Below are 119,988 nucleotides of genomic sequence, written 5' to 3' on the forward strand. Positions count from 1 at the left end.
TTCTCGGGCTAAGTGCAGTAAAATTCAAAAATTCGAAGATACCGGTGTTGAGCCACTTAAATAATTTAGAAAATGTTTAATCTTTTTAATTTAAAAAAAAAAGAAAATCAATATTTAAATAATATATAGCCTATGTTTACAACCTGATTATAAATTAATAGCTGGATTATAGCTGTACAATAAACCAATTACATGAAATCTATAACCTGTCAGATTAACTGGAGCATAGGAACGAATAGACATTTATTTTATTGAAGAAAATTCAAGTGTGTTATTTGGCTATTTAATGTTTTGGAGCAGTTGCTATTTCATGAACAACCACGCGATGGTAGCAAAGGTGAAGACGTCATGACGCACGCAACGTGTTCTTCTTTTCGCTACAACGTACGGCGAGAGTGTGTGCCCTGAATGATGAGATAAGTGTTCTTAATTGAAGTTAGCTGACGATGAAAGCTAAACCAATGTATGTTAATGTGTCAGTGAATACTTCAGGTAACAGAAAATAAGTCTTTATGGATAAAAAATTTTTTTTAACATACTCTGCTTTTACGGTTTTTTTTTTTGGGTTTTTTTTTACGTGGTCTCTCAAAAGTATCGAGGGGGGGAAGTAACCGTTTAAACTAGCCCCTTCAAGTGACATCAGTTCATTCACGTTAGGCTGAGTGGGAGGGTCTGTCGGCATGCGAACACCACTTCAGGCTCCGGAGTTGTAACAGTGAGGAGGTAATTATCACAAGTGCGGATTGCTGGTTGCGCTCAGGTGACTGGACCGATGAGATGATACTAAAACACAACAGCAGTCCTCTTCTGCTTACCGTCACCTGCATGTGCTTCTCAGGAGGTCTGCTGTGGTCCTACCAAGAAGAGGATGCCACTGACGGGTAAAACGTGCACCACAGATGCCGAGTCAAACGAGGACATAACACCAAAGAAAGAAAAAAAACAACAAAAAAAAACTTATATTTGTTGTTCAAAATGTTTCATTTCACAGTGGAGAGTGCTCGGAAAACAACGTTTCCACGACAAAGTACCCTTGCGTGAAGTCGACTGGAGAAGTTACAACGTGTTACAGGTACAGTGGAGAGATTGATGTGGATGGATGCTGTTTAAGTTGTGTTGTTGTGCCGGTGTGTTAGTGTTCATAAAGGTGTCTGCATAGTGTAGCTCTGTGTGATGTGAAATTGGAGTTGTCATTCATTATTCAGGTCAGTAATCTTGTATAAATTCAGATTCAAATGTTGGTTGAACTGAGCGTTATTTGATGACACTGACCTAATTTCTTTGTAATGAATGAGCAAAGGTGGATAAATACACATTGGTAGTGCCTGAGGCGGCTAACAGCTTTAGAACAAGAATCAACAAGCAGTCGACATCCTCAAATGTTGCTTTTCACTACTTATTCTGTTTATCTTTTTTCATTCAAAGAATCTTGTTTTTGTCCGATCTGAAGGAGTCTTCGAACATTTTTCCTGACACCTTTCAAGTTGTTCTGGAAAGTTTTTTTTTTTATAAAGAAGGGACAACTGGACAAAGCTGTGATGGATTGTCCTCTTAATCATCCTTTGCAAACTTCAGGGATCGTGACAATATAAACAAGCCTTGATATTGGCCTGTGACACTGGCTCTTATTATGACACTTCACAGACTCAGTGAACACAACGCTGACTTGAAGCAAAACTCATGTCAGAGGCTATCAATTAAGTTGTAAGAATAGCTGTCTTAATTGTGTAATTCAGCTATCCTCCCCCCCAACACACATACTGTCACACGCCAAGGAGAATTCGTCAGTACACAACTTTATTTATAGTTCATAATCAGTTCAGTCCATCTTTAATGATGAGCAAACTTCACAAATACACGATTCTGAAACCTGTTGCTTTAGTTTTCCCTCTACTCCGACTGACTCTTGACACCACAACACAGGAAAAACCATCAAAACCAATATTTACTAATCACTACATAAACAAATACTTACCAATCCAGCTGCAATAAAGATAAACTTTTCACCCCAACTTTATTCAACTTTCCTCGCACCAGCATCTCCTAAGTTCATAAAACTATCAGAATGTACAGTTTTCACACCCACATTACATAGCAGCCCACAGTACAATATTTACTTCCTATCTCTTCATTCAGCCTCAGTTTGGCGTGTAAACTTGCCTCATGACGCCCAGCAGCGAGCGTCCACTACACTATGATTTCCGCAGTGCGCTTGACACTTCCATGACGGCGCCAGCAGTGCGCCCAGGCACAATATTATCTGTGCCCACCCACCTGGTAGGGCGGTTCTGCAGCTGCTATGCCTTACTCATGCTATGCTCAGAGGCCACCTCTGCAGTATAATGAAAATCGTGTAGCTGATGACTTTAAAGAGTTAACTCTGTTCAGAAATTCACTTTGCTATTCCTTTGATTCAAATTGCAAAGTACAAACAGGTACTATTTCACAACAACAAAGTTTGTAAAAGGGCAAAAAAAAAAAGCTTAGAGCTTGACAAATGTTACCTAAGATGCACCTTTTAGGTATATTTATCATATTATCCACAACTGATACTCAATTTACGTTTTTTGGTGATTGCTTGATTGATTGATTGATTGATTGATTGATAGGACTTTATTGTCAGACAAAGTCTTACAGTTGCCTTGCGTCACAGCAGCTCCACTTACAACGTCATAATTACTAACAAAATACAAAGAAACAAACATTTGAAACAACATGCAAACACCAAACTAATATTCAGAGGCCTTCAACGCCCTTCAGAAAGGAGCAGGATACACTTCTTTAAGGCTCAGTATGATAAAGGCTGGTGACATTGGTGTACTGCTGTTTTAGTAATAGAATAATTCAACTTTACAGAGGAACATGTTTCCAACATTTTTTCAATTATCTTGATTCACCGCAAGTCTATTTCGGTGTTTTCCTTTGTGGGAAAGCGTAATGAGAACTAAAGAAATGCCAGATTGTTAAACATATCCTCTGAGAAGTCTCCCAAATGCAGACTTCTTACGGTTTCTTCTCTTCATCACTTGACAAACTGCTGGCCGTAGTTCAAGCACACAGTGACATCCTGTTTCATCTTCAAATCTCAAACACATTCTTAACATAATAATGTTGGTTTATGGTTATTGGCTGTGGCCACAGTTGTTTCCCACAATGTTTATTTAAAGAAGAAAAACGGTTTCAGCCAAGAGCCAAGATAATGTTTCCTGGGTGCATTTCAGTTCACCTGCATGGTGTGAGCTGACGACTGCCCATCGTCCCTGTAATACTTAGCAGAGAAGTTTTATGTTGTGCCAAAAATTCAGATTAATGATATGAATATGATAAGGTGACTATGAATTCCACAGAAAATTTCAAAATGCAGTCATACCAGTGAAATTGGACCTGGCATGGCTGAGATGCTGTTGAAAGGGAAGCAAGCAGGACTCGAGTTGGCAGAATTTGGTTTACAGAGGACAATCTAGGCTTATGGCATTCATTAGGGGTTCACTAGAGCAGAGTATATCAAACATTTTTAAACATTCATAAGAACTCTTTCTGTGTATGCTTTACACTCAAGTATGCTTTCTCAGTTTGAAACTGTAACATATATTTATTTTTGATTGATTATATAAATCAGTTTTATGTTGGGACAACAATTTGTTGAAAATGAGATGTCAGATGAGCTTTAGTTTTATTACATTTTGCCACTAATGATCACTGGTTTAAATTTGTTATCAAAGTGCTTCATATTATCACTGAACATTTGGATTTCTTATCAACATCCATATGTTTTTGAGAAGTTACCCATATCAGGTACTTTAATAAGTTTGACTATACCTTTTCCCAGCTAGCAATAGAAAATAAATACTGTAGATCAAAAACATATTAGAAACAAATACAGATACAAACATGAAGACATGACACTTACTCACTTTTTGCCTTTCACCTGAAGACTTTGGCATTTTGGGAAATATGTTTATTTGTTTTTTCATTTTTTCTTCACTTTGTTTCATAATGCCAGTTGACTTCCATCGATCCATTCGTCTAACTCTTTGCAAGGGAGCTTATTTCCCAAAAAATGTTTTTTTTTAAGGATTTAAAATTCCAGTGTCCTATAGGCAAAGTGGGAGAGGCAAGGACTTGTGAAACAGGCTCTCTTGGGTTGAGGCTTTCCATTGAGTGCACAGTTTAACACTCATCACGTTTGTCATATCGTGAAGAAGCACCAGGCAAGCCACCAGAGACCTTGAGAGCATACCTCAAAGTACAGAAGTATTACCAGAGCTTCAGTTGACTCTGAACATGCCTGTCTGCCTGCCACATGTTTCTCTCACTATCTCTCCGGGGTATATTTGTCTCTATTTTCGTTGTTTTTATATACTGGTTTTCGTATTTGGGTTATATGTTTTTGTCTTCAAGGTGTAGTGTGTCAGGAGTCAGGGCTTGATAATATTTGTATATTCACAGGCTGCAGAGTTAATAAGCCATGGCTCATAACAACATATTATTGTTCCAGGAGTTGAACTTAGATAATGAATGCCTCTGATTTCTGCATAAATGCTTTAATTAAAACAAAAGGGGTGGAGAGGAATTATACTGATAAGGAGTGAATTGTTATTCCAGTCTGGCAACATCTTCAGTGCAAAGCAGGGGTCACTGCTGCTGTGTTGTTGCAGAATGCATCCCATAGATCAGTATGTTATCAGTACTGCCTGAAGTAAGGCTTATCTCTGTTCAGTTTTCTGCTTTTTTTTTTTTCGGTTTCTGGCTCTTGTCCCTTCTTGGTTTGGCTATTGTGGATGTTACTGGTACCGTTTACATCCTCGTTATCGTCATAGCGTAAATTCTTCCAAACCACAGTTAAAAGTCATCCCTTTTTGTTTCCAGAGACATTTCTTTTCATGGCCGGTGTCACTAAGCAGGAACTGTCCGGACAAATGCACCGACTTTAACCCCGAGGAGAGTTTCATTTCAGTCCGTGTTGCAGGTTTGACAGGCGTCCCAGTTTTAATCAGCAGTTATCCAGCAAACGTCATGATCTGCTTTGTAAGACAGACCCTGTGGGGAAAATACAGGAAACAACAGACGTTGGCATACAGCATATCTTTGGGCTTTCATGAACTGCTTTAGGCTGAACCATTGTGGGTTGGCAGTCGAGACTTACAGAGCAGATTGATTAATTATGTACTTAGGATTCATTATTTAAGTGTTTATATGTCGTTAACTCAAACACATTACATTTAGGTTAGATGTTTTTTCACCTGCTGCTGGGATTAGGTTTTTTTTTTTACATCTGAGCCAGGTCCAATATGTTAACAATCATAGGATGTAGACACATTAATAATCTTTGTTTATAACTTTTCTTCAGTGACATGAGGGTATACGAAACAGTGATTACATAGGCTTGATGTATTGTATATATACGATGTTGGCTTTACCTTCTCTGTAGAGGAAATGCTTCTGTGGAAAAGAAGCAGAACACAGGCAGAGTGAGTCTTTCCACTCTGCAGCTGCAACAGTCACACATAATTGATGTGTGGCATGTGTAATTGTTGCTTTGTTATTTTTCCAAATAATTCTGGTGGTACAGAGTGTTTTTTTTTGCATTCTACCTCCCCTCCCCTCCTCTCCTCTCTTCAGTTCTTTCTTTCTCCTCTGAGCTGGAATTCAGAAGAAAAAAATGCTTTATGCTGTGAGGAAACTAGGGGAAGCATTTCTTTACCCCCCCGTGAGACACGATAGTCATGATTCTTCTCATGCACTTTGCGGATCCGAGCAGCATTGTGTATGTCATGTTGATGTTCTCATCAGTTAATTCCCACTGATATGTATTGATTTTTTTCTTATTCCTCACGCTTTCTTACTGCTTTTTAGCGGTTTTCTGGTGAGTCACAGGGAATTCAATGTATTTTCCACTGACTGCAGACTTAGTAATTGATTTGTATTGTGATTCCTTGTTTCAAACACAGTGGGGTATGCTCTCATCCGGGGAAATGATCCCGTCAGTCTGGGTTTTTTCAGCTTGGCTACAAGACCTTCAAGTCTCTCCTGTTTCCTTCGTCTTCAAATCTGTTTTTCACATCAAATATAACTGAATTCAGCTCTTTGGAATAATCCTCTCAGCTGGACTTCTGTTCACTCTCCCAATTCAAATATCTTTCAACAGGAGATTTACACTCAGGGGTTCTTTGTTGCCATATTGTCATCCCTCCAGTCACCGTAGCTCTATATGAAGGATATGCTGTGGCACAGTTTAAGGAGTTCAGCAGGCGCCGGTTAGTTGTGTTTTGCCCTATTGGGTTACTTCATTTCGTAACTGTAAATGTTCAGCACCGAGAAGCTGAATGAGCCTAAATTTATGGACAACACATGAGTAGCATCTTCCAGGAGGATTTCTCAGTGGAAAAACATGTGACTCAGGAAAGCCCCATGTTATAATGTTACTACATAAATGTCAACACACAGACACTGGAGCACATCCACTATTGTAAAAGACTGTTGTCCTTTAAATAGAATAAATCTTTCCCCTATAACTTTTACCAAAGTTATAGGGCGAAATACACACACAAACTGAACGAGTATAGTAGGTCATTAGGTGCAGAACTTTTTGCGGATTGAAAGAATAAAAACCTTTCTCTGGAAAACAGATGACTGTGTATGAAGGAAATCAATGACTACAAACATGACTCTTACCTTCAGATGTGTTTTTTTATAACTTAAAACCGAATTGTCCTTGGTTTTCTCTGGATATGCGTCACAGAACAAGTAACTAGACTTCCTATTTCAAGTCAAGGCTTGTCTACCTTTTTGTACATAAAAACACAGCAGGGAAGGAAAGGTCATGTGAAAAGATTCTTGGAAGATCACGCTAGAGCTAGATAGCAAACCAGTGATATACTTGCTGTAACTGCTGTCCTGTTTAAACGATCTTCTGGTGGTTTCTAAAAACAGACTTGAAGTTTCAACGCAGGAATACTTTATTGTGTATTTAAAGCAAATTTGTTGAAACCACAAATTATTAGAGGGAATGACAGCAATATAATCTGTAAGAGTTTGGCAATTGAAAAGACAAAATCCATCATGATAAAGTGAATAAGTTGTCTGGAAGGAGAATGGAATAAGTCCAAGGAGTTTCTCAACAGGCCTTTGAGTGAAACAGAGTTTACTGGAATTAACCTCAGTAGATGCAGAGTCAGATAACAGCTAGAAATCATGCCAATCAAAGAGGCCTGAAATACCTGGCACTGTTTCCAAACATCTTGAATCTGTAAACTGAGTAAAAAAGAAGAAAAGTAAGAGTGAAAGTTGTTTGTACATGTTCAGGATTACATTACACAAGCCTCTTCGTTATGTAAAGGCATTCAACTGTACATGCTGGTGAATATAAATAATAAAGTACATAACCACAAGATTGAGGTCTGATATATCCCATTTTTCATCAGTAACCAAGTCTCTTAAATTATACATAATGTCCTGTCAAAAATAAAGGCCAGCCCAGAGCTCCACAAATTGAGCATCACTTACACTCTCTGCTTCGTCTCAAGGCTTTACTCACAAAGCAAATAGTGCCGATGATAATCACGGGCAAACACGCTAATAAAGTTGTCCTGCTCCAAATTTGGTCTTGTTATGTGTCTGAATGTTGAGAGAAGCTATCTGCACCTTTAATCTGCACGGAGATGCTCTCTCACACAATTCTGTTTGCATAAAGAGGATAAGCTAAGAGGCGAGATAAAACATTTTCAAGGTCATTTTGAGACCACCCTAAAAAATAAATAATGAGATTCATCCTTTCAAACAAAGCCTTCTCCTTGAATGAGGCAAGCGAGGACAAATAAAAGAAAGGAATCAACACTCACCTTCCTCATGAGTAACGGCTGCAGACCGTCTCCACATTTGGATGAAGTGTGACATCACCTGGTCTCAACAGTAGATCATTTTTTTTTAAATACTAACTGCGCATGGTGTCGTTTTTGACTCATTCGCACAGGTTGAGCGGATGCAAAATCCACAAAACCCTTTTGTAAATCAGGCACCGAGTTTAAGAAGTTAAACAGAGCACACGGTTCACTGTTAAAAGGATGTTACTGCAATGAGAATGAGAAGTTATGATCCCAGTCTGTGTGAACAAAACTTACCGTAACAGAAAAACTCATAAACATGTTCACAATTTTACCCATAGTGCTGATAAGGTACAAAGTCTGCTAGTGATTGACTCAATTAAATGGATCAACTGGTTGAATCATGATCAGAAAACAGCTTAAAGTCAGCAACCATATGAAATGAATTAGATGTGTTTGTACCAGTTCTCTAGAACAATTCACAAATTTATAATAAGTATTGGCCAATAATGTCTCTAGCAAGTTTCAAGTATCACTTCATGTCAGCATCTTGATTTAATGATGATGATTTAATCTCCCATCCATCCTTTAAATTATCGAACAGAGCACAATGCCTTCTCTTCTTTTTCACCTACAAGTTCAATATGAAAATAAGATTAGGTTTTTTTAATGTGTTCATAGTCGTTTATAAGTTGTTCTACCACCATCAGTAAGTCATTCAAATGCTTTTCTCTCAGGGTGTTTGGGTTCAGTTTGCCTTCATATTAATCATCCCAGAGTGAGTTTAATGTGCTCATAAAACATTTCAATAAAACCCGCAGTCACGATTTCAATGACACGGACTGCTTTACAAAGGAAATAACTTGTGTCTACAGGTGACAAAGTAACAGTCAGGGTTTGTGTTGAGTGTTGGTTCATTCACACCTTTGATTGATTATCTGCCTGTGAGCTCATGTGCATGTCCCACCTTAGTGAATGTACCCTGCGCAAGGTGGGATTAGTTGCACCTGTTTTGCAGTTCCGGCTCTGTACACCTCATTGAAATGCATCATTACTTTGAAAAGACCTTGTTCATTCATTTTCCCTTATTAAGTGAGATAACAAGACAGGCCTCTATGTTTGTGTGAGCTGTACCAGGTTATCGTTCAGAAACTATTAAGTTGTGTTTTCTGTCAAAAGGTCCAGTTGTAAAACAGGTTGTAAAGCCTTTACAAAGAACTTTGTGTTTCCCTGTTAAAATGGACCAAGAAAACTCTAGAGTTACTCATCAGAAAAGAAGAGAGAAGGTATTGATTGTTTTTTACAGGAACTTGAATAGTCAATTTGTGCTTCTTGAAGGCCTGTGCTAAAAAAAAAAAAAAAGAATCATAGTTAACTCCAGCTTTTCTTTTTCCAGAAACATGTTTTCTTATGTCATAATTGAAAGCACAAACTTATTGGAGCCAACAATTCTTGTGTTTCTCTTTCATAATGTGGCACTTTAAACCACATTTTCATTAATATTGTTGTAGAAGTCGAGCCAATTGTCTTTGTGTAATATCTGGAGGTCCTGTTATTAATTCACTGTGTTGTCATAGTTTCCGGGAACTGTGTTGGGAGTGGGAGGTGAAGGCAGTTTTTTTTTCAAGTTTGAAAGTTTGATTAATATTCTCCGTTCCTCTCTGCTCCCATGGGGGGTGACGTTTTACTAAACAGTTAATGGCATATCTTTATTTTTTATTAAAGATGAGATGTAAAAGAGCTGTCTTGTCAACAACTCAGCTGAAGTGGTGATAAAATGCACTTTAAGGTTAAGGATGAATCTCCTTCCTGTTTCTTGAAGCACTGAGGAAGATACAGAGGAGTGTAAGTTATCATAGTGAGTGCACGGGAGGACATGTTAGTGTTAAGGAGCATTCCTCACTCAGTGATGGATGTAGGTCAAAAGCAGCACCACACATCCTCTCTCTCTTCTTATTCCTTTGCACCTCATGAGTTAAAGTGATTGATGAGAAATAGACATGAAGGTTATGATTCTTTTTAACCCCCCCACGCCAATAAATGGCAACAAATATTTCCTTGATTGCTCTATTACAAATAAGAACTTAACGCCTTTCCTTTTCTTTTCTATTTTTTGAGATCCTAAGTCCAAACCATTCACCATTTAAACTTTTTCAGCATTACTGGACAGAGAGTTATTTGCCATCTGTTTTCTGTTGAAAAAAAGGCTGAAATATAAAGCATGCCTTTACCAGAAGGACCATGACTTTCTTGTTTTGTTGTTGCTTCATAATGTTTCCTATAAAGCCTGGCGTTGCTCTTTCTTTCCTCCTTATCATGACAAGAGTGTGGGGGTTGATGTAAATTACAAGCTGAACATCTATTGAAAATGGAAATGAAGACTTCATGTGAAAAGCAAGTCTCTTAAATCACAGTTTGATGGACTAAGAACATTGGTGTTAATTGAATATAAGAAATTGGCATCTATGTTTATTGATGAATGTGTACCGGTGTCATCAAGCTTCTGACTTTTAATGTAATTTTTAGGCAGAAGCTCCTTAATGACATAATTATTTGACTTAATCAGTGGTGATCTTAGAGACCTCACGAAGGCTGCTTCACACCCTTCTTGACATTTTCAGATCACTTGCGTTTTTCCTTTGCTAATACATGTATCTTTTGAGGTATTTTGGTTTGTTAAGATCCCACATGTTTCTCTTGGCTTATTCACCCATTTATCCCCTTCCTATGCGAACTGTAGTGTGGTCACGCTTTGGTCATGCGGTGTGTGTTTTTTTTTGTTGCAATGGTTAGGAGATGTGGTGATATGTAAGCAACAGGCTGTGGTTTTTCTGCCTCCCTGCAGCCAAGATCGTGCTTTAGTTGTTATACCAAGAAAAAGTGATAACATAGCAGCACTCTATAAAAAGCAGTATTTCTACATACTCGGCTATCAAACAGAAAGTTAATCAGGTATTCAAAAGAGATTGGAGACATGTTTAAACTCTTGTTTAAGATTTTTTTTTCATTCATCCCCTGGCCACTTGAAACTTTAATTTATTCTCCGTTCTGCCAAAGAATAGGCTGCTAATTTATCAGTCCTGAAGGACAGCAGCTAGCCAAAGGAAATGTTTACCTGCACATGTGAATAAGATCGGCATACACCAGTTAACGTTTAATTGTAAACAGCTGCAGCGTCAATGTGAGTAACACGTTTTGGGGAAATGTGCTCGATGTTCGGCGGTTTTAAAGTTGAACAGATGCTGCCCCCTTGCACGGAGTAACTGGTGCTGAATTTTAATATTTGTGAGCTTTTTGTAATTCAGAGTGGTGATATTTATCACTTCCACCTCACTCAGAGTGTCTGTCCTCACTCAGAGATTTACCCTATTCTCCCCTCCCCAAGAAGGCCCGATATGTTTTATTTATATGAAAACCCACTGTACTGTAAGTGGTTGTTAGCCATTGCTACCTTTTTTATGTGCAGTCCCAGGACACAATATTACATTTCACCACATGCAAGTATTAAAATAACATAAAAACCACAAAGCCCCAGAGAGGCTAACATATGTCACATACCAGAGATCCAGTTACCTTACACACTGTATGTCATGAGAGCATATGAAACCAATACAAGGAGAAATATAATACCTTAACAACCTCACATTTTGATATAATAGTCTCCAGCCATGACTGAGCTACAGGACGAAGCTACTTCTGGGTTTAAAGCATATTTGGTCAGCTATATTACTAATCAGAGCAACTTTTAAGACTGGATCATCTAAGAAAAGACTTATGAAATAGCTTAAAACGCAAACCTAAACAGAAGTGGACAACGGCCATTTTTTTTAATGCTGGCAACACCCATCTTTAATGCAGAGCCAATGCAGCTCACCCTCGATGTTGCTGCGGTAAATAGTCTCTCAGTTGAAAACAATTCAACTTTTGGAACGTCAGTCTCACTTCTCCCTCGCCACCAATCAAAACCGAGAAGGGGCAGGACTTCTGATATCAGCTTTGTCAACAACAATGGCAACTGCGTGCATCCATGAAAAGCATATGGAGTACCCTTGGAACTCTCCACTTACCAGGCATCCTTTGCATTCCATCTTTGCCCCAAATGGGCAGAATAAAGGTGTGGTTTCTCAGATATACTCACTCTTCCGGACAACTTCCTATAAAGAGTTGCCTATTGCACGGGTATGGGCTGGCGACTTAAAAACAATATGCTGGAGAGATGAAGCCTGACTGGAAGAGGATATGGTCCTCGATTGTTATTGCCTCGAGGAACCCTGCTCACCAACTGACTCATTTCAATTACACTCATAGGACGTATCTAACTCCAAGAAAGGCTTTTCTCATGAAACGACTGTCATCCCCAAACTGCACATTGTGCACAGAAGGACTCACAGGTTCCTACATGCACATGTATTGGGAATGCAGGGATGTTACAACATTTTGGGGTGAGGTTTGTGATATTCCATCTGATGTACTGGGTGTACCTGTGCCATGCTCTCCCGCTCTGCTGCTCCTGAATGATACAACCTCATTAAAATGAACATGTATAAATACACGTATTCTTTTAACAGGCATCACTGCAGCCAAAAAGATGTTGGCTGTACGCTGGAAACCCCCACACGCAGTCACAAAAAAACCAGTGGATTAACACATATATTGATATCATTGGTGTGGAGCTGTCAGTGGCAAGAGTGCATGGTGCTGCAGCTGTCACCATCTCAGCATGGGAATCGATGCTAGAAAGAATTAACAAACTGCTGTAAGCGCTATATTATTATTTTATTTTTTCTGGAATCTGTTTTACCTGCACACAGTATTTATTTATAATAGAGACCTATGGGGTGGGGAGGGAGGGAACGCCACAGGGTTTATGTTTCACTTTTTTGTCTTCTTACTTTTTGTCTGTATTTTTGTCTGTATTTTTATGATTGTTGTAAGTCTGTCTGTTATAAAAGGAAATGAAAAAGTTGATCACAAAAAAACAATGTCAGAGGAGACTATTCTAAATAGAAAAAAACCTTCGCACGTCCATTTCATAAGACAGGTGCGTAAGAGAGCAATGTGTCCATCAAAAACCTAAAGGTGAACTCCTGCACAATATCTAACACGCAAACAAACATTTATTGGCAACGTTTTGGTACTAGACCTTCACCAGGCAGACAGACAACTGTTTGTCCTGTGAAGGATGTTCATTTCTGCAGAAAATGTCGTTGAAGTTTTGAGGTATCAGTTGCGTCAAGTAGCTTTGTTACACTTCATCTAATGCTCCCAAGTGGGTTTGTGGACAAACCTTCTCTGGTCCCTCAGCAAATTAACTACATTGATTTCTCTATCACATATCCGCCTCAAGCCCCATTGTCATGAGGGCTTGAATGGATTGTAGACTGACTGATTGATTGAGAGCTCTTTGTTCAATTTAACTTGTTGTTGCTGTAGTTCTTAAAGCATCAGGAGAAAGATAGAGACATGGTAGACTAAGATTTACCACTGAAAGGTCTTTTCTGGGGGAAAAAATGTCATCTGCTTTCTACATCTAAATTTCTATGAACATTATTGGAGTCTGCCTTGTATTTCTATTTTGGGATGAAAGATCTTTCTTTTTAAAGGCAAATTATCTGTAACAAACTACCGTTGATTTTTTTTTTTTTGCATCTTTGCATAGAGTGGCTATTTTTCCACCCTGGAAAATGTAATGAGCTGTTAAATCTGTGAATAATAACAAAGGAATTATATTACTTATAATCCCTTCAACATTTCACTGAGGTTAAGGTTGCATGCTTTCACGGTAACCCCAGTGTTTGAAGGGGATTGGTGATATCTGGCATGTGTGCATTTGAATGGTTTGAGTTAAAAACACGTGGACGGGCTGATGCAGTTTACTGAAACGGGTCACAGACAGCCCTGCTTTCTATCATTTCCTGAAGTGTCAGTATATGAGACATCACAAACCTCTGCACTACTTGGTAAAAGTTAATATAAATGAAAATATGAGTATCTCAACTTAAGAGTGACATGAAAGCTGATAGATTTCATTATCTATTACTTACCACTGTATATCAAACAGTAGGGGGCAAATCCGACACCAAAGACACACAGAGGCTAAGGCTGCTACTGTAATGGCAGACTGGAAGTAGTTTGGCTCCAGCTGCCTGCCAAAGCTGAGCGCAGCTGAAATGCCTCCTGCAGTAAGTTTCATTGACAAACGGATGGTTTTATTGAATTATGCTGCAGATTCCAATTCAGCAGAACTGCTGCACATGCCAAATGCAGCAACTTACAGAGTCAGACGGTAGATTCTAGAGGTTAGGGGAGAAGGTTTGCTATTTTATGAGTCCCTTTTCAGCTCACTGGAAAAAAAAGCTAATCATTGGAGCCAAACAAGTCGTTTCTCCCTGTTTCCAGTTGTTCCACTTAGTTCTGCTAAGCTGAGGTATATATTGGTCGTTTAGTGCGAATAATGTTAATTATTTATTGTATTGGACTACTTCATTAATAACCACAATCACTGAACTTCATACAAGTAGAAGCAGGAATTCCCTGTATTACATTGTGTTGCTACATTCTCTGGCAGCATATTTTCCTACAACTTTTTTAAATTCATCAATTCCCTGGTAACCATTGTGTCACAAGAGAGAAAATGAAAACAAAAAAGGCCAGAATTGAAAGCAGAGTTTTGAATTAGTGTTATTAAGTTGAGCAATGCATTTGCACACAGACCTTTTTTTTTTAATGGCCTTATAAAAGGGTATGTGACCGCCACGGGCGCTGAGCACTGAGTTTTAACACTCATTAACCAATAGCTTATGTTAATGGACCATGTCAAATGGGGCACCATTTTTTCTCTGGGCAGATAAATCTATGCACTTAACCTGGATACAGATAGAAACTGCATTCAAGAAAGCAACTATTTAATATTAATGAGTGGGGATTTATTTTTTCATGAAAAAGTTAAAAAAAATTATGTTTTTACCTTACAGAAAAGTACTGTGTCTATATCTGGCCTTCTTTTTATTTTATTCCACTTTTAGATGCATTCCAATTGTTTGGTTTTTGCTTCCTCCCTACTTTTCCTTTCATACACTGGCACATACGTGTTTATAAGGATTTGTTTTACTTTGCTATCATATCAATAAGAAACTTTGTTCCTGTCTAGAATCTGCAGGTTGCACAAGTCAAAAATGGAGAGGTCAAAAAGCTCCAGCAACACTTGTAGTACAGTATGACACGTTTCGGCTTGTGGTCATCATCAGGGTCATGACAATGAAGCTGAAAACGCTTATTTGTCCATAAAGTTGATCTTCATCCTGCAAGTGTTGCTGAAGCTTTTTGACCTCTTCAAGCCTTTCCCTCGTCATGCACCTAGGTAGTTAGCGAAGTTGTGCCAGAAAATCCCACTCTGCTTCCACAAGCCAAAAAGGGGAAAGACACTATTAGTAGGTTTAGTGTATGATTAGCCAGTGCTACTTATTTGAATGTCACACAATTACACTACACTACCTCTACTACACACATACACACTCCCCCACTCATTACTCTCTCTCGACTTGCTACTTGATGTCTTGATTTGGTCTGTCAGCTTGATTGATTAGCGAGCTGCGATTTCATATCATGTTGTAAATATTGAGAAACCTGTTAAACAAATTGATATGGAAAAAAAGACACACATCAACAAAGAACATAAACAAAGTTATTTTAGGGGTAAAGGAAAACACTGGGGAATTGAACTGCTCCTGTAAGTTTGTAGGGAGCTACATGTAATGACCAGCGGGTTTTTTGATGAATAATTCACAGAGAAATGCGAATTTAATAACACTCACAGTTTTTTACTGTGTAGATTCCAATGGATTGTGTTCTTGCTGGATGTGAAAATAGGATATTGTTTTCTAACATGCTAGCCACAACATTTTTCTAATGCAATGTCAGGGTTCTGTGTTTGCAGCTTGTGTTGGAGTCCTTCAGTCCCTTAATGACCAGAGATGTGTATTTAAGAAAGGTTAAATACCTGAATGTTTTTCAAGTGAATCTTCAAATATGGACCGTGGGAAACCTCTTACAGTAGGTGATTGTATGTAAGGTATGAGGGTTAGATGGTGGCATACACATTGTAATAATTGTTTTTTTGTAAACACTTAAGTACTGATTCCAACATTTTATAAATAATAAGCTTCTTTCCAGAAAAAGATAAATATTTAACACATAATAAATGTGTTGTAGAAGTATCGTGCCAGTAACAACTAGCCCATTCTTTTGTTCTCTTGTAAATTTCTTAAACAGCTGAGCTTTTGTTGGACCCCTTGATATATGAAATGTCCCTTTAGCCTCCACGCTGTGTTATTCTGCTAAGTGCTTTGGGGTTTTAATGCTACAACTTTTGTCTGTTATGGCCTCCCTCCAGCAGGAAGATAGCAACTAGTGGAAAACACATTTTTAAGACATTGCTTACTTTATATGGGATCGCCAAACAATCGTCTAATTGCATTACAATTCCTCTCAGTAATGGAACCTAATATAGCGTTTCTGAATTAACAGCAACACATTTGAAAGAGGAATGTAAGTGCATTAGGAAAGATGACTCAAAGCTTGCCAATATAAGGAGAATTATGTCTGCAACAATCCCTGATGTCTGATTCCTTCCTTTTGCAGTGTAGTATTTTTAGCTGAATAAATGACCTTTCTGAGAATGTTATTTTAGTCTGGAGGTTTGGAAAACACAAAGGTATCCAGGCACAGAGGATGTACTCTCTGTACTTTGTTTTTATGTGTTCCTATAAACAAGCTCTCCTTGGGGGTTGTTTTTCAGAATACGACACTGATGGAAGACAATAATTTACTGTAGTTTTGTCTATTCTGGAACAGATAGTAATGACGCATAACTCTATCCGTTTTACTTTACAACTTTGGCCATGACGTCTGCTGTGTGCTTACAGAAATAAGACACATTTTGACATGCTGCAGGTTTATTTCAAATTGGCATAATGTGACTCGGCAGACTGAATTTCCAAACCAGGAGGTCTCACAATCTGAAGACCTTTATTCATTTGTTTTTATTATTACATTGACACTAAATCTCGAGAGACGTAGTGAGATTTCAGTGTGTGCGTGTGTGTGTGTGTGTGTGTGTGTGTGTGTGTGTGTGTGTGTGTGTGTTATTTAGTATAACCCTGACGTTTTATCCACAGATTACAGCATTAAAACTTTCTAAAATATACAGTTATCAACAAACATCCACATGTATATTCTGATGCAGATGGATTTAGAGTCATAGTTGCTCCGTATCTTGAGGATTTACAACAGCATCAACCGCTGCTTCTCTGTAACTCTGCCATTTAAATAGTGTTAAGTGTGAAGGTCAAAAAGTAAAGCACATCTGTTCACTGGTCTCCAGCTGAAGAAAATAATAAGTATTTGGCATAGGTTTCCCCAAATCCATGTCACTTTTCTTAAAAAAAACAAATGTTTTTCTTTTGGTTATTCAACAAACAGTTATTACCTTTAACCGTACTGAATATCTAAATATCTTCATTTACAAAAACGCAACGTCACCCTGGACAACAGCCAAACAGCAAAGCACATAACTGTGTCTTTCTTGATGACCATTTATTAAAAAAAACAAAAAAACATGATTATCCTTTCAGTCATTGTCCCTTGTGTGTTTTCCTGACCGCTAACTGACCAGAATTTATGACATGGCGGGCAGTTATTTCCTCAGCTCTGGTTTACTTCAAGATAAGTAAGAACATCAATTTAATATATCTGTGACACACTGAACTTACCCTGGATTGTTTAACCCTCATCACAACACTGAAAAACACCTTCTAAGCATCAGAACTATTTGAGTCAGAATGTAGTATTTTTTAATAGCAGTTTATTTTACTGTTCTGTGCTAGGATACAACTATAAATGTTGGACTTTGGGTCTACAACAAGAGCGAGTGGAGTGTTAACCCTGCTGGTTCAGAGTACAAAGTCTGCAGTACATCTGCAGAAAACATGACAGATCAACAGTTGTGTTGTTTTGAAGTTTTGAACAGCAGTGCCTGATTTTCGGGTTGAAATTAGCAAAGTAGAAAAGGACAATTCAATGAGGAGAAGACATCTGGATGTTGACATTTAATGCAACTAGGAGGCTGGAGGGAACTACAGGGCAGACAAGATACTGTGAAGATTAAAAAGAAGTTGGTCACGGTCAGTGTTGATGAGGAAATGTCTGATGAGCAGATGTTTTTTGTGCAAACATGCTGCATGTTTTTTGCCTTTGTTGTAGGAATCCAAAAAATAAATTGACCCAGAAAGTGTTTGGCAGTGTAAGTGGGAGCCACTCTGGTCTTTTCAGTGTGGTTCTTCAGGAAAGATGAGGCTGGCAGATATTAAAGACAATGATGCAAGGCAAGAGAGGAAGATAACTTACTTTCTTCTCCGTCTTTGTTCCTTTTATGCCAGTCGATTCAGCAAACAGAATTAGCAGGCTACTCAGCGTGATGTTGTGTCCTCTCCACTTTTACAAACATCCTCTCTTGAGTGGAATGCAGGCATGTTATTGTAAATCACTGGCAGCAATGCTACACAAATAATCCAATAACAAGCCGCCTGCATGTGTTGTCTCACAGCTCTGCGCGTTTGTGCATGGCATCTTTTAATATTCTTAATTATTACTATTCTTTAGAGGGATAAGCATGCTGGGATGTGATAAAGTGGCTCTCTTATGTGAGGATGCGTGTACCTGTTCATCCACGTGAACTTCTTGATGTAGTCACTTCCACTTTAACGCGTACATCGGTGTGAATTAGTATGTTTCATAACAAGACAAAGCCCGATCCAGGCTGGTCCACTATGTTAGTTCAAGTGAGGTCCGGTGTTTATAAGGTAATTAGAGTGCCCACGGTTCACCCCTGGTAACTGAGGTCAGACTAATCTATGTCTAGATTTCATGGGGGCCCTGTAAAATGATATGGATCACAGGCAAAATGAAATAACCTCTAGGTGAAAAGGCACAGGTGGCAAAACAATCAGGTTGTCTGCGATGTCCTGCTCACTCTGAACAAGTGCAGGACTTGCAGTGTAATGAGCCAGTATTGTCCGTGTACATGGGGGGTCATGTGTATATTCTTGTAGACAAGTGTCATCAAAGCATTTGGGATAACTTCTTCCCCTGTTCTCTCGCTCATGAATATGAATGAAACTGAAATGTGTGTTTAATCTGTTTTCTATTTTGCATGAAGAACACAACTAACAAGCTCACTCAGTATTGTATTCTCAGCTTTTGTAATGAAATGCGGCAAAGGCCATGTTTTTCATTAACCAGCACGCTCTTGTTTTGTGCACTGATTGGAAACTATAAAGAGCTTCATCTTTAATTACCCAAGATTAATCTTTCAAAGATTGAATTTACTTTGACTGTCCCCCAGTGCATCAGTATTTTAGAGAGGGGTTTTGTTCTGGGCTGTTTCTGCTGTTCAAACAGGAAGAAGTGCTGAGGTGGCCTGTTAAAAAGCTTTTTGAGAATGCGTGCCAGATATCGACTCAGACAGTTGTCTGCAAAGAATTGATTTTGATCAAACAAAGGCATGAGTTTTCACACACTTATCTACAAACTATGTTTATAAAAAGAGCTGTTCTGAAAGAATGTACTTGGCCTTCAGCATTGGAAAACATCACTTCTTTACCCAAAGCAACTTAAACACATGTTGCAAACTGCGTTCCAACTGAAAGCCATTCTTGCAGCTTTAATCGTTGCCATGACACTTAACAGGACAAAATCCTCGTGTGATAATAGTATGACATCAGTGCATTGGTTTGAATTCCCTTCAAACTGGAAATTTACATTTAAACAAAGTGCTATATCAGTGATATTTTTTCATCATTTTGTCTGCAAGCATCTTACCAGAGTTCATGGCTATGTATGTGGAATGTGATGAGAATATGTTTTTCATGTAACAACAGTTTACCTCTCGAGACCCTCCATATCAAAAGACCTGACAGATCTTCACCCCCCTGCTATAAATCACGAAGCTGTTCTGAGGTTATTTTACTGCTTTAGTCACTGACCTTCAGCTTAGTATCCATCACCCAGAGTCATTACTGGGCATGTTATTTTAACTTGTAGACGGGTCATATCATCACCATCTCAGTTGTGGGTGTCTGCTTCTCTGGACCTGCCTGTTTTCATGTCCTCATGTCAAAATATGAAAGGTCATCAGTGGGACAACATAAGAAGTCAACAATTGAAAATTAAATTAATCTGTTTGAGTCGAATAATTCCCGATAATACTCCTATTGTGATCTAAAAGTGATTCAATCTGCAAAGTAACCAAATACCAATAAAATTTTATATTTGTTTATTTTATGATATAATATGAATAAGAAAGTACAATGAGGTAGAATATTATAGGACTAATAAGAATGTCCCTGAATGATAATTTGATAAAGATAGTTTAGTAAACGAACATCAACACATACTCGGATCTAGTTTCCGTGGGATGTTGTCGCCTCTTTCATGGTCTTCTGGAAAACGGACATCGACGTTTGTTTTCTCGGGATTGTTCAACTAACTCTGGTTATTTTGCTTCGCCGGTTATTCGCTGTAAGTGCCTTCTGTCCTCACGGGGATGTTATTGTGACATGAAATATTGTTTCACACAGGAAACCATCCTCAGATCAACTCTCTCAGGGCGTCCAAGTTTGTGCTTCTCCCATCCACACATAACACAAGTTATGCTTATTATAATTAACAAAACAAATTCCTTAACAGACTGTCAAACAACTTTGCTGAGATTGACATGCATTGGTACATTTTGAAGTAGATTATCTTTTGCCTAAAATAAGAATTTGTGGCCTGCTCGCACCTTATAGAGGGACTCCTGAGTGGTCCTTGCTCCTCCTCTACACTCCTGCAGCATTCAACGTCAGTGTGAGCAATAGCTTATCATTAGATTGTTGCAGGTTAATACTCTTCAGTGGGAGCCTCAAGAGCAGTGAGGAAGTTTCTTACGGCCCCTCTTTAGGTTGTAAATATTCAGTTGTATGAGTGAAGAGGTTCTTGGCTGCTATGCATATCCAGTACTCATGAAAATGACTGTAAAGGCGGTCAACTGTGTACAGTACACTCAATGGGTTGCAGTGGTGCAGAGTCAGTGATTTACTTTCATATCATATTTCCATGATGATGTTATTGCAAAATGCGTGACATAGTAACAGATGGGTCAATACATGCAATATTAAATGGGAAGAAGGACTAGAAACACTTGCTGTAATAAGTGAAGAAACTAACATTGACATGAATACATGTGCTGTACAGTCACGGAAATCTTTTTGGGCTGTTTTAAAGATAAATCTTGTAAGTCATTCTGAAATCACACATTTATGTTCCTCTCAGGATGAATCAGTACCTTAAGTACTTCTATGACTAAGCACCGTCATCAGGTCCGAACTGTAATTTATTCAACAGTTGTATAATTCCAAAACTTTAGAATATGATCAAATATGTAAAAACACGTGATAATCAAATGTCATGATGGGCTGTGTATCTTTTGGGACATTTTACTGATGAAGAAAAAATGTATCCCTTTGTAAACATGAAAATTTAGACTCAGTGTTTAAAGGAGCAACATGTAACTGACAGGTAGCGTTTAAAATAGGTACTGCAGTCCAAATTCAAAACATTGGAGAGAGCTGTTCCTACATTTCTGGTAGTGGAGCTTATTAGAATAATGCAGAGGCTTTTTAGGAAGGGTAGAATCAGTTATATCTGAACCTGTTTGCACGCCTGCTTCCACCGCTGCAACACCTGTTGGTCTGCTGCTTGCCTTGCAAACCGAGGGGCACGCAAAACTAAATACTACAGACCATTTCGGACTGGAGTCAGGACATACTGGCTGCTGTGTGTCGTCAGAGAAGCCAGCCTAAGTAAATATTGACATACTTGAGACCAGTGTGATGTCGGTCCTAACTTAGAGCCAGCACAAAGCGTCTTTGCACGTAGCGCAAGTGTCATTATTATTTTCCACCCAACTCAGTTTTAAGAGGCAGAGGGCTGGGCTTTTAATAAAAACATGTCCAGTCTCCATTTCACATGCAGTAGAGAATTAACCCTGGATTCAAGCAGCAGAAAAACATAAATACATGTGTAGCCTACATTGCTTTGATGTTAAGCGCACACAGGACATTATTTTATAAGATCTTATCTGATACAGCCTGGAGATTTCCCTAATTAATGAAGTTACACTTTCGCGCCTCATGCATGAACGTGTACAGCTTCACTCTTTATTTGGCAAGGCGCCAACGGTTCTGATGTTGCGGGACTGCTAGAGGGGATATAACTTTAATCTGAAGTCAACATATTTCATGCAGTGTTGCACAGTGGAAGGAGAGAAGTAACATGAACCAGCCACAGCCTGGTCCGTCTTGGAGAAAGATTGAAATCCACTGTGGGTATGGTAATGCGCACACTCTAAGGTGTAACTGGTTCTTAAAGGAATGAGTCCTGACACTCTGGTTTGACTCATGTTAGGCTCAAAACACACCTTACCTTACAAAATGTAGTAGGGTGCCCTAAGACCATGCGCTTTAGATCATTTAAATATGACCCATACGATTTTGTGATAACTTATCAATTCTCATACTCTTTTCTTTTTTTTTTAATTCAGGGACTTGCATAATAACATACCCAGCAATGGTTCAATTTGTGTTGTGTTTTGAACCCCTGCAGCTAGTTAGTTGTAATCCCTCTTCAGCTATTTGACCCTTACAATCCAAAGTAACAACTCAGACAGGCAGAAGTGAGCACACATTACTAGTGTGAACATAAGAACGCAGGCCTTTGAAGCAAGCAGAGTCATATAAAGGAAAATGTATCGCCTTCCTACAAAATGTAAACAATATGCTGTAACGCTGGCATTATCTGGACGTTAGCACTCAGGCTCACAAAGCCAAATACAAAGTTGCAGACTCAAGTCTTGTTCTTTTATAGTTAACCTGGCTGACTATGGAAATAAATAGTAAATAAATAAATAGATAACATCAATTGTGTTTGAGTGCTCAGTGTATGAAATCACTGGACCAGCCCATAAAATGTCCCTATCATCATGACTGCTCCCTAATAAAAGCTGTTAAGCATTACAGGGTAGTCTTTTTCAGTGTACTATCAAAGTGAGTTTTACCACATTGTATTGCCATGACTTCACGGCATAATTACATTTTTATATCACCTCCTGTTTGAAAATAACACCTGGTAGCACTTTCCTTTTAGAGTGAGAGCAAGGGATGTGTATTACCTCATAGTTATGATGTGAGTTGTTCTGATAAACTATTTCAACAATATGTTATTATGAAGATGGTCTTAGTAAAACTTAACACAGATGTCAAAGTCAAAGCCGTTACTTTATCTTATTTCATCAAGTTGTGTTATGTCCTACAAACACGCACTTCTACTTTTTGGATGAAGAATGAGTGTATTAATCATAGCCTGTCTATTATAACATCAGATATGAGACAGATGTGTGGATTAGAAGGGGACTGATAGAAACTCAGAATGCACATAATAGTGAAGTATTTGGGCAATAGTTAGGCCAGAGACTTTTTAAGAGAAATGAGAAATGCAACATAGCAAGCTTGCCAGGAGATTTAACCATAAATGTATGTTTTACCAGATTTGAAGAACTACACAACAGCAGGCAAGGCAAAGAGATGAGACCTGCAGATAGCACTAAGTGTGTGTGTATGTGTGTGTAAGTGTGTGTAGTCTGGACACATAAATCTTCATGAAGATGTTTCCAACATTAACAAACACAATCGTTTAAACAGACAGAATCACTGGATCACACACAATTCTGCAGATCCTAAATGTACCATGCCCAACATTATGCAAAATGATATAAAATGTTGGGACCAATTATATAATTGTTATGAAATAATGTTGTATTTGTCTTCTTATATGCATGCACATTTCTTTTTTTTTTCTCTTTTTTTACAGAAAGAAATGTTGCAAGGGCTTCAAGTTTGTGTTGGGCCAGTGCATCCCTGAAGGTAGGAAAACGTTTTGGACTGCTGTGTTGTGTTGAGTGTGTGAGTGTTTTTTGGAACTCTCCTGTGTCATGTCCCATAAGGTCTTCATTGCACTCCACTGAACCTTCTCTTGTTTCAACCGCAATGATTTAAAAAGAAAAAAACACTGCAGGCATGTTGCCTAAAGTCTTGAGTTGAACAAAAGAACAAGCTAAAAATATAAAAATTCAGTAGACGGATGTGAAATCGCTCGTGCTTGTGATCATACTTTTGAACTGCATCATTCACTTCTGCAGACTATGATGTGTGTGCTGGCGCTCCCTGTGAGCAACAGTGTACTGACCACTTTGGGCGAGTTGTATGCACCTGTTACCCCGGCTACCGCTACGACCGTGAACGCCACAGAAGCCGAGAGAAGCCCTACTGTTTGGGTGAGACTTTGTACAACCGCACATCATGATAGACACTCTCATGACAAACTCAAAATCATCAGTTGGCCTTTCCTGTCAACAAGAAGAAACCTGCTCTATCGCTCTTTTAAATATTTTTTGAAAACCTTTTTGCAAAAACAGTCTCTTACAGCCTTTCCTGTTCTGCATGTCAGGAAGGCAAACTTTGCACGATTTCTAACAGGGCTTAGTCTGGGTAAAGCCTTTACCATTTTTGCTCCTCTCAGATGGGGTAACTGAAGCAGAATGAAAAATTGAAACTAGGGCCTGACTGATCTGGGATTTTTGGGGAGAAAACAAATCAGATACCAATATATCGGCCGAAATCTTTCTTAGATCTATGTTTGATCCGTAGAGATAGATGTAGATATAAACATTTATTGTGCTGATCCCTCAAATGCAGTTGTTAAACACAATAGGTACACAGTATAACGTAGACAAGACGGTCACTCAACTGGAAAGTAGCTGAGCACGGAAGTGCGTGACCACTTGACACCCTGGAGGGTGATAATGCTTGTTGTAATCCATATAGCACACTCTGCAGGTGACAGCCAGAAAGATATTTGTTAGTGTAATTAAACAATACTCAAATGAAATGCTATTTGACTGGTGAATAAATCTAGTTATATCGGCTCATATCTGCGATAAAATGAGCTGATACCGATAGTCACTGGATGTGCTAATATCAGCAGATATTATCTATTTTTTTTACACCATGTTCCTTTTAACTGCGGTCTTTTATTTAAATTGAATCACACAAACATAACATTACATTAAATGAATTAAATATGTATTATACATGGGTATGTAAATTTCATTGTCTTTTGCTGTCAGTTTTATGGACTATTCATTTCATCTCTTTGCCAAATGCTGTTTTTGATTAGTTTGTGCAGGTAAATTGTAAGTAGTTATCTTACTGCAACTGGCATTGTCTGTCTTTAATTTTCCTGTTCTTTGTCCCTGCCTGTCACTGCAACACACAGACATCGACGAATGTGCCGACACAAACACGACTGCATGCTCTCAGATCTGCTTGAATTCTGTGGGGAGCTACAGGTGTGAGTGTGAGAGAGGTTATTTCCTGGAAGAAGATGGTAAAACATGCACCAAGGGGGAGAGAGGTGAGAGGAGTTTTTTTTACTCAGACATTTTCTTTTTATTCAAGGGCACAGCTGACTGTGATGTGGGGCTGACTACACATACGTGTGTGTGTGTGTGTGTGTGTGTGTGTGTGTGTGTGTGTGTGTGTGTGTGTGTGTGTGTGTGTGTGTGTGTGTGTGTGTGTGTGTGTGTGTGTGTGTGTGTGTGTGTGTGTGTGTGTGTGTGTGTCTGGGTGTCTGGGTGTCTGGGTGTGCGCGTGTGTGTGTGTTTTAGAATGAAAAAAAGATGGTGGTGCTGCTAACATGGACACCTGGTAGTCATTACACATATAGCTCTTGTGCATGTCAGAACAGTTGAGTCTCCCAAACATACAGCTGCCCCCGTGACTCATGGTCTTGTCTCATTTAAGGAAAACGTCACAAAAGGTTTGGCGATAATAAGGTCTTTTTTGTGCCCCAGATTCAGTTGCCAATGAAGCGGACAGGGGCAGCAGATTTGCTACTTCCTGAGTCCTCCCATGAGTTTATCTTCCATTACCTGCTATAATATTTCAAGAGAACCTGGAGAGTGAGAAACTATGGTGCATGCAGTCATGCTCCTGCTTTACGTCCTGCTGCTTTGTAACATAGAGGGGAAAATAGTGTCCAGACACGTTCACTCATCCATATAATTTATGCATTCATAGAGTAGAGTTCTACAGCAGCCCAGAAACATAACCAAGTGATAAACTGTTCTTCTCATGTTGTTTTTTACAGGATTGTGCAACAAATACGTATTCCTAAACTTCTAATGTGCAATAATTAGAGTGGGTTATCATAGGAAAAAAGCTCCTCACTATCACATTTTGTCGTCAAAATGTAAAATATGGTTTTTGCAAAGCCACTAATTTGAACAATAGTCATTTACATTTCTTCCCTGAGACTCTGACACTTTTACAAGACGACCTTTCTGTCTGAGTGAAGGTGAAGATTTTATGTGGTGCTCAAATGTCATAAAATACAATTTTACAGCTATTCTGCATAATAAGCTGTTCATCCTAAAAACACAAAAGGTCAGCTCTCATAGTTTGTAACAACCAATTGAAAAGTCAACAGGCTAGAAGTGTGTGCACCTGGAACAAAGACCCTGGCTGTTTAGCATTTTTTGTTCCTGAAAATGAGCCTTGTTTTTAACAAGTACTGATCACAATTTTGTACATTTAATTGGAATAAAAAATAAACTTTTTCAGTAAACATTATAAAGACACACATCATTCTTAACCTGTATACTTGCTCAGTAAAAAGGTCATATCAGAGGGTCATTTCCCTGATTCTTTTTTTTTTTACTTGTAACCTCTGTAACTTTCTTTTTCTTCATTCCTAGCAGTGCATCTCTTTGAGAAGTCAGACAACGTGATGAATGCTGGGACCTGCTCAGCCACGTGTGATGATTTCCTTCAGATCAAAATGTCTGTACTACAGCTGAAGCAGAAGGTAAAATAAGAAAATATAACTCAAAACTACATTTTATTATCTCACGCATTCATATAATGTACCTGTAACACTACTCGATTTTATCCTAAAGCATAGTCTTCCATCCTGTTGCTTTTTCAAGTATATTATGCTTGACTGCAGAAAGGCCCCAGTCAGCATTAAACTCACCTCCATGATTCAGCTGAAAATAAATGTATCCAGAGCCGCTCTTTTCCTTTATCACCACCAAAAGATCTAACTTTATCTCTAAGGGTTTCATACCTGACTTGATTTCATATATAATATATAAATATAACAGGCAGATTTTTACAACTCTCTCAAGAATTATTTTAGCCCTTTATATCCTATAAAAAAGTATCTAAAAAAAACTTCCTCGCCTGTAGCTGATAGATTCTTTTTCATAAGGGGGAATTCTTGGGCAATTTGTGTGAAACTCAACAGAGAGCTTACGCTTCCCTCTGTGTAATCACGGGCGTCTGAACCCATCTGAGCACGAGTCTGTCAACAGTGGCACTCAACACCTTTGACTGGAACACATAATTTATTGCTTCCAGCTGTGTGGTCCAAATGCTTTTCTTACATGTTCATATATTTAGAAAAAAAATGAAAATAATAAAAGCTTGCTGTGCTTTATTACAGTAAATTAGACAGTATATTCTCATATTGCAGGGGGTTAGAGTTTGAGTTTAAGATCTTACTGTGGGCCAAACACCTGTGCACAGTCTACAGTCTTGCATAATACTCACTGATCAGCAGGTGAACCATGACCCCTACCAGTGTGTGGCTGTGTGTGTGTGAGAGAGGTGTATGCAGTGTGTATGTGTGTGTGTTAAGTGTGGACATATGCTTCTACCTCTGTGAGCATGAATTCTGATTAGCAGCTCCCCACAGCATAGCGAGGTCCTTCATGTGTTTCCCTCTGGGATTGCCAGATCCACATGATGTTACACAGAGATCAAAGTTAACTTTTTCCCAAGGATGCCACTCAGCATACAGAACAGGGACTCTCCTGGTCTCCCTGAATAATGCAGAGGGGTTGCCTTGCCCTCCATCTGTCTGGGTTACAGCTTGTGGCATTGTGCAGATGGAAGATCAGCTTTCATCTCTGGCAGGGAATATAATTTTAACATAATCTCACTTGAAGCTGGCCCTTCGGTGGGTAATTTTCCTGTCCTGTTTGACAGTGCAGGCCTTTATGAATCATTGTATGCAGAGGCATTTGAGGTATGACAACCAAATTGTGCAGTTACTGTTTGCATTTTAATGTTTGACATCACATTTTAAAACAAAGGGGAAAAAAGTACAACTTTGATGCCACGAGAGAATGTGGATTTTGGTTGGCAATTATCTTTATTTGTTATATAAGTCATTCACTTAAATGTAGTCGCCTCCTCATTGACCTGCACAATCTACTCATTATTTTCTGCATCACTTTTTAAGATGGCCATGCTGTCAAACAGTGCTGATGTCCCCGAGCAGATGACCAACGAGAAAATCCTGACGTCGCCCATATTTTTACCAGGGCCTCCGGGTCTCCCAGGACCTCCAGGTACAACACATGAAACTCAAAATAATAAAACAGTGTCAGACTCTGCGAGAAGGAACTGGCCTGCATCCAGTAAAGATGGTACGCAGCATTAAACATTAATACAGCCAAGGCTAATGGGAATGTCATTAGCTTTGCAGGTTTTTGGTCTTAACCAAAGTTTGACCTGATGATGGTGCTCAAGGGTGACATAAAAATGTAAATCAGAATTTATAGTAATGAATTCATTTGTTAGCAAGGATATTACTCAAACCCACAACTTTCAACCCCCTTGTGGAATAAGAGGAAGAGACAGAGGTCACAAAAACATTGGGATTGATATTTTGGGAACCTTTTAATGTCTACATCAAGTTTTGTGCCACTTTAGAGAAAACTACAATCTGCTGGGGGTACTCAAGGGACATGGATCAGAGCATTATGACTCTAAAAAGACCCTGGCTATCATAGTTTAGAAAAGAGTTTAGTCCCTGTGTGCACTGGATTAACAGAAGAGAAACGGAGAGTGGAAACGCAACGAACACCAACACAAGTCGTTGAACTTCCATAACTGCGAGTGTCCGCTTCAAACAGACAAAAGAATCTGTTCTGTGTGGACTTTACCGACCTGAGGGATCTTTGCCATTTTATCAGCAAGTTAAATATGTGTTTTTGTTGTTGGAAGCAGGAAGTCAATACCAGCCAGTTTTCTGCGTAGACTCTTGGTTCCAAATGGGCAATATGTCAGTGTCCGTCACGGGGTAATTTGGCTTCATCTTTGTACAATAGGCAAAGTTTGAGGCATTTTGTCCATATTTATATAATGGCTGTGTGCGTGTGAGAGACACTCTGGGAGCCTGGTTTACTTAAATCAGAATATTAATCAATATTAGTGCAAATCATTTTGAGATCTGTGTCTGCCCTTTTCTGTGATCACTTGTCTTTTAGTTCAACATTACTCGTCTGGATTGTTTTAGGAGATCCAGGACCAGAGGGGCCCCCAGGGCTTATAGGACTGTTGGGCGCCCCTGGGCATCCTGGTCCCAGAGGCTTGATGGGACCTATCGGGCCCACACCAGACCTGTCCCACATCAAACGGGGCCCTCGAGGGGCAGTGGTCAGTTTCCATACTATTTTAAGTCATCAGAAATCTGTAATTCATTTTAAGTGTTAACTGAAGCCGCTTTGTGGCAGTAAATATGTGAATTCTAGACAGAAATGAAAAAGATATAAATTGCATATAATTAATTTGGGCCATTGCTCACATTTTATAGCATAGTTCTCTGAATCAGACAGTATGAATGTGTTATTTTTCTTGACCTCCACTGCTCTAAATTCTGCCTCTCTTGCGTTCATTGTTTCCTTTATGATCTACATGTTTACTTCCACACATCTGCTTTGTGTCACACAGCATAATAACTAAATAACCTAATTAAATGTTTTACTTAACAGGTCATTGTGATAGTTAAGCTTGAGGAGAGTTCTGATTAACTGATCTTCATGAAGGGAGAATCAGTAGTGAGTGAGCAAGTATCTTTTGTGAAAAAACTGAAACATCACTGTCACAAAGACGTTTCCAGCTTGCTCTCTCTTAGGGAAGTTTTTTGTAAAGAAAGCAGTTTTGCAAGGTGAAAATAGATGACACATGTTAACAGCAATAACAACACAGAGAGAGGCTGAGTCCGTTTAGAGCTTAAGATGTTTTCTTTGGCTCACTGGGTTTAATGCAGTGCTCGCTCTTGCGGACAAGTGTGAACCCTCAGAGTTAGAGTTTGGGACCTGAATCAAGAATGTGCAGGATGTGGCCATACAGATATATTTTTAGTTTTTAAAGCTTCAGTATTTATGCAATTTTTGTGACTAATAAATCAGAACATCAGCACCTTCAATCAGTCAAATCCCAAACCTCTTAATGCCAAAACGCGAAGAAAGAAAACTGTTTTTATTGTAGAAATAAAGTAATTCCTTGTGTGTTACTGTGTGTGTGACACTGCGATTTCTTTTGACTCTCAGCTCTTTACATTTGTGAGCTGTTAATACATTTGATCAGTGCACATGTTGGTGAGATCAGACTTAAAGGGAGTTTTCTCTCCACACAAAACGATCTGATCAGATTCTGAACACATTCATGAGGTTTGGCTGTGAGGTCACATGTGTTGGACCACATGTCAGGCTTTCAGAGATGATGAATATGTTACAGTGTTGTGTGACTCTCTTGGCTTGGCGTCGATCTGAATATTGGCTTTCCTCCCTACACATTGTCTTCACACTTCTCTAATGATGATTATTCTAGGAAAGAGATCAAAGGACCCTATACCACAGAGCTGAAGTCATTCTGAAAACGCCTGCAGGCAGGCACAAAGTTAATCTCAGATAATCGCTGCTGGTGGAACATCATGAACATGTCAGTTTAGATTGAAAAAGATTAAGAATCAATGAGTTTTCTGTAAAAATTGTGAATTCAACATTAACATATTTCTGTTTGGATGGATGGCAACCAAACACATTCAGATAGGCTAGTGGTTTTGGACTTTATCGATAATGTATCCCCCATTCTTCATCCAAATGCACCCTGACCAGCGCAGCTAGTGCCTTCTCTAACAAACTAAAAGAGCGTCTAATTTAACAATCAACAACCTTGTGACTGAAAACGTTTGTGTGGAGAGGCTTCCAAATGAGGATTGAAAAACTTGAGATTTTTATGTTTTGTTTAGATTTATTTTGGGGCTTTTTATGCCTTTATTTTAGAGACAGGACAAAGGATAGATTCAGAAATAGGGAAGAGAGAGAGAGAGAGTGGGGAATGACATGAGGGAGAGGAGCCACAGGTTGGATCCAAACCCAGGATGCCTGCCTGAGGGACTATGCCTCTGCACATGGGGCGCAGGCACTAAACACTAGGCTACCGGCGCCCCCCGTAAAACAAATAATTAATTTATAAGAAATAATTTGATTAATCAAAAGTCACTTCTATGTTCACTTCATCCAAACAATCTGACTTGTTTGTCTTTTGAGAGTTTAAGAAAACCACATGAATTATTTTTATCATTTAACAGGGGTCTCCAGGAGCACCAGGAAAAGATGGTCTAAAGGTAAGTTCAGATGAAATTCCCCCCCTTATCTTGTCCTACTGTATAGACAGTATGTTCTTATTCTTAAAAAAGGGCGACTTTTTCCACGCGGGTCTCTTTGGTCTCTCTGACAGTAAAATTGTAATACGGTAGACCAGCTCGTGGCCCCCGAAAGCAAATGAGTCTTCTTTTTGGCAGCAGAATCTGACTCTTGGCTTACTGAGCAGGACCTCTCTCAAAAGAAGTGAAAAGATTTCAAATTAAAAACGCAGCACCGTCAGCTCATCTATCAACATGATGTCTGTTGAAATATGCACAGGGTGCCAGGATTCCCTTAGAATCCTCAGCTGGAGTTAGCCCTGCCAGGTGATCACAGCAAGCTGCTACAAGTTGAAAGAGTATAAACTGGTGTGCGAAACAGCATATTGCACAGTTTTAAATCTTTGGTTGTGAATAATCAGAGAGATAAAAGGGTATGCATATGTAGAATATCTTCTTGATATGAGCAGAAACAGATCGTTGTTATTTGGTGTCTGAGTGGCCAACTGTATGTTCAAATATTTTTAACTACAAGAAGAGCATCTTTGGTTAAACGTGGACTTTTTTGCTATTGTTAATTTGACTAAAGATGATACATTCTGACAAAAAGTCTCTGTATTTCTAGAGTTAAATTCTGTAATAAACCACACTTGTCTAACCTAAACACGTTTTGACTGCAACCTGAGTCAGCATTGACCTAATTCACAAGAAGAGGCCAACATCGAGTCTGTTCAAGTAACATACCAGTCATTTCTTTATTAGCATCAGTATAAGGACTCTAGATAACATGAGCCGTTTGTGGTTTTCTCATATAGAATTTTGTGAACTGCTTCTCAAAAGGCCTAAGGCTAAGTTTCAAAGAGGCACTGATTAAGGAGGCACGAGGCAGATTTCACCGCGGTCATGGTGATCACATTGGAGAAGATTTTCATCTCCATCAACCGAGAATCTGGTTTTGAGGGTTTTGAAATCATAAAAATATCCTTCTTCCGGGATGAGATTTGCAACTTGTTAACAGTGATGTTTAACTTATTACAGATTTTTTTTTTGGGGGGGGGGGGGGATTTCAGAAGCTCTGTTGTGATTTCAGTAGTGACTCAAGAGTGAGCAGTCAGATGTGTAAGGTATAACAGCTGAAGAGTTTCTGGTCTCGTATTGGCTTTTCATCTTGTTCTACCCGTATCAGTATTTGCTTAGCTTTGTGATCACGTATGGGACAACTTAGGTGCATCTACTTTATTGACATAGCACGTCGGTATTCTCTCAGTACAGCTCCATGTTTGTGTGGATAGACAGGAGGGTGATGGTAATCTGTCTCTCTCAGTAACAAATCCAAACCATCTGCCAAAACACTCACAGCCCCACTGTGACCCTGAGCCTGGCTGACAACCGCAGCAGTTAGGTCAACCTGTGTGTGTGCTACCGTAGGTAAGCACGCTGCTGTGATACCTCTCAGTCAGGCTACATGTACGGAACATTAATAATGATGTTATCAACGTTTACTTTATATCAGCCACACACAAAGGAAACAGTCTAAGGAAAAGTTATTACCTCTGCAAAAGACATGTATTTACTTTCTTTCTCAAATGTAGGTTTGAAGATCTTCTCATATCTCTGGATGAAGCCAATGCTCTACTTAGCTTAGCTTAGCATAAAACAAGGAATCAAGGAGAAACAGCTTGGCTTTGTGCACTTTTTGATTTCAATAATCAACAAATATAAATAGTTACAATGCTTCCTTTAGTTGTTACATCTCTGCTTAGTCCAAATACTGTAAAGGGAGTTTCAACTTTCTCATCTGAGAGAATTACTGCTGACCATTAGGTTTCTTCTTCAACTTTGAAAAATGTATCTATATAATTATATAGTTATTATCTGCTTCCAGTCTTTATGCTAAGCTAAATGCAGTTCCATACGCGTAGCCATTAAATCCTGAAATGTTTTACCAGTGCTTTAATCGCTTTGGGCCACAACACAAAATCTGATCTGATAATAAAAATAATAATAATCCACAATTCACATGTCGTATGCATGCCGTAAGCACTGGAACAAGTGAACAGTGCTGGGCATGGTGTATATGCAAGTGTTCTCTGTAACTCAGTTAAAAAAAAAGTTGACTTGACTAATATGAATTCTTCTCATGCTTTTTCCCCTCACTGTAATTCATCTAAGCTAAATATTTGTTTTGTTCCCCCAGGGGGAGAGAGGAGCTCCTGGGCCTGTCGGACCACCAGTAAGTTCCTATATTGATGCTTCACTATTGTTACTTGTTACCATTATCCAGAACAATACAGTTAAACATAAGGGTGAGTGGGAAACAGACCACTGTGGACATTGGACATTTAAGGACACAGTTAGGAAAACTGTCAAACACAGAGTAAATGATATGAAGCACAAAGTAAGCATTATCCCCGAAGATAAACACTGATGATGTTAGCATTAACAAAACCTAAAAGAAGCTCCATAAAGTGAACAGTGCTGGACAGTCTATTGATCAGTTACAGATCTTTTGGATATAGTTTCCTCTCTGGCTTCTGAATAAATAAAAGACTAAGAAGAAAATGTAATGACTATTTTCTATTTCAATGAAATCTGGAATATAAGTCACACCGTTATATAAGACTCATCGGGGGGCTGCCCTACTGCGTGACTATTTCCACTGTGTTCTGAAAAGTCCACAATGTGCAGTTTCAGTGCTGCTGCGTAGCTCTTCCTAGTACAGCCTGTTTGCTACGCAGAGTTTTCACTCCAGCTAGCTGGCTGATTGGTAGATGAGCTCTCAGCTTACGCTAAAGTTAATAGTCGTGAAGAACGGACCCACAGCACGTTTCAATCACACCAGCACTCCACTAGCTTTATGTACTTTACAGTATACCACTGTTTTCTTGAAATGCATGATAACCTAATGACCGGGCTGGTCTGTGTTGCTATGTATCCTAGCATGCTTTGCACTGCCAGGCGGTCGCTTGCAATACACAACGAATGAGGGCAAGTTTTTAATGGAATCAGGTCACGTGCAGTGGGTGATGGTGGGGCTGCACTTGTGGTCTTGAAGGCCCATGTCTCAGAATGTTATTCTCTTATATTTGTTGCATTTTACGGTAAATGCAGTGTTTATATAAAAAGGAAAACCTTTCAAAGGAAAACATTTAAACACAATAAAATGTGTATTTTTTAAATAATCGCTTTTTGTTATTCACCACCCCCAGGGTCCTCCAGGCTCCTTCGATTTTCTGCTCCTGCTCATGGCAGACATTCGCAACGACATTGCTGACTTGCAGAGTAAGGTGTACGGGCGACCGATGCACTCACCAGGGGAGGACTTTCCCTCCGTCCCTGACAGCTGGAGGGACAACCAGGACAGTCTGGACACAGGCTCAGGTGAGGACTACAGGGAACCTCCATCTCGAACAGGCGGGGGGTCTAAGAGGAACAGAAAGAGGAAACCAGCACATGAGAACACAGACTTTGACTGGAATATTTAAAGAGAGTGAGTTTTAAAAACAACATACCATCAGGTGTAAATACTGAGGAGTTTTGCTATTATATTTAACTGTTTTCAAACAGAATGGACTGTAAACCTTTTGATCACAGATGTATATTTTTGTATGAAATATAGATTGTGTGTGTATATTTTTTAACAAAATGAGACTGTGCAGATGCATGATTTTATTTAAAATGTTCAGAAACACATGGTTCCTTCACAGCACATTAAACAAGTCTCTCATTAAAGTAGTTTCTCCCTCATTACTCTGAGAAAGTATTTCACTCTGTTTCAAACAAAGTGAAGAAGAAATTGACCCACCCAACACCTCAGGGCTGAATCAATTAAAGAAGCATTCATAATGCATGAATGATGGATGAGGTGTTAAGAGTTTGTTATTCTGCAATTCTACAATTCACTTAGCAGACGCTTTCATCCAAAGCGACATACATCAGAGAGTAAGTACAACACAAGCAAGGATCTAGAAAAAAGGGAACAATGTCAGTAAGAGCAAACGATCAGCTTTGAGTCCGATTGGACACACAGGTGCTGACAGGAAGTGACCAGAGGCAAAGCACAACATTGAGGGCAGTTCTTGAGAGCTCTAATCAGTATAGAAACCATCTTATAAGTCATCGTTATCAAACAAAAACAACCATCATCATTATCAATAATATGGAGACCATCATCATTAAGTTAGTAGGTATTCATGAAAGAGCTGGGTCTTTAGCTTTTTCTTAAAGGTGCAGAGGGACTCTGCAGATCGAATGGAGTTTGGCAGTTCATTCCACCACCGGGGGGCGACAGAGGAGAAGAGTCTAGTCAGAGACTTAGGACCCTGTTGTGAAGGTTGGATCAGACGCCTTTCATTGGCAGAGCGTAGTGGGCGGGAGGGAGTGTAGACCTGGATGAGAGAGTTAAAGTAAGGAGGAGCCGTTTTAGTCGCTGTTTTGTAAGCGAGCAGCAGAGTTTTAAATTTGATGCGAGCAGTAACTGGGAGCCAGTGTAAGGAGATGAACAGCGGAGTGACATGTGCTCTTTTAGGAAGGTTGAAGACCAGTCGTGCTGCTGCATTTTGTATCATCTGCAGAGGTTTGATAGTGCATGTAGGAAGACCTGCCAGTAGAGAGTTGCAATAGTCAATGCGTGATATCACAAGAGCCTGTACCAGGAGCTGTGTAGCATGTTCTGACAGGTAAGGTCTGATCTTCCTGATGTTGTACAGGGCAAATCAACATGACCGGGCAATCGAGGCTACTTGAACCTTAAAAGTTAGCTGGTCATCAATCATGACACCCAGGTTCCGGGCAGACTTTGTGGGCATGAGTTTGGTTGTTCCAAGCTGGATATTGATCTGTGGTTGCATAGAGGGACTGGCTGGGATGAATAGGAGCACAAAGATTGAGTTGAAGTTATGTGACATTACTGCTGTTAGTTCTCATCTGGAAACCTCACCAGCAGGGTTACATGGCGCTAGATATTCAAATTTCTGATCGAATCAGACAGACTGTTTGGACTTTTAAAATGCATGTAAACATCTTAGTGCGACCTACATCGGACCATAACGGACATCTCATAACCAGAGAAGAACACCTAGATAAGTCGTTCATAGTCGGCAAAATAACGGCATGTATACCCAGCCGAACGTTCTGCGAATGCTCGAGAATTTCCGCCGGGGCTTTCACCCGGAAGTGGAAGGAGACGACACAATAAATAGTAGTGTTGTTGCCACAAAGGCAAAACGACACCATGGCTTCAATTATTTCTTAAGGGACAAGTGCCCAGCAGGCCGGTCGGAGGCGGCAGCGGCATACAGGAGATGTCGATGTAATGGGCCAACACATGGCTGAAATGAAGGAGTTCTGGAGAGAGCAGCTGAAGGAAAGTGATGTTGCTGACCACCATTATGGACAGCAATAGAACTATGGTTGCAGCGCTTTTGGAGGGAATCAGGAGCTTGAGGCCACCGGCACCCCCATACCCCTATTTCCCACAAACCGCATCCCACAGCTCACAAACTCCACCCCAAAACCACATGCGTACTCGGTGCATCATGCCTACCCAGGACCATCAAGCCGTGTTGTTTTCAGTTTCCATGGCAGCAGAGTTATAACAATTAGAAAAAGATAACAAGACAGAAACATATATTTGAAATGCTGCCTGTGATTTCATACAAGTAGAGATGTTGTCACTCACATCTGATAAGCGTAATGATGTCCAGAGCTGCTTAATATGCTTTGATTTACTTCATTTGCTGTTAGGATTCATGAAAAAAGTGGAAAAAGGCTCAACTTTGTAGAGCCTAAGCCTGTCGTTCTCAACCTTTCTTGGCTCATGACCGAACTTTGACTTCACTAACCTCTGGCGACCCCAGACATCCAAAACAGAAGAAGAGAAGTTGCCATTTGAGAAACTGGATCTTGAGAGTTTTTTTCAATTAATTTAGATTATACATTAGCTGAAACAATGGCTCATTTAAGCAAACAGTGCAGGTTAATATCTCTCTTTCCAGTTCCAATACTTGACTGATCATGTCAGTTCATCTGAAGGTCAGGGTTTCACGCTAACTGCATGCATTCAGCTGTAGGATGGCTGTGTGCAATCGATCCACTAGAGGGAGACATTCTCAAGTCAATTTACAGCACACTGGCTCACTTTACATTATTGACTTCTTCTACAAATTAGTACATACTGATGCAAAATAAATGATTGAATTATAAATCCTTTCTGTGGTCATTTGTCTGACAGAACTTTAGCTGAGAATTTTATTTAAAGGGACAGGAAACATTTTCAATCACATCCACACTCTGTGTTTAACCTGACAACACCAACAGATAACAAGGTTGCTCTGCTCTTTATCTAAAATCCTGAAGGTGGTCAAGTCATAAGAAATCATAGCTGGAAGAGTCATGAAGTATGAATACTTCCTTCACAGTCTCCTATGCCGTGATACTCATTCTATGTCCACTAGGTGGCAGTAATTAGCTGGTAATAAACAGTGTGTACTGTGATCCAGGCCCTGTGAATGATGCAATGCACACAGTGTTCAGTGAACTCATTAAACTTCGCAGTTTGATTATGAAGACAATCAAAACACAATTATGAATAAAGCTCTGTGAAAATGCTCACTCGGCATGCTTAATGTTGTTTTCTTGTTTATTTTCGGACCCGCTGACCGAAATTAGACGCCTTTATGCAACAATATTTGCTCTGCGAAAAAAAATCTTTCCTCTCTAAGATGTTTGAAAACAAGACACCAGTGATGATGTCAGCGTAAAGAAAGCAGCAGAAGGGCTTCCATGTATTTCTGTCAGAATAAATCATCCTTTTTTATTTTGGTTCTGAAAGCAAATCAATCGTCATTTTCAACTTCTTACACATTTTCAAAATATCACAATCAAATCATATCCTCTCATAAACAACCACGTCATTGTTATTATCCATTCTATCATCAAAAACAAACAGACCGTGTTTTATGTCTTTTAGCTCATGTCAAGTGTTTCTACAAAAAACAGTCAGATGCCACCTCCATCAAACCCTTCATCGTTGTTTACATGTTGTGTGTTTGTTTCATAACGAGCCCGCTTTTCAGAGAACAGTACATGTCATCATTTGCATTTGATTAAAGAGGGGCCGAAATTAAAGTCCTGTGCACATCCTTTTAACAAGCTGGGGGTCATCTCGCCCCAGGAGAAAACAGAAAAACTTGGCAATTTATTTCTCTCAAATCCCTTCTGGAAGTAATTAATCACTGTCATATGAGGGCAAGCCTTAAAAGATTGCAAATATTTGCTGAAGTGCCCCCTTGTCCCTAATTATATCTCCCTGCTTGTCCCCCTCATTATTTAGAACCACCCACAAAAAGATGCAACTCTGAATGGGAACAATCACACACCCAACCTCCTTTCAATGAAAATGTTTAATACTAAATGAATGAGAGAGTTACTGTGCTGCCATTAAGGCCTTAATGAGGTAATTTTATTAGACCAGTTGGAAACCCACGGAGGAAAGAGACAGAGAAAGGCAGCATAGAGAAAATTAGTGTTACCCAATTCATTAATTAATGTGTTAGTGTGGGCAGCAAATTAACTGCCCCAAAAACCCTCCATTCAGGGGAGATTATGATGAAAAAAATACATTGTTGCCCTCCAACGTAATTGCAAGACAGTGCAAATTCAATTCTAATGAGGCGAAAGGCACCCCCTTAACATACATCCCCTGTCTCCCCCCCACCCCCCACCCCCACCCCTCTTAAAGGGCCTTGCTCTTGTTGGAAGTTTAAGGAAGCATTGAGAGTGAAGGAGACAATAATGAGTGATCGGCATGTTCCTAAGTGCTTTACATGCTGCTAACAGGTAGAGAGGATTGAATGGCTCTCTTTCTGGGACTCCTGGGGGGCCGGTCTTCCCAGCACAACAACACTTGTCCCCTGAGAAAAGGGCCCGCTGAGGAGCCTGCACAGTGAATGGACCTGAAGCTGCAGTGGGTCAAGCTGAATGGCCACAAGTTCTTCAATTATTACAACTATGTTGTGCCGGCCGAGGCTTTTTACACACACACACACACACACACACATGTACACAAACACAAGCACACAAAACACACACGTACAGCCCTCACCCTTCCACCTTTCCCTCTCATCGAGTTATCTTTACTCAGGCTTTGTCTCCTCTAATTGGAGCTGATGAGGGACTAATTGGTAGCTTTTTTACAACACCCAGTACTTAAGCGATGGCAAGCAGAGGGAGGCAGCATGAGCGGAGTTAATGAGAGGCTTTGCACAAATAAAAGCTTTAAAATGGGAATGTTTCGCCGAATGGAGAGAAAAGGAAAGTTGAGAATATCTTTTGTGTCCCCCACATCTTTCACTTGTGTGCAGGTATCTGAAAGGAAGAGGGAGTTGCTTAAACGTTGAGCACTTGTGCGCATAAAGGGATCCGTTCTGTATTGTTTGGGGCCCATCGTTTAGTGTGTCTGTTGATAATGAGAAAGGGTCGCTCTTCAAATGAATGTGGCAAAGTCCTCAGTGGACAATAAGTGCCCTCTCTCGGCTGGACCACACTGGACCGTGTTGAAGCAATCTCAAATAAAGGTTCAGTCCTTTTGCATTGTTGGCCGTGAGTATGTGCGCAGAATTGAGCCAACAAATAATACAGGAGCAAAGGCAGCTCTGATGTGGAGTAGTCATGACATTTTTTGCAGATAATTGTTTGAAATTAAAATCTACGTTTAACTCTGTTAGAGGGGCCCTGTGAGTCTCCATTGTGGTTTTCATACATTCACAAAACTCCTGAAAATTTCCCAACAATGTTCAAAAAAGTGAGCTGCATGTGTGAAAGCAAACATTGAACTTTTTCACCTTGATTTAATTGGACTTTTTCCTGCCAGTCCCCTTGTATTATTTCCACCTGAAGTCGCTGTGAGCAGATGTATGAATGCAACAGAAATTATTCACTGCCAGTGAGCAGGCGGAGTTTCTGTGACCAGACTTATCTTTGTGGACTTATACTCTCTTCTTTGGCAAATATGTTGTATTACTTTTCTTTTTTTTCTTCCTCTTTTGGCTTTTAATGTCTTTATTGGAGAGACATGACAGTGGATAGAGACAGAAATCAGGAAGAGAGAGCGGGGTGTGATATCAGCCAAAGAGCCACTGTTCGGTTTTGGACCCGGGCTGCCCGCTTTAAAGACTGTAGCCTCCGTACATGAGGCACATGAACGTACCACTAGGACACCGACCCCACAAAAAATTGCCCTTTTCAATAATTTTCATACTGTTAATACGTCTTATCACATGTAGCCATTGATATAAAGGAGAAAAATTGTAATTTCAATATCCGACTCTATTTCAGGGACAGGCTGTCCAAACATTTTCTAAATGATCAGGAGTGTGTACATCTTTGTTCTGTCCACTTCATTTATGTGTGTAATCCCTGAAATATTAAAGAAAAAATCGAGCTCTTTAGATGTATAAATAACCACACTTATATTTAAACTCAATGTTTTGTGGAGACACTATGTTAGTTTATGTGACATCATTGGGTTTTATTTTAGACAGAGTTTGTGTTTCGAACAGCAGCTAACAGGCATTTTAGTGAATCCATTATTTTGACAATAAAAAACATACTTTTCTTTACTGTGGTTGTGGTTTTTTTTCAGCTCTCACATCAGTTTTGGGATTTGAGTTATATCTTTAAACCATTTGTTGAAATGTCAGACCAGCTGTCAGTGGGATATGCTCGTACAACATTTAAAAAAAAATCCTCCTATTTTGTCTTTGTTTTCTGAAGAGCACAGCAGGTTTAATGCAGGACATTTCCTTAGCATGCTGTCTTCTCAGCAGACTTTTTCTTCATGTGATAATGTCTGCCTTTGTGCTTTTTTTAGGTATGAATAAACACCATGAAGCAACAGGCTTCATTTAACTAAGCCATGGTGTCACAGCAGGAGGTAACAAGCCACTCTCCCTTTCTCCCTAATGTCACATCGGTAATGGCTAATACAAACGTCCTTAGATGCCCACGAACAAATAACCCCATACACCTCACAGCTGTTGATCTTCCACCTGATATAAAAGGTTTAAAGTCTTTAAGTTTGGATTGTTTGTAAGTTTGGATTTCCATTCAGTGACCTTAGATGCACTGAGGGGGAGAGTATGTAAGGTAAACAATCACATCGAGACTCTTCAAATAAACACTAATTATATCCAATCAATATTTCAAATCCATTGTTATCTTAACACAAGATAAACTGTCGTTCTCAGTATATGTCTACCACACCGTTGCATAATTCCCTGGCCAAATATTTGTGCTGACTCATGTGATAGTCTATTCACAGTCACAGTGACCCATTAACATCCTACAAGTTCCCATTGTGATCCACTAAATGGATCCATTAGCATTGCTATTATTATTTAAATCCTACGTTTCCTCACAAAGAGTGTGGTTTAACTCTCTAATGAGGACTTCCTCACACAAAGGACAGAGGCCTCTATTTTCTCTGCCCTCTTAAATACACTGTAAACCTGTTTAATGTCACAAGTTTTACATGTATATATTAAAAAAAAAAAAAAAAGCATCCAAACAATGATTTATAAGCCATACTAAGAAATGTGTGTGTGTGTGCTTTTTGATGGTTTGTTGCACTCTTTTTACCTACACATGTGTCTCTCTTAATTCAATTTATTTTGCATCCCCATTTTCCCACACAGACCACTAGGAGTATGTTTTCAAATATACATCTTTCCATAGCTGCATGCATGTGTCTAACTATTCAAATGTAAACTTTATATGGAAGTTTGAACCATTTCAGTTACAAAATGCAATTTCCAATATATGAACCTCTTCAACATCTGATACCGGTTCATGTTTGTTTTGTGACTGTAATGTAAGTCTTTCCCTAAAACCTTATAACTTGTTACTTGTGTAGATCGGTTCAACTCCCCGAATTAGTTTTTTTTTTTTTTTTTTACCACATTAGCTTGCTTTGTTCTTGTGATTGTTTCTGAACCCGTAATCACAGGCCCTCACAGAAAGTGATGCTGCACCACCTCAAGCAGGAGGAAGAAGTGGCTGATAATTCCACATATCCCACTGAGGCTTTCAGACTGCAGAGAAAAGCTCCTGCAGCCAGCCATGGCTGTCACCTATAACCTGTCACTGACCCCATGCAGGCTCACGAGCCAGTCCAGAACAACACAGGTACAAACACAGCAGCTACACAGATATGGTGGAGTTTGATGCTTGTTACATTATTGTTCATGTTAATTCAGCTTTTTGTAGGTCATATGACATATTTTAGACAATGTTTCTCATAAACAGTCTTACTTTGCACTGGGCAGGATGTATTACACACAGATACATTTAACTCTGGTGATCTGTGCTCTCTGTGTTCAAAAGTGCAACATTAAATATCAACAATAAACACAAAATAAGCAAAGACTAATATGTACAAGACTAAATAAGATAATAGTGCAGTGGTGAGTAGTGCAAATCACATCACACACATTGACATTCTTCACAAAACACTTTCACTTAAGTGCTGTGCCACTGGACTGCACACCTCACTCAAGTTGAAGTTGACATTTTGACCTGTCGTGGTGGGAAAACCACAGATGGCTATATGTTCAAGTGGGCAAGTAAGGATGACCGTGTGACAATAGATCAACATGCACAATACCAGCAGCTACAAACTTAAAGACGTTAAGAGAATTAACCATCACCGGTTTAGTTCTGTGTTTTTACTGACATGCCAAAATGTCTTCTGCTAATAAGGACCAAAAATTAAGTCTAATGAGGAAATATTTTAATGATCTGTGAGTGTTTAAAAGTCATTTATAAAAGGAAAAAGTTGAATGCCAAAAAAAATGTGCTTGATCCAACTTGTCTTTTGTGGGCATTTGCCGTATATGATAATAGATTTAAGTGTTGTTCCGATAAACAAGACCTTATTTGACATTATTTTGGGCTTAAAGCTCTTGTGAAAGAGTCTGTGGTCATTTTAATAACTCGTATGGACAAAGTGTTTACTTTCATCTCTTTGCTGATTTTGTCCTGTGCATTTTCAAGGAGTGTCTTTTATGAAAAAAATCTCATCATGTTTAATTTTAACAGTCATATTGTTTCACTCATTTAGAATATATGATGTGGAAATGTTAACAGAAAATGTAATTAAACATTTTGTCTTATACCTAACCTGCAGAGGAAGTTTCAGGCTTTAAAAATAAATAATAAAGAAATAGTCTGACTGTATGCTCGTGGTCTTTTTTGATTTTGTAGGTCATAAAGTATTTTTTTTATTTTTTTATAATATTATTATTAGATTGTATTATTAGAGGCAACTATTTATTGCTTATTAATTTCTTAAAATCCTCACAGGACCTTAAATCAAAATTTGTTGGGCCTTTAAAATAAAGTTAATTAAATTGTGGGCCAAAAATATTCAAATTGGACTTGTTCGAACAAAGCGTGAAAAATAATCTCAGTTGATGATGATTTTCTAATATATAAAATATATTTTACTTTTTTTTTTTTTGTATTGACATCGTCATTTCTGTACTACCGGCCCCTCAGTCTGTTTACAGCTGTAATCGTTGTAATAGGCGAGAGAAAAAAAAGGACCTCAAAAACCGTCCAATGAGAAAACGCCCTGTTGGCCCTTCAGGCATCCCGTCATGCTCGTGGTCTCAGCGCTACGTCAGCAGTGATACAGAAACATGGCGGTGTCCATAGCACAGCGCCGGGCTGCGAGCACTCCTGTGTTTATATTAACTTTTCTCACAGCGTTAATATTTCACCACAGTGTCGCCGACACCGCTACCGGATCCCAGACTCCAGAGGAACCTCCTCACCGGCGGTTTGAGTACAAATACAGCTTTAAAGGACCGCACCTGTCTCAAAACGACGGCAGTATCCCTTTCTGGATCCACTCTGGAAGTAAGTTTTCCGTCCAGCTGTCAACATCACAGAGCCGCTGCTCGACTGCTGTGTGAACTGGAAACACTCATGTCGAAATAACAACGAGGACAGTTGAGCTACTTCATGTTTTTATAACTGATTTGTTTCCTCTAAACATGCACAGAAGTAAAAAAAAAAAATGCTCCGTGCATTCAAAACTTGAATTAAAGCTGCGTTGTTTTTGCGTTGGAGTTTGTATTAAAAACTTGATTGGAAACATCGCGTTAAATGCTCCGACTACAAGCGGGTGTGTGCCGAAACAGGCAGCTGCACCGTTGAACTTTCAACATGCAAATATGAGCCTTTGGGTTCTTGCAACACACACATACACAGAGTTGTCCACCAGTTGCTGACATGAGCATTCAATAAGCAGCAGCGTGAGAGAACACTGAATTCTCTCTAAATCAGTATTTGATCTGTCAATAAAGATCAAACTGTCAAAACAGTGGATTAGCAGAAACACTGCAACTGCACAAAGTCAATTTTGACAAATTGAAGTCTCTTGTTGTTTTAAATACTGTAATTAGATGACAGTAAATAAGGGAAGACTGTCGGTCGACATTCTGTTTATCAGCATTATGGACGCTGTATTTAGACTGATAGTCAAATTGTTTACAACCACTTCAAGGATGAACAAGTAGTTGTAAGGGAACATTTCTGATCTTGTCTTAAATGATCTACTGTCAGATCATCTGAAAAACAGAGAACGAGCGCATCAAAAGTCTCCAGAGCTCCAGGTGATGCTTTCAGGTTGCATGTTTTGTTTTTTAAAGCTAAAGTGATAACAGCAGACAGCAGTGAGTACCTTTGTTAGTTTTCCTCCCTGTGTCATCACAACATCAAGCACTGAGTAAACACAGATTACGTAAACAAAGTCTAAGGAAATCCATTTCTGGACTCAAACCCTGAGGCACTGAAAGGTTAAAGCAGCCACACCCTTATAAAACCGCCTTATTATAACAGAACTGCATGTTCTCACAGAACATCTATTACTCTAGACTAACTTTTTTTGTGTCTTTATCTTTTAAAATAAATGTTTACTAAATAAGTTATTTTTGATAGACTACATTAACACAGTGTGCTGATATAATCCTGCCCTCCATCTCTCCTCTCCCCTTCACACCAGATGCTATTCCCAGCGCAGACCAAGTGCGGATCACGCCCTCCCTCAGGAGTCAGAGGGGTACCGTGTGGACGAAAAACAAAGTCAGCTTTGAAAACTGGGAGGCCGAGGTGACCTTCAGAGTATCAGGAAGAGGCAGAATGGGTGCAGATGGTTTGGTAAGGAGGCTTTAAACTTCTCGATTAAACTAAAATTAATAACAACTGACAACAGAAGTCGGATTCGAACCCAGGGTGCCCGCTTGAGGACTATATAGTCTCTGTACATGGTGTGTGTGTGTGTGTGAACTAACCACTAGGCCACCGGTGTCCCAGCTTCAGATTCTATTCTACTCGTCTGTCAGTCTCTGCTTGACCATTATAAACAAATATAAACATTATATATTATATATACCATAGCGTCTTCTTCTTCTTCCTCCCCTTCCTCTTCTGTAAATCATATTTACTCCACATTGTTTGTGTGTTACAGGCTGTGTGGTTCACTACTGAACAAGGTCTCGATGGTCCCGTGTACGGTGCAGCCGACCAGTGGAATGGAGTCGGAATCTTCTTTGACTCTTTTGACAACGATGGAAAGGTTGGTGTCAACTTCACCCTAAATATTATAACTGTATAGTTTGAGGATCGAGGATGTCCGGCCCTGCGCTCACCCGGGGTGCAGCTAGAGCGGGAACAACCGGCTTTCAAGATCACAGCAATCCAGCGCACACCTGGCTTGTTCAGATTGACTTTAAACTTTAATGCATATAAAACATTGGAGCGAATAACCCGTTTCGCATTATTGCTTCCTTATGTTTGCTCTCAGGTCACTCCAGGTCATGTGACATCTAAAGTCATCTCGATACACCAAATATCAACTTTCATATCATTTACAATATCAAATGAAACAAACAATTACAGATCATGTGACTACTGAGGTTACATACATCAAATATCTACATTCACATTATTTACAATATTGTAAATGCAGAATAAACACTAAAGCCACGAGGCCAAACGCGTTATTCGCTGCAAAGTTTTAAATGCATTCAACTTTAAAGTCAATCCGAACAATCCTGGTGTCGATTTGTAACTCTGATATGATAACTGTATGTTTACAAGAGTGTTGCTGAAAGTGTTTAAAGGAAGAATGTGCAACATTTTACACATAAATACAGCAGAAATCAAGTTTATCCTCTGTAAATTATGTCTCTCTGAGTTATTGATGTCTACGATGAGTGAGTCCTGCCAGCTGTATTTATGTGCAATATGAAGTAATATGAGTAAACCAAAGCGTGCTAACATTAGCCTGCTAACACCTCAATGCAGGCAACAGACAATGCATCTCGAGCAAAGGACAGTTTTGTCGGCAGCTTACACTTAATGATGCTTATTAATGGAGCGTTCTAGGTCATAACTCCTTCGTGTGAACGCGAGTGGAGAGGGGTTGGAGGTGTGTCGCTGGAGGAGAGCGGAGGCTTCAGATTAGCCGAGGTGTCACCAAACAGCAGTTTGTTTTGGTTTCATGCTGGTCGACATCGACTGGATCAAAAAGTCACACATTCTTCCTTTAATTTGATTGTGAGTCTTTGCTAAACTAAACGAGTCACTGCTGAAGCAGTTTTGACTTTTTGTTTCTTGTTGTGAGACCTCGACCTCCTGCTGCAGAGATAGCTCACATCAACACAAATACAGTCGATCTGTTTGGTTTTATGTAAATATATATATATATATATGTATATAACCAAACATGTAACAGCGCAGTCATTTAGGACGAGTGTTGTCAAATATGTGTAGCTGTGAGTGTAATCCACTTGTACAGTTTGGCCTCTTGAATATTAGTTTTGTATCATTTTGTGGTGATGAATATTTAAAAATATAAGTCTGTTTTTGTGTCAAACTATTTATAAACACAAACATCTATTGGTGTTTTCCAAAAACAACCTTTTTTGAAAGGTTTGTTTCGCCGCCATTTGAATAATATTTACATGTGCTCAGGTATGGGATTGATATTTTCAATAAGATTACCTTCAAGCAAAGCCACCTCTGGTCTGCAGATGAAAAAAAAAAAAAAAGAGATTAATGCACTTCCTTGTTTTCTCATTGTCATCGCAGAAAAATAACCCGGCTATCATGGTTGTGGGAAACAACGGGAACCTTGTTTTTGACCACCAGAAGTAAGTAAACATTTCTTGAGCTTGACTCTGATGTCGTCACCATCTGAACCTTTTTTTTAACAACTTAAAGCAGATTAGGAAATATGATTATATTTGCTTGGAAAGTAAATAATCCTCTATCTTTCATAATCTCCCCCAGGCCAGTGAAAGCTTTGAATCATATTTTCAATGCCAGTCCAGTTTGTCTTGGCATTCAGTGTTTACATCCCCGATAAGCAAGTGTTTACAAAAACATAAGCATGAGCATCCATGTCGTTCACTTATTTAATCAACTTTAATCAGACTGGATTATTTCTCTCTGATCTTCAGCGTCCACGTGGAGCACAGTACGGTTTCTACATGTACGTCTTCTATATATTCTGTCTGAAAATGTTTGTTTTTGATCCAGTGACGGTACCACGCAAGCCCTCGGGACGTGTTTACGAGACTTCCGTAACAAACCCTACCCTGTGCGAGCCAAAATCACCTACTACAAAAAGACCATGACGGTAAGAAACTGTAAACCCCCTCACATGTAAAGCTTAAAATACAAGAGTCCTTACCTTTCTACTAACCTGTAAACATGCATGTCAGCGCTCTTCAGCCTGATATTTAAAATATAACGTCTCTCTCCTCAGGTGATGATCAACAGCGGCTTCACTCCGGATAAAGAGGACTACGAGTTCTGCACAAAAATAGACAACATGAACATTCCCAGCGAGGGCTTCTTTGGCATTTCAGCCGCCACCGGGGGTCTAGCAGGTAACTAACCATTTCCCCACATTAAAAGCAATCTTTCACAACTTGGAAGAGTTTTAGTTTTAAACACCTCTCCACTCGCGTTTTCACGAAGGAGTCATGAATTAGAACGCATCATAATTAAGCACCATTAAGTGCAAGCGGCGGACAATATTGTCCTTTGCTCGAGATGCTATTTCCTGTGGTCTGCATTGTTGTGTTAGCAGGCTAATGTTAGCACATTTTGGTTAGCTCGTAGCTTCATAAATTGACACAGAGTGACCGTGATCTAAAGACACTGACGTGACATCCAAATAAGCAGTGAGTATGTTATTCTTCTTTTCTCTTGTCCTTGACTTAAACAGCTTTATAAACAGGGCCTTCTCGTCCATGTAAACACAGCTCCGACAACAATACAGCTGGCAGGACTCCCGCTTCTCACTCATTGTAGACAGACATAACTCAGAGATTTCTGCTGTATTTATGTGTAAAATGTTGCACATTCTTCCTTTAAAAAAGCCACGTGTCTGTCTGTTTTAATATGAAATAATTTAGCTGAAATGTTCCATCATAAGATAAGATAAAGATAAGATATACTTTATTCATCCCAGCAGGGAAATTTAGGTGTTCCAGCAGCCAGCATACATACAAACACGCAACACAACACATATATACATACATATCCCACCCATACAAAAAAAAACATGAGCCCACAATACAGTTTGATATATGATATATGCAACTCAGTTAAGTAAAAGTTTAAATGTCTTCTTGTCCTTACTTCTGTCATAGAAGGAGAAAAGGTTTATTTGCAAACATTCTCCTGATAACCTGCCATGAAGGACTGTGTTGTTTAGCAGAAGAATGGGTGCTTCAGTGACATTGAGGATACTATTTTACTGCACCGGGGTCAGTCAGGGGACATTGGGTGAATGTTTTGTATCCCAAAAATCCAAAGGAATAATTGTCGTAAAGAAGAAAATAAATCAAACCTGCACTTCTGTTTTGTCCTGCTCATTACTTGAGATGATTTGTAGAGATTTCTTGAGAGTTATCTCCTCCACTAAATCATTTAACCCATCAATACTCTCCATTTTACAGAGTTGAATTAAATCCTATTGTTACTTTCCCCGTGTAGGACCAGGGGATGTAGAGAACAAGAATGAAAGAAAACCAGGGAAGAGAAAGAGGGAGATGAGGGATGAACAAAGAGTTGAACTATTTCTGAACAAGTGAAGATAAATGCAAGTCAAATCTGAAAATGAGTGTCTTTCAAAAAAACAAAAAACAAAATTTGAACACTGATAAACAAAATAACAATAAATGCACTATGAAACACGATGGTGGCACGTCTAAAAGCTCTGAGCACAGACTGACCGGCTCGGCTCTCTCCTCTCTGCTGCTCTTCAAGTAGCGGGCCTTGATTAGCAAACTAAATGTGAAAACCTGCTGTGACCTTGATTTCCACTGAGACTTCTCCTAATTACAAGATACATTTATTTCTAGAATTACTAATCTGCAATGTTAGATCTTCTTACTTCCAGGTTATTAAAAGTAAAAGTTAAAGTAAAATGGGATCACCCTATATTTCCTGTTCTCATTATATCACCTCGTTATAACCTTACTATTTATTTTTATAACTGTTTCCATTTTCTAATCCAAAGTTTCTCTCCTCCATCAGATGACCATGACGTTTTGTCCTTCCTGTTATTCAGACTGTCAGAACCAGGACAGCAACCGGTAACTACCTTTTACTAATACATGCCCATTCATGTGTGTGTGCTGTTCACTCCTCTGTGGCTGTGTGTGTGTGTGTGTGTGAGACTCCGTGTGTCAGTGCATGCATGTGCACGGCCTAGCCAAAGCACTGCTTCTATTGAGCTCCGAGAGGGTTTTCTTTTTTTTCCCCTTTCCCATTGAAGCCCCCACCTGAATCTGAGATTCCTAAAGAAGAGAAGGACAAGTACCAGGAGGAATTTCAGAACTTCCAGCAAGAGCTCGACAAAAAGAAAGAGGAGTTTCAGAAGGAGCACCCAGACGTCCAAGGAGAGCCAAGTTAGTTTTCTGAAACCAGAGGCCTCAGTTGATTATAAAAAAAAGTATTTATAGGAACAAAATAATCATTGACTGTAAAGAGGCTTTATCTGTAAGAAAATATAGACCAATTAATCTCCCAGAGATATGAGCCTGCATCAAATGTATATCAAATATATAGTTTATTTAGTTTTCTTCTTTATTCATGTTTGTATTTCCGATTCTTCCAGTGGAAGACTTGTATGAGACCGTGAACGACCGGGAGATCCGTCAGGTGTTTGAAGGCCAGAACCGAATCCACCTGGAGATCAAACAGCTGCACCGGCAGCTCGCCATGATCCTGGACGAGCAGAGACGGTACGTCTCCGTCATCACCGATGAAGTCTCCAAGAAAGGGACGAATGCTGAGTCAGGACAGGTGAGTATCACTATTACTGAATCTGAACTATGCTCAAAATTTACTCAGCAGCTTTGTTCCTCTGACATCACGCTGTGAATTTGAAGCTCAAACGATGTAAAATCGTCACTCTGCAGTTTTTAAGGATTGCATTTCATTTAGACAAACTGTTGCCATTTACTGATTCTCAATTCATTAGCAACCAACCTGTTCATTTGTAAGATTTCCAACATAGAAAAAAAAATGGGGACGTTATTCTTTTGATAAGATCACTTGAGTGTCCCAGCCCTCAGTGTGATGTCAGTGAATACGCTAAGCTAAGCTACGCTACACTGTATTGTCCCCTTGGGGAAATTTGTCTTGGACTCAAAGTGCTGCCAAACGTTCAGCTGCTTCCTCTTAAGTCAATCAATAAAAAAAAAACAATAGAAAATCACAACCACGTGTAAACAGAAAGGCACATACCAATGCGAAACAACACAACATATAATTACCCGTATTGCACAACGCTATGGTTGATAGGATGGTTTCTACCACTCCAAAGATTTGATTAATTTTAAGAGCATTTATTCAGTCGATTATCAGATTATCACAGAACACAGAAAAAAACCCTTCACTTTTACTTTAGTTTCCTGTGTACACCTGCTAAAGTTGCCTGTTTTTATAGCAGGTTATGAAAACTAATAAAGCTTTTTTTATGACTGTTTTATCAAACACTGCAGTGTGTAACCTTCAGACCATGTGCCGTATTCTTCTTTCAGCTCGACTCTGCCAGTCAACAACAGCTCGGCTCAGTCGTGGCCTCCCAGCAGGAGATTCTGAAAAACCTGAACGATTTGAGGTAAGTAAAAACAGTGTCATTGTTGTTGTCTGTCTTAAGAACTAGCTGTTTTTTTGAAGCAAACATGAAGAGAAAGACCCTGATACTCCAGAAAAACAAGGGAAATCCTGAAGCTTAAATCCCTCAAATCATATTTAATCTCAGGATGCAGCAGCCTCAACGTCACAGGTGTCTGCTGGCCTGATAATCCAACCTTCACTGTCACGTGCACGTGCACACACAAACACACTCTGAGAGCCACAGCAGCGAAGGAGATAATCATCACAATGGCTTTTAATTTAGCTCTAAATAAGTTTACTCATCTGCTGTGGTCATTTAAAGAGATTAATTAAGACTCCATGCGTTCAGCAGGTGCATAATTCAGAGCTCTTGTCTTGGTCTCCTCTGTCGGTAGATAAAAACATTATAAGCAAACAACAATCCACTCGATAATAGAGAAGCACAAACCAATGTCAAACACAGATAACAAATATCGCAGGTACCCATAATGCATCAGATCCACAAACAAAAGACAGCCTTAATAAGAGAATGAAATATCTTTGTGACAGGAGGTCTGCAGACAGAAAAAGTGTTCTGAAGATGTTTTACTGAAGTAGCTGTGAGGAAGCTTCTTAAGAAACATGTAACTGTCTGATGTCAAAACTCACAATAGTGATTGTTTTCATTGATTTTGAGATCACGATTATTAAACATGATTACTCATTGATTTTACAACTTTTGCATGACATGTATTTATCAAACTTTCACACTCTTAACACTAAAACGTCCTGAACACTTTCAAAATCACGCAATAATAATTTATATTAAATAAATAAATCAAATTAAATAATGTTTGTGAGATAGTGGAGGTATACTACTGTGAATGAGGCACAGTAATCATTTAAACATGATTTTCTTTTCATGATCGTGGAAAGATAACATTGTCATTGAAATCGAAACTGAATTTATTGCCCAGCTAATGTGATGGTTGTAAAGCTCACCTGCCAAAAGAGGCGGTTACAAAAAGCAGGTAATTTGATGAAAACAAATGTTTTTTATAAACAAAACAGTGAAAACAATAAAATGGAGAAATAATGTAAAAGAAGGAGGATGAGATTGTTAGTGGTTGTAGGCGACGTTGAAGAGGGGGGTATAGGGGTGGGAGTGTGCCGGTGGAGGAGCTCAGACAGGTAGGGGGGAGCCAGGTTGTGAAGGGCTTTGTAGGTGATGATGAGGAGTTTGAAGTGGATGAATGGGGGATGGGGAGCCAGTGTGAGGTTATAAAGGACGGGGGTGATGTGGTCACGGGTGTGGGGGTGTGTGAGAAGACGAGCAGCGGAGTTCTGGATTTATTGTAGTTTCTTGAGTGTTTTGGACGATGAACCGTAGATGAGACTGTTGCAGTAGTCTACTCTGGAAGTTTTTACATGGCCTTAAAAAAGGTTTTTGTGGTTTTTGAAATGAGGCAACTTATCCAAGGCCGCAAGAGTCATGAGTCAATCAGATCGAACGACATAACCACTAGGCTGCCGGCGCCCCTGAAAGTTATATGTTTGAAAATTCCAATCAACATTTGACAACTTCAGCCTATTGAAGGAGCCTGGGGATTTTATTCTGGAAAACCCTGCAGTCAATTGGTATACAGTGTCTATCTATTGTATAACTATATGGGGCCAGATGTAATGCTGTTTGTAGAGTTTTAAAATTATTTTAGCACAACATGCTAACTTGATATTGTAGCTGTGAGCTCTTTGTTCGAGTGTGTTCTGTATCTGCTGCTGTCTTTCTGCACGGCTGGACCTGAAAAGCTGCTGAGTGTCCATCATGTGTGCAAAAACATGAGCGAAGAACCTCAACATTACCTACATGGGGAAATAAAACATAATGCATTACGTATCAAGACATGATAGGTATAGTAATATCCAGCTGTAATCTTCGTCTTCCTCTCAGATGACGGCCTGCATCAGTCGTATGCTAAGATAATACAGCTTAAGAGATTTTGTGATGCGCTGCCGTCTTTGGCAAAGACTCAGATGACTCTTTGATTTTTTTTTTTGTTCGTACAGTAAGTAAGCCTGATTAGGTGAATGGAATGTAATTCTTCATGTTTACAGCTTGTCAATAACATATTTGTGCTTTTGTATTACTCGCCTAAGGTGCTTTTGGGCTTAGTCACAGAGAGCACGCAAGCGATTTAAATAAAAAGTCCTTTTCAGAACCTGACCTTCTGTTCGATGTGTGAGGGGATTTAATCGATATTTTCTTAAAATATTTAACAAAAACTGAGACATGAATGATCCGAAGAGTCTGCTTATTTTCAGCTTGTGTGTTGAAGTGTTAAATGATCGGACAGTTGATGAATTTAAATACATTATTCATCATTTATATATAAATATCTTTTACATGATTAATCAACTTATGTATATTTCTCTACTAATGATGTATTCCCTCTGCCTCTACAGTCTGATTGTGTGTCTTAATTCAGAAGGCATTAAGAATTAATCAGAATCACAAGATATTAAATCTTTTATTTTATGTAACATTAATCTCTCAGTCTTAATAGTGTATCATAAAGAACCAAGCTGTTTTAATGCCCCAAATCCAACCGGACATTCATCCTCAAATGACTTTGACATACATGATTTCTTTATTATATTGTTGACCCAGAACATCCCTCTCAGGTCTTATGTAAAGATGGCAGAAAAAGACAGTCAACTCATCTTAAGAAAGCAGATTTTTAAAAGTGAAAACGTGACGGGAAGGTGGTGCACAGGAGTCTTCTGATTGGCAGTGAATAAATTCAGACCCCATCAATAGGCTGCAGCTGCTCCCTCTAATGTGCTAATGTGAGCGACTGATCTGTATTAGTGTGTAGATTAAGCTCTCAGTTCATCCTGACCCGTCTTTTGAAACACACAGTTTATGATAGGACCTCGTCTCAGACTAAATATCCAAGGAGGGCTTTCTGCTCAGAAATGGGTCACTTGTAGCAGATGAAGATTAGACGTTAGGCTTTAATAAATGCTCACTTACTTTCTCAAGGGAGATTTTTTTTTCCCCCTCTGTGAACAAATTAGATTTTGTTTATATGTCATCCCTGTCAGTCTTTTCCGTCCGCAGCCATGTGGCCGAGCAAGAAAAGGCCACATCTTAGCACCGTTTTGTCCTTATCAGATTAGGAGTCTTTAAATACATCTGTCACACACAAGCAAAACATGCTTTTTCCTCCCAATTGATTTCTTGTCACAATCCCCCCTCGGGGCCTTCCTACTTACACGACCGGAGTTCCTTTTCATTTGTTCACTCACTTTTTTCTTTATAATCGTCTTAGACGTGTTTAAGATGATAAGGGAAACTTATTGCTTTCTCCATGTAAGTAATCAACTTTGAGAAATTTCATTTTGTCGAGAAATTTGATCCCTGCTTAGACGTCTTCATTCTCTTCTTTAGTCTGTCGGTTTTATTTTTTTTACTTCATTTACTGATAAAAATGAAAAGGAAGACCCAGCTTTACAGATTTAATGTTTATCACTGAGGACACATGATGGAAATGATGTTGGATTTCATATTTTCATGTTTTTTTGGAAATTTGACGCTGGGTGAACCGGCGTTTAAGGTCAGTCTGAATGGACCGGCACATTTGATCTGCAACAGTGACTGTTTGACAGGGTTTCTAATAACAAATAGAAACATGACAGTATTGGGATACAGTATTGGCATTACTTATTGCTGCTTGCCTAGTGACCTTAGACAGACACAAGACTCAAGAAAGTCACAGCACCTAGTCAAGATTAGAGCAGACGACCCCCCCGAATAGCTTTTTGCACAGATCCCACACAAACAATGCCTTTATTTGATTGGACTATGGATAGAATAGGAAATCGGGAGAGAGAGAGAGACTGGGGTTTGACATGCGGACAAGGAGCTGCAGGTCAGACTTGAACCCGCTTGAAGGTCCTCCATGTAGCTATGCCCCTCCATGCTGCTGGGCCTGCAGCTAGGCCCGTCCATGCAGCTAAGCCCCAGAAAGATTTCCCTCCTTTTTCCTCCCTCATGGGCATCCTTTCTGACTATCACTGTTTTTATTAGTCTGTAGCTTTATGACCAGACTGTTGCTCCCATAATTCCAGATAGTGTTCCTCTGTGGTCTGTTTCTGAACCTCTTGTTCTTGTAATCTGTTGTAAGAACATGTTTTTATAAGGGATTAATTTAGCAATCATGACCTCTTTTATCAGATGGTAATTTTCTGTTTTTCTAACTTTGAGAATATGTAGCCTCAGGCGAATAGGGATTAAGAGATTAATTTTGGACAATTTGAATTACTGTTAATAAAAGATACCAAAGAGCATATTTACTGGACATCATGTTTCCAAATATGACTTCACTGAAAACACGTTCCACATTGAGAGTGGTAAACATTTTCTCTATATCGTTTAGAGAATGATTTAGTATTACAAGGCTGTTTCACTAAACACAAGTCCTCTGGGGAATCAGTCACAGTATTGATGTGTTTTTGCACCACTGGTCAGTCTTTCACAGTACCACGTCCTCTCTTTGTCTCCGCAGAAACTCCTTTTATGAATCACTGAAACAGATCGGCTCAGCCCAGCCTCAGCAGGGGAATGCAGTCGGTTTGGGATCATATGAGACCATCCAGCACTTCAACGACATCAAGGAACACCTGCACATGGTGAAAAGGGACGTGGAGCACATGGTCCAGCGTAATGCTCAGGTAGGTACTGATCACAGTCTGGAGCAGTTTCTATAAACTGATCAGAATTAAAATGACTAAACTCTGAGCTCTGTTTGTTTCACCCACAGAATCCTGCTGAGAAGGCTATGAAGTGTCCTGAAGTTCCTCCGATGCCCGCCTGTTTGTCCACTGTTCACTTTGCAGTCTTCATTGTCGTCCAATCAGTCCTCTTCTTCTGCTACATCATGTACAAGTAAGACATCAAGCATTTGATTTGTCTATAATTATGCTTTTGATTTAAGCACCTTTTCTATTTGCATGATTTAAACTGTTCTTTTCTCCTGCAGGAGTCAACAGGAGGCAGCAGCAAAGAAGTTCTTTTGATGAGATGAATTTCTGATTTGATATGTGTAAATGAGGGAATGTTCATTTTGATAATTATTTTTTTGATTGATCCTTTCAGATTGTAAGTTATTGTTCTTTGGAAAAAAAATGGCTTTTCTTGAAGAAATTTGTTTTAATTACGTGCAGAGTTTTAATTTGATCCGAAAACGGTTGTGCGTGAATGCTGGTGTGAGTCTTTTTTGCTCTGGATTTTCATCATGATGTAAAATGTTCCTTGCAGTATTTTTTTGGTCGGGTCAGATCTTTGGATTTTGTTGTCAGAAGATGAAATCTGCCACTATCTCATTTCATGAAATCAAACTGACAACAAAAGGAAACCTGTGTTTTGAAAATGTGCAATTTTGTATTAAATAATGCTGAACTATTGACGAACAGTCGGAGCAGACGACTGCTTCAGTTAGTCTGTTTTGATGGAGTCAAACATGTCAGAATCTGACATATCCACAACCTGAACAATTTACATAAAGTGAGAAAACAAGTCACTCCTGTGGTGTCCGCCTATTCTGTCACATACACTGCACACACTTATATTCAATAATATGTCTTATCATTATCACTTTATTTAAATAAGCAGCTGCAGACCATCATTTTGTTGATATGATTAAAAAATCTCTCAAATAGTCGACTACTATCTTCCCTTCTTCAGCGATGCAATGTTAAAACAATTCGTCTTTTACTAGTAAAAAAACAAAAAGGTAAGTTGATGTTGAAATACAAAATTCATTTTCGAGTTAAGTGAAAAGAAAACCATCAGCAGCTGCAGATTTGGAGAGGCCTCAATGATCCCCTAGCAATATACAAACAGCCATTATATAGTCTTTACATTTTATAGCTTCACATTGAGCAAATGTGTACAATTTTGATTTGACTAATTAGACAAATATCAAATTAATTCTGAGTAATGAGTAATTTATCTCAGCTCTTTTAACAGTTACAAAGTATAATCACATCTGTGCTGCCACTCGAGCTGTTAAACCGTTTTTCGCTGTTTTTATAACAATACCAAAAAATATTTTTTCTATATTCTGATGGAAGCTCGACTCACAAAGATCCATTTCTTAGTCTTATAAAGCAAACAAAAATCCTTACATCAGATAAGATAAAATGCAATATATCAATATATGTTAAAAGCACATTTTAAGATAGGCCTACAGTTATTTCCTGAGAAAACTTGAACTGGCTGCACACCCTCATCTATGGGGACTTATGAAAAACAGTGTTAAGACCAAAGACCCAAAAGCTTTGTTTGTGGTTCTCTGAAGATGCACTTCAGAACAGAAGTAAATGCTAACCTGCTAACGCATTTGCTCGCTAACATTTCCTTATCAGGCTGCTACTAATAATAAACTATAGGGTGGGAAGCTATAATGCTTTTATAAAGTAGGCTACTGCTATGTTCCAGGTTACAATTTGAATATAGGCTACAAAGGAAACCATACAAATGTTTTTTAAGTCAGACCAAGACATTTGAATGTGAACATTTGGATCAACACAGACTCTTTTTTTCAATAGCTAGCTGTTAGCTGTTGATTACAGTTCAACAGTGCTACACGTAAAGTCAGGATGGCTGACAATTCCTGGCAAATGTTGATGTAAGCTCGCTAACAGTAACTGTAAGGAAAGCTTGCTATCAGTGACTGTAAGGAAAGCTTGCTAACAGTGACTGTAAGGAAAGCTCGCTAACAGTAACTGTAATGAAAGCTCGCTAACAGTAACTAATGAAAGCTCGCTAACAGTAACTGTAACGAAAGCTCGCTAACAGTAACTGTAAGGAAAGCTCGCTAACAGTAACTGTAATGAAAGCTCGCTAAAAGTAACTGTAACGAAAGCTCGCTAACAGTAACTAATGAAAGCTCGCTAACAGTAACTGTAACGAAAGCTCGCTAACAGTGACTGTAACGAAAGCTCGCTAACAGTAACTGTAATGAAAGCTCGCTAACAGTAACTGTAATGAAAGCTCGCTAACACCCCAATGTCCCTCTAGATTTTCACTATCCATTGACATTACAGTTGCTGATAAATTGAGAAGCCAGTCATCTATCAGATTCCCCCAAATCTAATGTTTATAATTTCACTGAAATCTTTGAAGTTCAAACTTTTTGGTTTCACTGATCAGGAAGTCATTGGCAAAGTCATTACGAATCATCATTTGGGGAGTGTGAAAGTTTGTACAAAATTTGATGACAGTCCATCCAAACGTTGTGGAAGTATGGATCAAACTGGATCAACGTAATGACCAATTGACGTTAAGCTACTGTTCTACGTTCAGAAACATTGAGTCACACTGGTTCAGTGGCGACATCAGTTACATTGTGATTCATTCTGAAGGAGGAAACACTCAATTAAGTTAATCATCTAAAATGTATTTAGAGATTATTTAGGCTCTGAAGTAATCCTTCTTTACATATATATATGTATATATATATATATATATATATATATATGATGGACATAACTGTTATAGTTATATTAGATATAAGATTACTTTATTGTCATTCAGACTATAGCCTACAGTATCTAATAGCCTCCCGTGGACAGGTGTTGCAAATTAGCATTTTGCTAAAAACACTAAGAGCAGTGCATCTGGGACCTGTGCATGGTTAAATGTTACAGCACTAATGTTACTGCATAGCCGTTTTCACATATGCACTCCGGATAATATCTAGATAATTGCAGGAGGACCGCTCAGGAGATGAATAGTATGTGGTTGGTGTGGATGGCGTAATAAATGTAATAAATAAGTATGTACTATAGATATTACATTCTAACATTTTACATGATTTTTTAGAAGTTCAAAGAAGAAGAACAGATGTAGAGAGGAGTCATGCAGCCTGAGGTAGGGGTTTATTTATATCATACATATCACTGTGATGAGGCTGACTTTAGGCATTGATGAGATTACACCCTTGGGTTTTATTGACTGATGCACAACACACACCTTGACATCCAAGTTCAGGAAGCTATGCTGCAGGACCTGCCTCTTGCACAGTCCTCCCATTTTCCATTACAGTCTGCTTGACCCTATAAGTTAAAGAAGGCAAGGCTAATAATGTATGCCCCTGGTTTTGTATGTATTTTATTAATCTACATACACTAAAGATGCATTGGCGTGGATCATAACTTGAGGACATAATTGGTTGCAGATGAGGATTCTGAAATGTCTGAGTGCTCATGAATACAAGAGCTATCTTACAAGTCCTTCAGCAGTCTTACAGATAGCGACAGAGTAAAAAGGTGAAGTGACATGAGAGCTGTCTCCTCCCCATCTCTCATCCTCCTGTCAATCATCCTCCTTCTGAACAATAGCACGGCATGAGCGGTGGCTCCATAGGGGGATAAACAAGACTCTAATCCCGCTCCTCCCTCTCTCTCTCCCTCTGCTCTGTTGGTCTCATCGGTGTAAACTGCACACGGGCCGGCCCGTTCTTTACTAATATGATTAAACCCAAGTGGGCGGAAGCAGCATATGTGGTCCCAAACTGTGGACACCCATCTCCAAAAGCAGTTTTTGGTGATTTCTGCACTTTGCTCTTCATAAAAATGCACAAGTGTCAATAATATTCAGAAAATACATCTACAAAGGTCTGAATGATTTAAAAATAGATAGAAAACAGGCCATCTGCCTCTTAGCATAGTAGAGCAGGGAGGATTAAATCCAGATTATGGCCGAGGCAAAATGTTGTGTGTGTGTGTGTGTGTGTGTGTGTGTGTGTGTAAGCGTGTGTGTATGTCTGTTGCTTGTCGTCAGTGTGTCCTTGGCTCCATAGTGAAGCAGCAGGTTAGCCATAGAGCTACCACTGGATTTGACAGCTTTAGAAAAGCGAAACGGAGGGCATCATAAAGGGAGCAACAACTGGTTTTTTTTTTAACTACAAAAATATTCTCTGTCTCGTAAACTTGCCTGTAAACTCAAGATGGCTTTCTTGATCAAGAGCATGATTGGGAACCCCCTGTCAGGAATTGGTCTTGGTGGTGGAGGTGACAAAGAAGAGGAGGCCACCCCCTCAGATCCAGCCAAAGCAGCAGGGATGACACGCGAGGAGTATGAAGAGTACCAAAAACAGTTGGTGGAGGAGAAGTAAGTAGCAACACCGACTGTACTCCACTTTGAATTCTTGCCATTGGCCCGTCCAAAAGAGTATGGCTGCTGAGTGTTCAATCTGACCTTGACGATCTGTTTTCTACCACGTTACAACCCTTCCATGTTCAATGTTTACTTCCCCCCTGATTTTTACAACACTTAACTTTTTAAACCCTAAAACTACTTACATTTTAAATAATGTCTTTATTATTTTTCATGCACTGACAACAAGAAAACTGCTTTTAAATGATGCATCAGTTGCTGAAGGTCACTGAAGAGACGCTCCATATCGTTTGTCATGGGTCCTGTCTCCCATAATCTGATTTTTTTCTGTTTCTACATAAAGAGCAGCTAGGGGTTAAATTATGAGGGAGCTTCTTTTTTTTATAACAACTGAATGAGGACCTTAAAAATGGCGACTTTATACAGGAATTTAGGGCAAGAAATGTTTAATATTTAGCATAAAAGTCATTTGGAAAAGGAGGATCTGAGGCTGCAAAGTGGATGAATGATTGAGGTAGTATTTGTAAGAGATTTATGTTGGCACACTTAAAGACTGGACATAAAACGAGAAGCAGGTAGATCAGTTTTGTCCACCTCTACAATACGATGTTGTTGACCAGTGCAATAGTCATTTTTTGTTTGTGTATTAAAGTCCATTTCCTTCCATTAAAACAAACGTTTTATCATGCAATCAAACTCCATCGTAAAGTAATAGAAAATGTACATAACAGAAATGTCTCAAATTGATTGAAATCTGGAATTTGGGCTTTTTTGTGATGCAGCGTAGATTTTTTGCAGCATCAAGCAGATCTGGTTAGTCTGTATTACATAACAGCATTAATCCAGCCCCTACACTCTCTCGTGTTTTGGAAATGACTTGGAAAAAAAAAGACAAATTCCTCCATCATTGCTGATTTCTAGAAATGTTTTCAAATCCACATCAACAAATCCTGATCCACAGAAACGTTTGATTGAAGCTGAAGGGACAGAACATGAAGGACTACACGTGCTTGTTCAAAATTTGACAAGTAAAATCAAATCTATCGGCTGGATGGAGTACTGAGTCAAAGGTTCAGTATCTTGATGATCTTCTACCCAGACTTTTGTTGTTTCACTACGGTTCAAGTTGCGGTGTCTTGGCTTGATTGCAAATCTGCTTGACTCAGTCTGGCCTAATAATCCCATCTTTAATTGGCTGAGGGAAAGTACGCGAGTCTCACCCTGGACGTGCAGCAGTATGCAGGGTGCATTAAAGTGCAGGCTACAGAAACTGATTCATATCATACAGAATGAAATTAATGAGCTTTGAAAAACTTGACTCCACTTAAAGTCAAGTCAAGACTTTTTCCTTACTGTGTTGTAGTAATGTCACAAATACAGTTTCTTTTGCAGGCTAGACGATAGACATAAAATAGACGACATACTCTCCACAGCTAGTGTATTTTCTGTTCTATGACACATCAGAAAGTTAACTCCACCATAATCACTGACAGTAAAGTTACTGTATTTCAAAGAAAAGTAAATTAAGTAAGCTACAGATTCCTGCTAAAGCCATGAAAGTCAAGTGAGAATAAAATAAAGCATTAAAAAGCAGAATTAAAAGCATGTAAAGGAAAAACAAGTTTGACATGTTAACTCTTTCTAATTTTTCCCATTTTTTCATCTGAACCAAATGTGGGGGGAGGGGGAAGTTGAAGCCATTAAAAGAAAGTTTGCGAGGACATTTCCAATTTCGATCTTTTTATCCATTTATGACAATAAAGGAAGAAAAAGTTTGCAGAAAAAAAGGACTGCATTTTTTTAACCTGTTTGGTTAATGGGGATGAAGTTCTGCTATCTGTGACAGAAGAAAACTTTTATGATAAATTTATTTTTTGCCGTTTCAAAAATATAAAAAAGAAAGAATGTATGCTACTATATATTCAAAATTATTCTGTCTTTAAAATGTTTTTGACATCTCTCCTAAAGTCATAAACACAGGAGAAAAACAAACGTCTAAAAAAAAAGAGTCAAACACTGTAAAGCAGATACACATAATGTGTCTACATGTTATTTACATATTTCCTGACTAGAACAGATTTTTAAAATAAATGTAATCTTTCATCCCACATTAAAGGTTACATTGAATCATTTTCAGATGTGATTTCCTGCATTTATGATATTCAGGTGGACTGAACTATGTTTTCATTCATAGTATTAGACTGATGTGTAGATCCATGTTGGATTAAGATACACAGATTAAACCAGTGGATCAATAACAACAACATTTGATGACAAACGAGACACAAGGTCATTCAGCTCAACCTTGCTGGTATTGTCTTCCAGCCTTTGAGCGACCATGGATGTTTGAAGACGAACAATAACGTTTGCCATTCTAACAATATTCTGTTTGGATTTCAGGATGGAGAGAGATGCAGATTTCTTACACAAGAAGGCAGAGAGGGCGACACTCAGGGTGTGCCTCAGAGATAAATACAGGCTGCCGAAGGTAAAACCCTACAACTGCATTTAAATCATGTACTTAAACATCATTTATTGCTATAGATGAAGACATAATTTGAAGTATTCATCATTTTCAAGATGACACCTTTCTGTAACTCCATTAAGCCTTTATAAGCACTATAAACATATTTTATATTTATGTATGCATGTATTGTGTTTATGTATGAATGCTTTAACTGTCCTCTATTGTAACTTTTATGTTGTATCATTATAACATCAATATATCATCTGTTCATGCACCAGCTTCAACTAATGAATCCTAAAGGAGTTATGATTAATCACATTTCAAAATGTAAAGCTGCTTAAAAACTACATAATGAGACGTTATTTACCATTTAAGGCTAAGTAAATAGCCCACTCATAATCATACAACGGGGGGTTAAGTGTAATTATTTGCATCAATCAGACACCAATGATTATGCATTTCTAATAGTCTCCCTTTCTAAACAATTTAATTAGGACAGGTAAACATATCCACCAGCCCTCATTAAATGGCTTTAAAGTGACCGGCCTGTGCAAGTCGAGCAACAAATAGCAGCTTCAAGGCTGAGGTCATCTTTATCTAACAGCAGCACTTGGCAGAGCTGCAGGTGGTCAACAGGAGGTGGAAGCTCTGCCAGTAGATTAGCCAGAAAGACGTTCAACCGGCGTTCCTGGAGACGTTCTTGTCCCACATTGCACTTTGAGTCTCACAAAGCCAAAGCTGAGCAGGTGTCCCCAGGCTCATTAGAGAGCAGCGCCACCGAGCAGTGTGGACTGGCTTTAAGAAAGAGCACCGTCTGCTTTAGTGGATGTAAACGCAGTGATTTTTTAAAAGGAGTCTTGAAGATCATTTGGCAGGAATGGAAGGAGCGAATAAGGTAGGCTGCGTTTGGAATTAACATGAGGCGTTAAAGGTCAACACCAGCAGAGCGTGTTTTAAAGCGTCCATTTATCTACAGAACTTTCCTCTAATAAACTTTGTGGTTTTCTTGGCGTAAGAAACAAACGGGCTCACAATCTGTTTTCTAACAGTGTGATTTTGATTCGTCTGAATGCAGTGATGACCTTGGCTGCTTGAGGCGTCTCTAATACTCTCACCCCACAGACGCTCTTTTGTTCCGTTTGCTTGTTCAAACAATGGCTGCATGTCTTTTCACTGTTTTTCTTTTAAATTGAAACCATACATTTCTGATTAGAACAATGGCAGGATGCTACACATATAAATCTAATTAGTTTTCTTAAATGATGTTTTCATTGCATGCCAGCAAGAAGAAGAACTAATGACAAAGGCCATTATATACATTTTAAATTGATTTCCAGCAACAATTAGAAACCTAAAGGCTTTATTCTTCTTCTCTTTAAATAGGTGAGAGGTTGAGGTTGTATATTCATGCAACAGAAAGTGAATTAGAAAACAGTAGTTGTATATCTTTTTATGGATCCAAGCGTGAATTTCAAGTCTAGGCCGGAAGTTGGTGTTGGTAGTCTAATGGAATTAGAGTCTCGTGCAACACTATGGAAGATATCTTTAGACTATGGTTGGGATTGACGGAGGAAAGGCTAAAGCAGGTCTGAGATAATCCCACAGATTGACGCTTAAAGTAGTCACAGTAGTACCTACTGCACGACTCTTCCAGATAAAAAGTGATTAGATTTAAATTGAGCATTTCCATGATGCACGTGAGAAGTCCAAACAGTCTGCCAAAATGATCAAATAAATAAATAAAATAAAATAAAATAAAATAAAAACAGGAGGATATCCTCCAGTGCAGTACATGGATGTGGATTAAGACAGATTCTGGAGCTCATTTTACTCGTCTCCTAGCTTGCCTGATTGCTCGCTTATAATACGAAATGAAACCCAGAAAACATGATGTCACATGTTTAAATAGAAATAAGAAAGACATTACAAAGAGGACAAAGAATTGTGACCTACTTCATGTTTTTTAGGTCTATGCTCAGATTTGTGCTACACATTAAATAAATCATATTGGATATAATGCATTGTTTGTCATATCTGAGTGCAGTGGTTGGTGAGTTTTTTGCATGTTGTGGAAATCAGGCGGGCAGTCAGCATGTTAATCCTGTAAAAAGCCTTTAAGTCAGTCTTTAGGTTGTTTACCTCTGAAGAATATTTCAATAATAGAAATATACGCCGATTGTTATGATCAGGGAAAACAAATAATGCCCTCCCTCATACTGAGGAAATTCAAATGTAATAACAGTAAGGAATATATTATAGACTAATTTATCTTAGTCCAAGAGAAGAGAGATTGGAGAAAAACAAAACAAGTAATGTGACCTGTTTGTTTTTTACAGATTTCTAGACAAAAAAATAAGGACCGTTGTGTTCATGTGTTTGTGTTCGTGTGTGTTTGTTTTTTGATGTAACAGAGACTATTTTGTCCTCAACATCTATAATTCAGATGTCAAATCATCTACAGTGATGTAGCCTGTGAATCTGACCATGTTTTCTTCCTGGTGTTGTCATCCCTCAGAGCGAGCAGGACGAGAACATGATCGAGATGGCCGGGGACGACGTGGACGTGCCCGAGGAGCTGCTCAAGATGGTGGACGAGGACGCCACGGAGGAGGAGGGCAAGGACTCCATCATGGGCCAGTTTCAGAACTTGCAGAACATGGACATGGACCAGCTGAAGGAGAAGGCCTCGGCCACTGTCACCGAGCTGAAGAGCAAAGCAGAGGAGAAGTGCTCCGTCATGTGAGGGGCCAGACGGATGAGTCTGTGATTGAATACAAAAAAAAAAGGAAAAGAAGGGAGAAGACAGGAACAAAAAGAAAATGAATTTCAACACTTTCTGGGAATCTGCAGACGTGGTGATGAGTCGCTTATTATAAGCAGAAATACCCAAATCATCTTTGTGAAATAAAAAGTAAGTTGCAAATTGTGATGCCCCACCTCTCCCTGCACGACGGTTTTCTTTGGATCAATTATGTAGAAGTTACTTTTGCAGAAAAGTTTTGCTTTTCACCTCAATTTCATGGTCATAAGCTCCACTACATACAAAAAAAAAGTTTATTATTTGTGATGAAATGTTGACTTTTGTTGGAAACTGAGACAGTCACGTCTCAAAAAGTGTGATTTAAATATTGTTATACCAAGACTTGCTTATGAAAACCTTGTTCAAGTAATACACCAATCCTGTGTGAGTGTTTCAACTTTCCTTTTGGTTTGCTGAATAGTTTGTTTTGTATGTGGTGTTTGAACTAAGTATGATATTTAGATTTTTTTTTTCTGTCAGTGTTATTTCAAATCAAATTACATCAGAACATCTTTGTAAGTCTTGACATGTTCATTTATGCTTATGTCTCCACATTCATATTGTAATCGTTAAAAAAGTGTTGCAGAGACATTTTTGCAGTTTTGCACAAATCACAGCACTGAGTGATTTATTCCGTAAGAATGACAACATTGTACATAAACACTGATAAAAAAACTATATGGAGGTACTTCAAACTGAGAAAGCAGATGTATTGTTCAAATAAAGATGAATATTGAATATGTGACATGTGTCTGTGTTTAGTTGTGAAGCTGGAAAATGTTCAAGATTTGGTGGTTTTTTTGGTCACTTCCTGTCCACAGTTTGTCTTTGCAAAGCAAATCAAGTAAAATACTAACGATCTTCACTTAGGAAAAGAAAATCTTGTTATGCTTACAGACTAAAATGTTGCTTTTTTTTTTTTTTAAATGTATTTATTTTTTTAATTTAAAGGACCAACAAATTAACACAATACACAACAAACCACAACAGCAACATACAGTCACATTAGAACAAAACAAAAAAACGAACAAAGATTAACAACAGCAGTTTTCACAATCAGTATAGAGCTAAATAAAATCATTCATATTCTATTCAATTGTATTTGATGCTCCTATACACATCACACTGAACCATTCCTCTTTTAGAAATATTTCCAATGGGGATCATTCCCTTACAAAAACCTCAAGAGTACCTCTGAGTACATGAGATAATCTCTCCAAAGGCAAGATGGACATCAGTTTTTCATACCACATTGAGATATCAGGAGGATCTTCATCTAACCATGTCTGTAACACTGTGAGGCGTACGGCATGCAAAGTAACTCTAAGAATGTACTGGTGCCTACGGTCACAGAAATCCAGTCCAAGAACAAAATGATGAGGATTTAAAGGAATATAGCGCCCAAATATTTTCTTTATCTCATTTTGGACCGAGAGCCAGAATTCTGTGATTTTAGGACATGACCACATAAGATGACCATAAGTGCCACGACTACTTTTGCATTTCCGACATAATGATGAGCACGTAGGGTCATATTTACATCTGATCTTATATTGAGTCTCATAGGATTTGTTCGAACATTTAATAAAATCTCTCTCCACATCTCATCATCGAGATGGTACCCAAAATCTTCAACCCAGGAAGCTCTGCTACTGATAGTAGGGATGTTGATAAACATTTGATCATGTAAAAAATTTAGAGTTTTTTTGTTTAAAGATGACGCTTTTAATAATATATTTTCCAGCTGAGTCATATACAATACAGTATTATATGCTGGAATGGATTTGATATAACTCCTAAATTGTGTTTGAGAAAGATCAAATTCATTCATGAGTTGGGAAAAAGATTTTAGAGTCCCATCTAAAAAGAGATCTCGTATTTGTGAAATACCAGCACTCTTCCATGTTTTAAAACCCCCATCTGAGCAAGACTGTACAAAATCAGGATTACATGAAATAGGAGCCAAAATAGAGTATTGAGTCACAATCCCAAAGTGACAACGCACACGATTCCACGTTTTCAAGGTGTTTCTGACAATAAAATTATCTTTCATTCCTTGTAGACTTATTGCATTGTTTATGAATGGCATATCGCAAAGGGGCGGCTTCACATCCAGTATTTTCTAAATCCAGAAATGTAGAATTGGCATCATTTTTTATCCATTCAGTAATGTATGTCATTTGTGAAGCCCAGTGGTAGTACATCACATTTGACAGAGCTAACCCCCCCTTTGTCCACTGGTAACTGAAGTTTCTCCAATTTAAGTCTTGGACGTTTATCTTTCCACACAAATTTTGTTATCATACTATGTAATGATTTAAAAATTTTAACTGGAATATAGTTGGGTAACATCTGCATTAGATATAACAGCCTTGGGAGGACATTCATCTTTACAATAGAAACACGGCCAAGTAATGATATGGACAAAGGGCTCCATCTTTGAAGATCTTTTCTAATTTCACTTACCACTGGGTCTAATTCATTTTTAACAAATTATCAAAATTACATGACACTTGAATCCCTAAATATCTAAACCCATTAGAGGACACCTGAAAAGGTATGTACTCTGCTAAATCAGAACATATTAAGTTTCCTAACAGAAAGGCTAGCGATTTTCCATAATTGACTTTATATCCAGAGAACACCCAGAACTCATTTATTATCTGTATATGTACTTGTTTTTGGACATTTTGGTTTCTAATTGAAATCCTCAGCAGCATTTGAAATTTCCAGCCACACAGTAATTCTGTTGTATCGCCATTAAACATGGGAAATTAAGCCCATTACCCAAAGCAGGACTAATGCAGTAAATAAAGCAAAAAGGTCTTAATTTAATTGGGCATTATCCAAACACTTGTTAGGGATGATTAGGCAGAACTGGGGGGGGGGGGAATCCTCAACATTCAGAGTTTCACATGGACCCAAGTTTGAACGGCTGTGGATTTATGAAGTCTGGAGATTACCATCTAATAGGATCAGCAGAGAGCCAAGGTTGTCAGCTCGTGCCCCCGCTCTCTCTGTCTTTATCTCTCTCCCACACTCTGAATAGGAATACCAATACACACACTTTAGTCTTGTAACAACTAAAATATATATTTTTTTTATTAAAAAAAGAAGATTAACTAACAGCTAGGCAAGCAATTTTGGCTTGTCAAATTCTTCTTCTGATGATTAAAATAGCACTTATCCAATTAATGATGCTTACTAATCTATTTGATTTTTATGTATCCTGCAAAAATATGAATCTACAAGTAAGAATGTATTTGTTTTTTTTCTTGCTGAGAGTAAATAAGCTCATAGTAGGCTATAGCCAACAGGAAATACTACTGTAGACTCTAAGTTTAGCACCATGGGGAAAGACTTAGCATGGTTCTATCTAAAGGTAACCAAATGTATTTAACTTATTAAGCTAATTTATTAAATGCAGCCTATTAGCTAACTGAGTCACTGCTCTAATACAGTAAATGTAACGTAGGCCTAACAGCAAGGAGACTGTAAGCTAAGCAAAGCAACACGACAGGAAACATCAGGAAAGAGCTAGCCTAGCTCTGTCTGAAGATAACAAAGTAATAAACCAGCAACTGTTAACTGTTGAAAGTGTTTTAGCTAGCTGAGTCATTGCATCCAGTAAACTGCAAATATGAAGCTACAGCAAGGAGACTCTTAACTTAGCTTAGCAAAAAGACAGGAAAGAGTAACCTGGCTCTTTCTATAAGAAAATGTAGATTCCAGTACCTGTTCAGCTAACTTAAACCCTTTTCACACGTACGGAAATCTCCTGAAAAACTCCGGAGATTTGGCTACCCGGAGGTTCTTTATGCTTTATGTGTGAACGCAAACAGCCGCATTTTTCGGGCAGACTTTTCCCGGAGTTTCTCCGGCCAGACCCCTAGTATTTTATCCGCAGAATATCCGAGTGAGCTGATGTCTGAACGCGGCCGCATATACTCCGCAGATTTTCAATTTGAGCCAATAGGAAGAGAATGACGTTTATATAGTGACCGGCTAAAGTGTCTGCACGCGACCACTACGATCTCCGTGCACGTAATTAAACGGCTGCATTATGTTTTCTGTTCGTCAGTATGTTGTTCTCCTCTCTTTTGTGGATGTTGTCATTCCATTGGATTACACATAGCATTGATATAAAGGCAAATATTCTCATTATAGCGTTGTGTAGCGGACTCTGTTGCTTCGGCCGCTACTTCTGCGTTGTTTATTTACGTCACGTCTTACGTCTGGCTCTATGTAAAGGTAACAAGGTGTACCTACAAGCACCTATGAAGCTATTAATTCCATTTTTTTTTAGCTAACCGAGTCTCTTATTTAAATTTAAAACAAATATAAAGTGACAGCAAGGAGACTGTTAGCTTAGTTTAGCTCAATGACTATGGGGTAAGAGTTAGCTCTGACTGAAGGTAAAAAAAACTGTAGCCTATCTACCAGCACCTTTAGGGTGTTATTTAACCTGTTGCATTTTATGACATTCAATGTGTTGGGAAATAGTTTGGTCATAGTTCTTTGTCATCATGAACGGATAACCTCCTTTGTTGAAATATTACACAAATGAATGTCGTGAAAAGTTCAAATTTGGTCTAGTAAAGGAAAAGCTCATGTTCTGGGTCAAAGTATAGTGTATTAATTTCAAGTTATTTTACAATAAATTCACTTTTAAACTTGACTTAAGTACAACACTTTTAGATGTTGTAAATCTTGTGAGTCTGACTTCCGTATCACATGGGGTTCTTGCGTTTTTTGTCCTATATATTGTGCTGATTCAAAACATTTTCTCTTGATATTTATTCCTTGTTCATAAGTCACATGCTGTCTCTGCACATTAATTCAGTTGAGACTAGAAGTAAGGAAGCAAAAGATGTAAAATTGCCTTTAAAAATTGTGTGTTTTCCAGACCCTAGATGATATCAGGCAGCGTTTATTTTTGTCATCTTTGTACAAACACTTGCTACTTGCTTCACTCAGGTTCCAGTCTTTGTGCTAAGCTAAGCTAAGCTAACCATCTGCTGGCTTCAAAGTGGTGACCTCAAAAAGAGTTGAAAAAATCAAGCCAAAAACCTGCAGTTCCTTGAACTACCACTTGAGCCGAGGAGTCCTTAAACTTATTAAAAGTTAGGTTCAGATAGTGTTTCTAATATGGCGACCACCATCATTGGGCTTCAAAACACCTCTTGGAAAAAAAAAAGGGTGACATCATTGAGACTATGTCCATGTTTCATACTGTCTATGGCTTCAGCTTTATGAACCATACAGATTGGATGAGATTATTCAGTACCTCATTTAACTCTAGGCAAACTAATGATAAGTGGGTTTTTCTCTCTCTCACTCTTTTTGAATGACAGTTATGTCAGATTAGTCAGAGTAATTATCTAAATCAGACTTGAAAAGTTGCAGGAACATTTTTTCATTAGTATTAAATGTGACACCGTTTTACTTCTCACGTCTTAATTGTGGTATTTTGAACACTGGAGGGTATTAAACTGACACAGGCGCTTAAGTTCAGTTATTCTCACAGATAATCACGCCCTGTTTGTTGCAGAAAACACAAGTGAGTCAACAGAGCGTCTTCGACAAGTTTTGCTGTTTAAATAAAGTTTGACGCGTGGTTTTGGAGCTAATTTAAGGAGTGCTCAGTTAACATCTCTCTCCCTGTGCCCCCCTCTTCTGTTAGCCAAACAAAGGATAAGGTCACCTTCTGTAATTAGGAAAAGCTAAATAGTTTTAGGGGTTTTAACTCTTTTGAGTAAAATCATGTAATCCCCTTAAGAAGGATTACCACACTGCTGTCAATCTTTGTTTGCAGTTAAGTGGTTATAGCCAACATTTGTTATTCTTTGGGCTTTTTTTTTTTTACTATGTTTGACCTGACATGTAAAAGAAACTGGTAAAAGAAACTCTTAATGATTTCAACTGTTTTGTGATTCATTAAGACATTATTTGATCGACTTTTGAGCCCTTTCAAGTTTCTTTACTCGATAGGAGTCAGGGGCGGCGTGATTTTTTTTTTTTGCTGTAGGTCAATAAAACAAAAAAAAAAAATCCCTCTAAAAGAAATGTCTTTTTGGTTTGGCAACAATATCTTGACACTTTGATTAAATATTAAGCTGTCATCTTGCAATCCATGTCCTGACCAGAAATCTTGTAATTATGATTTTGTTGTACCTTAATCTGTTTGCCTAATCTTCCTCTTTTTTTCGCAGACTGACATGAACATGACATCTGGAGGAGTGGAAAGATGGTTTTAAGATTTATATAAGTAGGTTTAGAGCCCAGCACTGACTGACTGATGTACTTGAGATGGGGAGGAGTTACAGGAAGGGAGGAGGCTGTGCGCTGCTGGTGCCTGCATGTGCGCACAGTTACCCCTAAATCCAGGACCAAAATCCATCAGGACGTCCCCTCTGTGACGTGCTGCGGGGGTGCCGCATGGGCAGGGGGTCTTACAGGAGGCAATACTTTAAAAGCCCCTCTGAGGATGCTCCCTATTCACTCGCGTGTGCGTCTTTTGCTCAAGTTTTTCCAACAAGCTCGGCTCTGGTTTAAAACTTTACCGAACACCGGAGCAGCGAGGAAATCTGAAAGAAGTTTCATTTGAGTAATTTTGACCGTCTTTTTTTGGACTTTTATCGACAAATGTGGCTTCTTGGATCAGCTTCCCAAGTGATGATGATGATGGATGAGCGCCTGTCTCCCTCCGCACGCGCCGTCCAGAGCCCGGGGGACAACCAGTCCACCATCCACAGCATAGAGGCCATACTGGGATTTAGAGAGGACACACTTTTCCACAAATCAGCCTCCTACAACATGACGGAAAAAGTCCTGGTCAGAGAATCGGAGCGCAACGGGAATGTTATTGTGACCCCGATGAAAAAAAGTCACTCCTCAGAAAGTTTTGACAGTAAGTCGGTTTGGTTTCCTCCAAATTATGATTAAGATGAAATTATAAAACCGGGCACTTTTGTTTCAAACATATAATAAGAAGATGAAATGTGGGTTTTCTAGGGTGAAGTCTTTAAGTTTCTTTTTTGTTAAACAATTATAGTCTTTATGTCAGGTGTCATTTTGCGCCTTAGCCTATATTTTATCTGACTCAGTGACAAAAGATTTTAAAATATATATATATTAACAGTCTACATTTAAAAGTAAATGTGAAACATTTTTAAACTTGATTTTTTTTTTCTCTCCACTCAGGTGTTTGTTGCGCCAGCAGCGCCGCTGAAGTCTCGGTGTGTCCGGACTCACCGGACAGAGACGGAAAACTGTCCGACGACGAGAACCCGAAGAAGAAACACCGTCGGAACCGGACGACGTTCACCACTTTTCAGCTGCACGAACTGGAGAGAGCGTTTGAAAAGTCCCATTACCCGGACGTGTACAGCAGGGAGGAGCTGGCGCTGAAGGTCAACCTGCCGGAGGTCCGAGTGCAGGTAGGTCCCAAATACAGACTTTTTCTTTCTTCTTCACTTTCACGCTGCAGGCAGTAATGAGGGCTGATAGCCTAAAGTCACTACAGTTCTTTGGCTTAAAGTGTATCAAAACACAAGCCTTTGAGAACATGTTATGTCTTTTCAGATATTACAATAAACTTTCCACAATTACAAAATGAATAGCCTAGATCTTTAAATGAAAGGTTATTTTGGCATCATTACATTTGAATCAATTAATAAATGTTTGGAAACAGTTTAAACATATTCCCCAACATTAATACTTTTATTTTTATGAATATAGAAATCCAAAAATATTATTTAAATTGTAGACTATTGTTCCCACAAACTAATTTATTAACAGTTCCTCTAGCTGTTTAGAAACGCAAAGAAAGTGCAAGTTTTTTGTTTCATGGTATAGTTCAACTGTAGAAAAAAAACATGTGGTCAGTTTTACTTAAAAAACTTTATAAATACAATAGGATTGACTTTGTTGTAACTTTTTTTCAGCAACATTTCAACATTGAAAGAAACTGAAGCATCTAAATTTGTTTTTCCATGAAATTATGATCACGACTCATTTATTCGTCTTTAGAATAGTGATTGAATTCAAAATGCTGAAATGTACACCGATATATACCCTTCCATCATCCGTATTTATAAATATAAATGTACACACAAAAATTACATTTTTCATACTGTTAATGCAATAAATAAAAATGGCTGTTTTTAGACTAACGCTCGTCGTTTGTTTCAGAATTTTAAAGTGTTTTTCTACCTCCACTCTCCTTTTTGTTGACTGTTTGGTGACCTGGAGGGAGAGCTTTCTGTGCAGTGTGTCCTTGAAAATTTATTTAAAAAAAATATATAGTTTAATTAATAAAAACTTGCGTTCCTTTCCAGGTGTGGTTCCAAAACCGGCGTGCAAAGTGGCGTCGTCAGGAGAAGCTGGAGGTGAGCTCCATCAAGCTCCAGGACACCTCCACCTCCTCCCTGCTCTCCTTCAGCCGCTCCCCCAGCAGTGCGCTGGGCTCCGGTCTGCAGCTGGACCCCTGGCTCTCTGCCCCCATCACCTCCTCTACCTCCCTGCAGTCCCTCCCCGGCTTCATCACCGGCTCACAGGGCCTGCCGGGCACGTACACCCCTTCTCCTCCTGCTTCCATGCCCTCCTCCCTGTCGGCCTCCTTCCTCAGCTCCCCGGCTCTGGGACACAGTCCTCACCTGCCCCACATGGGCTCAATGTGCCCCCCGCCCCCTGCCTACCCCTGCTCAGCTGACCCCAGGAACTCCAGTATCGCCTCTTTGAGGATGAAGGCCAAGGAACATATTCACTCTATCGGGAAAACGTGGTGATGCTGAGTGGAGGAATTTACTTTTATACCCAGAATGCATCCGACTGCAGCTTCTGAAAAACGGACTTCATCCTCATGCCGATGGGATTTTATATTGGATGTTTAAAAGAGTGAAATCTAAGGTTGACATTCAGGACTAGATTCATCCTTTCCACTTACGAGGACAGCACTGTGCTTCAAGTTTCCCTGTTTAGCAGTTACAAGCACTCTGCATTTAATGAATGGGCTTTAAAACACTTAAAGAGAGAAGACATTTAAAAATATTAAAAAACAAACAGTGATATAAATGATGTCTCCATATAGAGGCCACACTAGTTGATATGTTCTATACATTTACAGACACTTTACACAACCTTCTTAAAAATACATTCTCATGTATTGAACCCATTCATTAAATGTTTATTAACTGCCTATAGATGCTAAATACAGGTGAATTCAAGTCTTGAATTCCAGGAAATTTAAAACTGCTAAATGATGTCGACGGTATTTTTTTCTTCTCCTTCGTCTGATGTGTTCACTGTACATTTTGACATTCATTCAGCTCACTCTTATTTATGTCCATCTTATGTTATGTTGCCAGTAAAAAAAAGCCCTTCAGTGTCGATCACTTTTTCATTTTACTTCAGTAAATGGAGTCCTCGTCCTTCTTCATCGTCCCTGCTGTTATTCTGTTGTTTTTTTTTATTTGAAATCTTAACAGATGTGTATATTTTCTTGATACAATAAACTTTATATGTAAAAATTTAACAAACTAGTGGTTGATTACGCTTTCACAAACATCTCTTGAGAATCTTTCTAAGAAAATAGAAAATGAGTTTGCATATACGTACCTTCAATGTAAAGGTAAATATTTTGCAAAATAGCATTAATGTAAATTAGTAGACGTATGTTAAGTATTAAAGTGTCTTATTACCCTCAGAATGAAGGTTCATGACAGCTCAGCCCAAAACTATAGCCCCCCCTAGTGGTGGGTTCTTTAAACCTGTCTGTCAGTTTGAGGGAGGGTTGTTTTTTTTCTCTCTTTATTTTTTAATTTAAACATGAATAAAAACAAGCATTAAAAAGAAAAGGCAAACGTTGAGGTGGATTTAAGAGCAGAATTCCCCTTTTGTAAACTTAAATTCATTTGTAACTGCTAAAAAAAAAAAAAAATGTATGGGTTCAAATAGTGCCACACATACTGTAAAGGGAACCTGTGCATTAAGTTTCACAGTATTTTAACATTTACTACTTTTTAATTTATAGAGCATGTGATTAAAGAGTCAGCTTAAACTCCCAGACTTCCTCCCTCTGAGTCACAGAATGAGTTTGTCAGCCCACTTATTTCCTCCTCATTAGCTCCTGTAAACTTTATCCCATTGGATGCTGGGATTAGACTCATTATGACGGGGTGAAAGTGGCTTGTACCTCCATTGTTCGCCAATCATCCGTGACAAATGAGGACAGAGGACAGCAGAGAAAACTTTCCTTTTGGCTTTAAGAGAAGGGATGTGTGTAACCAAATTGTTTCAATTAGCATTTCCTATTGTGCGCAGACCCTGAGGGCTAATAATCACCACCATCACTGTCCATCCTACTGTCCTAAATAGACCCCTCTGTGTGTGTGTGTGTGTGTGTGTGTGTGTGTCGTAATGAGAAGCTTATAGGCATCAAAACTCACTGAATTTAACTGCTTGTGATTTGTCGTCTTCATAACTGATCATTTGAACTCTTCATTCTTTACCTTACTGGTGATTTAATCATGAAAAAAAAAAACAAAGAACCTAATGATGTGGATAATGTGCGTCACCTGGTGGTACAAACTGGTACTGCAGGCGGATCGTGCAAAACGTATTTCCAAACTAAAAAATCTATGATCAGATATATACAAAAAAAAAGAGGCTGCAATGCAGTTTTCTCAATGTAACATTTTATTCAGCTTTTTCACTTGTTATGTTGATCAGAAAAACAAAAAATATATATTTATTGGGTTAACAGTGTATTATTATTACAGCAGAATAAAATAAAGTGTGGATATGTGATAACGGAGAACATTTTTTTAGGTTCGTTCATCAGGTGGACTTGTTGTCCTGAGGTTTCAAAGCCAGTAGAAGCAGGTGAGACATCTACAGTGGAGAGTTGAAAAGGAGATAAATGTGTCAACTTAACATCGTAATTTCAAGAAGGTGAAGTTAGACAGGAGTAAATGAATCAAAGGAATCTCCAAACTGACCTCTCTGAGATATTTGTCTCTGTCCTCTTCTCTCCAGCCGCTGCGCAGTCGAAGCAGCCTGTCTACTATCATCGGCTTTTGGTTCTTTTGTGGCTTCAGAGCTTCCAGCAGATTCTGGCGGTCTCGCTCCATCACTGTGACCCCGGCTGCTTCTGAGAGTGTGAGGTAGTCACCGTTTGTCTCCTGCAGTTCAGGCAGGCTGTCAGTGCTTTTCTTTCCCATCAAATGACCTGGAAGATAAACACAACAGGATGCATAAACCGCTCTAAGAGAGATCTGTTGTGGTCTGTGGATCCAGCTCAGGCAATAAAGGCTGTAACCTTTAAAAAAATATAAACAGAACCAAAGAATTTCACTTTTTCCAAAACCCTGATGGTAACAGCTATTTCCCCCCTGAAAAGAGATGCATCTTTTTATTTACAGAAGTTAAGTTTGAAATGTTTCTAAATAACCTAAATAAAAAACATAATAAAAAGAAGCTCCAGATTTGTCTTCTATAAAAAAAAAAAATATTAAGATAAAAAATTAATTACATTATCCATCATGCAAGATTTGAAGGTTTTTGAGATGCATACACTATCGTCTAACCCTGGGAGATCAAATATGTTCTTTTTAAAATATTATATGAACAAATAAATCAAGCAAATTTCAAACAGAATATCAAAACCTTTTTTTTTTTTTTTTTTAAATCACGTTTTTCCTTATATGATCTTGAAAATGAGAAGTTCTTCTTCTTACCTACAGCCCAGTGGTTGCCTCGTGGAAACATGTTCCCATCATCTGCAGCAGGTTGGCTCTCTGAGCAGTACGACATGCAGGGGATTGTGGCCAGAATCATCAACACTGGCCACACTGGTCTGCAGGTCCATGAAATGCACATGAACTCTCCGCCCATGGTAACACCAGAGGAAAATGTCAGATATAAACCGCGGCAGGCAGGCAGGCAGGTGGTTATATCTATCCTTAATTGAAGTTAATCGGCTTTATTTAACTTTTAAAACATGCCCTCCCTCGTCGATATTTAGCCTATGAGCGGATACCGTAGAAGAGAAAGTCTTCTGCTGCCGACTTGTTGAACTTCCTCTCTCGGAGCCTTTAGAAGAAGTGACTGATGTGAAAGTTAAGAGCCCCCTCCTGATACAGATGTGCGTCAGCGGCTCTTTTTTAAAACATGCACGCTGCCAGCCGCAGGAGGAGACCGTGATGACAAATTCTCATTTCTAGCCTGCAATTATTAGCACGGCTCCTCACTGTTTGTGGAGAGATTGCAGGAGGCGTCAACGTCATTTCACGTTGATGGACGAGACTTCAGAGTCATGACTTCCGTCTAAACATGAGGTGGCCAATAAAACCCCACGATGAAACGAACCTATTCAGATCATTAGAAAAAAGAACCCATTATGAAAAGTGGCATATTTCATTAGTAGCCTACTTCTGTCGGTCAGCTGAAACAGGCCTATAATTATTGTAACTTAAACATGTTAGGGTTAAGATCGAGATAACTGTTTGTTTGTTTGTTTGACTATTGGACAAGTTAGCCCATACCAATAATTGTATATTACAGAGTCATCATGTCATAATATTTATTTTCACACGTTTTGTATGTTTCAATGTTGAATCCCTGTTTCTAAAGGCGCCAGAGATACAGTCGAGATTGCATTCTGATAGTTCATTGAAGCACTTTAACATTGTAGGAGTTGCACATTCTCACAGAGAAAATCTATTTATTAGAGTGGCTATAGGCGCAAAGCCAACAGACAACCTTACTCGTCCTCTTCTTCCATGTCAAATTTTGTCATTGCTCAAACACAGCTAAAAAAAAAAAAATAGTTAAAAGTTAAAAAGATAAACTTTTAAACTCTTCACAAATTCTAAACTTTCTTTCATCATTTGAGGCGTCACAAGCAAAATGGTCCATTCATTTATCAAAACGAGTCAGACACATACATATTATAACATGGGATGTTTGTGGTGTCTGCTAAACTGGCCAATGAGCTTCCAGCTGAAATAAATTAACTAGGAAACGCATGTGAGATGACTTTTTACATCAAAGACCAAAGGTACATTTTCTATATCCAGTACATGTAACACATTGTTACACATACAGTTTGGATCTTTCCCACTAAACTTTGACCTAATGTATGAAATCTGAATTTAAAAAGATCAGTATGATACAGAATAAAGAAGCATTCAGTGAGTTGAAAAATAATTGTATAGAACAGTAAGAAGTCAGTGTCAACAAACATGTTGAAAAAATGGAGATGTGTATATAAGAAACTTTTCCAGGTTTGTCTGACATGCTGACAAAAACATGAAAAAAGGCAGAAACATTTTGACCAGTACGACTCGCACAATGACAAAACAACTTTTCATTTTGATGGCAGTGACCATTTATGTTTGGGTGACTTACTACCTTTTAGAAACATGCAATAGAGTTTTGATGGACCATGAAACTGTTGGGAAGATTGCACTTAATAGTTTATAGAAACATTAAGACGAAATTTTCGAAAAATGAGCCAAAACCATTCAGAGAAACTGTAATAGAAAAAGTGCAAACGTGAAAAAAATGAAAGTTAAAAAGATATGAAACCTCATTGGAAAAATCAATAAAATAAGAGCTTAAAGTCTCTCATCTTTGGGGCTTTTCAGGTGCATCATACTTTATCTTGAATGGATCATTTAGAGTTCTCACATGGCACACGACTTCAGTGGTCCAAGAGGAATGTTCATGGCTTTTATGGTTTCAAAAAAAGAAATCGCACTTTGCATTGTGTCTATATATATCAGTCAGTTTTAGATTTTACAATGAGTGTGTCATATGCAACATGTTCACGGTGGGTGATGTCATCGCTAAAGTGCATATATAATTTTTAAAACACTTCGATCAGCAGCCGCCCCTTTTCACTCAACACTCATGCCTTCACACTTAAATGTAGGAAGACGTATTTTGTAGCCGTCGTTTCGGTTTCAGGCGAAATTGAGTGACAGCTTTGACACAGAGTGTTTCCCAGCAAGAGGAGCGCAGATAAAGTTAAAGCAACTATTAAACACAACCACAGTCAACAGTCTCTGAAATGCATGAAGCTGGATCAGTTAATCACATAGTACAATACATGAACCGCACTGTACTGACCTCTGACTTAAACGTTACTTTTGAACTGACTGTTTCGACTTCACTTATAAATGTTGTTCTTAGATGATGAGGGAAAACCTGCAGATAAAACCTTTTGAGGATGATCATTGAGAGTCAAGCCAAAGACACCTCCTTCATTTTCATATTATGATTATTATCTGCTGCATTTCTATGAACACGATGCACTCCACCGCTTGCACCCGTGTAGTTTTCTGAAAATCACCTTGTTTTCAGAGCAAAGGAAATGAGGCCAAATTAAAAGCGCTCACACTGGTCAAACAAGAATGACTGTAATGAATATTTTTTTACTGCAAACACCTGCCTTTAAGGATCCAACAATGCTGCATATGTTTCATTTATCTATACAATATTACGGTGAATTAAACCCCCCCCCCCCCCCTCCCCCCCAGGAAAGGTCAATAAAAAAAACATGAACATGGTGTGAAGTTCTCATTCCTGACTGATCGTTGCAGGAGGAGAATCCATGAGGACAGATAGGAAGTCCACGCAGGTAAGTAACATTTTGCGTTGAAAAGGTTGAGGGTTTCCTCTGGGTAATCTTCAGGTCTCAACCCCCTACACACACACACACACACACACACACACACACACACACACACACACAATTACATCCCAGACGGATATAAGAGGATAGCTCTGGCTCGTATCGTTTCCCCCGTATAAGATGACCTTAACAAAACGAGATGAGTCACCAGTGGTCAAAGAGCAGGATCAGGTAGGACACACAGGACAGTGCCATCTGAAATATTTGTTAAGTGGACTTTTAATGCGAGACAACAAGATCCTGCGTGGGATTCTATGTGTTTTGAGAAATCACTAAAAACCAGAGATAATAAATGTACAACTAAAAACAAGTAGGGAAGTAAATAAGAATAAGTGATACATTTATTAGTGCAGATATATTGTGTTTCATTTTAAGTTTAAAACGTGTCGCACCGACGTTTCTTGAAGTCAATATGAAAAAATAAACAAGGCTTAAAAGTTGAAACAGTCAAATATTGTGCAGAAAAGGTAAAAGCTTCTCACATGCAGAGCAACAAGGAGCTGTTAATCACTCATCGGTTCAACATTAATAACAGCCACTTATGTCTAAAGGCCAGACCACGACCACCCTGCACACCACAGGAATCATTGCACTCAATCAAACCAAACCACAACCTGCAGGCTGCTAATTACAGGTGTGACTTCAATAAGCTCAGAAGGTTATAAAACATAAATGTGTGCTACCTGCTTTGTGATAGATCCCACAGTAAGCATAAAGTATATATAGTATAATAACTCTGAATGTAAAATTCAGATTCACCCTGACACGCATTTGTTTGGAGTGCAAACAGCAGATGGCGCTGTGGGGTGAATTTAGAGGGAGCTGAGTTCTTGAGTCGTGTGTTGTGATGAAATCAACAACATTAAAGTTGTATTTTATCATATTGACACATTTATTTACACCTTAACACGTAATAAAATAAATGCAACAGTGACTACTGGTTGTCATGAGTCTGCCAATATTATTACCTTTAATAAGTATATTTACATTCTATTTCTGCTTTAATTGAATTTTTAAACAGAAATATTAAAAAAAGGTATAACTATTATTACGCTAAATGTCTCTGCCAGCTCATTTGATTTAATTTACAATTAAGGGAACAAGAAGTGATCTCACCCACCATTTCTATTGATAGTTTCCATTCTTCTCAAATGTCCTATGATGCATTAAATGTCCTGATGGTGGTGTCATGGCTGTAATGGTATTGGATCTATGAAAAGAAAAAGCCCTTTAAAGGGAGGCCTGTCAGCTGCAAAGTGTCAATTAGACAGGACAGTTTTTCATTGTGAGGCCTCTGCTGTCGGTCACACTTGGGACTAAATCACCGAGCAGCTGTCTTCAGATGCTAACATCTACTTTTATACTGCTTCACCAGTGACAGATAATGAGAAAAAAAATTACGATTACTTTAATTTGCAAATGGGTTGGTTTGATGTACAGTACAACTATTCAAGAGACAAATGTTTCTCTGTTTCCATTCAATCTGAAGTCAGTCGAAATGTCCCTGATTGCAGCTATAACCCTCTAAAATCATGTTTTCCTCCTTGTGTGATGTGTTTTTAGAATCTCTTATTTCTATTTTATTTCAAGCACTTCATGAAGGTTCCTTTGCACTGACCAAATTTAATTCTACATGTACAATGACAAATAAAGATTATTCTTGTTCTTTAAGATATACAAAAAATGATTCCAGTTTTATGGTAAAACATATGTGTGATGTAAAATAGTGTTTAATACTCTGCACATATATGGCAGAACTTGATCAAAGATCTATTAGTGAAATATTAAAACCAACACTTCTTATGTATGACAATATTCTCGGTGCCTTTTGCATAAGTTTGATACATTTTCCTAAAACCATAAAAATAAAGACCTGACATTTGGATATTTGGAAAAAATATTGAAGTTGAAGGTACCTGACTCTTAAAATTTTAAATAAAATGTCAGTTTGAACAATGCAACAGCATTGGTACCGACTGATCCGTTGGTGAGCCAGCATTTTAAAAGCTTTAAATTGATTAAAGTGATTTTCAACCTTAAGGGTTAATTTAAATCTCTATGGTGACAATATGCTTAAAGGGATACAAAAATTACAGTTATTATAGTTTTTGGTTTTTGTAGTTTTCTTGTAAAATATTGGGTACATTTATATCTCAAAATCCTAAAAGAAACAGTCAGTGAAGGTAACGTCTTTCTCTGGTTAAACATTGTTTCCACATTATGGACATAGTATAATAATAATGGTTGCATTTTCATTCCAAGGTGAAAAAGCAAAAAGGTGCATGAAGCAATAAGGAACAATGGCCTCATCTTTGAAGAATCCTTCTGTTGTCTCAAATTCCTGCTTTTATAAAGCTCTTTTATAGGGACTGATTATACAACAGTTTTGATATTCCACAATCATAGAAAATACATTTCTTGGATAAATGTTGGACAAAGCTGAACTGCTTGAATGATCTCATGCAGCATATTAAGACAGGTTGAGATGGTAAGCCTGCTGCAGCAGTAGCTCCTCTTTCCTGCTTGTGGCCGCCATGAATGAAGCTTACCGTGATGTCATGTGACTGTGTTTCTGTTTGGGGAGGGGAGCAGCGTCAGCCTTCTCTGCTGCACTCCGTCTGTCTCACTGTGGAGGAAGGAGGCGCTATGAGGGGCCTAGTATGATGTACACACTAGGCTGTAGGATGTCGATCCAGCTGTCACAGTGTGCAAAATGTGTTTATGGTAATCAAAAAACCTGGCATGGTCCATCTTAGAGGAGGCTGATTTAAAGCTGCAGCTTGATAGGTCTGCCAGATCTAACAAGGACTGGTAGCAGGCCAGAGAGAGGCATCCTTAGCTGAAAGCCTCACTGCAGTCTCCAAGGTAGGTTATGAAATACTTCACTTTTTTTCACATATTTATTCATTTATTTTTGATGTTTAACTCATGTATGTACATCCCTCTGCAGGCAACATGTATGTACATCCCTCTGCAGGCAACATGTATGTACATCCCTCTGCAGGCAACATGAATAATCAAATCAGGATAATCATGTTTGTATTTGTGAATAAACAAATTCAAGTTCAAATTCTAGCCATGCCATCATTACATTTTTTTTTTTACGGCATAGATTTCTTTGTGCTGCATATGTGTGCATGGAGGCATTTGTCCTGTGCACATTACAAAGGAAACAGCTGGATTGCATTACATTTTTCTGGCATCTCAAGCAACAAGCAAAAGCAGGGACAAAGCGTGTTGACCTTGGCATTGGCAGAATGCTGAAGGGCAGGTTAGCCTAAGCTTAGGCCTTCAGTATTTGTATAATATGCTACTGATCTATTATGTTTCTGATCACTGATGAACCACTCAGGAAGGAGACTTATATTAACACAATCTCAAACCAACGTTGTCCAGTCGATATTATAGCTATATCCGATGATACAGGCCTAAAATATGAACGTTGTGATCTTATCCTGCTCATTTCCTTTTCTTTCTCTCCATCTCCCCCACCTCCCTCTGTCTCCGTCTCCCTCTCTCTCCTCTCTTTCTCTGCACCAGCTGCTGCTGCTGCTCCAGAGCCAGAGTGAAGAGTCCCCTCACCCCCCTGCACACACACACAGAGACAAAAGGCCTGCTTCGCCTGCTGAACACTGCCCCCTTTCTCCAGCCGTCCCTTCATGCATGGCTGTAGTGGTGGCTTCAGGAGGGAACGAGGCCCGGACTGGGACTAAACCTGACCCAGTGAAGGAGAGGGGGAAGAGGGAGGGGAGGGAGGGAAGGAGGAGGATGAGGAGGAGGATGAGGGCTGGAAGGGTTGAAGCTGAGTGAAGGCAGGTGCTGAGGCCTCTACAGGAAGACTGTCTTTTCCCTGAGTATCTGTCATCAAATCTGACAAAGGGTATGCCACATTTACCTCTATATACGTGCATGAACCTGCATGTTTGTACGAATGTGTTTCTATGTGTCGACTTCTGTGGGTAGGGGGTGGCATATGTTTGATGGAAATCTGTGAAAGGGGGTGAAATGAACGGCCTGTGTTTGCCCAGGTCACACTGCTGTGTTCTTCTTACATACCTTGTTTTTTCACAGTGCTAGGTGTAATGCTGCTGGCTGCTGGCATGTCTTAGGGTACAGGCACAGGGGGATCTAGTTAAGAGAAAGGCCGAGGTATTGGATTAAACTGCTAATGCCTAAATGCTTCACTTGCATTTTTTCCCAAAATTTTAAATATATTTCATGATTTCTTTAACGATATTCCGTTTCTTTATTTGCTAAAGTAACTGTGCTTATCCCATCACCTTTTCTTTTTTTTTCGCAGTGTTGTGGCTTTATTTGAATTTAGTGCCTCTCCTGAAACTCTAAGTATCCAAACCACTGTGTACTTTCCCCCCCTACAAACACATAAAAAATATGGATTTTTGGTCAAACGTGTCGCAGTGCTTCCTGGGATGTGGGCACACTGCTCCTGCCTGTGTGTGTGCCTGAGGCCATATTGCAGCAGAGGGCTTTATGCTGGGTGACCGGAACCAGCTGAAACTGGTTTGAGGCAGACGGAGGGCTGACAAGAACAATGCTGTCTCTGTGCTCCACTGAGGGATAGGGATAGACCAGGCTCCTCCATGGCAGCCATTGATGGGCTCTGTCACTGGCTTCCTAGCACAGGCACAAGACCCTGCTGCTGCTGCCGCTGCTTGCTACTGGCTACATGTCGGTGTGCTTCTCAGCTCGGATCATAGCGAGGGGGGCAGGGAGATTTAGGAAGAGATGAGGACAGGGGGACGTGGCTGGCTGGGAGTGTGTGAATCTGCAGCCTGCCTCACACTCACACTCACACACACACTCATACACATATAGAGGAGTATGATCCATCTAACTGTTTATATGTCAGTGCGCCGGTAGTGGTGCAGGGAATGACTAAGGAGAATCCTTACCAGGACCACAACCCGCAGTCACCAGATCCCTGGATGTAACCTGACCCTGTGATCTGGGCCTTCGCCTGGTTGGAAAGAAACAGGACTGTTTTTTTCCAGGCAGGGTGGGGTTGATGGCTTTTTGTGGGTTAGCAGTGTTGTGACTGTGTTTGTTGCAGGATGAAAGGAAGGAAGGACAGAAGGTTTGGCTAGTGTCTGGAGAGGGACGGAGGCAAGAGGGTGAGGAGAGGCTGTTTACCTTGCATATTTCCACCATTGCTATCTTACATTTTGTCTTTTTTTTTTTTTTACTGAGATTGTAGTTGTCTTTTACACGGTGCATTGTTTTAAAGGTGGTTGTGATGCATGTGTATTAAACTGCAGATTTTGAGAGTAGTTTTGTGTTGTGTGTGCTTCAAATTTGTCAGAACTAAACCTTCATTTGGTGTAAGTGTCAGGCTGCTGCTGTGGCTGTCATGGCTGTGACTAGCTGTTCTTTCCACCAGGCCTTTCTCTCTCTCTGCTGCAGCTTCACAGAGCACAGCAGCCATTTTGCCCCCCTTCACTGCCTTTTCTCCTGCCCTCTTCTACCATAACATTTCTCCCTCTCTGTCTTTTTAAAAAAAATCTTTGTAGCTCATTATTACAACCATCATCTAAATTGAACTGATTGTTGATATTTTTACAATCCAAAGACGAAACTACAAGATGTAAGTCTGTGTGTGTGCAGATGTGGTTGCTTTGCATTCGGATCAAAGAGCAGCACTAAGACTGCAAAGCAAAAGCAGCGTCATGCAGCCTTTTTGCCCAATCCCACATTCATAATACATAAATACAAGTTGCATCTCAGTCCTATCATATCTTATCAACAATGTTCACTATTAAAACAATTAAAGATTGTTGTATTTTGAAGCATATTACTCCCACTCAAAGCAAAGTTTTCCTGACATCATTAGTCTTCACTTGAAAACGGCAACTATCTCGAGATATGTTCAATGTCACTTTATCAACAGTCTTCTTCTCTGTCATCATTCCACATTTCATTCAGCACACGTTTGTTTTCCTCCAAACAAAACAGCTGATAAGTGTCAATCCACTGAGAAGTCAAATTGCGAAAATCACATCAACATTCATCATCGATATCGATCTTCAAAAATAGGGCTGCTCTACTGTAATCAGACTTGATTCAGATAATTGCCTTGTTTCAGCATTAGCTTTTCTGTAAAAGTTTAATAGGTGTCATTAGCACACTGGCATACTATTTTGATCCCTCCATATTTAATTTGTTTAATTACAGCAATCCTGAGAATGTATTGATTGAAGAGGTTTTCCTGAGTCCTTAGATGTAATGCCATCAAAATGTCAAAACTACCCCTTGTGTGGACCAGCATTTGAGTCCCAGTTCACTGACGTCACCCAATCAAAGACAAATGGTTCATACATGCAGGAACATTCGTGTAAGTAAGTGTTGTACGTCAGCTGAACTTGCAGCCTGATAATGAAATGAGCACGGAGTGCAAGCTAGCAAGGCATGAGTGAAACCTCAAGCACTAGAAGATGTGAAGAAGTCATGGTTAACCTGGTATTTCTTGAGCTGTACCGTGCATAGGCACAAGCACATTCTGTGGTGAAAAATGAAACCTCAAAATAAAAAATAAAAAAACTGTGCTTTTGTGCTAAGATGCAAATGCAGCTCCAATTATTATGTACAGTTCACAAAAGTTAGACCTATAAAATAAAGCAATTTTATATTCTGTATATATACTGTATATATTTATATAAATATGTTGCCTCAGCTATTCACTGCTCACCTGCCCAAATGCATGTGTGTATTTCTTTGTGTGGAGAGAGACAGCTAACTGGTGCGCAAATAATCGCTAAGTCTGATGGATGCAGCTATTTCGACCAGTCTGTTCTGTACTCAACCATGCAAACATTTTCTGTGTTTAATATGCGGGAATTGTAAACATCACTGTAAATCTATGCAGCATTTCTGCGCCAGACTTACAGGTATTGAATATTTTGTGCGCAATTCTCACAACCATGCACCAAATTTCAGGCCCTGGTAGCTATGAAGAGAGAAAGTCTAATTTGTGATTTATGATGGACAGTATAGTATAGGCATGTGTTATGCTTGGAGATTTAAAGTTTGTGGGCAGATATTTATAAGAAAATAACATTTTACCAGATTATGGACAGTTTCACTATGGATACAATTTGGATTTTATAAGCTTTGAAACAAACAAACAAAGAAAAAACTAAAGAATGAGCTTCACATATGACATGCCATAATCTAATATAAAAACTGCCATGAACTAAGAAGGATCATAAAGGATCCGCGGTTATATATGCAATGTAATTCTTAGAAATAGTAAGTGGATTTTTGGCAAAGAGAAATTAGGTTTAGGTTAAAAAATTGTTGTTCTTATCTGTCTCATAGAAAACAATATGTCAGAGATATACAGTATACTGGTGTGATAAAACAAATTCAGATTGTGTCACTTTGTTCAAATGCTTTATTAATCAGATACATCTACTGCAGAAGGGCATCTGTGCACAATATATGCTGTATTGTATTGATAAACTGAACACTCATTATTCTTCAAATTCTTCAAATCTGTGTCCCCTAGGTGATCTCCTTATCAAAATAGAAGGAAGACCATGGGAGACATGAAGACGCCAGATTTTGATGACCTCCTGGCAGCCTTCGACATCCCTGACATGGTGGATCCTAAGGCTGCTATTGAATCTGGTCACCACAACAACCATGATGGACACCTCAAGCAATCTAGTGGCACAGTGACTACAGATGATGAGGCCCAAAACCCTTCAGCAGGACACGACATTGGCGTAAGCGTCATTGTCAAGAACACCAGAAACACAGAAACCAGTAATCATGATGGAACCATATCTAAAAAAGGAGAACATATACACTGTCTTTCCCAACTCCCGTCTGTTGGTGTTGGTAATGGACTTCAAAATGGCATCTTGTCTACAATACCACCTGGTAACCATTACAACAAAAATGGATGTAAAGCTACCAGAGAGGACGGACAGCCAGTTAACCACCAACCAGCTACTTTCAATCAATTTAGCCCCATCTCCAGTGCTGAAGAGTTTGATGATGATGATAAAATTGAGGTTGATGACCCTGTAGACAAGCAGGCAAGTAAGTCATTCTTAAAAAAGAGAGAGGAGATCCAGAATTCAGGATCTCCTGCATATGTGGATAGTCTTAAACCAAATGTAAACAGAGACAAAATACCTGATAAAAACAAGAAAAACAGTGGCACATTTGGATGTTCCAGGTCTAATGATCCCAGCTTATCCAGTTTACCTGAGGAGAATCTCAAGGACACTATCTTCAAGTCGCAAGATCAGGAATGCAAGGAGGTTAGAGAGCAATCGGGGCTTACCAAGGTGTCTTGTTTGTCTCAAGTTAAAGTCATGTCCTCTACAAAGCTTTCATCTTGTATAGCAGCCATTGCAGCCCTCAGTGCCAAAAAGGCTAGTACTACAGAATTGTGTATAATAGATTCTCCCACAACACAGAAAGAACCCATAGTAGCCAATGATAAACCCAGAACTCCAGAAAAGACACAAGAGCCTGAGTCAGCCCTAGAATTTGCAAAGAGGCTGCTAACAAGACAACCAGAGAGCCCCTCTAGTGTCACCAGTGAGGGTAGCTGCAAAGGATCTCCAGAGTCAAGCACAGACGCCACCCCGGTTATCCCAAAAGTCAGGATTAAAACAGTTAAAACCTCTTCTGGCCAGATCAAGCACACTGTCACCAGAGTTCTACCAGAGTTTGATCCTGAGGGTCTAAAGAAAGGAGAGAATAGCCCATCTATCATAGCAACGACCAGTGATATTTTCTCATTTCCCACAAGACCGTCTCTTCCAACCACAGTAGTAGCTACAACTGGAGGCCATTCATTAGAAATAACCAAGCAAATGACTATTAAACCTGTTGCAACAGCATTCCTGCCCGTCTCAGCAGTAAAAACAGCTGGTTCTCAAGTCATCAACTTGAAGCTAGCCAACAACACAACCGTTAAAGCAACAGTCATACCCGCCGCATCAGTGCAAAGTGCCAGCAGTGCCATCTTGAAAGCTGCCAAGGCCATCCAGCAAAAGACTGTTATGGTACCTGCCTCCAGTCTGGCTAATGCCAAACTTGTTCCAAAGACAGTTCATCTTAGTCATCTCAATCTTTTGCCTCATACTGTATCCTCTGCTGTCTGTGACCTCAAACAGACCCCATCCCCCTCCAAACACCCACAGAATCAGCAACCACGTCAAGTCAAAAAGCAGATCATTCTTGCTGGCCGAACCTCAAAAAAAGTCTCAAAAGTTCAAGTATTTGCCAGCTCTCAAAGCTCTGTAGTGGATGCCTTCAATAAAGTGCTGAGTAGCATAAACCCTGTACCTGTGTACGTTCCAAACCTCTCTCCACCAACCTCAGCTTGTATCTCTATACCCTCACGTGGCTACAAGTGCCTAGAGTGTGGCGATTCATTTGCTCTTGAGAAGAGCCTGACACAGCACTACGAACGTCGCAGTGTGCGGATAGAGGTCACCTGCAACCACTGTGCCAAAAGTCTCGTGTTCTACAACAAGTGCAGCCTATTGTCTCATGCCAGAGGCCACAAGGACAAAGGGGTGGTCATGCAGTGCTCACATTTGATCCTAAAACCCATTCCTGCAGATCAGATGATAACCACATCACCCTCAGCCGACCCTTCCAACGTCACTGGCACCATCTCCCAAACTCAAGCACCCACAAGTCAAGTCCTGGGGAGAGTTGCTGGTGGCGGGTCCCAAACTGCAGTGATATCAGCTCCGAGCAGTGTTCCTATTGTGGCAGCCATGCCCTTGGAAGATGATGCGTCAAAGCTCTGCAGACACAGTCTTAAGTGCTTGGAGTGTAACGAAATGTTCCAGGATGACAGCTCACTAGCCATGCACTATCAACAGGCACCAGAGTCCAACGGGCAGGTGTGTGTATGTGAACTTCTGCAAATTGTGTTTCAGTTGAATTTAAAATTTCTGAATGTCAGAGAGTTTGGACTTCTGACATGATCATTGATTAACAACATATAATTTGTTATGAAGCTGGAAAGTAAAAGTAAAAAAACGGATTACATTATTCAATAAGCTGGCAAGATGACTTGACTCTGGTTTCATTAGTCCTTTAACTGCAGAATGTTGAGTGACAAAAAAAAATGTTTGATGGAAAGATAACCCCTCTTATATCAGTGACTCAAGGAAAATGCTGTTTTTCATTGTATTTATCTTCTCTTTTCTGTGCCATAGAAAACATGTACCATCTGCCAAATGCTTCTGCCAAATCAGTGCAGCTATCTGTCGCATCAGAGAATCCACCAGCACAAGTCTCCTTACATCTGCCCCGAGTGTGGTGCCAGCTGCCGTTCTGTCCATTTCCAGTCACATGTCACCAAGAATTGCCTCCATTACACCCGTAGAGTCGGCTACCGGTTAGTGTACCCTAAATTAATTCATTTTTAGATACGTTTGCATTTTAGTTTAACGCAAGATAAAGAAAATTCTTGTTTGGGAGCAAGAGTAGTCAAACTTTAATTTTCAAACTTTCTGACACATTTTAGACAGTAAAATAGAAACTAATCAATGGTATTTTCAATTGTGCAGTATTCTTCTTCTCTTAGTGGCTATCCAGAGACTTCAATGTCTTCTTCTATTACTTTCTTTTTTAAATTGCTTCTTATATAATTTCTAATGACAGTTATTATTATACTATGTTTTGACAATCCTTTACTGATATATTACTCACAACCAAATTCCCCTCACCAAAAACACCCCCTGGTCATCCAAGATAAAAGCCTTTAAAAATACGCTGTCTGACCAATTATGGTTCTTTTATTAGTCTGACTGAACAAAATTGATATAGTTACACATAACCAGTCATTTAAATTAAAAAGAAATGTGGCATGTATATTGTCTGTTTTATGTGATAGTTCAATTTTCTGAGTTTTAACTTTTAAAATTTTAAAATGTTGGTGCACAGAGAATATCTATGAAAGAATAATCCTGTAAAATGACTCTGGTCTCTGTATGACCACCTTTATGTTGTCTGTTACAGACTTAGTTTAACATTTTGGGAAACAAAAACAGATATTCACATACTGTTACTCAGGTTTTTTGCAGTTAAATATATATATTTTTTAAAACACACAAAAGTTGTTAGCTTAACCTAGCGTTACAGCTTGCATGTTTCTGTCTAAGGGTTAAAGTATTCACCCAACACAACATGTATGAGTGAAATTCAAAGGTGTTACGAGGTGGATTTTTTTTTTCTTTATCTTTGAACAGAGACAGGCTAGACCGTTTTAATGCTAAGCTAATCCAGACATCTCAAGGTTTAAAATTTAAGGGGAAAAGTCACAATTTAAGACCTAATATTGGCATTTATATTGTCATTAAACCCTTAATATAAAGTGAAAATGCTTATTTCACATGATATCAAGCTACCCCTTAAGCAAAGTGTTTAGAAATGAGTAGACCACCCGAGTGTATTGCTGCAGCATGGAAAACACACCAGGTAGTTTAAAAAAAAAGATAATAAATCTTCGAGTCTAACCACACGCATTTTTTTCTAATTCATTTTCCCTACAGCTGTGTCCACTGCAGTGTGATCTTCTCTGATGTTGCAACTGTTAAATCCCACATTCAGAGTAGTCACTGTGAGATCTTCTATAAATGTCCCCTCTGCCCCATGGCCTTCAAGACTGCACCTGGAACGCACTCCCATGCGAAAACACAGCATCCAGGAATGAAGGCAGGGGAGCCAAAGTAAGTCTTCTCATGCAGTTTCTACAATCATAAACACTGCAGACACTTCTCAAATACAGCGCTATTTTTTCATAGTTGTTGTAGCACGTTATCATTTTACTGAAAATACATTTCAGTACAATTCAAAATTTAATCTGATCTACAAATATCTCAATAAAATGAACATGCAAAACACAAGCTTTTGCTGAAAGCTTTTCACTAACAAACACAACAACACACATCTTAATGTGCTTCCTTTCACACAGTGAAATGTAATACCTGTGTCCAATTCATATATGCTGAGGAAAATCATCCTCGCTGCTTCATTAGCAGCAGGATTTCCTGGTTTTAGACATGGCGGCTTAACTTTGGTCTGTTTTTTTCCACATGGCAACCTTTCATTTTCTTTCATTACCATTATGGACGCTAGTGAAAATGGTTAGGAGCAGGTGATCATGTACCATTGTGTTGGTTTGGCCTTGGTAATGCCTGAGCTTAAAACTAAATAAATATCTGATGAACATTAATAATAAAAATACTAATAATACTTAAACCAATCGTTCACATTTTCAATATTTCTTTACATCATATTATCAAAATGACGATACATATATATATAAAGATGGTTAACGTGATGTTGCTGTTTTTTGTCTTTTAGGTTGATCTATAAGTGCTCCATGTGTGATACAGTGTTCACTTTGCAGTCCCTGCTCTACACACATTTTGACCAACATATTGCAAATCATAAAGTATCAGTGTTCAGATGTCCTGATTGCTCCATGCATTATGCACAGAAACAGCTCATGTTGGACCATATTAAGGTGGGCATAAACAGCTTGTTAAGGCATGCTTGACATTGATATACATTTTATGCATTCAGGCTTTTTATTTTTGTAGTCCCAGTGTTTTTTTCAGTGAAGTAGTGAATAGATTATTACTCTCTTTATTTTGGTTTTCACAACTTTATCACAAGATAAGCCTTTAAATGTTAAACATACGAGTCCTTTTTGATTTCTTCGTTCATAATTATTTCTTCATATACTGATCTCTTGCAGGCCATCCATGGAACCTTAAAGACTATCGAGGGTCCACCAAACTTGGGCATCAACCTCCCTCTCAGCACCAAGCCAACTAACTCGAACTGTACCAACAGCCCCAGTAAAACTAACAACAAAGACGGAGGAAATGTCAATGGCCAAGAGAAGAAGGAGAAGAAGCCTTCAACTTCACCCCTAAAGAAAACAAACGCTAACTCATCAGCTGACCTCAAGAACTCAACCGGCTCAGGATACACATGCGGAGACTGCAACAACCTCTTCAATTCCAGGGAGGTTTTTGTTGCTCACATGAGGCACGAACACAGCAAGGTGAGTGTTCAAACTACTTTTGTTTAAGGAAGAATGTGCGACATTTTAGTCTTAGGGTTGAATCCTGATCATTAGCTGACTGCATTTTATTTCATTTAATCTCCTAAAATGGCAGATACTGAAGAAACATCCATGTCGTCAATGTGACAAGTCCTTTAGCTCCTCCCACAGTCTATGCCGACACAACCGTCTCAAACACAAGGGACTAAAGAAAATCTACACCTGTCCGTGAGTACACACCCAGTGTTTTGTCTTACGAGTCCTCCCGTTTCTAATTACAATATACTTTGTTTGGAATCTCAAAAAGCAGGTGCTAATTCCCTGCTACAGTTCTAAAATACATAAAAGGGGAAGGCAAATGCAAGTTTCCAAAGTCCTACAAAAGAGAAATGCTTTATGTCTGCAAATAATACAAGACAAAACCTGCTTGCAAGGGGTAATATTTGTTATTTTGTTGTACTTTCACAGGCACTGCCCAGCTCTAAGTCAGCCATTCACTAAAAGAGTGCTGCTGGATCAGCACATTCAGCTGACGCATGAAGTCAAAGACCCAGAAGGGAAGACTGCCAACTCCAAAAATAAGGACGCTTTTCCGGTCAAGGAAAAGGTACAAGGGCAAAAAAAAAAAAAAAATCAGACAAGGAAGTGCTCCTTGTGCATCTGAATTCCTTACGAGGGTATATTCTTTAGTAATTCCTAACTCATCATTTGTATCTTCTCGACAGACCCTAAGCCCTAAAAGAAAACCAGAAGAAGACGAGGGCCCCCCTGGGTTGAACTGCAGGGGCTCTGACTCACAGCCGTTAAAGAGGCTCAAGGTGAACATCCTCAAAATTCACAAGTGTGCCGTTTGCGGCTTCGCCACAGAGGACATCATGGCGTTCCACGAGCACATCCCCCAGCACAAGTCTGACGGCTCGTCCTACCAATGTCGGGAGTGCGGCTTTTGCTACACCTCCCGCCGCTCGATGGCCCGCCACCTCTTCATAGTCCATCGGCTGAAGGAGCCGCAGGGTCTCGCTCGCTACAACGGACGAGGCAAGGAAGATGACGAGAGTCAGAGAGAGAACCAGCTGGATGTTACAGACGAGAACAATGACGGGACGCCAAATACCAAGTGTAAAGTTTGCGGGAAGAAGTTCGAAACGGAGGGAAATCTGAACACTCACATGAGGACACATGGGATGGCGTTCATAAAGTCAAAGAGACTGAGCGCGGCTGAGAAGTGAGAGGAACACACGTTTGAACCATTCCGTATGAAGCCAAACTGTATAAGGTTAAAACTTGTGCATATACATGATGTACAATAGAGCACTATATGTAAACAGTATAGAGGAGGGAAAAAAAGTAATATATGTCAAAGTCTCTTCATGTGACTTAAAGTAAACTTAACAAGATAGTTTTTGGTACACATAGATGAATAGATCTTTTTTTATAGCAGAGATGTGTTTTTATTTTCACAGATTCCATCGTTGTTTACTCATTCAGTCTCGGTAATAAAAATGTGGTTGTTATGGGATTAATCCTCATAAAGGTCAGCAGTGTTCTGAATCTTCAAAGCTGCTAATGTCCAATGAATGTCTGAAAGAAAAAAAGAAAAGTACGTTTAACTTTCCTTTGAACACGTCAAGCTAAAGTCTTACAAGGCCGAAGAATAACTTTTAACTCTTTTTTGTTTACAATTCTTTTATTTAATGGAAAACCTAAATGTCTTTCTGATCTACCCCAAGCGTCTTAAATGAACTCTTGCTTTAGTCTCTTTCTGAAATATACTAAGATCAAATCTCAGAATTAACTCGGGACTTCAATTCTATTAAATTTCACAAGATTTTTCAGACAATCAGACAACGATGAAATTTACTATATGTTCAGCTACATCTCCAAACAACTAAAACATTTGATATAACTTAATATATTTAACGCATTAACAACCATTCAGAAGTCGAATGAACTTACTGTACATGAAGTTTTAGGGATCCACATTCATGGCGCATTTGACCTAAAAACTTGATCTCTTTTTTTAAACAAATCAACTAATATATCATGGATATACTTTCTATAAGATTGTCAAACTTTTTAATGTTTTATTTGTGTCTTATTATACACTATATGGCAGCTCTCTGTGATTAAAAAAATCACTTTAAAACGTTTATTTACCTGAATATTTTAAGTATAAGATACAAAGCACTTACCTTTTTGACCTGTAAAGGTCAGCATTTCATCTTCATTATGAGGTTTCTTTGGTTTGATGGTTAAATGAATGAAAACTTCTACGAATGTAAACTAGGCTGTGAAATTGACTTTTCCAGAAGACAACTCGTTAAAATAAGAAATAAAAAACCAAGGAATCTAGGTTGGGATAATGTAAAGATTGTTTTGCATAGCTTTCTTTGTTACAAGCATTCCTGAAACAAACATCATTCAGTTTTTGACAGTCCTTTTTTCTACTCTGACAATAAGAGTCATGCTGTAAAACTGCATGTGAGAGGCAGTCTGTGAACTATTTGTCACTTAGAATGTGTCTGCTGCTGTTTTGAAACATTTCTGATGCTGGTGTAAAAAGCTGTTCTCTATGTCAATAAATAATGAAAACCTGACAGAAGGTGTGATGTCCCCTGCATATGAGAATTCAGATCTTCTAAGAGGGAATATATCAGAAACCATTATGTGATCATTCACACTAATGCTCGCAAAATGGTGTGTACCTTCATCAATATCATCAATATGAATCATTTTGGAAAAGGACCTTTAAGATTCATAAGTTGTTTTCTTTCAAAACTTAGCTTCCTCTAGTTGATTTCTTCAAAATGGACCACTGTAGATGAAATGTCATTTTTAGTGGACAGATATTTGGTCATAGTGTCAACACGGGACCTTTGGTAGTAAATGTGTGCATGTTTGCACCAATTGGCAAAAGAAAATGTGCAAATATTGAGAAATTGGTACTCATTAATGGCTTAATAAAATGATGCTACTCTGGTTCATGTATAAAAAATAAAATAATAACTAATTGATTTCTAATGACTTGTAATCAGTTCAAGTGATTGAAACAGTGGGTCCAAGTTTGCTCCAAGGAAATAGTGATTCAATCTTCTCTCTAGCATGATCAACGAGTCACAATTAATCAGAAAGTGGACGCGTTATATTCAAATGTGTTTATGTAAAAGTTTGTCTGCCTGGGAGAAGTCAGGGCACTTCATGTTGGTTTTGAAGACAAGCTCGCCCTCTAGTGGTCATTGTTGAACTATTTCAATAACTCACCTTTAAGTAGTGTGAAACAAATAAGACAAATAGTTTCAGAAAAAAACAGTTCAGATGAATCATCTCATAATAATAATAAATAATAAATGTAACAGTATGGCTGAGTTTGATCCAGAACAAATAAGCAGTAATTCACTGTGTGATGATATGAAAGGCCCAGTATACACAAAGTCACACTGGTTCTATTGTAAAAGATTAATTGACCAAGTGGGGTTGATGGGAGTACCTGCATTTAATTATTCTGATCCAGTGTTGTGACATAATCACAGCCTGCGTCATTTTGTTCTCCCATGTAACCAAATCCTGGTCACACCTGATGTAAAGAACCAGGTGGAGACAACCTGCAGTTGCCAAAGCAAGTATTCAATCCATCCCATGCAAATTGAATTTCACGCTACCTTTGTGATGACGATGTCACCCCTACAATGTTATTTAAACACATACGCTGTAAGAAAATGCATTACGCCCTGAAAATGGCCCTGAGTTCGGTGGTGTTACTTGTATTTGCAGGGTGTAGCTTAGCCTTGGACAACACACAGGATTTGAATGTGTCTCAAAGGTGTATGGAGGATACCACCACTTTCCTGTGGGAAATCAACCAGGACAGGCCGAAAGACTATGCTGTTCTCAGTAAGTGTTGCTGTGTTTCAGAGTACATTTCTTACTGTATTTTAGTTGTAGAGTCGGTTGTTATGGAGTGGATCAAAAGCAGTTAGACAGGCAATCTATGGGAATGATGAAAGAAAGAAAAAAAGTCATTAGATCAGACATTATAAGATCTGTAATGTGCTTCAACTTGCAATGCAAAACAAAGCACAGTAAACTTTTAGAAAAAACACCTTGGCTCACATTGTAAAAAAAATTATACACTTTTATTTTTGCGATTTCACAGAATACAAATATACACACAGTGATCAAAAGCTTTTTTTTCTCCTTCCCTGAAAGTATCAGTTTAGTGTCAAATACATAACTAACAGTCTTATCACATTGCAGCTACTTATTAATGCCAACTATACAGAGGAAGTTCAAGGGATTACAATCAATATGAAGATGGTACAAGTTGGTAAAGTTATTATAATTGCTGATGGAACTTTTTTTATAATTTATATTTATATTAAAGCCCTAGCCTAATAACTCACATCCAAAAGTCGACAGAGCAACTTGTAAATAAAAAATAGAAAATAATAAAAAATATATATTCCTATGCATGTGACTGATTATTAGTAGAAAGAAAACAATAACACTACAGCTAGTTGCAAAACGGGTAATGTACACAGTAAAATCCTCAAAAAAAAAAAAAACACATTATACGAAAATAACCCAGGAAAACAGAGATTTTAAACCGATGTGTTCTGTCGAGATTTGCTGCCTTGTAGAAAAATACCTTCCTAAAGGATCCCAGTTTATAACACCACAACTCGCTGCATTTACTCTGAAGAGACAGGGGAAACATAGTTTGAAACCCTTTGATAAAAACCTTTACTGAAGATTTCAGAGGAAACATAGCTCGTTAGACGGTTAAATAATGATCTCTGTACTGCAGCCGCATGGTGGGTAGCAAATTTCGATGGGTAGCACTATTCGACAGAACACCTGTTGAAACAGGAGATAAAGAGGCAGACAGACTATAGTGTGATACTTACTTTAAAGTAGCCTGGTCCATATCCATGTAAAACATCTCCAAACACTTCTTGCAACGTTTATCATTTAGTTTTTTCGCCAGTTTATCTGTTTATCGCCTGTTTGGGAATCTGCTAACTTGCTGGTTTTACAGTCTATGATTGTGTGTTGTGAGTGTATCGCTGGATTCAACATTTTAATGTTCTCTACCGGAGACCTGTCTGTAATAATAGTTTGTGAAGACTTCATTGTGACCGCGTCTCCTTAGTAGTCTGACTTTACCTGACGTACTGTTATTTAGGGTGCAATACCGTTTTTGACCACACAGGGCTGCTATCACTAAGCGTTGCAACCCAAGGGGGGCGCTGTTTCTCCCATGTGGCAGGTGGTTGAAGAAGGAAACGAAAGCTTGATAACGAGTCTTTTATATCATAAAATCTTGTTAACTTTTGTAATTTAAAATGAAAATACTATTAAAGACAGATCTAAAGCTTTAGTTCTAGATTGCTTCTGTGTTTCCTGTAGGTTAGTAAAATAAGAATAACAAGATTTATTTCTTAAATATTTGAAAGGACTTATAGTTTTGTCATTTTTTTTAATTACCGGTAGTAATAACGTGAAAAACTGATCATGTGTGTGAGATATGTTTTGTATTATCACAGTTTTACCTTTGCATTGTATAGCAGAGTAATATAGTAGTACATGAAACTCAAAATATAATTTGTGTTTATTAATAACACGTACATATTGATTACTGAAAAATATTAAAATTAAAGCATGAAATATGGGCTCATATGTAAAAATTTGTTCTGTAGTGGTTCAAAACAATTCAGTTCAGTCACCAAAAAATTTAATTGAACAAAATAAGCAAATCAAAAATAAATGGGAAATCATAATCAATGGTCAGTATTAATTTAAGCATGTTTTTCAATTTACATATTGTGGATGGTGTATGAATCACTAAGTAGCTTTTTGTGCGTGTGTTATGTGATGTTGCTTGTGTCTTTTTTTTGTGTCAGTGTATGATGCATTTGGAAAGATGGGCAGCAATGTTGAAGGAGGTAACTCTAACCAGCCCGGCTTACTGCATCAGTGTCGCTCTGCTGAGGGCCCTTCATTCTCTGGACGGTACTGCCAGGTGTTCCTGAGGCAGGTAAGAACAAAAAGTGATATAAGAGGAAAGTAAATCTCATCAGGTGAGATTAGGTGATCCTGAACAAAGTTTTATACTTTTACCTTAGGGAACGGCCCAGTACTTTGTGGGTGTGTGTGTTCCAGACTCATGTGAAGAAGAGGATTTGCAAATGCTGGTGCTTTATGGTCAGTGATAAATCTGTTCTCTCTGCACTCACTGTGGATTATTCAGTCAGTCCAATACTTGTATTGTATTACTTGTGACATGCTTTTCTGACAGGAAGACTTGAGTATGGTCAGACGTCCCTCATTCCTCCTTTACCACACATCCTGGTCAATGAGTCGACTCAGGATTTAATCATGACCCATTGTATGTCCAACACTATTACCCCTGATGCATCAGATATCACCTGCCTGTCAGTATATAATTGGACTTTTTTAAAATCTTCTATACTGTCTTATCTGCATGTTGAATATATGTCTGCAAGGCTAACTCCCAGGACTTTTTTGAAGTGTAAAATGGTTTATTTCCTCCTGCAGGTTTGTGTGTTGCCTTATGGTTGCAATTCCTCTTGTTGCTACCTTGTTTACAACTCTGATAAGGAGGCAGAGGAGCAGAGAGGTCAGCCCAGCAGAAGAGTCTTCCTCTTTAAATGCCAGCCTTGGCCTTTATGGGACGATGCAGACCAATGGCTCCTCCAGTATTGAAATTAACAGCAACTCTCCAGAAGAAAACAGTAGAAGTAAGTACACGACTTCCTAAAAATACTTCCAAGATGATGCATTTATGCCCTGCAAAGCTGAGATTTAAAGTGTACCCATCTTTCCTAGACAGCACCAGCCCAAAAACACTGTGTTTTCCTCGAAGCTGTTTGTATCAGTGCCTTCAGGTGTTCTCTCTACAAACTGCGAGCCAGGGTGTTTTGAGCACCTCCTCGTGTAGTCGAGAAGGAGGCTTCTCATCCCTGAATGGCATCCGTGTTCTCAGCCTGTTATGGATCATATGTGGACACTCTGCACAGTTCCCCGTCATAAACAACCTGGGTATGACAAATCTCCCTGCCACTTTCATCTGCTCTTTACTAACTAATTTCACATTCTTGCACTGCGTTGTCTCCATCACAGATAACTACAAAAACTGGAAGAAGACAGCAGAAAGCAGCCCTCTGTATGTGCTCTCCATGAGTGGACCTGTGTTTTTGGCTGTAGACACCTTTTTACTTCTTGGGTGAGACTGAAACAATGTGCAGTTTAAAGCTGTAGTTGTTTTACCATATTTTATATTTTCCTGGCTAGTTTTAGAAGTTTCTAGTGCAGTTTTTGTGTTTTAGGGGTCTGCTTAGTGCAAGGTCCCTGCTGGGCTCCATAGGCAGGGCTGAAGACAAACTGAGCCCCAGTTTGGTGATCAGCTACCTCTTCAGGAGGATTAAAAGGTACTGTATGATAATCATTCACTCTATAAAGTTAGGATAATCTATCTGTGTCACTGTTTATGAAATACGACCAAAAAAGATTTAGATTTGTTTCATTATTTTGCTGGGGTAAACAAATTAAACAAATTTGTATTGTCTTTCTTTTTCGACAGAATCCAACCACTGCATCTGTTTATTATGTTTCTAACCATCGGCCTGATCTCTCTGGTCCAGTGGGGGCCCTACTGGTTCCCATTCATAGATACATTAATGGATTGTAAGACTTACTGGTGGGCTAACTTGCTATTGATTAGTAACCTCCTTCCAGTCCATGAAATTGTGAGTTCAAGCAGTAGCTTAGACGTTTAAATGAACTAAAATTCCATTTCAACAAACTGTATTTCTTTACAGACCAATTTTATCACCTGTTCTCTCCTCAGTGTATTCCTTGGACATGGTACCTGTCTCTGGACTTTCAGTGCTACGCCACCACTCCTGTGTTGATCTATTTTTACAGACTGTAAGTCCTTTAAAGTGATTCTGGGGAAAAAAAGTGATTTTTAAGTCTTTTACTTTGGAAAAATATTGTATTTGTTAGCCAAAGTCTCCTGTCCTGAACTCATCATCATCCTGTGTTTCATTTATCAGAAACAAAGGTGTGTTTGCCTTTGTTGCTGGAGGCCTTCTGCTGACAACCGTTATGACCAGTACTGTTATAACTGCGCTCCTTCATCTTCCAGTCTTTCAGCCCTCTACACTGTAAGACATACGGACGCTGATATAATGCAAACAGCTTTAAACCAAATGCATGAAATGTGACTTACATGTCCAATGTTTTTCCTCACCCTGTACATTTTAGAATGTGTATCTCCGAAGTTAGAGAGTTCAAAGGCTAAGGTAGCCAGTTTCTGTAAAAAAAATGTAAAAACCGTTAGATTTCTTTCCTATTATTTTTTTCCAGGACATCTGAGCATTACGTCTTGTATTACTATGTGAAACCCTACACGAGATATGGACCCTTTCTGATAGGGATCTTGACTGGAATATATTTGACAACAAAGAAAGATCATCTGTTAAAGAAAAAGGTGAGAACGCCACACAGATCTTAAAACATTTTTTTAACTAGATATGAGAAAATATCATATGCTCTTTTGAATTATTTTCAAGCCAAACAGATTGACTAACCTGCCTTCACACTGATTTACTTCTCATTTCTCTTTGTTGTTTCAGTGGCAGGCAACACTTGGTTGGTCCTGCTGCCTGTCCGTCATGGCTGCGTTGGTTGGACTGGCCTATGTCCTCAAGGAGACACCACCCTATCCCTCTGTGCCACATGCACTCTACCAGGGGCTGCACAGACCTGTCTGGGCTCTGGCTGTGACCTGGATCATAGTGGCCTGTGAGGAGGGTTATGGAGGTAAACCAAGGGCAGGGATGTTCTTTAGTCTTCTAACATTTAGGACAAACAATACACAATTTCAAATAAGCATATATTTAAGTATTTGCTTCTTTGTGCGTTGAAACTCTTACTCATGGCAGTAACATTTCAATGATAACTAAAGCAATATGAAAATAATCGGGAGAATGCGGGGGCCCTTACCTTTCTCTCTGAAGTACTGTATATAAACCCAAATGGATGATTTTGTTAAACAAATACATGCATACCTCTTGTTAAGACAAATATAAGGGTAGAAACATACACTGATAAATCTCTACCACCTAATTTTCAATTTGTCTCATTGTTCCTCAAGGTTTTATCAACAGCTTCTTGTCATTGAATGTCTGGGGTCCTCTTTCCAACATAAGTTTTGCCTGCTATCTATCACATCCTGTCTTTATCATCGTCTACATCGGATTACAGGAGACACCGATCCACTACTCAGACATCAACTTTGTAAGTTCTTTGGACAGTTTCATCAAACCTAATTTAAGTTTTTTACCGTCATTGGTTGGTTGCTCTATGTTTCTTATAATGTAATGTGTTGTGTGTCTCCTCTGTTTTTTAGATGTACATGTTCCTTGGCCACCTTTCACTCACACTCATTGTGAGCTATGTGCTCACTGTGCTGATTGAGAGGCCATACCTCAACCTAAAATGGAGCTGTAAATAAAACAAATCAGCAGTCACAAAATTATACAATTGACACCCTTTAACTTGTTCTTCTTTTCATCTGTGCCTTGTAAGCTATGCCAATGCTCTCTTTTGTTGAAAATAAATGTTTGTTTCTAAGAAGACAAAAGTTTGATTTTGAAGCCAGTATTTACTGTAAACTTCCAAACATCCTGCAGCTCACACACAAATAAGATACTATCGTTTAAATCAACTCCTTCGTATACCTTTACTGTGATACAGGGGAAAATATGATATTATACTAATGCAAATAGAACCAAAAACATCAAAAATAGCTGGAATGCAGAGTTGGAGAAAAAATAACCTGCTTCTGTAAAACAGACTTGATTTTGGGGTTAACAGTTTAACATGTACAATATTATATCGTCTGCATATAAAGATATTTTAGATATCGGCTTGGATATAAAATTCTTATAAACATTTAATCCATTCTAAAATATGTGGAAGGGAACTATAAGTTCTTTAAACTGTAGAGAAATTAGCCAATCCTTGAACTGTTCTGCCTGTGAGGAATAAAACAAGGCTCTTATACTTACACAAAAAGAAACCTTTGTGAAGAAAATATAAGAAACGTCTTTTATGAAGTACCCTTGCAAAATATAATACAGTCATGTGGTATGACTAATCTGTCTGCTCCGTGGCCCTCTCATGTCATGACTTGATTTTTTTTTGTGCACTACATACTGAATGAACAATAAAACTGACCCTAGGAATGAGCAGTCTTCAGTCATACATCATCACGCCAGGAAGACTTCTCAACACTGAAGCTGATTTTATCATTTTCAACTGCTGAAATGGTCTTGTATATTTTTTTAAAGACCAGAGTAACAATAATAAATGCTACTCTTGAAGAAATAAAAAGAAATGGTGTTGAAAAACTTGAATGTCTGAAATTTAAATATAACACTGTCCCTTTCAATTTTTCAGTTTTGTATAGGGGTATTCATTTTCTCTTCTTAATTTTAATGAGACGTTTTACAGGTCAGAATAAATACAAAGAGATGATTAATTCAGGACAATTACTTGTGTATTAAGCACAGAGTTATATGTGGAGTCACATAACTGTATCACCATCTTTAATCGTGTTTCTAGGGCACAATCTCATTTAAAGTTTGAAGTAATTAGGGACTAAGATAGCAAAAGTATTTCCCTCTTGAAGATGATAGGATTCATTTGAATGGCTTCATCATGTTTCCCTGCAGTCTTCTGTATACACTTAATTAGTTTTAGACAGTTTTTCACAGCACTTTCCATGACAGTGAGTCACAATATACAAGTGAAACTGACTCAACTGATGAGCTCATAACAAAGGTTTTTCGTTTCTTGTGACGCACAAAAAGCACAGTTACGTTTCTATCGCAGCACTCGAGCTATGCAGGGTATTTGCTCTGTTATGTGTTGCATTAAGTTGAGTATTCCTATGTGACCAGCCTCAAAGGAATACTTTGATCCTTCTGCTGCTGGCACAGAAACAAACTCCTTATGTGGGGATTTTCACTGCAGCATTAGATGACCCTCACTGTCAATTGCTGTCCAGGCACTGACAATTTGTCAGCTTAATTGTTCAATCCCTCCAGAAGTTTTTGCATACATTTCAAGATTGAGCATCCAATTCTTTCAATAAAACAATGTCCTATATCAGAGAAATATGGAGAACGCTGGGTTCTTGATGGTGTAAGATTAATGCCAAATATGGTTTCCTATTTCTTTAATAACACTGTTAAGGTGTGTCTACAATTTGTCTGCTGTGACGTTCCTGCCTTTATGAGGTCTGGAAAAGCATCCTTCAGCTGACTCTCTCAAGCACCCACACAAACAAAACGTGGTTGTGACGCACACTTCTTACATGTGTAGCACCATTTTCCACCCTAATGCTGTTGGGGGAAGGAAGGCAGACACCAAGCTGAGGCAGACTGTGCAACAACATGGGGTAAAAATACATCTTGCTTTGGTAAGATGACACTTCCCCCACTGTGACTACGAGAGTCCACAAGGGGCCATGTCCCACCCAAAACCCCACAACAACATGCTCAAGATGTTGTAACATATATGAGCGTGATGGAGCTTTTCAAATGTTAATGCTGTTTTCAGATCCGTTGTATAACTGATGTACTTATTCAGTGTACAAGTTGAAGTCATGCATTAATTCATGAATAATAAAAGTATGGAGCCTAAGTATTTCAAAATTAAAAGTACCAATTATGTAGAAGACTGATATTTGTGATAGTTTTCTTTTTATATGAAGTTGTTGGATAAAGGTTACTGTAGACATGATGTGTATAATATATTTTTCTGGTCTGAATGTTTTGAAAAACCGAGTATCTCGCAAAAGTCTTTATGAGCCCTAATCCAAGGGAATTCGAAAAAGTTTACTGAATTCAAAAAGTTAAATAAATGCCTAAACTGAAAAAAAAAACATAGATCTACATAAACTCGCACTAATAGTCCATTTATATTTGCTTGTTGCTTGGGAGATTTACACGGCTCCATAATGACAGGTGTGGATGCGAGTGTTACATAATGGCACAAAAAGATTGAAAGGACATTTTAATGGCTTGTGTCTTCAGCTTCTGCAGTAAATTGCAGTCGTAGCAATACAAAAAATGTAGTGTGTGTGTGTATGTGTGTGTGTGTGTGTGTGTGCATCATTCATAAAACTCAGCGCTGGTTTCTCGTACACACACTCTAACAATAGTATCTTTGCACAGTGCTATGCCAAAGTTGTTGGAGGAGTCTACGAGTGTACTATCTAAAAATAATCTAAAAGATTTGTTTTCTTTATTTAATTAGAAACTTGGACACTTGAAACATTCCTGTTTTATTGGAAGGTCTTTGTAGTTAAACCACAATTTACAATGTGGTGATTTTATAGCAGGGAAACCATCTGCACCCAACCACCTGTCACAGACCGATTATACAAGAGCAGTAAAGAAAAAAACGGTTACAAAACAGTCATTTACGGTGTTTATGAAACAACATTTAGTTAGCAGGTTTTTTAAAAGACACGCAGGGAAATGACATGCACTTATCTTAGTAAACAACTCTGCAGAGGGTTTGATTATTCAACCAAAAATATGACACCACCTTAGTTTTGGTAAATGTGAGAAGTTGTGAGAAAATATTCCAATATTAGATTAAGAGACTGAAAGAGTTCAAAGGACTCTCCAGGTGTTTACATACAGTTTTTATCAAATCAAATGTGTCATCATAGGCCCCAAAGCTTGAGTTGTTTTTTTAAAGTTAACTTGGATCATAAAAAATAAAATAAAAACGGATGACCTTTTTAAGTCTTAAGTCAATCCGATTTTTCTTTAAGTCCAGACAAATCTTAATATTTTAGAAAATGTGTATGTTTGATTGAAAGTTAGATAAAAAGATGAACTCCCCTCTTAAATCCTACCACTCAAGAAGCTTAGCATTAATTCTTTAAACTGGGGAGACAGTTAGCTGGGCTCTGTTCAAATAATGAATCTACCAGCAACTCTGAAACTAAAAGATTACCAGACTAGCTACAGTAATTGTTTCTCTTATGCTAAGCTACACTAATCATCAGTTGCTGTAGCTTCACAATTAGCGTACAGAAATGTAAGAATCTGAAATTGTCTCATGTACATTTCATGTAGTTAAAAGATGTAAAACTTTCAAAAGCACTGTGATGAGGACTTCTCGTTATGGCGGCGAGCTAGGTGGACGTGGTTATTCATGCTCCGTTGCCAATCTTGAAATGACACAATCCCAAACAACAAAAAAGAAACAAATAGGCGCAAAGCACTGTGATGTGACGTAGTCTTAAATTCACCCTTTTCCCTACCAACTTCGGACATTGGGAGCAGGTGAGTAATTGCTAACTGTTTCATTACTTGAAAAACAAACAACAGTCATGCAAGCCGTCCTGACTTCAATTATCACTCTTCAACTGAGTTATTGGACCATTCAAATTACTGGAAACTGACTTGCCATTTATGTCATCAGGGATTAGCTTGTGTTCACTGCATATGAAATGAGTTATTGAATAAATGAGAAGCAAAGTCACATTTAATCACTGTCACACTGGGGCAGGATAATTGACGACTGACAGTCTTCCAGAAAAGCCAAGTAAGGTCTCATTAGTTTGTTTTGGCCACTGACAACAGTGTATTGTTTCTATGCCAGGGTAGTTAGGGTGTTACAGCTGCCAGAACAACATGACCCCAAATGTCACGAGTGCACTGTAAACAATTTCATATCAAAAGAATATTTACTATTCATACATTTATTGTGTGTGGAAAACAAACTGTACCCTTTGTTTTGTTTGTTTTTTGTTTGTTGCCTTTTTTTGTCCGGCTTTTTTTTTTTTTTCTTAAGAATTTTGAACCCAATTAGTGCCAGTGGAAAAGAGGTTTGCCATTTATTGGAACAAAAATATACTTCAACATGAGTTCATTTTGGGAAAATGTTTATTTTTTAGTAAAGTTTTGACTAGTTCTTGTGTTAGTGTTAGTTTTTTTTGTCTTATATTGTGAATGCTTCAGAGAAAGTTATCAAGCAATGTCTTTAAAAAATCCCCTTAGTATTGTGTTAGTTATCGTGATTTGGTAAAGCTTCGTTCTTAGTTTGGTTTCAGTTCACAAAAATGTTTATTACATAATAATAACAATAATAACCGCGCTATGTAGTCCCAAATATTAGCAAGGAAGTTGATGAATGCTACCTTTAGCATTTTATATCTTTATATGATGAAGATATGAACAGAAGGGTTACATTTAAGCTAACTGTAATATCAGCAAGAAAGTGGTTTTAAGGCTAATGTTAGCTGTTGTCTTACTGATGACCCAGCCGTATAGTTATTTTAATGTTAGCTAGGAGGTAGCTGAATGCTAACATTACCATTTGACAGTGCTTCATGAAACACTGAAAAGGAGTAAAAACTTTGCTAACCGTACTTTTAGCTTTTGGTTATAACCGTATGTCACTCCAGATTTTCTTTGTCCAGGACCTTTTTTTTTTCGGCTGATCAGTATAGAAATGGCAAACTGATGATTGTCAGATAACCTGTAGAAATAAATGTCACCTTAAGGCTTTAGCACAAACATAACAGAATTGAGTTTTCTATCCTTCTCAAAATTCAAAAGGAAAATGACCGCAGCATTAATAATGTATCAAAACCTTACCCCGTACTCTAAAGATATAGTTTCTTATTAATACTCCTTTCACTAGCAAGAGTCAAAACAGTCCCTAAACAAAATCTCTCTCAAGTCACTCTGTAAAGTAGGCCATTATTTGAAAAAGACTGTAAATATAGATATTGAGTGTGAAATGTTCAAGATCGGCACATGTCTACAAGATCAGGTATCTGACTTTGTACTTGCGGGGGACAACATTTAAAAATAGACTCTCACCCCGAGACCGTCAGCTCTGCCTGAGCTCATTCTCAAGTCCTACATCATAGGTTGATATCCTCAGCTACACCACAATGAAAAGGGTACGTACTGCATGCATGGCTGGAAATCCCCTTCTGTTTTAATGCGTCAAGTAATACTTAATAATGTTGTCATGTGTGAATCAGCTGGGAGGTCACTTGATTGACATTTGTTTGTGGCTTTCTTTGGAAATGACACAAGTTGTCAATTACTCGGCTTTGCCTACAGCACACTGATACATCACTGACATGTTGACACATACACACTTTGCTGTGCTTGTTTTGTATCATGGTGACTTTATCAAACAGTAGAGGTGAATCCACTGACTGACTTACAAATATGTTGTTTTTACATGTTTTTTAATTTAGCTCAGCCATCGCTTTCATAGTTGAGAAAGTCTTACACTTTGTGGCAGCTTTTGTTGTTATTTGTCAACAGTGTGTTAAGATTTGCGTGCCTGTCTTTCAAGCAAGTCATTCACGTATACAGCTTTAAGCCTTAAAGACGCAGCGGGCGTCTTGGGAGTGTTGTGTGACCGAGGATGGATCTATTTTAGCACGGATGGTCGAGATGTAATCGAATTACACTTTCCTGCTCTCTGTCACGCAGGTGTTGACAATTTTATTGTTTTCTAATGTCAGTGCAGATCAAGCCTTATCTAATAAACAAATCAAGCATACCAACAACACTGACTACTGTCCAGTTTAAATGTTACAAGTCCCTAACTTATTGTATGGACTTTTTATAACGCATGTGATAATCAGATCTAAAATAGCTGTATGGTACTTTTATATGTTAGGTTGTTTAAAAATGCATCTCTGACCGTGTTAAGATAATGTATTAAGGTTTGATACAGCTGATGTGAATGATGTTTCTATAAAACAATAGATACACAACTTTTAACTCTAACAGGAGCATTTCATCATGGTTAGATTTTGCAGTCTGTAAGTTTTTGGTGATGTGTTTAAGCTGTTTGTCAAATGTCTGTCTAAAGTTCATATCGTAGTAAACATTTGAGGCTTGAAGTGCTCTGCTAGGTGTCCTTCACTGGAATGTGATGAATGCAGGTCATGGGTGAAGATGCACCGGTATTTTTCCAGCATCCGTGCCATCAGTTCCCCTCCTGCAATCTTGTGTATCAGGGTGCATGTTTTGAAGCGCCCCCTTTCAACACTTCACGTCAGGCCTCTGCATATTTGTCAGGTAGTGGGAAACTTTTTCTTTTTTTTTATAGTGAGGCTCTTTAAAGGCACAGTAAAGCTTTGACCGTTAGCCTAAGGCCCCATCTGATTGCTGCTGAGGAAAGTGACAAATAGAAGGAGATGTCCCTTGTATTAGAAATCAGGTAGATCATCATTGTTGTAACCAACATATTAGGATGGCTACCTGCAGATAAATGATACTTAATGTTTGGCACATATTTCTAAATTATGGAGTTTTACATGTAGTAATTGTACAGTAATTTTGTAAACTACATGTAGTAGTTTCATGTAGTTTAACACATTTTCTGAAACAGGAGGTTTTATTTGGTATACATTTTTGATTTCAATTAACCTATCTTTAAAGTAGTTTTGCACAGAACAGAGCTGCATGTTTAACTGCAAACAGCCAAATGTTTCCCTCCGACTTTACCTGAGATTTTTTTCCTGCCCGCCTTCTGATTTACTGTGTGAAGTTGGGGTGAGCTGATGTGAGAATGCAACAGGAAATGTTCAGGAAATCTGGAGAGATGGTGATGTTTATGTCCACAGACTGTATGCACACGACCGGTACGATCTCCATGCACGTCACAAATCTGCTTCATTATGTTTTCTGTTAGCTTGTATTTTCACCCCCGCTCTTTTGCTGATATTGCAGATGTTTCAAACTGCACGTAGCACTGATATACAAGCGAAAGTTTTCATTATAGTGTCACAGTGCAACTCAGGAAGACTTCAGGGGCAGTCTGAAATTTTCAGGAAATCCTTGTGAAATTGACTTATAACACAATACACTAAGGCATATGGTGTTTTGAACCTTGTCTAACTTTGCTTTGAGATATGCTGTAGAATTATTAAACAGAGATCTTGTGCAATATTTAATGTTCCATTTTGAGGACTCAAGGTTGAGGGAGGTTAAGAAAATATCATATATCAAGCTGGGGTTAATAAATAGCTACAGAGTCTCCCCTTTTCAAGTGAGCATCAATGTTATAGTTTATGAATTTGATCATTTGTTTTCTGTTAATTAACGATTGATTCCAGATTTTTAACAATTCTCTCAATTTAGAACATCAGATGGTGTATTCAGTAACTATTTTCAATAAGTGTCCTAGCTATCAGAGTTCATAGTAATACATTGCTAATTAATATACTATATATTTTACTTTCCTTCAGTTATGAACCAACAGAAGTAGCGCATGTAATCTGCAACAACTAACCAGACATTTTTATCAGCTGCAGAGTAACAACAACAGGAAGGTTTCCTGCTGGTAAGGTATCTTAAGTGTCCTTTAAAAGTGTCTTAAATAGACACAGTATGCCATTTAAAGGGACATCTCCTGCTGCTAAGATTAACAGCTAGATGGAGATAGTGGGTCTCTACTTAAAATACTTCTGATTGAGGAAGTAAACAAGCACATGAGCAAAAGCTCAGGAATGATTTGACTGCTTCACTTTTCTTCTTTTGAAGTTTGATAATTCTCTGTTAATCCCTCTACAGGTTCAAAATCTATAAACATTAGGAAAAGTTTGGACCCAGGGGAGGAAATGATACAAGAAAAGCCCAGCACAAACAATGTGTGCACAGAACTTTGTGACCCTCATCAAAAATCGTGGCCTGAAGTCAGTGTTTGCAGCTGGAGTCGTGCTGCTGGCAATCTCCTCAAGCAACGCAGCTTAAGTCCCGATGGATCTCTTGCCCCTTTGCGCAGACGACCAAACACCGTCACCAACACCTCTTACAGCATGTCAAGCAGTGGATTTAAACTCTTTCCCTCTTCTGCACACTCCCACAGAAAGCCAAATGTCTGCATACGAGACTGTGTCAGATCTTTCAGACCTCAATGAGAAATCGATCGAGACTTTGACTTTGTCAAATATTTCCAAAAACCTTCTTCAGGGGAAAAGCAAGGACTCAGACTTCAGATCAGATTTAGAGTGTTTTTCACCATGTACAGAGCCTGTATCAAAGGATGATGATTTTAGGGTTGGTAGCCCTTTTGGCCCATCAAAACCTCAGTTACCTCTTTTATCTCAAATCTCTCATGACCCTATTTCCCCCCTATCTGAATCTTTTCCAGACATTAGACAAGAACCATCACTCGCTTTTTCCGAAAACAGTCCAGCTCAAACTTTCGAGGCCATGTCATGTACTTCTGGGGGCTTGATGAAGCCATCTCTCACCGAGTCTCCCTCCACCCCTAGTTCTAGTCCTCAACTCGGGCAAGTCACTTGTCAATCAAGGTCTTTATCACATAGGTCAGATAGTTTGGAGAGTGATGCATCCATGGCACAAGTGTCAGAGCTTTATATATTTGAAAGTGAGACACAGGACTTTATCCTAAGTCCTAATGTAGAGCCCCAGGAGATTAAATGTCCAGAACACCAGCAATTATCAGAAACAGGGGGGATGTCGGCAGACCCTGACTGTGATACACATGTCCTGATGAATGATTCAGTAAACCTGGTTAAACCACGTCATCACGGCTCAAGTGAGGAGAAAGTTATGGTGGACTATGAGTCACACATGAGCGATAATGCAAGGCTTGGATCACCTGTGGATCCCTGTGAGGCAGGCTGGATGTCAGGAAATGATGCAGGACAGGGGACAGCAGAGGTCACTGATACAACCCTCCAAAAATGTGAAAGTGACAGCCCTATCGAGCTGTGGCTGGATGCATGCCAGTATCTGACACATGAGGATAAAGAAGACAGGGATGTTTTGAACAAGACAAGTTATTCTGTGATGCAAGGAGTGCTCACAGATACCAGTGACTGGTCTTTTCCCCCAGGAGAGAGACAAGTATCAGGTTACTACCCTGATGGAAGCGAGGTGATTGGCTGGTCCAGCGATGACACCAAAGGTTGGGGGCCACCGGTTGAGAGGTGGTCATCAGTAGACAGCTGGGCAAGTGCTCTCTCAGACTGGACGGAGATCATCTCGGCTCCACCGGAGGACTTTACCGCTGCATTCACAGAGATAGGGGCTGAGATAGATGCTTTGACACAGGCACTAGCAGAGGTAAATACCCACATAGATAGAGACACTTCAAAAGGAGAAAAGGGTCAAGCGGCAGCAGTGCAGGCACATTCGCAACAACCCATGGGTGTCCAGGATCAGCCTCATGAGGCACCAAACACCCCAGGGGGATCCATCCTCTCCGGGCAGGGCTGCCTCTTTTTGAGTCCTGAATCTGGTGGAAGTGAGCTCCACGACAGAGAGGCGTTCCAGAGTGTCGAATCCTTATGTGATTCAACACAAGCCGCACCAGGACAAAAAGTGTCAGAAGAGATCCAGGGCAGCCAGGCTGAGAGCTCTCAATACCCGTCACATCAGGAATCACTTACGGGATCATCTGCAGCTACAGTGGCCTCTTCTGGAGGATTTGACAAAGGTGTAACTCCTGGATCCACTACTTCTGCTTATCTTGATATTTGTCACTTTGGTGGATATGTGGAGTCTGCGGAGACAGACAGCCTCATCAGCAATGAAGAAGATTCAATCATACTTAATATAACAGAGGATACAGATTTGGAGGATCAAAATGCACCTGCAGAGCTGATAATGGATGAGGTAAGATGACTTACTTTATTGACTGTTTAGTTATAAGTTTCTAACGCTTGTTTTGTTAAATGTAGACATGTAGCCTGGGCAAAGAAAGCATGAAATGCACACTCACATGTACAGGCAGATATATAGCCCACAAATACAAGTCACCTTCTCTGGAGTGTGTGGCAGAGAGAAAGCAGTGGAAAGATTCACCCTTTACGATAGAAAGAATAAGAGCGGTCACCTTTCCATCAATAGTGCTGGCCAACAGATAAATCAGTCACGTACTTTGGAAACATGGCCAGAACAGTAAGAGACATTCTCGCCGTTGCCCTTGTCAGTGTTGTCATACTAACTCAAAGTATTGAAAGCCAGTCAGGAGGTACGTAGAGTACTCCTGAGAGTGAAATCCACGTTTGTCACCACGCGTCAGAGTCAGAAATATTGTCACCTTGCTTTGGACTGGAGCCATTCATTTTACACCCAAGGACTGTCGCCTATGCTGTATTCTTTTTTATTATTGGATAAGTCCTTTGGCTCCCATCTCAAAGACTGACAGCTGTGGGTGCTGAAGGAAACAGGAGTGCCTGAGAGGAAAACTTCAGATGGACAGAAATGGCGACTAATAATAGCTGAGACTTCAATGATAATAGCATGCATCCATGGCGTGTCAGGGTGGAGGGGTGAAAGGAGAGCACAGCTGAGGATTGAAACATGACCCTCCCTTGCTCCCTCTCTCTCGCTCTCTCTTTTTGTGTGCGCCCTTTAACACACCCATTGCCACCACATCTCCTTTAAAAACCCAGGATCAGAACGGCAACAGGTCCACAGACCTAGGAGGCTTTGAAAAGAAATTGGTTTAGGCACAGCTGAAGCTCCTGTTCATAACAGCGACAGTGCAGATTTCAGTTGGATGCAGGACATATGGACAGTAGGAATCGATATAGAGGCATGGTGTTTTGGAAAGTTCTGCTTAGTGGCTCTATAGGAAGGTATGTGTTTAAGAGCAGAAGTTAAAATATATGATGCCTTGGATTGGCTGCCTTGTCAAAATTAACTGTTTTTATAAAGTTATATCCTATTATTACTGCAGTATCAATAGATTCTGAGGCTCCGATTCTGAAGCATTTGGCGTTCAAATTTCTTATGGACAAAAATCTCAAGTCATAGAACTGTACATTTTGTTAAAACGTCTTCAAATATATTCTTTATTAATTTTTGTCCATTTCCATTGGCAGCCCTTTGGAGGTGAACTGTGTAACGTGACAGAAGAACCCAGCGTCTCCCAGCCAGACTCCATCGACAGGCAGGAAGCTAAAAGGAGCTGTGGGCCAGCTGAGGTTGATCGCAAAGGAATCGAATGTTCAACAGATCTTCATTTCCTTTCCGTACACACATCGACAAACTTGCACGTGCCAGGTGGGGACATAAAACCTGACCTGGATATTAATGTTCCTGAACACGTGACATCAGGCACACTCCCAGTCTTTGACGGGGCTTTTCAGTCGGAGCCACAGGGGGGGAGTCCTAGGTTTATTATGCCCTTGGCTCCTCTCAGTATTGGCTCCTCCTTCGTCTGTCGAACAAGCAGTAGTTTGGACAAAGATCAAACTTGCGCCAAAAGGAATCTCAATGACAACAGAGACCTCAGTTGTGATCACATACAACCTTGCACACTCTGGCCAACCTTGGATGGGATTACTGACAAACACTCTTTCAAAGGTGATGAGGATTTGGTTATTAAAAAGGAAAATACAGTAGAGTCTTCTGAGAAATCTTCAAAAGAGAACCAACTGGACTCTAACACTGAGTGTTCCTTTACTCTGAGAAAAACAATACATGAGGATATTAATGACCTCAGTAGAGAGCTATCAAACTTGGCTGTTGTTCCAGCAGATAACTTTTTTATCTCAGAGAAGAATCGTGTTGCATATGTTACTTTAGATTTAAACGACCCGTTTGCTCCCAGGTTTGCAAAACCCATAGACACAGACATAACATCCAAAAAGGCAGAGGTAAATCAGAAGTCAGCCGAAAAGATGCCTCACAAAACCCATAAATCAAGCTCAGAGGGCAAAACACGCTCTAAAAAAGACAAGTCAGCTAGTCATCATCATGGTGTACAAGCTACCAAGAAACAAGAGAATCTATCTAACCATGTTTCAACCCAGCAAGTTTGCAAACAGCAGGACACCCACCCCCTTACTGTAGAAAACCATACTAGTGAGAACACTCCAGCTGTGCTTGAGGACAAAGAGGTTAAATTGGTGATTGAGACTTGTGTTGCAAATGAGAAGGCTCCAAGCAAGCCACATGGCAAAAAGAAGAAGAAACATGTTCCGAATGCAACAGGAGCGAAATGTGTTGCGGAACAACTGGTGGAAGTTGAGAATGGAGCAAAACCAAAGACTGCGAAAGGAAGGATTGAGATGTTTGAGGCCAAGCTAGATGCTAAATCTGGGAAAACTCAAAAAGACAGCATTAAGTCAAATAGTGCTGAGAAACTCTTACAGCAAACGGAGGGCAAAGCTTCCCAGAGAGAACAAAAGCCCCATCATGTTGACCACAAAGAGCATCAGACGAAAAGCTCTCCCAGTCCTCCGAACGATGATATTAAAAAACGACGACTGTCAGAGGATAAGTTTGGAAAGATTGTCGGTGTTTTTGAGTCTAAACTATCAAAGGCAGATGTTTCCATCCAGGCCAAGGGAGAGAAAGCCAAGGTTGATGCGGGGGCAACTCGTAAGAAGGCCTACAGTGAAGTGGTCAAACAGAAAAGCACACCTACGGAAGGTAAGGAATATACATTAAACCACTTATCAGCAGTTCTCCTGCATGTAAAAACACACTCTTATTAAAACCATTTTTCTGCAGAAATCAAGGTAGTGAAGCCCATCCAGGTGGTGTCGGTGAGCGGGGACCCCCAGAGTCTGTGCCTGTGGTGTCAGTTTACGGCTGTGTTCTCCAACCACACTGTCACCTGGAGCAGGGATGGCACTGTTCTGGCTGAGATCAAGAGAAGGTATAGTGCACACAGTTAACATTGTTAAGTGGCTTTTTGAAATGGCTTTGTTTTTCTGTATTTTGTGACACCGTGCATCTCTCTGAAGTGCAGGGGATGAGAGCAGAGCGTCATTGACCATCTCAAATGCATCCCATAAAGACTTGGGCAAGTACCAGTGTCTGCTTACCAGTCTATATGGATCAGTCACGCTGGACTATCTGCTTACATATGAAGGTATAAAACACAACTTTACTACATGCTATCTTCAGAGTGGACGAGGAATCTGCACAGTTACAAACGTTTCTTCATTTTGTCTATTTTTCAGTGCTTAGTGAGATTGTCATCCCTCCAACTCCAAAGACTATCACATGTAAGTTATGATCATTCACTAACAAGCTTTATAACACACTTGAGCTTCTGTGATGTGTTTTGAAAAGCTAACAGGTGGCACATTGTATCTGTTTTTTTTTCTTCTAGGTGCCCCCGTAGAGGTGGAAGGTGAAGAAGAGGACGTCCGCTGTTCCAGGCTGCTGTTTAAAGAGGATTTCTTATCTGGACAATACTTTGGAGAGAATCAACCTGCCAGTATAATTACTGAAAAGATCCACTTTGGGGAGGGGATGCACCGGCGAGCCTTCCGGACTAAGATGCATGCGGGTCAGATACCCTTGTTACTACCCGGAGACTCGTGTGTGCTCAAAGTGCACACTTCTATAAGCTATGGGACCAAGAACGATGACGAGCTCGTTCAGAAGAACTTCAGCTTGGCTATAGAGGTAAGAAAAACATTTAATACATTACAATAGCTGGATTATGGGCATGATGCACTTAAGGTACCAAGTTACATTTAACAGGATACTTTTCTGCCACAAGATTATGAATATAAAATTCAATATATAATATAATATATATATATAAGATAATCGTAACACTATCCCAATATCAATCAATCAATCAATCAATCAATCAATCAATTTTTATTTGTATAGCGTCAACTCAAAGTGTTATCTGGAGACACTTTACAAAAAGCAGGTAAAAGACCTTACTTATTGCTATATTACAAAGACCCGGCCTATCCATCATGAGCACTTTAGCAAAGCAGCAAAAGTTACAGTGGTAAGAAAAAAATTAAATAAATAAATAAATCCCTACCGCACAAACTTTTATACTTGCAGGAACGTTTATTACTCTGACTAACATAACCAAAAATGTTCTTCAAGTTGACAGAATACATTATGACTAATGCTGTTGGATATTTGATGTCAAATTGGAAAGAATTTTTTTTTAATAGCTGGATAAAAAAATTTGCACAAAGAATTCAGCAACATTCACTTAGGTTTGACATTCTCATTAAAGTCATTAAGTTTTGATTCAATTTAAAATTATGAACAGCTTTGTTTTCTGTATCTGTAGGTGAAAATGCTTCCCTTTCTCACCTTAATGCCCTCTGTGCATTTATAGTATCAGTATGAACATAAATGACAATAAAAAATACATAAAATTATAAAATGTGAGACTTGGTCAACCAACGAGTTCTGACCTCAAAGTAAACAGACTTTTATCTAAGCTTTTCGTGTCTTCTGTTGCTCGTCAAAAACACCAATGACTTTATATGTTATTTATGTGTGAATAGATCTTCTTATACACAGAGTAGGTGTATTATAATGGGCTTTTTGTTCTGTAGGAGTGCCAGGTCCAGAACACAGCAAGAGAGTACATCAAGGCGTACACTACTGCAGCCCAGTCTTTGGAAGCCTTTGGAGAGATCCCAGAGTGAGTGATGTGTACTACATGGAGAGCTACAAACATAAAGCACAAAACCAAGCTTTCTCTTTGCATTTATAGTTTTTGACAATAAAGTACTTATTTAATGCTTTCACCAGGATCATTCCAATCTACCTGGTTCACCGTCCATCCAATGACGTCCCGTACGCCACACTGGAGGAGGAGCTGATTGGTGACTTTGTCAAGTATTCAGTAAAAGATGGCAAAGAGATCAACCTGATGAGACGGGACTCAGAGGCCGGACAGAAATGTTGTGCTTTCCAGCACTGGGTCTACCAAAACACTGAGGGAAACCTTCTGGTTACTGACATGCAAGGTTGGGAATTTAGATACTTTAACATGTCTCCAAAATACAAGTTTGCATTTTTTCTATGAACACTTAAAATCTAGAGTTTCTAAGTATCAGTCTGGTTTTTGTTTGGTTTTCAGGAGTGGGAATGAGGCTTACTGATGTGGGAATAGCCACGTGTAAAAAAGGGTGAGTCATTTATTTTAAACCAATAACAGATGCAAATTGTTGACATATGCACATTTATGCATTCATATTCTATTTATTTTCTAGATACAAGGGCTTCAAGGGAAACTGTGCCACCACCTTCATTGACCAGTTCAAAGCCTTGCACCAGTGCAACAGGTTCTGTGAGATTCTGGGCCTTAAATCCCTGCAGCCCAAACCTAAAAAGCCTGCAGCTGCTCCGAAACCCAAACCCCAACCTGCTGCTTCTGCACCCAAGAAGAAAACTTTTGGGCCAACAGTGAAGGGCAAGTCATAGAAGCAGGTGAACATTGGACTATGGGGTTTAATTTTTATTGACATGGAGAGGGTTTTGATTTGCTTACTCCTGGATCTCGACCTCAGAGTTTCATCTGACAAAGAGGAAACAAAAGTTTTTTGGGCAACAGGGAGTCATATCATGGAGGACATGAAGGATTTGACTCTTTATGCAACCTGAGACTTTTATTTCATAATAGTTTATTCTAAATCTCATGTTGAACATTTGAGAGATTTATTTTATTTTGATATTGATTTCACCAGAGATGTTTTCTGTTGAAGGGGGTGTTATCGTCCAGGGGGACACTTTACTTGCGGGTTTTGGGAAAACTGTGAAATCGAACGCTTTAACACTTGAAAATGATGTAAAGAATGATGTGATTGTTGACAATGTTGAACTTGGATGTCTTAGAGATTGCTTTAATAATGAGGGGCAATGATCTTATTTTCTACTTTGGTGATGTTTTCGAGCTATTAGTTCATTAAATTAATGAACTTGTTAATTGATTAGAGGAAATGTCTTCCAAGTAGTCTGTATAATAGGTACACACTTTAACTGACATTTACTGTCTAGGGTACTGTGACATAGTGTGAGCGGGTAATATTTGTGTGAATCTCATTTGCTTTGCAATGAGATAGGTAGTTTGTTAACCCTTTGTTTGTTTTATTTGGTAAAGCTAAAGTACAACAAAAAGCTAGTATTTACATTTACATTACTGGAAACAACAAATCTACATTTTATACACAAAGCTCATGTTGAGTTTGCCTTTGCGTGTATTTGTAAAAGCTATATGAAGCTATATTGGTTTCTTCTTTGGGGTAATTCTGTTTTTTTGGGGGGGGATTT

General features: G+C 39.0%; 8 protein-coding genes across 10 annotated transcripts; 7 read left to right on the forward strand and 1 right to left on the reverse strand.

Moving 5' to 3' along the window:
- Nucleotides 1-623: 623 nt before the first annotated feature.
- ccbe1 (collagen and calcium binding EGF domains 1) lies at nucleotides 624-35,204 on the forward strand. 2 transcript variants are annotated; one of them, XM_061061534.1, is made up of 11 exons: nucleotides 624-881; nucleotides 992-1,072; nucleotides 23,787-23,839; nucleotides 24,115-24,249; nucleotides 25,251-25,388; nucleotides 26,734-26,840; nucleotides 28,281-28,389; nucleotides 29,340-29,479; nucleotides 31,419-31,454; nucleotides 33,670-33,705; nucleotides 34,682-35,204. In XM_061061534.1, the coding sequence occupies exons 1-11, from the start codon at nucleotides 778-780 to the stop codon at nucleotides 34,955-34,957; spliced, it is 1,215 nt and encodes a 404-aa protein (XP_060917517.1). In that variant the 5' UTR covers nucleotides 624-777; the 3' UTR covers nucleotides 34,958-35,204. The 2 variants fall into 2 exon arrangements, with proteins under 2 accessions (XP_060917517.1, XP_060917516.1); XM_061061533.1 differs by having other exon boundaries at nucleotides 626-881; nucleotides 26,731-26,840.
- An 8,940-nt stretch (nucleotides 35,205-44,144) lies between these two features.
- Nucleotides 44,145-57,238, forward strand: lman1 (lectin, mannose-binding, 1). The gene is made up of 13 exons (XM_061061037.1): nucleotides 44,145-44,390; nucleotides 45,538-45,692; nucleotides 46,003-46,110; nucleotides 47,628-47,689; nucleotides 48,078-48,177; nucleotides 48,307-48,430; nucleotides 50,088-50,146; nucleotides 50,329-50,461; nucleotides 50,671-50,858; nucleotides 51,599-51,678; nucleotides 56,225-56,390; nucleotides 56,480-56,604; nucleotides 56,699-57,238. The coding sequence occupies exons 1-13, from the start codon at nucleotides 44,171-44,173 to the stop codon at nucleotides 56,733-56,735; spliced, it is 1,557 nt and encodes a 518-aa protein (XP_060917020.1). The 5' UTR covers nucleotides 44,145-44,170; the 3' UTR covers nucleotides 56,736-57,238.
- A 3,245-nt stretch (nucleotides 57,239-60,483) lies between these two features.
- Nucleotides 60,484-66,848, forward strand: cplx4a (complexin 4a). Its single transcript, XM_061061667.1, has 3 exons — nucleotides 60,484-60,834; nucleotides 63,241-63,328; nucleotides 65,823-66,848. The coding sequence occupies exons 1-3, from the start codon at nucleotides 60,671-60,673 to the stop codon at nucleotides 66,048-66,050; spliced, it is 480 nt and encodes a 159-aa protein (XP_060917650.1). The 5' UTR covers nucleotides 60,484-60,670; the 3' UTR covers nucleotides 66,051-66,848.
- A 5,632-nt stretch (nucleotides 66,849-72,480) lies between these two features.
- Nucleotides 72,481-75,632, forward strand: rx3 (retinal homeobox gene 3). The gene is made up of 3 exons (XM_061061234.1): nucleotides 72,481-73,017; nucleotides 73,311-73,546; nucleotides 74,447-75,632. The coding sequence occupies exons 1-3, from the start codon at nucleotides 72,753-72,755 to the stop codon at nucleotides 74,894-74,896; spliced, it is 951 nt and encodes a 316-aa protein (XP_060917217.1). The 5' UTR covers nucleotides 72,481-72,752; the 3' UTR covers nucleotides 74,897-75,632.
- A 1,150-nt stretch (nucleotides 75,633-76,782) lies between these two features.
- On the reverse strand, nucleotides 76,783-78,357 carry grp (gastrin-releasing peptide). The gene is made up of 3 exons (XM_061061376.1): nucleotides 77,846-78,357; nucleotides 77,108-77,337; nucleotides 76,783-77,000 (listed from the first exon to the last, which is right to left on the reverse strand). The coding sequence occupies exons 1-3, from the start codon at nucleotides 78,000-78,002 to the stop codon at nucleotides 76,947-76,949; spliced, it is 441 nt and encodes a 146-aa protein (XP_060917359.1). The 5' UTR covers nucleotides 78,003-78,357; the 3' UTR covers nucleotides 76,783-76,946.
- Nucleotides 78,358-83,456: 5,099 nt separating this feature from the next.
- znf532 (zinc finger protein 532) lies at nucleotides 83,457-96,470 on the forward strand. 2 transcript variants are annotated; one of them, XM_061061337.1, is made up of 11 exons: nucleotides 83,457-83,670; nucleotides 84,346-84,685; nucleotides 85,877-85,937; nucleotides 88,328-90,695; nucleotides 91,014-91,195; nucleotides 92,352-92,528; nucleotides 93,166-93,328; nucleotides 93,563-93,874; nucleotides 93,990-94,102; nucleotides 94,343-94,481; nucleotides 94,600-96,470. In XM_061061337.1, the coding sequence occupies exons 4-11, from the start codon at nucleotides 88,359-88,361 to the stop codon at nucleotides 95,101-95,103; spliced, it is 3,927 nt and encodes a 1,308-aa protein (XP_060917320.1). In that variant the 5' UTR covers nucleotides 83,457-83,670; nucleotides 84,346-84,685; nucleotides 85,877-85,937; nucleotides 88,328-88,358; the 3' UTR covers nucleotides 95,104-96,470. The 2 variants fall into 2 exon arrangements, with proteins under 2 accessions (XP_060917320.1, XP_060917321.1); XM_061061338.1 differs by lacking the exon at nucleotides 85,877-85,937.
- Nucleotides 96,471-97,608: 1,138 nt separating this feature from the next.
- oacyl (O-acyltransferase like) lies at nucleotides 97,609-103,547 on the forward strand. The gene is made up of 15 exons (XM_061061926.1): nucleotides 97,609-97,765; nucleotides 99,775-99,908; nucleotides 99,997-100,075; nucleotides 100,170-100,305; nucleotides 100,430-100,632; nucleotides 100,721-100,933; nucleotides 101,015-101,117; nucleotides 101,221-101,322; nucleotides 101,475-101,640; nucleotides 101,742-101,821; nucleotides 101,950-102,060; nucleotides 102,263-102,386; nucleotides 102,532-102,718; nucleotides 103,053-103,195; nucleotides 103,308-103,547. Exons 1-15 carry the CDS (start codon nucleotides 97,609-97,611, stop codon nucleotides 103,410-103,412), a joined length of 2,043 nt encoding a protein of 680 aa, XP_060917909.1. The 3' UTR covers nucleotides 103,413-103,547.
- A 5,273-nt stretch (nucleotides 103,548-108,820) lies between these two features.
- alpk2 (alpha-kinase 2) lies at nucleotides 108,821-119,181 on the forward strand. The gene is made up of 11 exons (XM_061061381.1): nucleotides 108,821-108,893; nucleotides 111,532-113,604; nucleotides 114,819-116,373; nucleotides 116,455-116,602; nucleotides 116,691-116,818; nucleotides 116,910-116,954; nucleotides 117,062-117,360; nucleotides 118,269-118,357; nucleotides 118,468-118,685; nucleotides 118,799-118,847; nucleotides 118,932-119,181. The coding sequence occupies exons 2-11, from the start codon at nucleotides 111,718-111,720 to the stop codon at nucleotides 119,140-119,142; spliced, it is 4,629 nt and encodes a 1,542-aa protein (XP_060917364.1). The 5' UTR covers nucleotides 108,821-108,893; nucleotides 111,532-111,717; the 3' UTR covers nucleotides 119,143-119,181.
- Nucleotides 119,182-119,988: the final 807 nt, after the last annotated feature.

The sequence above is a fragment of the Labrus mixtus genome, chromosome 17 (genome assembly GCF_963584025.1).
Source record: "Labrus mixtus chromosome 17, fLabMix1.1, whole genome shotgun sequence".
NCBI lineage: Eukaryota > Metazoa > Chordata > Actinopteri > Labriformes > Labridae > Labrus > Labrus mixtus.

What these genes read in the sequence shown, in the direction of transcription:
- ccbe1 (XM_061061533.1), top strand. Translation starts at nt 778, where the DNA reads ATGATACTAAAACACAACAGCAGTCCTCTTCTGCTTACCGTCACCTGC. An exon ending in GAAGAGGATGCCACTGACGG is followed by an intron (nt 882 to 991) that starts GTAAAACGTGCA and finishes TTCATTTCACAG; the next exon opens with TGGAGAGTGCTCGGAAAACA. An exon ending in CAGGAAAAGATGGTCTAAAG is followed by an intron (nt 31,455 to 33,669) that starts GTAAGTTCAGAT and finishes TTGTTCCCCCAG; the next exon opens with GGGGAGAGAGGAGCTCCTGG.
- lman1 (XM_061061037.1), top strand. Translation starts at nt 44,171, where the DNA reads ATGGCGGTGTCCATAGCACAGCGCCGGGCTGCGAGCACTCCTGTGTTT. An exon ending in CGCCACCGGGGGTCTAGCAG is followed by an intron (nt 48,431 to 50,087) that starts GTAACTAACCAT and finishes CTCCTCCATCAG; the next exon opens with ATGACCATGACGTTTTGTCC. An exon ending in TGGTCCAGCGTAATGCTCAG is followed by an intron (nt 56,391 to 56,479) that starts GTAGGTACTGAT and finishes TTTCACCCACAG; the next exon opens with AATCCTGCTGAGAAGGCTAT.
- cplx4a (XM_061061667.1), top strand. Translation starts at nt 60,671, where the DNA reads ATGGCTTTCTTGATCAAGAGCATGATTGGGAACCCCCTGTCAGGAATT. An exon ending in AAACAGTTGGTGGAGGAGAA is followed by an intron (nt 60,835 to 63,240) that starts GTAAGTAGCAAC and finishes TTTGGATTTCAG; the next exon opens with GATGGAGAGAGATGCAGATT. An exon ending in ATAAATACAGGCTGCCGAAG is followed by an intron (nt 63,329 to 65,822) that starts GTAAAACCCTAC and finishes GTCATCCCTCAG; the next exon opens with AGCGAGCAGGACGAGAACAT.
- rx3 (XM_061061234.1), top strand. Translation starts at nt 72,753, where the DNA reads ATGTGGCTTCTTGGATCAGCTTCCCAAGTGATGATGATGATGGATGAG. An exon ending in CTCCTCAGAAAGTTTTGACA is followed by an intron (nt 73,018 to 73,310) that starts GTAAGTCGGTTT and finishes CTCTCCACTCAG; the next exon opens with GTGTTTGTTGCGCCAGCAGC. An exon ending in TGCCGGAGGTCCGAGTGCAG is followed by an intron (nt 73,547 to 74,446) that starts GTAGGTCCCAAA and finishes GTTCCTTTCCAG; the next exon opens with GTGTGGTTCCAAAACCGGCG.
- grp (XM_061061376.1), bottom strand. Translation starts at nt 78,002, where the DNA reads ATGGGCGGAGAGTTCATGTGCATTTCATGGACCTGCAGACCAGTGTGG. An exon ending in AGGCAACCACTGGGCTGTAG is followed by an intron (nt 77,338 to 77,845) that starts GTAAGAAGAAGA and finishes TTTATCTTCCAG; the next exon opens with GTCATTTGATGGGAAAGAAA. An exon ending in GAGACAAATATCTCAGAGAG is followed by an intron (nt 77,001 to 77,107) that starts GTCAGTTTGGAG and finishes TCTCCACTGTAG; the next exon opens with ATGTCTCACCTGCTTCTACT.
- znf532 (XM_061061337.1), top strand. Translation starts at nt 88,359, where the DNA reads ATGGGAGACATGAAGACGCCAGATTTTGATGACCTCCTGGCAGCCTTC. An exon ending in AAGAAAATCTACACCTGTCC is followed by an intron (nt 94,103 to 94,342) that starts GTGAGTACACAC and finishes GTACTTTCACAG; the next exon opens with GCACTGCCCAGCTCTAAGTC. An exon ending in CTTTTCCGGTCAAGGAAAAG is followed by an intron (nt 94,482 to 94,599) that starts GTACAAGGGCAA and finishes TCTTCTCGACAG; the next exon opens with ACCCTAAGCCCTAAAAGAAA.
- oacyl (XM_061061926.1), top strand. Translation starts at nt 97,609, where the DNA reads ATGGCCCTGAGTTCGGTGGTGTTACTTGTATTTGCAGGGTGTAGCTTA. An exon ending in CTCTTCAGGAGGATTAAAAG is followed by an intron (nt 101,323 to 101,474) that starts GTACTGTATGAT and finishes CTTTTTCGACAG; the next exon opens with AATCCAACCACTGCATCTGT. An exon ending in ACTACTCAGACATCAACTTT is followed by an intron (nt 103,196 to 103,307) that starts GTAAGTTCTTTG and finishes TCTGTTTTTTAG; the next exon opens with ATGTACATGTTCCTTGGCCA.
- alpk2 (XM_061061381.1), top strand. Translation starts at nt 111,718, where the DNA reads ATGGATCTCTTGCCCCTTTGCGCAGACGACCAAACACCGTCACCAACA. An exon ending in GAAAAGCACACCTACGGAAG is followed by an intron (nt 116,374 to 116,454) that starts GTAAGGAATATA and finishes ATTTTTCTGCAG; the next exon opens with AAATCAAGGTAGTGAAGCCC. An exon ending in ACTTCAGCTTGGCTATAGAG is followed by an intron (nt 117,361 to 118,268) that starts GTAAGAAAAACA and finishes TTTGTTCTGTAG; the next exon opens with GAGTGCCAGGTCCAGAACAC.